The sequence below is a fragment of the Capricornis sumatraensis genome, chromosome 3 (genome assembly GCF_032405125.1).
Source record: "Capricornis sumatraensis isolate serow.1 chromosome 3, serow.2, whole genome shotgun sequence".
In the NCBI taxonomy this organism is placed as follows: Eukaryota; Metazoa; Chordata; class Mammalia; order Artiodactyla; family Bovidae; genus Capricornis; species Capricornis sumatraensis.
In genome coordinates, this window is record NC_091071.1 from 42,006,577 (window position 1) to 42,125,210 (window position 118,634).

The window sequence follows — 118,634 nt, forward strand, 5'->3', positions numbered from 1 at the left end:
GACAAAGGATTGAACATTTAAACTGAGTTTCTGGCTTTGAGTTCGAGCGGGAGGGCATCATTGAGAGTCTTGTCGTGAGAAAACCTCTGTGGTCATGTTTCCATGGACCCACCTTTCCTAATCCTTGTCCTCTTAATGGTTTCAACAGGACAGATTGATTCACTTTGGAGCCGTAAGTACTGATGTATTAGGGTGCAGCGCTCATTGTTCATTGACGCACAGAGTCCCAAAATGAATATCCAGGAGCAGGGTTTCCCCTTGGACCTCGGAGCAAGTTTCACCGAAGATGCCCCCCGTCCCCCAGTGCCTGGTGAGGAGGGTGAACTGGTGTCCACAGACCCCAGGCCCGTCAGCCACAGCTTCTGCTCTGGGAAAGGTGCTGGGATTAAAGGGGAGACTTCCACAGCCACTCCGAGGCGCTCGGACCTGGACCTGGGGTACGAGCCCGAGGGCAGCGCGTCGCCCACCCCTCCGTACTTGAAGTGGGCCGAGTCGCTGCACTCCCTGCTGGACGATCAAGATGGCATAAACCTGTTTAGGACTTTCCTGAAACAGGAGGACTGTGCCGACCTTCTGGACTTCTGGTTTGCCTGCAGTGGCTTCAGAAAACTGGAGCCCTGTGACTCGAATGAAGAGAAGAGGCTGAAGCTGGCCAGAGCCATCTATCGCAAATACATCCTTGATAACAACGGCATTGTGTCCCGGCAGACCAAGCCCGCCACCAAGAGCTTCATAAAGGACTGCATCTCGAAGCAGCAGATCGACCCCGCCATGTTCGACCAGGCACAGACGGAGGTCCAGTCCACCATGGAGGAGAACACCTACCCCTCCTTCCTCAAGTCTGACATTTACCTGGAGTACACGAGGACAGGCTCGGAGAGCCCGAAGCTCTGCAGCGACCAGAGCTCTGGGTCAGGGACAGGGAAGGGTGTCCCCGGGTACCTGCCCACGCTGAACGAAGACGAGGAATGGAAGTGTGACCGGGAGGCGGACGAAGACATTGGCCGGGACCCTGCTCCGCCTGGCAGGCTCACGCAGAAGCTGCTCCTGGAGACGGCCACCCCGAGGGCCTCCTCAAGTAGACGGTACAGCGAAGGAAGAGAGTTCAGGTGAGTCGACCCGCGGCCTGCAGTCCTGTGCCCACCTCCACGACTGGAGAAGCAGCCAGGGACAGGCCTTGTCCTTCAGCCCGAGTGGGTGGACTCCCGGAGCCGGGGTGAGTTGTGGGGCTGGTGTTTGCTCACGATACCTTCTTGTGTATTAGGTGTCTTTACGTTTCTTTTTAAATTGTGTGTGTGTGTGTGTGTGTGTGTGTGTGTGTGTGTGTGTGTGTGTGTGTGTTTTGTTCCCGTGCTCGGGCTTCCCCCGGCTTTGGTGAGCGGGGCTGCCCTCCAGCTGTGGAGCCCGGGCTTCTCCCGTGTTGGCGTCTCTTGTTGCGGCTCATGGGCTTCATAGTTGTGGCGCACGGGCTTGGTTGCCCCGCAGCACGTGGAATCTTCAGGGACCAGGGATCAAATCCCCTGCATTGGTAGACGGATTCTTAACCGCTGGACCACCAGGGAAATCCCAGATGTTTGTTTGCCTTCATCAGGTCTTAGTTGCTGGGATCTTTTGTTTGGGCCCACGGGCTCAGTAGTTATGGCCTGGGGGCTTAGTTGCCCCAGGCATGTGGGATCTTCATTCCCCAACCAGGTATTGAACTGGAGTCCCCTGCATTGAAAGGGGGATTCTTAACCACTGGACCACTAGGGAAGTTCCCCCTAGATGTATTTAATATTTTGAGGGCCCCTTTATCAAGAAAGATTGAAGGCTGGAGAAGAAGGGGACGACAGAGGATGAGATGATTGGGTGGCATCACCGACTCTATGGACATGAGTTTGAGGAAAGTCCGGGAGTTGGTGATAAACGGGGAGGCCTGGCGTGCTGCAGTCCATGGGGTCACAAAGAGTCGGACATGACTGAGCGACTGAGCTGACTGACTCACCTATCAAGAACAGCCTAGAATATATGGCTTTGTAAGTCATTAGGAATGTTGGAATACTTAGGAGTCATATGGTATTTAAAGCTTACCTTTTAGTAGTAAAATTTGTGTTCTCGTGCACAGAAAGTGGGTTTGTGTGGCAGACTTGATCCTCGTGGCTTGATAGGACATTTGAGTGGTCAGTGCGGAGAGAATCCCAGGCCGCTTGGGAGGTGGTGGCGAGGAGGCTGCTGTGCCGCAGGCTGTCCAAGCGCTTTGGGAACTCCCTGTGGCTGCAGTGGGGCTCCAGGGTTGGTTCTGCACCTCCTGGCCCCCGCCAAGGAAAGGGTTGTGCTGCTGTGTGTTCAGTTTCCAGCTCTCTCCAGTTGCCGTCAGTCCTTGCATGGGGCACGGTGCAGCCTTGGAGGCGTGAGTGGCGCTCTCCGAAAGTCGTTGCCAGTTTGGAAGTGTGCCAGTTTGCTGGAAGTGTGTTTGGTGGGGAGGTGGGGCCTATAGCGTTCGCGTTCTCAGTCATTTCCCTGTCGGTAGGTGGTCCCAGACACGCTTGCCTGCAGAACTGAAAGCTGGGGATTCTGTGGCCCTGCCGACTTGATCGCGGATCTGCAGAGGCATCCCTGGGTGCTGGGCTCTCCCGTGGAGCTGGTAAAAGGCCAGATCACATCTCCAGGGTTTCTGTGGCAGATTGGCTACTTCTGACAAAAACAGGGTTCAACTTTCTCAGGGTTTAAATGCTCTTTAAGTGGTGTGATGAAAAAGATACGCTGTTCTAGGTAATCTTTGTGCACCTTTTGTTCACTGTCCTTATTGGTTTAGTAATCTTTTTAGGACAGAATATACTATAAAATTATCCTGGTAAGGAAGGCTAGTAAGTGACAATAGCTTTTAAAACCTAACACGGAAGTTTTCATATTTGATTAGAACAGTTTTAAAATGGGATTATATTTGAGGCCTGGGCTGCAGAGGAAGACACATCGAGCTTAATTCTGATTTCTGATTTTAGAACTTCTACATGCTACCCTCACACTTCCCAGTTCTCAGTCGGGGGCCCGTTGTAGCAGCAGCCTTGCTTTTTCTCTCTTCAGTTTGCTCTGTTCGTAGTATGTACCCTTTACTGTCCGATTGCGGGAACACGTTCAGCTGTGAGGACTCCGGCACGTGGAGGTGCTGGCGCCGCAGGGACCTGGCGCCCCCGAGTCCTGCCTGCGCCCCCGAGTCCTGCCTGCACCGGGACGTGCCCTTCCTGGGGCTGCCTGTGTGGGTGTGTGGGTGAGCGCCCTCCCGTGTCGGCGCTGGTGTCCATCAGCACTGACAGGCTGTGGAGTCCAGCACAGTCCACTCGCTTTGCAGGGGTTGCGGTTAGGGTCCATGCGGTTGAAAGTCACAGAAAACCCAGCCCACCCGGCTTCCACAGTGAAGGCGTTGGGCTGGCCCAGATAGACAGGAAGTCCGGAGCAGGCCCAGCTTCAGGTGCGGTTTGATTCCGACTCCAGCCATGTTTCTTTTAAAGACTTGATTTTGTTTTCGTTGTCTTTTAGGGCAGTTTTACGTTCCCAGCACAGTTGCAAGGAAGGTACAGAGGTTTCCTGTGTGCTCTTGCCCCGCACGTGCACAGCCTCCCCCGCCCACCCCCATCAGCACCCCTCCCAGAGTGGTCATTTGTTAACAGTGGATGCTGCAGCTACTGCTGCTAAGTTGCTTCAGTCGTGTCCGACTCTGTGCGACCCCATAGACGGCAGCCCACCACGCTCCACCGTCCCTGGGATCCTCCAGGCAAGAACACTGGAGTGGGTTGCCATTTCCTTCTCCAATGCGTGAAAGTGACGTCGGTCAGTCCTGTCCGACTCTTAGCGACCCCACGGACTGCAGCCCACCAGGCTCCTCCGTCCATGGGATTTTCCAGGCTGTCTCTAATGTAGAGACAGTGATCTCCGCCGTCTCCACGGCCTTGTCTCTCCTGGACACCGTGGAGTTCCAGGCTGTCTCTAATGTAGACACGGTGATCTCCGCCGTCTCCATGGTCTTGTCTCTCCTGGACACCGTGGAGTTCCAGGCTGTCTCTAATGTAGAGACGGTGATCTCCGCTTTCTCCACGGCCTTGTCCCTCCTGGACACCGTGGAGCTGGAAGTAGACAGTGTGTAGCCTGTTCGAATTGGCTTCTCTCACTTGGTCATACGCTTCTAAGGTTCCTCAGTGTCCTTCTGTGGCTTGATAGCTCATAGCTTCAGCCCTGAATAATATTCCACTCTCTGGATGGACCACAGTGTACGTATCCATTCGCCAGCTAGAGGACTTCCTGATGGGTCCAGTTTTCGGCAGTTATGACTAGAGCTGCAGTAAGCACCTGTATGTGGGTTTCTGCGAGGACGTGAGCTTTCATCTCCTGTGGGTAGAACGTCTAGGGTCGTTGGGTGCTGGCTCGTGTGGGAGACCGGCTTTACAGGGACCGCTCTTCTCTGGGTGCTACTCTGCCTGCCTCCCCATGGCTGGCTTTGCTCCCGGGTTCTGTAAACAACTGCCCCCCGCGGCTGGGGTTGCCGCGTGCCTGGGCTCCGACCAAGTAGGGCCACCCCGCTCTGTCCAGCGGGGAGGGAGAAAGAGAGTGGGTGCTGGTGTCCGCCCCTGCCGCCCACTCGGAGGGGCAGCACTTGCCATCTCAGCGCGGCCACTGCTGGAGAGTGTGTCAGGAGGGCCTGTCTGGGACAGAACGACAGCAAGGGGCTCCAGAGCTGAGCTCCCCGGCCCCGCGGGCCCTGTACCGTGAGGCTGCTCCAGCGGCGCTTGCTGGGGCCGCCCTGACTCCCCGTGCCAGGTGGGGCTGCCCGTGTGCCCGCTCCTCATTGGCTTCACGTGTGCACATGGCGGTTTTTCATGTTGCTGACTTGAGAGCCTTTTCCATAGGTCTTTGTCAAAACTGAGAAAACAGGGGTGTCCCTGGTGTTTTCTGCACTTAGCCTAGTCCCCTGGGGTCATTTTGAGCCCTGGGCTGAGGGGTCACTAAATTCCTTACTGGTTTGCTGTTCTCTGTGTGGAAATTTTTCCTGGTCTTTATGGCCCGTTGTCAGTGGAACTCGGCACTGACTTTGGTTGGTTCATACCCGCATTTAAATTTGGTATGAATTGGCAGAGGGCTGTCTGATGGCACAGGTGTTTTGGCTATTTATTTACTGAGTGATTTGGCCTGGGGGCCCAGGGCCTGTAAGACATCCACAGGATGGAAGCCTGGCCGGCCTGCCAGGGGCTGGGCTTGGCCTGGTTGGTCAGGCTTGAAGTCAGGCCATCTTTTCCAGTCCTTCCACTACCTGCACTTATCTGTCGCCACTGGTTTTCTTTTCTCTGTCTCTTTTTAAACACATACTTCCTTTTTGGGCACAATATTCAGTGTGTGAAACTTCCCTGACCAGGGATCGAACCCGTGCCCCACTGTGGTTAAGCGTGGAGTCTTAACCATGGTGCCACCGGGGAAGCCCCTCTCCTTTTTTAGCCGACATATGGTTGACCTACAATGTTGTCTTAATTTCTGCTGTATAGCCAAGTGATTCAGTTATACGTGCACTGTACACGCATTCTTTTATGTAGTCTTTTCCCTTACAGTTTGTCTCAGGATATCAAATATATCCTTGTGCTCCATAGTAGAACCTTGTTTATGTTGCTGCTAGTTTTAATGTCCAAGTGGCAAATGCTTTCCATTTCTCTTTACTGCCTTCCTCACTGGTTGAGAAGTTGCCCGAGGACAGAGTCTTACCTGCTCTCTCCTTATATCTTTTGGGTGGGGCAGACAGTGAGGCCCCCTGGTCAGCGCTGGTCCCTGTGGCCGTGGGCAGAGAGTTCAGCGCAGATGATGCTTGTAGCAGGAGTAACTTGTGGGTCTGGTGAAGGACAGATGGCCAACCCTTCCTGTCCACACTGAGGAACTGCCTGACCTGTTTGTTGCCTTATCAACTGTGTTCTGGTAAATGGCTTAAAGAAGGAGAAATGTAAAAAGAGGAGGTACCCAAAGGTGTGTCGTTTTGTGTGGAAGGCAGAAAAGTGAGGTTGCTCTGGGGTTTCTGGTTGCAGCTCCAGCGCCGCGGGGCGGGGGTGGGGCGGTGACTCTGGGGCCGGCTGCTTCTGTCCTCAGGGTGGCGGGGGCCCAGGCGATGATGGTCTCAGGACACTGGCCCTGCTGTTGTGGCTGTTGTTCAGTTGCTCAGTCGTGTCCGACTCTTTGCAACCCCATGGACTACAGCACGCCAGGTTTCCCTGTCCTTCACCATCTCCCAGAGTTCACTCAAACTCATGTGCATTGGGTCGGTGATGCCATCAAACCATCTCGTCCTCTATTGTCCCCTTCTCCTCTTGCCTTCAATCTTTCCCAGCATCAGAATCTCTTCCATAAGGTGAAGCTTCGGCTTCAGCATGAGTCCTTCCAATGAATACTCAAGGTTGATTTCCCTTAGGACTGACTGGTTTGATCTCCTTGCTATCCAAGGGATTCTGGTGACAGCCTGTTTAATTTGACCTTCAGGGCTTCCCAGGTGGCACGGATAGTAAAGTGACCCGCCTGCGTGTGTAGGAGATATAAGAGATACAGGTTTGATCCCGATCTGTGGGTCTGGACGATTCCTTGGAGGAGAGCCCGGCAATCCTCTGCAGTTTTCTTGCCTGGAGAATCCCATGCCTGGTGGGCTCCAGTCCCCAGGGTGGCAGAGAGTCAGACGTGGCTGAAGTGGCTTACCGTCACTTACCGTGACTACCGTTGCACCAGTGAACTGCAGGTACTCTTCACTGCTGGATTCTTAGATCTTTTGGCTGGAGGGGGACTGGTTTGTGCAGAGTGGCTCTCCTTGCAGCCTCCCCCCTTTTTTCCTGCTGCTGCGGCTGTGGTCACTCTCAGTTGGGACATGCAGGTTGGGAAGAGAACACAGCCCTGCTGCCTTTTCTTTGTCACCTTCCAGGTGTGTGACTTGTCCACCTGGGTGAATTCCTTTAATAGATGATCCCAAGGCTGGTGACTGGAGATGTTTTTAGACGGACTTTAGTGTGCAGCTGTGGGGTTCTCAGGACAGGAATTTACAGGGCATTCCCTCGGGATCCAGTGGGTAGGACTCCACACTCTTACTGCTGCGGTCCCGGGTTCACTTCCTGGTTGGGGTACTGAGATCCCACAAGCTGGGCAATGCAACCAAGCAAAAAAGGAGTTTATAGATCTTTCCATTCACCTTGTGGACTAGATGGGGAGAAGGTTAATTATGCTCAGTGGTTTAATTTAAGGACCCCTCGCTTGATGCCTTTTCCACTGTCTGTGTCTTCTGGGGTCAGCCTTCTCCTGGTTATGTGATGGTGGGAGAGTTGCTTCACCTCTCTGAGTTTTCCTATAACATGACGAGGATGAAGCAAGGGCCTGCCAGATAAGGCTGCCAGGGAGGCTCGTGAGCTGATCCGCGGTGGTGCCTCACGCAGCAGGTGTTCAGGGCACACAACAAGTGCTTAAAGTTTCAGATCCTGCTGTGTCTTCATGGTCATCTGAACTTACTGGTCTGCACGATGTTGGTGACATTCTCATCCAGGTGGCAGGCTCTCATCCATCGTGACACTTTGCAGTTTTACTAACCATGTATCCTGAGAGGCACCCAAAGGTGCCATCCTTAGCTCCAGAAGCGGCACCACCATCTACCAGCTCCAGCCCAGCCCACCTGACTCCCCAGCCGAGCGTGTACTTAGCCCTCTGCTTCTCACTGTGGCGCCCGCCACCTCCTGCCTCCACAGAACTTTCTGGCTGAGTCTCTGCCCCAGTCTCTTCCCCACCACGCCCAGAGGGACGTTTCCAGATGCCGGTTTGGCACACGCTCCCTTCCTCCCTGATGCACGGACTCCCCCTCGCCCCGGCTCCTGTGACTCCGCATGTCCACGGGAGACCTGGTCACAGTGCCGACACGCTGTGTGTGCTTCGTGTGCCTGTTGGTCGGGGGGCTGGCTAGTGAGAGTCTGTGAGCTAGTTGCAGGAGAGTAAAAAAACATGTTTCTCTATTTCAGTCCCACAGAACTCTGTAGTCTTTGATGACAGATTTCAGCAGAGCCCAGGAAGTACAGTCCTCAGACCGAGGACTTCGGGGATGGAGAGGCCCCTTTGTCATGTGCTCCGCAGCAGTGGGTTTATGAAAGGGGAGTGCCTGCAGGGACCAAGGCCCGTGAGGCTGCTGCGGCCAGATCGAGATGCCTGGGCAGGCAGGTGGCCGGGCGTGTGCGTTTCTGTGTGACCACCGCGCAGGGATCAGCCGGTTCTCAGGTTTGCATGCCAGTTAGCGTCATGGGGACTTGAATCTGATTCATACGCACTGTCTGTTAGTCTCCTCTAACATCCTGGCTTCATTTACACCGGTTTACCTGGCATCCTTAGAAATGGTGGAGTTTGTTCAGTGAGGGAAGAGGCAGATGGCCTAATAATTCTGTCTTCAGTTCACCTTGAGGCTGAGTGTGTGTGTGTGTGTGTGTGTGTGTGTGAGAAAATCAGCGTCGCTTTGTTTTTCCCGTGTCACATCAGTACAGATGCACATTTGTGAACCACTCAGGCTACACCCAGAGCCCACTGATTCCAAAAAGTGTGTGATTGAGAAAACGACTCAGTCTCTTCAGTTCCTTCCCGGAACTCAGGTGTGCCTTCCGACTTTGTGAAAAGAAACGCAGTCTCCAGGACCGTGCAGAGGGCTTTGTGTCTGTCTGTGAGGGGCTGCAGCCTGTCCCTTCCTCATCCCTCCCCGGGTGGATTACGGCCTCCTCAGAACCAGTGAAAACCTTGGGAGCAGCTGGACTCAGCTCTTTCGTTTGGACCAAACTCCACCAGTTTTTTGTGGATAGGGACGACAAGCCTTGCTTGGCATGGCCCGGTGGTTACCCTCCTCAGCCCCCCAGGGCCAGGAGGCTCCCACTGGCTTATGAGGTCTTAGTTCCCCCACCAGGGATTGAACCTGGACCCTCGGCAGTGAGAGCTGGGAGACCTGACCATCACTGGACCAATGCCCTTCCTTGGAGTCGTTAACATGCTTTCGTCTGGAATTGATCCTGTCTGAATCACTGGCTCATTTTCAGTCTTCTCTTAAGGAGATATTTAGAAAAGACCAGAAAGCATGTTGCTTGCGGCGCTGCGAGTGATAGCCCGCAGTCAGAATATAGCTTACTTGGTGTCTGATCTGATCTGACACAGGGCTGGTTGTACAGGGATTTTTTTTTTATGGCTGGAGAAATATAGGCTTTGTGTTTTCTTCATTTGGTTTTTCTACATTTTCCAAATTCCTATAAAGCATACATTTTTGTAACTAGAAAATATATTATTAAAATATATACAAAAATGTATCATAAGGTCTAGATGATATGTGGTTTTCAAAAGCATATCTTTGTCTTTTAAAAGGATCATATATGGAGAAGGAACTGGCAACCCACTCCAGTGTTTTTGCCTGGAGAATCCCAGGGACGGAGGAGCCTAGTGGGCTGCCGTCTGTGGGGCTGCACAGAGTCGGACACGGCTGAAGCGACTTAGCAGCGGCAGCATAACTCTATTGTAGCTCATTATTTTAATTATACTATCAAATAGTAGCTTATACATGAGCTTATATTCTGTTTTTCAACAATGTTTAATCCATGATTGCATTTGATAAGCAAACAAAAGCCATGTATTGTTTTTAATATCATTTGGAGATTGAAGTGAAGCAAACTTTGTGGCTAAAAACAATTTAAAGCAATGAGACAAAGATGAAGTTCATAGGTTAATATTAAAAAATAAAGCAATGAGATAAAATAAATACATACATAAAAAGATCATATAAATGTTTCCTTTAAGTGTGATCTTAAGTCTTAATGTTTGCACTATTATACCAGTATTTTAATTAATTTTCATTAAAAAAGAGAGAAGGAAAATTTCAAAGAATGCTAAAAGGCCGAAAACTAAGTTTGGCAGTCTCATGACCCCTGGCCTTTCCAGGGTGGCCACGTCCAGCTTCTTACCCTAGTGTGAGTCAGCTCAGGTCACCATGACAAAATACGGTAGACTTGGGGACTCGGGCGACAGACTCTTCTCACGGTTCTGGAGGCTGGGGGCCCCAGGCCGAGGTGCCAGCAGCAAAGCAGCCTCTGTTCCGTTCCTCTCGTGGTCTGCGCATGGGCCTTTTCTCACTGGGTCCCGGTGGAGACAGACACCTCCCTGGTCTCTTCTGCCGAGGGCAGTGATCTATGGGATCAGAGCCCCACTTATATTTCTATTTATTTATTTTATACTTTTTGGAACATTTTACTTATTTGGGCTTCACTGGTAGCTCAAATGATAAAGAATCTGCCTGTAGTACGGGAGACCCAGGTTCAATCCCTGGGTCAGCAAGATCCCCGGGAGAAGGAAATGGCAACCCACTCCAGTACTCTCGCCTGGAGAATCCCATGGACAGTGGAGCCTGGTGGGCTTCTGTCCCTGGGGTTGCAAAGAGTTGGACATGACTGAAGAGACCAACTTGCACTGGTTCAGAGACCTGTGCTGCGTCTGGTGTTCCGCGGGCTTGCTCTGAGCGCAGCAGGCGGGGACTGCTCTGCCCACAGCACCGGCTCTCACTGCAGCGGCTGCTCTGGTTGTGCTGCGGGCGTGGCTGCCCTTGGCCTCTGGGATCATCCCAGACTGGGATTAAGTCCGCATCCCCTGCCTTGGCAGGCGGATTCTTAACCCCTGGGCCACCGGGGAAGTCCAGACCTTTTCTCTTTTGTAAACAGTTTCAGGAGTTTTTGTCTCTTTTCCCCCATTGTGCTTCATATGTATGTTTCCCAGACCTGTCTACCATTGGCTCATTTCTCTTCAGTTGCGTGCAGTTTACTATTACGTCTGTCTGTGGAATTCTTAACTTCAGTTGTTACATTTTTCAAGTTTAGTGTTCATTTGATTCTTCTTTTTGTTTTTTTAATATTCAGTTCTCTGCTCAAACTCTCTCAGAAGCTTGTCTTTTAAGGAACATGTTCATCACATGCATTTTAATGTCCTGTAATTTTTAAATTGGGGTATTTTGCGGTTCTTTTTCTATTGTCTGTTTCTCTCATGTCCTTGAGTTGGCTGGTCCTGCCTCCTAGTATGCTGGCCAGTTTTTATTGAACACTGGACACACATTCTGTATGTGACACAGATTAAGAACTCACTTGAGGACCCCAATCACATTTTTCTCCAGTGAGGGCTTACCTGGCCTTTAATGTGGGGACTTGTCACTTTACACCAGCCGGAACCAGTCATCCCTCTAGGATAGCCACTGGGATCCCAGCTGAAGGCCTGGGGTCTGCACCAGCATCCACACCTTTGGTGCATTTGAAACACCCGTTTAGGAATTCTGGAAGTTATCACATTCTCAGCCTGGAGGTCCCTGCTTGAGGACTTCAAGGAGAAAAGTGGGACCCTGTGTCTGACTTGTCCATCTGTTTTTCTTTTCTCTCTCATGTTTTAGCCCCTTAAGACCTCATTTCTCTGGTGGCTCTCTTGTGCCTTGTTGTTTAGTCACTAAGTCCAACTCTTTTGTAACCCCGTGGACTATAGCCCGCCAGGCTCCTCTGTCCGTGGGATTTCCCAGGGAAATAGGATCATTCCGTTCTCCAGGGGATCTTCTTGACCCAGAGGTTGAACCCATGTCTCCTCATTGCAGGTGGATTCTTCATCACTGAGCTGCCAGGGAAGCCCCTCTGTGCCTTAAAACATATGAAAACCTTTCTGTCTGTTTTTCTCATTGGTCTTGCAAGTGGTAGTTTGATCCCGGGTCAGGGGACTAAAATCCACGTGCCATGCAGTGCAGCCAAAAAAAAAAGAAAAGTCTGTGAAGAGATGAGTCCTGTTGGGCATCCCTGTTTCTCTGGATGTGCCTTTAGCTGCCTCCGGGCAGATGAGTGCCCTGTGGATCATAGAACTCAAATGTCCTGTGTCCACACACCCACCCCATTTGCCTCTCAATATTGTTCAGAGGTAAATAATCTGAATAATTGTGTGCCCTTCCAAAGCATCTTTATGAATATAGAAATTAATACAAGCACATTGTTATATTTTCAACGCTAAATACGTTGTAGGAATTTTCTTTAGAGAAATGCATGTGACCTAAAAAATGAGGCCCATCACACAGAGTATGGTTTACGTTGAGTATAAACTCCAGACCCACTGAATATATGTTTGTTTTTCAGGTATAAAGATGACTTTACTAATTAAGCATTTCCAGTGTTTTCTTTGAGTTTGGGGTTTTGTTGCTTCATCCCTCTAGGTATTGTTGCCGTGTCTCCCGTGTGACAGGCAGCTGGGTGGATTAGTGCCCGGGTTCCCTGTGACCTAAATGAGAAGCACACTCGGGTCCCTGGTGGACCTCGTGTTACTCGGTGTGCATGGCAGACGGGTTCAGCCACGTGTAGGCTCACCTCCCTCAGTGTGAGCTGCTGGCCTCCGCGTCCGCCCTGCGCAGGCCTGTGTCTGAGCTATGCCACCGACACTGTTCCTGGGGGCCGAGAACAGGCCCCCAGGTGCGGCTTCCCAGTGACGTGGCCATGCCCCACCTTCCAGGCAGCCCCCAGGGCCACAGGCACGGAGACGGCAGAGTTGAAGGGGCCGGATGAGGCCTGGCGCGGTGCTCCGAGGGACGGTCTGAGCCGGGGTAGGCCAGTAACAGGACACTGTTGGACATCCTGGCATCGACGAAATGGCAGGCTTGCACATTGGTGCTGTGAAATTCTGATTGCTTTGGAATGTAAAGTTTTGTGGTGCCGTGTGCAGTGTGTTGGAGTTATGTAAAGATGACACATTTCCGTGGTGAACAAAGAGTCTGGCAAGTAAGAGCAGTCCAGAGTCCATCCTGTGGGCAATGGAAGCAGGGGCTGTGTCTTACCTGGTAGGGCTTTCTTGTAAGGTGGTCAGGGCAGGTTCATTTGGATACAGTGAAAGTCCTTTTAAAAGAAAATCCGTTTGAAATGTTGTGAAAGAAAACTTCATCAGTGGGAGAATCAAATAACTTATAAAAGCAAAGTACCTGAAGAGTCTGAGTGCTCCCTCAGGGTTTCACTTTCTGGGCAGACTTCATGTGCTGAGTCAGGGGAGGCAGACAAGAGTGTCCTTCAGGCCTAGGGGCTGCCAGACGCGCGGTTAGCTTAGAGAAGCTTGAGTGTTACCTGGGGCTTCCCTGGTGGCTTAGCAGTAAAGCAGCGCGGGAGATGTGGGTTTGATCCCTGGATCGGGAAGATCCCCTGGAGAAGGAAATGGCAACCCACTCCAGTATTCTCGCCTGGGAAATCCCATGGATCCTGGTGGGCTCTAGTCCATGGGGTTGCAAAGGTCAGACAGGACTTAGTGACTAAACAACAGCAAACGAGAGTTACCTGGTGATGTTAGAAGTGAAGAGGGTGACCCAAGGCTTGGAATTTCTGGTTTCTGAATTACTTCAAGGGAACAAATCGTGCTGTTTTATGAACAGAGCTTTGATTTTGGCTAGATTCATAAGTGCACGTCCTTAATTTTTGAAAAGCCGTGTTTTCAGAGTTGCTGATTTGGCCTTGTAGCTTCAGTCCCGAGAACGCATCTCCTCATCAGAGTTCTGTGCGATCTCAGAACGGCAGCCCTCAGCCTCCCGTCTGCTTCAGGTTGTGAACTGGGACGGATTCAGGCCTGTGGCAAAGAGGTTTGGGCCGGCCACGTGATCTGTGATTTTGAGCTCCTCGAGAGCCCAGGTCTGGAGTCTCTAGCCGGGTTTGCGAGACCTCAGGGGTCGACAGATAGCGTCTCTGTCTGTTACTGTGAACAGCCTGCAGTTTGTTGGGAGGTGTCGCTCCTGCATGTTGATGGTGGTGATTTGCGTTTGTGAAGAGTGACCAGCCAGTTCCTTGGAGCTTCTGTTTGAGCCGTCAGAAGCTGGAGTGAGGGGCTGAAGTCTCCAGGGGAGGTTAGTGCCAGATGCATGCTGACCCCGTCATTGGAGTGAGAGTGATTCATTAAAAATCATGGTGGCAAACACATACCGTGTGGAAAGCAGACAGCTAGTGGGGAGCTGCTGTCTTAATTACAGAGAGCTCAGCCTGGTGCGCTCTGATGACCTAGAGGAGAGGGGGGTGGGGAGTGTGACTGATTTGCGTTGTTGTATGGCAGAAACCAACAGAACATTGTAAAGCAACTCTTCTCCAACTAAAAATTTTTAAAAATGAATACAAAAAAAAAATCACAGTGGCAGATTCTGTGAAACATTTTTTGTTACACTTCTTAAATACTGCCACATGGAGTTCCTCTTCATCAGATCCATGTAACCTAAAGATCTGATGTGAAGCATTGTGTGGGTCCAGGCCCTGAAGGATTTCTGGTGATGTCTGAGAAGCCTGCTGTGCAGAGGAAAGCTGATGTAAATGTGCAGTGTTTGCGCGGAGCAGAGATGAACAGGACTTTTGCTCTGGTGTGAGCTCTTGCCGGCGAGTTCCAGTTGTGGTGCTTCAGGTTCTCAGCGTGCTCTTCACTTATATTGTTCTATAGATTTCAACTGCTCTGCAGCAATAAACACCCAGGGACACAGTGCAGAAGTTATATAAGAAATATATTTGGTGCAGGAAAATTGAAGAATACAGAGAAGTGAGAAATGATCTAGCTGGGTCCCTCTCGAATCTTCTTGGCATCTGTGTGGTCTCTGCGCCCTGCACAGATGGGCCTGACTCATGTCACTCACAGTGTGAATCTTTAGCAGGTGTTGTAAAGAGTTGCTAGTTTATCGTAAAGAGTTACTGGTGTTCACAGCTGCACACAAGAATTGTGGCAAAGAGGGAGTCCCCCCCGCTGACCCGTGAATCTTCAAGCCAGGAGGGCATGGTCTCCCTTGAGCATGGAGTTCTGACCTTAGAGCCTTGAACCTGCTGTGTTCAGCATCTTACAGGAAGTCAGGGGGGATCCATGTCCTGCAGCCCTTAGCCCCCAGCCTCATCCTGCTCCCACGTGTGGGACGCCGCGCCGGACGTGCTGGCCCGTCTAAGTCTAGCGGTTTCTGCATTGTCTGGCGCTTGGCATCCCCTTGTGTGCTCGTGAAGGGTACTCGGACCCCTTTCAAAGAGGTGGCCATCGTCGATCCACTTTGCAGGGGTAACGTGCCCACCGTCAAGTGCTGGTAAGTAGTGGTGAGGACAGATGGGGCCTTGGGGGCCACTCTGGGGCCAGGGTTCTCCACTGCCTACCTTGTGGGGGGCCGGTGTGTGGCCCCTGTGGCCACCACGTCCAGTCTGTGCATGCCTTTTCCACAGAACATAGATCCTTCTGTTGTTACTGTTCGGTTTTGACTCTGATGCCCTTTGGTGTGTTCTGCAGTTCAGCGTTCATTCATGGTGCTGGGTGCGGTGTGCCAGTTGGGTAATAAAAATAAGTAAAGGGTCATAAAATAAAAGGCGTGTGGGACCGGGAGGCTGCCTCACAGCACAAATCACAGGCTCCAGACGCCTGTCTGGTGAAGACCCGTCAGGGCGGGGTGGGGCTGGGCTCAGGGGTGAGAGGATAGCACAGCAGGCAGATGTCCTGCTGCAAGGGAGCGGCCTCCCAGTACACGCAGATCAGACGACGGGTGTGAATAGAATGTGTGTGTCACCCTAAAGTATCTCTGCCACACATCACCTCTTTTTTGAAAAATAACTTTTTACTTTTGGCTGAACTGGGTCTTGGCTGTTGGGCTTTTTCTAGTTGCAGTGAGTGACCGCTACTCCAGTTGTTGGGCTTGGTCTCCTAATCGCGGTGGCGTCTTGTTGCAGAGCGCGGGCCGCAGGACGTGAGGGCTTCAGTAGTTGCCGTGCACAGTCTTAGTTGCCCCACGGCGTGTTCAGTCCCAGACCAGGGATTGAACCTGTGTGCCCTGCATTGGTAGGTGGATTCTTCATCACTGGACCACCAGGGGGGTCCCACGAGATCATCTCTTAATTACAAAGGAAAACAGTGAAGTTAGAGTAGAAACTTGGCAGGCCCTGGGTTTGCCGCCGGCATTGGGACCAGCCTGCAGGACATTCTTGGAAGCGTGGTGGCATCGCCTCTGTGCCGCTCCTGGAAGCGCCTGCCGGGATCTTACAGGAGGCCATCTGGGACCTTGAGAGTGTCCCAGCGGGACAGGCTGTGGGCATCTGAAGATAGGACAGTTGTTATGCGGCTGTGGCTTGGGTCTCAGGACATCGAAATAGCTCTCAAGGCCGCTCCTGCCCAGGGGAGGGGTCTGCGTTCTGCCTCCTGCCGCTCTCTGTCTGTCTGTCGCCCCTGCGTCCCCAGTCTTTGGGCTCTGGCCTGGGGCACCGGGTCTAGAGGCGGGGTGGGAGGGGTGGGCCGGGCTGGCCTCGCCTTCCCAGGAGGGGCTTGCAGAGGTGAAGACCAGGAGGGTCACTGCACAGGGCCTGGGGGCACAGAGCTCTCCCGAGACCCTGCTCTTGAGTCCTTTGGCTTTTACCAAGGAGGGAAATGGCTGGATCCTACGGCAACTCTGTTTTAAGTTTTAGAGACTACCGGTCAGTGTCCCCCTGAGTCTGTGCCGTTTCCCTCCCCATCAAAAGCTTACAAAGTTCCGCAGAAACTGGAAGGATTACCAAGCAGTGAAAGTGAATTTCAGCCCACTGAAATTACCCTTCAGGAATAAAGGGGAAATGAAGACAAGTTTCAGACGAGCAAACACTGAGGAAGTGTCAGCTGCAGTGCTTGTTCTCATGGACATACTGGAGGGTGTTCTTAAGGCAGAGAGAATGCTCTCAGGGCAGGAGGGACAGGGGAGGGTGTGGTGACTCCAGGCTGCCGTTGAAGGATAAAGCAAGACTGGTGATGTCTCCTGGGGTTAAGACACCATGTGGACCCAAAACGCGGGACGCCAACAGCATGTGAGTGTGTGGGAGGCGGGCGGAGTTAGTTCTGTTTGTTTTTTTCTTTTTTGCTGCTCCGTGTGGCACGTGGACTCTTAGTTCCTCAGCCTGGGGTCGAGCGTGCACCCCCTGCAGGGGAAGTGCAGAGTCTTACCTGCTGGACTGCCAGGGGACTCCCGAGTGGACTTAACTCTGACCGTGTGTTGCCTGGGAACAGGTGGAATGCAGGTAATTGGACCTTGATGCATCAAGGGTACCTGTTGGTAATCCCTGAAGGAACCATTGAAAAGCTACTCTATTAGAGGGAGGAGACAGAAAATAGAAAGTATTCCAAAAGGACGCAAGGAGGGACACAGGAAACTAGAACAGCTGTGACCGGCAGCAAGCAGTGAGCCGGCGGATCCACTCTGTAGTCACACTGAGTGCAGCGGGACCAGAGAAGTGATTCAAAGGAGGAACGGTCAGACCAGATCGTGGGAAGGCCGCTGCTCAGGAAGGAGACATAGAAGCGAAAGGACGCAGGAAGTTTTTTGAGTGAAAGCGTGGAGGGCGGAGTCCTGCACTCAGCAGCCCCAGAGGCCTGGCGGTCCTGGGGGTTCTCTTGTGAGGTCTGGAAGCCACAAAGAGGCCGGAGGTCTCCCTAGATCCCGCGTCTGAGTTCCGGTTCCGGCCGTCCTGTGGGGAGCAGCCAGCGGTCCCCGAGTGACGTTTCGCAGAGCTTCCTGTGTTGCGGCAGTCTGCAGCGCCTGTCCCGAGGGCTGGCCTCGCTGCTGGGCCCTCCTCCTCTTTTTCCCCACGCACTTTCTTCCCTGTGTGTCTGGACGTGGAGCTGTGTCTGTGCTGGGGTTTGCTCAGCACCAGAGGCTGGGGAAAGAACCCATGTTTCCCCTGCTTGTCACCTCAAAGCTGGGTTTCCTGGGCCCCGTCGGGGGAGGGCACAGGCGGCCCATGCAGGCGTTGGGGTCACGGGCTCAGTCCTGCCCTTTTGGGAAGGGTGAGGGCCCGGGGCGTGCGGGTGCTGGCCCTGAGGTAGCGGGACATGGAGGGGCGACTCAGCTGTCCGTGGTCTGAATTCCAGCGCGGTAGCTGTGTTGGTGATTGTGTTGATGGTTTGTGTTTAAACAGCCAGAGGAATAGCAGTGTCATTTAGGGAGAGCATGGTGCTGCAGATGTGGGCTCCACGTCAGTGCGCGTGTGGGCCCGGGATGGCCCCCGTCCCTTCCTCAGAGCCTCTGGGCCCTGCGCCCGCCCTCATTTGGTGGGACCCGGCTGCTGTGGGGGCTCAGGAGGACCGTGATGTGGGGTGACGAGCCCGGGTCCTGACCTGAAGGGGTGGTTGTGCGCACTGTCACTGTCCTGGAGGTGCCGTGGCTGCTCTGCTTTTGTGTGTGGCACCCGGGAGGTGGGCTGCTCACTGGGGTCTCTCCAGCGATCCTGCCTGGCCCAGCCCAGCTCACGCGTCCTGCGTGCACGGCTCACACCAAGGTGTCCCCCAGGGCCCCGTGGATGCGAAGTGCTCTGCTCCCTTCTCTGCATCGAGCGCACGGGTCCCCGGAGCCAGTGCGGCTGCCATTCACGAGCGCCCTGACCAGGATGAGGCTGCGGTCAGAGCCCTCAGAGGCCTCCTCATCATGTGCCCCCTTCGCGTGACCCTTGGGGACTGACCACCGCTGCTTCCAGGCGGCTCAGGGGAGAGCAGGTGGTGCCGGGAGCCGCAGCTCCGAAGGACTGGCGGGGCCTTCGCGGGCTGAGCAGAACAGAGACTCCAGAAGGGGCGCGTGTGGGGTCAGGTGTGCAGGGATTCAGAACGCGGTGGTGATGTGCTCAGTGCCCATGGCTGGCTCTCCATTCTGATGCAGAGGAGTAGGTGGGTTTTACATGTACTATTTCAGGTAGCGATCTTAGAAAGCATTGAAGTACTTGGAGAAAAACTGAGGGATATGTTTATGATTGTCAAATGAGGAAAGTTGGCCTATGTAAGAATCTGTAAGGAGAAAGACTGGTAAGTCTGATTTCACAGAAGTAAACTTTTCTAATACCAAAATCGACATAAAGTTAAGAAGTGACATTTAGGGAGGAAGTATTTTCACGTATGTAACCAGAGGTTAATAGTAAGAATATTTAAGTGAAAGTCGCTCAGTTGTATCCGACTCTTTGCAACCCCACGGACTGTCCATGGAATTCTCCAGGCCTGAATACTGGAGTGGGCAGCCTTTCTCTTCTCCTGGGGATCTTCCCAACCCAGGGATCGAATGCAGGTCTCCCGCATTGCAGGCAGATGTTTTACCAGCTGAGCTGCAAGGGAAGTTCAAGAATATTTAAAGACATCTGTAAATCACTAAGAAACTCGTAAACCGCCCAACAGAAAATAGACAGAAGGTATGAACAGGTCATTTAAAGAGGAAAGAATTAATTTAAGGATATCTCAGTGCTTCCCCTGCTGACCATCTGCCAGGGAAATGCAAGCTGTTAGTGTCGGTTTCTGGCTAGTTTGGCGCCCCATGGTGGCGCATCCCGCCCGGGGGTGCAGGGTGGGCCCTGCTGTCCTGGGGGGCAGCATGGCGGCCGCTCGCACACCCACGGCTCTCGTGCTCGCCCCTGCTCGCCCGCGCTGTGCCAGTGCTCAGGCTTGTGCCCCAGACGCCTGGCTGGGGCCCTCGTGGACGGCTGTGGCACGGGGCCGGGGCAGGGGGGCGCGCTCTGTGGGTCAGTGAGTCTGCGGCTGCAGGGGCAGGGGCGCGGAGCTGGTACCCTATTTCTAGTTACCGGCAGAGAGCACGCGTGTACTCACGGGCACAGCTGCCCAACTGCACAGGGGAGGTGTGGGGTGCCCGTCTCCCTGGAAGCATGGGGGTGGGGGCAGGGCAGACCCGCGGCCTTTTCTGCCCTGTCTCTTCTGAATGCTTTGGGTCTGTAGTCCACGTGCTGGGGTCACTGGTGATTGTGAAGAGGATCAGTGCGCGGGGACGTGGCCTGGCGGCTGCTAACATACCTTCTTATTGGCAGGTGTGGACCGTGGCGGGAGCCCGTCAACCCCTACTACGTCAACTCTGGCTACGCTCTCGCCCCTGCCACCAGCGCCAATGACAGCGAGCAGCAGAGCCTGTCCAGCGATGCTGACAGCCTGTCCCTCACCGACAGCAGTGTGTAAGTGCCCGCCGCCCCTCCTCCGCATCGCGGGGGCTGCTCCTGGAGACCCTCCTGCAGACCAGAGCCTTGGTTGCTTCCCTCCAGGCGAGACGCCGAGCTGCCTGGTGGTGCCCAGCCCTGGTCTCGGTGCTGGTGTGTGCAGTGCGTCCAGAGTGGGCCACCCCAAGGCATCTGCTCTGTGCTCGCCCCCCTGTGATCTGGAAGCCGTCTCACCCGATTGGCAGGGCCTGTCGTCCCCTCAGTGTGGCTCTGTGCCGGCCGGCTGGGGCCCTCGAGGGTGGCATGAACCCCTGTCCAGGGATGCCTCCCCTGGGGAAAGTGCTCGCTTCTGACACCTTTCTCTGGTTCGCCAATGACTTCGGGGACCTTGGTGCAGGTCAGGATGTGATGGTGTCACACCTGCCCATGTCACACCAGGGCATGGCCTGTCTGCTTGCTGGGGTCACACGGGGCCCAACTCCACTGCCCATGTGCATCAGGCTTGCCTGTATTCAGTCACACACCATTTGCTGTCTCTCTGCCCCGACAGGGAGGTTCTGGCTTGGAGCCAGCAGGTGGGTGGGCATCTACCCCCGCGATGGCGCGTGGGCTGCGGCCCTGACCCTGTCAGTGGGTCATGGGGACTGTGTCCCCGCCCTGCGTGGTGTCTGGAGGTCAGACAGGCTTAAGGAAGGAGGAAAAGGCTGGCTCGCCCATCCTTGCAGGTGGCCGGCTCCTTCCGTGCTGTGGCCCTGCCTTGTGGGCTGTCCTGTCTGCTGGCGCCTTGTACTGCCTGCCCGGGTCTGGCTCTGGTCTGACAGCCCCGTGTCTGGCGCATCGGGAGCCCCTTCTCCTGTTGGGGGCCGCGAGATGGGGGCGTTGTCCCACCAGGCTGAGCCTCGATGGGGCAGTCTGCATTCATCATTACCTTCTCCTTTGTTTTGACTCTTTCATAGAAAATGTTGGTGTTTTTAACAACTTACTTGATATTACTAGGGTTTCAGCACGACTTGCCATGAAAATAAAGTGTCGTGTTAAAGGGTTCCAATGAACTGCGCCCCTCAGAGCCCCCGGGAGCCGCTGACAGCATGCGTTCTGTTCTCTTCCCCAAAACTCAGTTACTACAGTGTCAGTTAATCTCTTAATTCTCTCTAAGGGAAGGACATATGTTTGCTAAAGGGAAGATCTAAACAAAAAGAATTTCCCCAATACTCTGTTCATCTTGGTTTACACTGAGACTCAGAAATATAGGAATAGTTAAGAACTTGGAATGTAAAATTGTGGCAGATATTTAAATGTACTGAATATATGAGGCAAAAAATAGGATCGTGTGTTTCATCTGAATTATTTCTGTTGGCAACTCAGCATCACCTCCACTTACCGAAGGGCTTCTCAGTCCACTGCTCTTGGGCACAGACTCCACGGACAGCACCTAGCCTCCCAGGCGTGGACTTGAGGTGCACGGTCAGAGCACGCGAGCCTCATGCATGGGGCTCGGGATACCGAGGGCGTGCAGGTGCACTGTGGCTCTTGTTCCCTGAGGCCCGGTCCTCTGGACCACTGTGCCTGCTGCACTGTGGCCCCACCTAGGGTCCTGAAGGCCTGGGGGACCCAGCATCCCCACCTCTGTGCCCTGCTCTGACCAGGACCACCCTTCTCTGGCACTGGGCTGAGTGCGCCTGGGCCAGGCTGGGACACACCGAGCACCGTGTGCCTGGGGCGCCTCTGCTGGCCGAGCAGCCGTCAGTGCAGGCCGTGCATGGGAAGCAGGTGAGGGGCCAGGGAGCGCTGGCACCGTGGGTGCCCCCCACAGGAGACCTGGGAGGCTGGGGCCTGTCGGGGGGCCACCCCTCAGGTCCTTGGGAGACGGGTACCAGAGAGCAGGAGGCGAGCAAGTGAGATGCTTCTCAGATAAGTGCTTAGTCATTTTAAAGGCAGTATGTGATTTGACTTATGGTTACATCAGTCTTCAGAAAGGTTGTAACTAAAATTCATGTCAAGAGAACAAAATTGAGCATCTGGCAGATTATGCTGCTTTACTGTCTTATCGTGGAAGAAAGCAGGGTTCAGGAACCCGACCCGTTCTTTTTAAGAACGCGAAGTCGTCTTCAGCCAGTGCAGCTCAGGAGACAGGCCCCTCGGGCCAGCTCCCAGCGGCCGTGGCTGAGCTGTGTGTGTGTTCACGCGAGTGTCTCTCTGACAGGGATGGAGTCCCGCCCTACAGGACCCGCCGGCAGCACCGCCGCGAGATGCAGGAGAGCGTCCAGGCCAACGGGCGGGTGCCTCTGCCTCACATTCCCGTAAGCGTCCTCCTGCATGCTCCCTGCTCCCGCCTGAGGGGCGGTGGCCCGCAGTCCTTTGGAGGCTCTGGGTGACTGCGCACAGGGTTTCTTGCTCTGCTTGCAAGTGTTTTGGATTTGAAGCGATTTCAGTTTATAGCTCGTACCCACCCCCAAAGCTGTGCGGCTGCTGCTGTGAGGCGTGCGTGGAATTGCATTCTCTGAACGTGGCTCCCCCGTCCCTCCCTGGCTCCTCCTTGCACCCGGCTTCTGTGTCGCTCGTCCTGGGTGCAAGGCCTGGGCCCCTCCCGTGTCGGGCGCTGCTGCCCCTTGGGTGTAGGGTGGGCACTGCAGAGCACCTACCTTTCTGGCGCCCAGGCTCAGCCCCGACCTCAGGGGTCTGCACAGCTGGACACCTCTGCACAGCTGGCTGGTCAGTCACAAGAAGCCCTTCTCCAGGGCTGGCTGGCAGCCTTGGGCGGGAGCCTTGGGCTGTGGGCACTAGGGTGGCCGTCCCCGAGGAGGCATAGCCCCCAGCCTCCTCAGGGTCTTCACCCGTGGTCGTGGGAGGCAGGAGGCGGCCGTGTCCACTTGTCCCCTGCCGGTCAGCCCGGGGCAGGGAGGAGAGTGCAGACCGTGCCCTGCTCACCGCGGTGCAGCAGGGCCCATTGTGGCGTTTCCTCACAGCGCACATACCGAATGCCAAAGGAAGTCCGTGTGGAGCCCCAGAAGTTTGCGGCAGAGCTCATCCACCGCCTGGAGGCTGTGCAGCGGACTCGGGAGGCCGAGGAGGAGCTGGAGGAGCGGCTGAAGCGCGTCCGCATGGTGAGTGGCTGCCGTGGCGCGGGTCACAGCGGGCCCCTGAGGCCTCGGCCTTCTCCGTGCAGTGGAGGGCATCTCCCCGCCAGCCGGACAGGTCAGGGCTCCCTGCTCCCACCTGAGGGGCGGTGGCCCGCGGTCCTTTGGAGGGTCTGGCCTGCGTCCTGCTCCGTGCCCTCCCTGCTGCGTGGAGCCCAGATGGCCTCCCTCGGGCAGAGCAGCCTGAGGCTCTGACCCGTCACCTCTGCGTGCAGAGTGGCTTTGCAGCTGGGACACAGCTCTGTGTGTCTCATTTCCTGGCTGGTAGCCTTTCTGATAGAACTCCGGGAGCTGAGCGTTTCAGCACACCCGATCTATTTGCTGTAGCTCTTTGCCTGTAGGTGCCCGCGTACCTGTCTTTTTTGCCTGCTGTGGCGCTCTCCCGTCCTGGCCGCTGCACACGTGTGTCATTCTACACACAAGGGGCCCCCGGGCAGAGGTGCTGTGACAGGTGTGCCCCACGTCTCCCTCCTGTGCACCGCCTCCTGAACCTGTGGGCCTCGAGGCCTCTGGCACACAGGCCTTCTCTCAGGGCGGGAGTTCATTCTCTTCTCAGTATTTTGTTCAATATCTGAAACTCAAAATGTGACTTTCTTGTAGGAATGATTTGTCTACCAATCACCTGATCTTCCTGTTTAAACTACAGAACCTGAGCCCTCCCCGGACCCTGTCAGAACCCAAGGGGGGCCCTGCTGTTTCGGGTTCCACGTTCCCCAGGGGTGATGCGTGCACCACCACTGGAGGCAGTGCCGTCAGGGTGGGTGAGGGGCCTGGCAGGTGGGCAGCCCCGCAGTCCCCTCTCTTGCCCCTGCGCCTGGCTGCAGGGCTCTGTGTGACACCTGGCCCTGACACAGGCCAGGTTCCCCCACCTTCCCTACACAGAGTCAGCAGGCAGATGTCATCATGGGGTGGAGCGCGGAGCCCTGGAGGTACCAGAGACAGCCCCGAGCATGGGGTGGTCGCAGGCCGTGCGGCGCCACGGGGGGCCCCGTGGGACCATGCCCTGCTCCCCCTCCCGCCACTGGCGGTGGCGCGGCCTCCTGGCAGGGCAGGTGCAGCCCAAGGCCTGCTCTGAGCCCTCTGGTGGCCCTCCCACGGCCCGTGGCTCAGCGACCTGCCCGAGGCCCTCGCCCCATCACTGCTCAGGAGGGCATGGCCAGCAGGCGGGGCTAGGGGTGCGCTGCTCGCCAGAGCTGAGGGTTCCTGCCTCCAGGGAGCTGCCCAGAGGGAACAAACGCAGGCCAGAGTCACGCGTGTGCCAGTGCCTTGGTGCAGCTCAGCCCGGGTCGCACATGTGAGGAGCGGGCGCCCTGGCAGCGTCTCTACCACTGCCTCTCTGTGAGGCTGTCTTGAGTGCATTGCCATCGACAGTGCTTAAAACAGGCTCAGGAAGCAAGGTGTAACGTTTCGTGAAAGAAGCTTCAGAAACCTGCAGACTGGCAGGTTTCACTGCAGACCTGGGCTTCTGCGATGCACTGCTGTGCTTCCGGCCTTGGCTTGGGCTGTGTGAACACGGTCCTGGCCGGTGGCGTCGGGCGGGAGGGGCGCGCTCAGGTGGCCCAGCTGTCTGACGGCGTCTGAGGCTCTCCCACGGCGTCCCTGGCAGGCGCTGGACGGCTGTGCCTGCAGCCCACGAGCTCTCAGGGGGCTGGGCCCGGCAGTGTTCTCTGACGTGACCGAACGTGTCCCAGCAAACGTCCGGTGTCGGTTGCTTGGGGCCTCAGGCTCAGGAGGGCTGCCACGCGTAGTCCTCGGGTCCCGGCTCCCAGCCTCAGGGGTGTAGCTGGCCGGCTCCCAGAGGCGTCCCTCCGCCCGAGGGGGTGGCTCACTGCCCAGCAGCTGGCCGTGTGGTCTTGGAGTCTGTTACCGGGTGTGATTTTGTAAGCTATGTGAACTGTGTTATAAACAAGAATCCTTTTTTACGAGTAATAGCTCAGACATTTTTGGGGCCATGCCTTGCGGCTTGTGGGATCTTAGTTCCTGACGAGGGATCTAACTTGAAATCCTGCAGTGAAAGTACCAAGTCCTAACCGCTGGACTGCGGGGAATTCCCACTGCAGATTTTTAAGTAATTAATTATTTTCGGTCGAGCAGGGTGTTCTTGGCGGTGCGCGGGCTTTCTCTGGCTGTGGTATGCAGCAGCTGCTCTTTGTTGCAGTGTGTGGACTTCCCGGTGCAGCGGTTTCTCTTGTTGGGGAGCACCGTCCTAGGGCATGTGAACGTCACTACTGTGGCTCATGAGGCAGTACTTGGAGCACACAGGCTTAGTTGCTCCATGGCACGTGGGATCTTCCTGGACCAGAGATCGAACCCATGTGCCCCGCATTGGCAGGTGGAATTCTTAACCACTGGAATACCTGGGAAGTCCTACAGATTTTTTAATAATTGAATTTTACTGTAAAGCTTGGGAAATCAGAACAGAAGAAGATGAAAACTAGCGCTGAAGGGTTACGTAAATCTGTAATATTTTAAAACCCTAAAATTGAATTTCTGTGCGTGCAGAGCTATTAGGAATAGCTGGTCTCAGACCCCTGGATGTTTGGGGGCTTCTTTTTACAGTCTGCTGCCCTGGGAGGGGGTGAATGGCATCAATACTGGGTGCCCCTTGGTGCGAGTCTCCCGAGTCCCCACCCCTGATAACCACGAAGCACCAGGGTCGGTGTGGGGACAGGGTGAGTGCAGGAACCCAAGGTCCGGGTAGTGATAGGGGGTGCAGAGCCCAGAGTCTGGGGCGCTCCAGGGCGGCTCCCAGCTCGCCCACAGGCCTGCATGTCCCCCCGTCTGCCCCTCTCTCCCAGCCTGTCCTCTTGGGTGCCGTTTCTGAGTCGTGGTTCCCACAGCTGGTGGCATGTCTGATGACCGCAGGCACTTCCGCCGTGGTGCGGAGTCCTGTGGGGACTCCTGGGGTCTTGTTCATGTCGTAGCGCGGGGTGGCTCAGTCATCCGGTCTCTTAGCGTCTGCTCAGGGCAACTCAATAAGACGAGACAGTGAACGTGAATTGTGTGTTTCAGGATTGAAGTGATTGAATGTGTATGTTTACAGGTCTGCTTACCGTAACTCTGAGTCAAAGGAAATTCTGCTAGTTTGATATGATAATTTATTAACACTCGTAGCAAGATAAGGAAAAACCAGGAGCTCTTCTGTATAAGGGCAGTGTTTGCTGGGAAAATATGATGGAAAATACAGCGGTGAAATTGAGGAATAGGAAAACAATTGAAAAAAATAAAAATTTTTATTGAGAAGCTTAACATGGAAGCGGTGCCAGGCGTCCTGGCAGTCTGTGTGGTCCTGTCCCCGCGCTTGGGAGGGGAGCCCCGGCCAGCCCACATCCGCTGCGTCTTCCCGGAGCCTGGCCACACTGGCGCGGGGCCACTCTGGATCCGGCGGCCCCTCCTGCCCTTCGCTGGCCTGGCTTCGTCCCCAGCTCGGGGCTTGGGCCTTTGTGCCTTGTGTCCCCAAGCATGGGGTCTCCACTGTGCAGCCAGTGCCGAGAGGTGCCATGCTGTCTTGTCCCAGCAGGAGGAGGAAGGCGACGACAGCGACATGCCCTCTGGCCCCCAGGGCGCCAGCCACAAGCTGCCCTCGGCCCCGGCCTGGCACCACTTCCCCTCCCGCTACGCGGACATGGGCTGTGCGGGGCTGCGGGACGCGCACGAGGAGAATCCCGAGAGCATCCTGGACGAGCACGTGCAGCGAGTCATGAGGACGCCCGGCTGCCAGTCGCCGGGGCCTGGTCACCGCTCCCCGGACAGCGCACACATGCCCAAGATCGGGGTGCTGGGGGGTGCCATGCCCGGGCACGGAAAGCATGCGCCCAAGCTGGGGGCAAAGCTGGACCCAGGTGGGCTGCATCTCCACAGACACGGCCACCACCACGGCCACCACGGCGCGGCCCGGCCCAAGGAGCCAGCTGAAGCCGAGCCTGCCCGCCGGGTCCCGGGCAGCTTTGCCTGGGGCCCGGAGCTGCACAGTCACACAGCCAAGCCCCGCAGCCATGTGGAGAGCACGGGCGCCCCCCCTACCACCGGCGACAGCCTGGCCTATGGGTGAGTATGAGCCGCAATCCCCCGCCCCGGCGCAGGTCAGTGCAGATGGTGTGCCCCAGAGAAGGGTCCTTTGTGCCACCCTCGGGCCAGAGTTTCCCTGAGGAGTCCCTAAGCCAGGGCCAGCGCAGGTTGGCAGGAGTGCGTGCCTGGGTGCACAGCTGCGGGGCTCCAGCCCTGAAGCACCGTTGGGTTGGATGGGCCCGTTTCGGGGGTGGTGTCTGGGTGAGGACGGGTGGCTGGGCCCGAGCTGCCTGGACGCCTTCTGTCCACAGAGTCGGCCTGAAACAGCCCGGCCGCACCTGCAAGAGTGTGGCCAAGGCCCCACGTGCAGGCAGGGCCCTTGCAGGCTGTCCTCCCCAGCCCTGAGGGTCCCGGCCAGCCGTCCAGCCGGGGCCGGCTGAAGTAGCAAGTGACCAGGCCTTGCTCTTGCAGCGGGAAGGCGGGCACGACCTCTAAGAGAAACTCCAAGAAGGCGGAGCTGGGGAAGAGCAGCAGCACAGAGGCGCCAGGCCCGGCTGAGGATGCGGAGAAGAACCAGAAGATCATGCAGTGGATCATCGAGGGCGAGAAGGAGATCAGCCGGCACCGGAAGGCGGGCCACGGGTGAGGGCCCCGGCCGAGTCCTCCCCCGGCCGAGTCCTCCCCTGGCCGAGTCCCCCACCCCCGGCTCTGAGTCCCCCAATCCCGGCTCTGAGTCCTCCCCTCGCCCTGGCTCTGAGTCCCCCAATCCCAGTTCTGAGTCCTCCCCTCGCCCTGGCTCTGAGTCCTCCCCTCGCCCTGGCTCTGAGTCCCCCACCCCCAGCTCTGAGTCCCCCAATCCCGGCTCTGTGTCCTCCCCTCGCCCCGGCTCTGAGTCCCCCAATCCCGGCTCTGTGTCCTCCCCTCGCCCCGGCTCTGAGTCCCCCAATCCCAGTTCTGAGTCCTCCTCTCGCCCCGGCTCTGAGTCCTCCCCTCGCCCTGGCTCTGAGTCCCCCAATCCCAGTTCTGAGTCCTCCCCTCGCCCTGGCTCTGAGTCCTCCCCTCGCCCCAGCTCTGAGTCCCCCAATCCCGGCTCTGAGTCCTCCCCTCCCCCATGGCTCTGAGTCCTCCCCTCCCCCATGGCTCTGAGTCCCCCACCCCCGGCTCTGAGTCCTCCCCTCCCCCATGGCTCTGAGTCCCCCACCCCCGGCTCTGAGTCCTCCCCTCACCCCGGCTCTGAGTCCCCCAATCCCAGTTCTGAGTCCTCCCCTCACCCTGGCTCTGAGTCCTCCCCTCGCCCTGGCTCTGAGTCCTCCCCTCGCCCCGGCTCTGAGTCCCCCAATCCCGGCTCTGAGTCCTCCCCTCGCCCCGGCTCTGAGTCCTCCCCTCGCCCTGGCTCTGAGTCCCCCAATCCCAGTTCTGAGTCCTCCCCTCGCCCTGGCTCTGAGTCCTCCCCTCGCCCTGGCTCTGAGTCCTCCCCTCGCCCCGGCTCTGAGTCCCCCAATCCCAGTTCTGAGTCCCCCAATCCCGGCTCTGAGTCCCCCAATCCCAGTTCTGAGTCCTCCCCTCGCCCTGGCTCTGAGTCCCCCACCCCCAGCTCTGAGTCCCCCAATCCCGGCTCTGAGTCCTCCCCTCGCCGTGGCTCTGAGTCTTCCCCGTCCCTGGCTCTGAGTCCCCCACCCCCGGCTCTGAGTCCTCCCCTCGCCCTGGCTCTGAGTCCCCCACCCTGCCCTGGCTCTGAGTCCCCTCACCCCAGTTCTGAGTCCTTCCCTCCCGCCGGCTCTGAGCCCCCTTCCCCCTGGCTTTGAGTCCTCCCACCCTCAGCTCTGAGTCCTACCCCCCGGCTCTGAGTCCCCCACCCCCGGCTCTGAGTCCTCCCCTCACCCCGGCTCTTGAGTCCTCCCCTCACCCCGGCTCTGAGTCCTCCCCTCACCCTGGCTCTGATTCCTCCCGCCCCTGGCTCTGAGTCCCCACCCCCCAGCTCTGAGTCCTCCCCTGCCCCTCAGTCCTCCCCTGCTCCGGCTCTGAGTCCCCCATCCCCTGGCTCTGAGTCCCCCCACCCCAGCTCTGAGTCCTACCCCCCCGACTCTGAGTCCCCCCACCCCCGAGTTCTCCTCCCCACCGGCTCTTGAGTCCCTGTGTCCCCAGCTCTGTTCCCCACCTCTAGCTCTGAGTACCCCCACCCCGCCTCTGAATCCCCCACCCCGGCTCTGAATCCCCCTCCCCCTGGCTCTGAATCCCCCTCTCCCTGGCTCTGAGTCCTCATCCCCCCGGCTCTGAGTCCCTGCCAGCTCTAGAGCCTACTGTCAGTGCCAGGCGGCAGTTTGTGCAGGCCATGTGCCCGTGGGACCAGGGCCAGCCCATGGCAGCGTGAGGTCAACCCTTCCTTTTTGGGCCCTGTGACGGGGTGGGCATTGGTGACAACGTCAGTGTCCCGGGCAGGAATGCCCACTGGTGGGGTCAGCTGCTGTAGCCCCACTGGGCAGGATCCTACAGCCCTGTGGCCGCCCCTCCAGGAGGAGCCTCTGAGCTGGCCTCCTTGACCCCAGCTGCCAGAGAACATGCCTCTGCCCCGGGCCCCCGCTCCGTGTCAGCTTCAGTGTCCCCGTCCTGTCCGTGGTGGGGAGGGGTGGGCAGGGGCCTGGGCTTCGGGGCCGGGCGTGGGCTCCCTGGTCCTGCGCTCTTGGGTCCAGACCCTCCGCACTCACAAACCCTGTCCTGGTGGCTCGGTGCTTGGCCGTTGGCCCCCCGCAGCTGGAGGGTTTCTGTGGGAAGATGAGCCTGGAAGCAGTGTCCTGGGTGCGCCGTGGGCTCCATCGTGCAGGCCTTTCTGGGGTCTGTGGACCTGGGGGCAGGGCATAGAGCAGGGAGTGAGGAGGTGGGGGCCTCATGGGTCCTAGGAGGAGTCCACCTCCCCATGGGGCAGGTCACATCACGTGCTGAGTCAGCCCTCTCCCCCGGGGTGCCATTCCTGGAATTCCCTCATTTTGCTCCTGGGGACACGCCCCCCTTCTGAAGCCTCTAGTCCAGCTGAGAGAGGCAGTGTTTTCACTCGAATTCCATGCAGTGGTTGAGTGATGGCAGGTCACGCAGATGTAGAAGGTTCTTGGTGTCTGATGGCGGGGAAGGTGGCATCACGTGGAGGAAAGGCAGGAAACAGCGCGTGATCAGAATTATGCCAACCGTGGCAGGTGCTCTCAGTGGGGAAGGAAGCGCGCGGAACGTACTGAGTGGCTGTCGCTAAATCATGTTTATTTTTTTCTTAGAATTTCATGAACGTTTCAAGTTTTTCACAAAAAGAAAACTTATTTATTTATATTTTAAAGGAATGATGAAAGTTGAGCTTTCGTTTGTTTGGCTGCCCTGGGTCGTGGTTGGGGCATGTGAGAGCAAGTTCTCCGACGAGGGATCAAACCCAGGCCCCCGGCATTGGGGGCTGGGAGTCTTAGCCATCCGACCTCCAGGAAGTCCCAAGAACACTTATTCTAATATCAAAATACTTTTCAAAAGCAAAAAACCTTTATGTAAAAGAACACTTCGTGGGGAAACATTAAGAAAATGTCCACATAGGGTATGATTTACATTTCAGAAAGCGATGAGCACGGTGCAGAGCAGGTCTCCAGAAAGGCTGTGCATCAGGGGTAGGGGTTGTGCAGGGCCTGGGCGCGGCTCACCTGCTTCTCTTGTCTCCGAAGGTCGTCCGGGGCTAAGAAGCAGCAGGCCCACGAGAGCTCCAGGCCCCTGTCCATTGAGCGCCCCGGGGCCGTGCACCCCTGGGTCAGCGCCCAGCTCCGGAGTTCGGTGCAGCCGTCGCATCTCTTCATTCAAGACCCCACAATGCCGCCCAACCCCGCCCCCAACCCCCTGACACAGCTGGAGGAGGCACGCCGGCGCCTGGAGGAGGAGGAGAAGAGGGCCAGCAAGGCGCCCTCGAAGCAGAGGTGCGTGGTCCTCGCAGCATCCGTCCGGGGCGAGAGCCCTTCTGCGCTTTGGCTGGCCTGCGGCTGCGCTCAGGTTGCCGGTGAGGCCCACCGCGTCTGCGAAGGGGCCTGGTGTTCCCAGCCATGCTGGGGAGCCCTGGTGTCTCACTCTCGGTGCTGAGAGCCCAGCCCCACGGCCCTCCTCGCGGCACCCTGCGTGGCTGTCAGAGCCGGTGCGGCCCTTCGTGGGGTAGGTCATCCCTCCACACTGGACCCTGGCCGTGGGGCCTTTGCGGTCACTTTCCTGGGTGTGCCAGCCACTCGGGACTCCAAGGTGGTCCGGGCTCTGAGGGCCTGGAGACAGGAGTGTGGTTGCCGGATGGCGGCACCGTCCCGGGTGTTACTAGTCCCTGGTGTTACGGGTGTTACACGTCCCGGGTGTTACGTGTCCAGTCTTCAGTCAGCTAGGCTCCTGGGGCCGGGCCTCGCTGCAGAGTCCATGCTGCTCTGGGGAAGCCAGCGCCCAGGTGCAGACCTGCCCCAGCCTGCCACCCTGCGGGAGGCCCATGCATGTCCCTGGTCACTGAAGGTGACCCTGTTTACAGCAGCCGTGTCACACACTGAGGTCTTGCTGGTCTGCGTGGCCCGGGGAGAGGGCGGTGCCTGAGGCCTGGCGGGCCGGCCCGTGAGCTGGAGGGTGGAGGGCAGCAGCGGGGCCGCCCTGCCACGCCTGCCCCTGCAGGGCTCCCTGCTTGTGGTCTTGTCTCCTTGGTCTGCTCTTTGTGCCAGCACCCGCGGGCCCTGCCCAGTGGCAGGTCCTGTCTGGCTGTGACACAGCTGAGCCACAGGGCCGGCTCGGGCGCTCCACACTGGTCGGTCCAGCACGTGTGCGCCTTTTGTAGACAGCAAAGACCCCAGAGCAGAGGTCCGCTGGGCCCTCCTCTTGGGGTGACCCCACCCAGAGCAGTCAAAATAGACGTCACGTCAGGGCCGCGGAGCATCGCAGCCGAGGTGGATGGCCCTGGGACGGGAGCAGTGGGTGGTGAGCCCTCTTAAGCTGGCAGTGACTGAGCTGCAGGGCCAGGTCGGGGCCTGCTCCCCTCTGGAGGCTAAGGCTCCTCTGAGTGCACGGAGCAGCAGGCACCTGCGGGTTTCAGGAGCCTGAAGTCTGCCTGGTAAAGACCTGGTGGGCAGAAGCGCTGGTGTCCCGCCTGCTCTGACAGAGCCCTGACCTCCAGCTCCACAACCTCGAGGGCCTGCTGTCCTGCCAGCCACACGCAGCGGGCACCTCCTCTTTGCTGCGGAGTGTGGCTGAGCTAAGCGCTGCTGGAGGCCCGGCTCACTGCGCGTTGTTCCCTAGGTATGTGCAGGAGGTCATCCAGCGGGGGCGCTGCTGTGTCAGGCCAGCGTGCACGCCCGTGCTGAGCGCCGTGCCGGCGGTGTCCGACCTGGAGCTCTCCGAGACAGAGTACGTGCGCCCCCCTGGGTCCTCCCAGTGCCGGCCGGCCCGCGACGGGAGCATGGGCGCCGCGCCTGAGGAGCTGGGGCTACTAGTGTGTCTGTGAGAGGAGCCCTGGCTGTCCACGTGGGGACAGCGAGTGACGGGCCTGAGAGGGGTCTGTGCGTCCCGCACAAGGCTTCATGCCCCACACGAGGCCTCGGCCCTCGCTGCAGTGACCTGCCTGGTGTGATGGGCTCGGGGCTGTGGCCCTGACTCCCTTGGGCACTGCTGACCAAAGCGCGGGCCCTGGGTGCCGTGTGCACAGCGAGCCAGCTCTGGTCTCATATGCAGTGTGGGAGCGGGTGGTCCATGCCCGTGCACACTGGCCGGGCTGGGCGTCCAGGGCCTGAGGGCCGTATGTGGACAGCACGGGCCACCTTGTCCCTGAGCAGAAAGAGGGGCCCCCACTCAGCCCTTGCCAGCCGACCCCCCAGTCCTTCGTCGTGCGCGGCTGAGGGCCCTGCTCTGAGCCTCCCTGTTGCTACTCTTTGTGGGGGGTGCTCTTGTGTAGAGAATGGACCCCGTGGGAATCCCAGACAGCTCCTGGGTTGGGCCAGGCCTGAGGTCACAGGACCAAAGGAAGGGAAGCCGGTGTCAGGAGCCTGGCTCAAGCTGGGGGCGGCCGCTCAGCTGAGGTGACCGCCTGCTATGTGACCAGGAGCACCGTTGTGGGGGGTCCCCACGGAGAGGAGAGCCTGCTATGACTCGGGGCCTTCCTGACGCAACACTGGCCGCCCATCTGGCCAGAGCCAAGGGCTGCGCCTGGGCCCACTGGGCAGCCGGGGTGGTCATTGGACAGGACTCAGGAGGGCACAGGCGCCGCCCGTCAAGAGGAAACCCCTCGCTGCCTGTGCAGGAGGCGCCTCGGGCCTCAGTCCTTTCTGAAGAAGGGGCTGGCTGCCGCCTCTGGTCTTGTGAGCAGCTCTCTGCTGTGAGGCGAGTCCATTTCCGGGTCCAGCAGTTCTGCTGTCCAATCCCCAGCCTTGGGGTGTTTCTGAAGGTGGCTTCACAGGGACACGGGCTGAGCCACCCAGCCTGCTATCGCAGAGCCAGGGGCCAGCCATCTTGAGCCACCCAGCAGAGGCGCCTACCGTGGGGTCCTCCTGAGAAGCCTGCTCGCCCGTTTCACGTGGTCTGCGTGGTGGTTCCACCCCCACAGTGAGACCAGGCCCTTGAAGTGGGTGGCGGCAGCGGCAGATGGCTGGCTGTGTCTGCGTCTCGGTCTGGGCTGGCACAGAGTGGAAATGTGCAGGGCGAGCCCCCAGGGGTGGGCCTGGCTGGGGCAGGGTGGGCAGCGGGGCCTGTGGACGCACAGCGTTTCCAAGTGAGGTGCAGCCCACCCTGCAGGCTCTGCCCTGTCATCTTCTGGGGCAACTGGTAGGGCCCCAGCCCCAGCGGTCACAATGCTTCTCGGCCCTCAGGACGAAATCACAGAGGAAGGCGGGCGGTGGGAGTGCCCAGCCATGCGACAGCATCGTCGTGGCCTACTACTTCTGTGGAGAGCCCATCCCCTACCGGACCCTGGTGCGGGGCCGCGCAGTCACCCTGGGCCAGTTCAAGGAGCTGCTGACCAAGAAGGGCAACTACAGGTGAGAGGCCGGGGCCTCGCAGCACAGGGCCGTGTGCTCCCCTCCTGTTGAGTCCCACCCCCGTCTGCCTGGCCGTGGGCTGCTGTCGTGCCCCCTACAACAGGCGAGGCGTGTGTGGCCTCGGTTCAGGGACCAGGTCCTGCAGGCCAGCCAGGGCACCCACGCTGGTGCAGCCCGAGCCGGCCTTGTGTTGACTTCCTGACCCAGGTGTTTCTATGGGACTGCGGAAGCCAGGCCCCCACTGCAGGTCCGCCCTGGAGACCGCTAGGGGCACTGCAGAACACGCTGGGGCCGGTGGGGTCTGGTCTGGGGCCAGTCCACGGGGAGCCTGCCTGCATGCTTTCCTCCGTCCACTGAGTGGCTGGGAAACCCCACTGGGGGCTGCAGGGCCGAGTGCGCGCAGTAGCCAGTGGAGGGAACGGGAACCCTGAGCCCACCCACCTCTCCCTGCAGAGGCTGGGGCAGGGACCTGCAAGCATCTGGCGCCAGCGCTCAGGCACCAGGGCCTCAGCCACCAGCTCGTGGGCCTGCAGGAGGTGCTGGGGGCGGCCACCTGGCTGCCTGGCCCCACCACCCTCAGTGCCTCCTCCCGACCACAGGTTCTACTTCAAGAAAGTGAGCGACGAGTTCGAGTGTGGCGTGGTGTTCGAGGAGGTGCGTGAGGACGCGGCTGTGCTGCCCGTCTTCGAGGAGAAGGTCATTGGCAAAGTGGAGAAGGTGGACTGACCGGCGGCCTGGCCGCTGCGCCCCCGGGCTCCACAAAGGCCCGTGCCGCGCTGCCCGCTCGCGCGCGTGCAGTGGGCGCAGCTGCTGGCGGGGCAGTGTGCCTGTCCAGGCAGCCCCTGTGTGTCCAGGAGGGCGGGAGTCCGCCGGGGCCCCTGCTCCCTGAGATGCGCGCTAGCCCGCACCTGTGGGGAGCCCGCCATGGGGCCACCTGGAGACCCTGCCCAGCGACCCCGTGCTGCTAAGCAGACGCCCCTGGCGTTTGCCCGCTGTGGCCTGCCCCAGAGCCATGGTGCAGGGGCTCTGGGGCCTCTGTCCATTTTCCATGTCACCGAGTGCCTTCAACCAGCTTGTCTCTGGCCTGCCACTGTGTGGGCCCGGCGCCGAGCACCGAGGCCCGAGCCGGCTCAGTGGGTCCGGGCTGCCCTCCCCAGGGCCCCTGTAAATATGTACATTTCTCAGGCCCGCACCAGTGGGGGGCTGCCCTGAGCCCGTTTTTTCATGCGCTGACTTGTACAATTATCTTTTCAAAGGTACTTGGATAATAATGAAATAAAACCATTTTTGAACCTTCCCTGGCCGTGGACTGCACTGTCCAACATGGTTGCTGGGCTCCCGGCATATGTGCCCTGCCTCTCAAGCAGCATTCAAGGTCGGGCCCAGCCTCGTGGGGCATGGGGTGGGGGCACGGAGCCACACTGGCAGCTTGGGGGAGAGGGCAGGGCCAACACAGCAGCAGTGCTGTGGGCCTCCTTTCCTGCCCCGGTGAGGCTGCAGACCCAGGCTGGACCTAGGTGCCCATCAGGAGGGCTGGGCCCCACCCAGGATGAGGACACCCCGGGGGCTGAAATGGGGCCCACACCAAGATGAGAGCTGCCCTTCTTAGGAACCACACACAGTCCAGGACCAGAGCTCTTTATTCACACGGCTGCTCTCACGGCCCCGGACATGGCTCCTGGGTGGGTGCTGACGGCGGGCAGCTATAGCTCGTCCCTGGGCTCCGTGGTGTTTCCTGGCTTCTCGTCCCTGGGTTCTGTGGTGTTTTCTGGCTTCTGGCAAGGGTCACAGAGACCCAGCTGGATGCCATACCCTCCGCCCAGCGCCCCCCATGCCCGCCCACAGCTACCCTCCAGAGGACTGGCCCGAGGCCTGGAGCCTGGGGACAGACACCCACCGGGAAGGTGGCTCCAGGCACCTCCGCAGGCTCCTCTGCGGGCAGCTCGCCCCCACTGTCCAGAAATTTGGAGAAGGTCTCCAGGTCCCTGGCGCCTTTGTAGTCAATCACCTGAGGAGGGACATGGTCTGGGGACCCCGCCTCCTGGACCCAAGGCTGACCCTCCGAGGCCATGCTCACCACCAGCCGAGGGCGGAAGCACCCAGACTGAGCCCAGGCCGCACCTTCCGACCGGGCCCTGCTGGGAAGTACTTGAGGGTGGGGAAACCGTGCACAGGAAAGGCCTCCAGCTCGTTGGCTGTGGCATCCAGCTCAGCGATGACGATGTCCTCGTGGTTCCTGTACTTCTCGGCCAGCTCCTCCCAGGCCGGGGCCATCTCCTTGCAGTGGGCGCACCACGGGGCGTCTAGGACGGGACACGTCAGCACAGGCAGCAGGGCCCCCGCCACCTGCTGCCCGCCACCCGCCACCTGCCACAGCCACACTCACAAAACTTGATAAACACGTTCTTGGTCTCATCAAAAGCCACTTGCTCAAAATTCTTGCCCACGAGGGTCTTGACTGGCCGTTGGTCCCAGTCTGGGGGGACCTCCTGGCTCAAGCGATAGGGCTAGGGGAACAGGGCCAGGGGTTTCACCGGGGGTCTCTCCTGGTAGCTGCTGCTCCCACCCCATGGGCAGGCCACCACTGACCTTGATCCCTCCACCCAGGACCGCGCGGCAGAAGTCTGTGATGGCGGCAGCGGTGACCGGTGCCCCATGCTCTGGTGCGTACTTCTTGGTGGTCTCGATGTTGATGAAGCGCAGGGTGGGGGCCTCCTGGGCCTTGAGGCCAAAGTACTGGAGCACGTGGTCATTGTCGGCGCCCACGTCCACCACCACGAACAGCACCTGCCGGCAGGGGGTCCGCGTGGGCTCCCCGCAGCCCCACCACCCCAGCCCCTAGGCCCAGCCAGTACCTGCCCCCGGAAACGGGGAGCCGCCTCCTGGAAGCCTGCCAGCAGCTCCCGGTGGGCATCCAGCGTCTGGTTGACGAACAGCAGCAGGTGGTTAAGGATCCTGGCCGCAAAGATCTTCGAGGACGTCTGCAGGGGCAGGTGGAGCTCGTGGAGGCCCCCACGGCCACCACCCACTCCCCGCACCTGCCCGGCAGCCCGCTCACCTCGCTGCTGTACTCTGTGACCAGGCGCATGCTGTGCGTGAGCAGGAAGCGAGACAGGTCCCCCTGGTCCAGGCCCAGCTCCTTGTCCACTGGGAAGTCCGCCCGCCCTTCGTCATACTGGACAACGCCGGTGGGTCAATGGGAACCAGCGCCCCCACCCCGGCTCCTCCCTGAGCCCACCTGACCCACCTTCTTAAAGAGGACCACCGTGTCCTTGGTGAGGCCGAACTTCTGAAAGAGCTGCGGCCGGTCGGTGAGGCCAAAGGTCATATCCAGAGCGTCCTGGGCCAGGCCCAGGAAGGTAGCCACGTCCCTGTCCTGCAGGTCCTGAGGGGCCCGGGCCTGTGAGGCCGCAGGGCCCACACCCTGCTCCCAGGCCCGGCCCCGGCCCTCAGCGCACCTGGAAGAAGCCGATGACCACCACATCCTGGGCGTCCATGAGTGCGCGAGCGTCCTCCTCGTCCTCCAGCCGCCTGGCGCTGGGCCCCACCCGCCGCCGCAGCCACTCAGCGATGCCCTTAGCCTCCCGGGGGCCTGCGGAGATCCCTCAGCTGAGGCCCAGCCTCTGCCGCCCGCCGCCCCCTCGCCCGCCCTCTCCTTGCCCGCCCCGCACCAGTGTACTCCTCCGGGTGTGTGCGGTTCCCGTCTCGGAAGAACTTGAGCGTGGGGTACTCTGTCACCGCAAACTCCTTGGCCAGCTCTGGCTCCGCGGGCCCATCCACCTTGGCCAGTGTGACTCTGGCTGACTCTGCTGCCAGCAGGGCGGCCGCCTTCCTGTACTCAGGGGCCAGGGCCCTGCAGTGCCCACACCACGGGGCATCTGGAGGACAGACCCATGAGCGCGCAGGCCTTCACCACCCCCGCCACAGCCCCTGCTCCGGCCCGGCCAGAGCCGGCCGACCTCGGGGCCAGCTCCACTCAAGATCCGGCAGGGAGCAACACGTCCAGTCCACACCCCCCTCGCCAGGGGCCTACCTGAGCCTCGGCCACACAGAGCCCGAGCCCCGGAGGCCAGACTCCTTGAGGGCCCCCGCGTGGGACTGCAGTGGCCAGCACTGTCCCCAGAGTGGGTTTGGGACGGATCTTCTGTGGCCACCCCTGAGGCCAGCTCCCGCCGTCTGCCTGTGGAGGCCTACCGGCTGGGAGTGGCTCCTGCCTGTGAATGGGCTGTACAACCCCAGATGGACGCGTGCAAACCTGAGTGCTGGCTGGCCCTTCACGGAAGAGCCTGGGGGACACCTGACTGGCTCTCCCCTGCACCTGTGCCTCCCCACCGTGAGTCTGGATCCCAGGCCCAGCTCTGCCCCAGGGCTCTGACGGAGCCCCAGGAGCACAGCGAAGGTGGAGCAGAGCACCCGGGCGGCCCCTGCGGGTCCCCAGCCACGCTGGCCCGGCACTCACAGAATTCCACCAGCAGGGCTGGGTGCTCCTGCAAGGCCTGGCCCAGGGTCTGCTGGCTCAGCACCAAGACCCTATCCTCCTCCAGGGGCTCCTCCTCGGAGGGCTTCTCCTCTGGGGGCTTCTCCTCAGGGGGCTTCTCCTCTGGGGGCTCCTCCAAGGGACCCCCAGGCCCCAGCCCCTGTTCGCACAGGCCTGAGGCCCCGAGTAGCAGCACCAGCACCGGCAGGAGCTGGCCATCCATGATGGTGTGGGGGCCCCTGGGGCGGGGGCAGATAAGGGGGCAGGGGGCCAAGCAGCGGCCGCCACGTGGCACCCGGGCCTGCTCGCAGGAGAGATAAGGCCAGAAGCACCCCCCCCGCCGCCGCCCAGGGAGGGGAGGCAGACAGGCGACACCAAGGGCACCGAGACAGAGCGACGTTTAATAGGACTGTTCAGGGCACAGTGCCAGGCCTGGGGGGGGCATCCCGGTACAGGACGGGGTGGGGTTCTGGTCACTGAGGGGCTGGGGAACGCTCAGGGGTCCCTTGCAGCAGCTGACAGAAGCGGGGAGGCCAGTGGGAAGAGGCCCCGGGGTGGGGTGCTCAGCGCTCCCAGTCCTGGCAGACGTGGAGGCCCCACTCCCAGGACATGTGGGCGGTCCTGTCGTCATCAGTGAAGAAGGACGTGACCACGTAGGCACCCCGCACCAGCGCGCCTCGGGGCGCCTCCTCCACCGGAGTCACGAACTCATACTCCTGGGCGCTCGGGCCGTAACTGCCCACCATGTAGACGGCTTTGTCCACTGCAGGGGAACGAGGGCACTGGGGGCTGCCCTCTGCCCTCCACAAAGCTCCCCCCCCGCTGCCCCCTGCACCCCGCCCTCACCTCGCAGGCCGTGGCGGTAGGTGTGATGCAGACACTTCAGTCCACTGACGATCTCCTTGTTGACCTGAGGGACAGAAAGTGTTAACGGGAACTTCTGGGGCTGGGCCTGGGGCTGGCTGGTGTCCCTCAGGACAGCTCCCTCACCTTGAAGGTAATCTTCACTTTGTAATCAACACCCTCCTTCAGGACAAACACCTGGTTTTTCAGCGCAGCCAACTCCCCTGTTAGGGAAAGTGCAACTAAGCATTAACTCCTGTGAGGATGAGACCCTGAGCCCGGAGCCCCCACGGGGGCCTGTGTCTGTGGGCTCTGCAGTCTGAGGACTTGGAATTGGGTCCTAAGAGGTCCATGGCGATGAGCCCAGGTCTCTACCCCAAAGATCAGTTGCAGGGGAGGTTACCTGTGAGGTCTCTGCCTGGGGCTTGGTGTCGCGCCAGGCATCTGGGAGTTACCTGTGAGGTCCATGACGATGGGCCCCGGGGCCTGCTCAGATATCAGTGTCAGCCTGGTCACCTGAACGTTGGGCAGGCTTGGATCTGAAGAGAAACCGGGAGTCTACAGGTGCCCCTACCCCGCCCTCCCCCCAGGCCCAGGGAGCAGGCATACCCATGGCGGGTGGCACAGGCCCCAGCAGGGCCTGCTTGTACTTGACCAGGCTCTCGTCATCTGGATCCAGTTGCTGGATCTCCAAGAGGCTCTTCTTCCCCGGGGCCCGGTACTCAGGCACGGCCTCATCCAGCGCCTCTTCCGGTGGCAGCTGCCCCCCCTCTTTGTCGGTCAGGAGGACTGGGGTTTGGGGAGGCCGTGTGAGCAGCTGCTGCCAGCTGACCCTGGCCTTTGCTAGAGTCTGCCATATGGCCAGCTGGGCCTCCCACCACCCAAAGGAGGGGACTAAAGAGGCAGCCGGTGAGGGCTCTGGGAGCCGGGTGGGCAGGAAGATGCAGACCAGCACCCACACCCAGCCTCTTCAGGAGGGGCCTGGCTAGTGCAGGAGGCCCCCAGAGAGGAGGCAAGGGACCCCTGGAGGCACCAGCCGCCTTCCCCTGGCCCGACCCTTCGTGCAGAGCCCCTCCCTGACTCTGAGGGCAAAGGTGAGGAGAGGGAAGGGCCCAGATGGGGAGCAACCCCAGGGCCCGGGGTCCACACTGCAGAGCGGTGACCACTGAGATTTCTGGAGCAGAGGCTGCTCCCCGACGCCCTGCAGGGCCCCTGGGCCCCGTTCCCACAGCGCTCTGGGACAGCTCTGGGCCCCCGCCACACTGCCCGGAACTAGCTTCCCTGAATGCCTCCCCACGGCGCGGGGGCTTCCTCCACACCATGCCCCATACGGTATTTGGTTCTTGCCAAACCCCTCTGCTTATGTTCTGAGGCCACCGCCCCAGGTGCCTCCAGACCCCGTCAGCTGAGCCCCGTCCCCAGGCCATAATGGGGGTCACTCCCAGTCCTCCGCACAGTCCTGGGAGCCGGCTCCCATGGTGCCCTGGGGCCAGGTCTCTGAGTCCCTGCCCACTGCGCCCAGGTCTCCGCGGGCTCCTCACCCTCCCCAAGGGGCTCGAGCCCCACCCAAGGGAGAGCGGACCTCGGGGACAGGCTCCCGCGGGGAGAGGGGCCCCCTGCGGCCCTGGCTTCACAAGCAGACCCGCCCCCTCTTCACCCTTTGCCCCATGACTGTCTAGCCTGGGAGAAGCCCCCACCCTCGCCAGAGCGCGGCGGGGGGACCGCGCCGCAAGGTTCCCACCAGCGCCCCCAAAGTTTCCGCGGGGGAGAAGCGGGTCCGCCCTGGGCTGAGCGCCCCCGCCCAGAGCCCCCCGCCCACGTGGCCGCCCTGGCCCCAGCCGGGCCGCTCACCTCGGGCGCACAGCGCCAGCCGGAGCAGTTCCAGCAGCTGCGCCCCCAGCTCGCACGCGTCCAGGCCCAGCATGGTGGCCCGCGGCCCGGCTCCGCCGCCGAGCCGCCGAGGAGCCGCCGCCCGCCCCGCCGCCGCCCGGCTCGGCGCTCAGCCCCGGCGCGACTGCGGTGAGCTCATCCCGGCCGGGAGCGCCCCCCGCGCCCAGCGCCGCGCCCGCGCCGCGCGCCCCCAGCCGCTCCGCGGACCCCGCGCAGCCCCGCAGAGACGCGCGTGTCGCCCGCTCGGCGCCGGCACCTGGTCGTCCCCGCCGCGGGCGCACCCGGACCCCGCGCGGCCGCCGCGGACCCAGACGCACACGGCCGCCGTCACGGTCCCAGCCTTCCGCCCCGCCTGCACCCCGCTCTGGCCATCAGGGAGGCCCCACCCGCGCGGCGCCGCCGGGAGTCTGGAGAGTCTCCGGGGAAGCCCTCTGGGCGGGGCGGTTGGGGCCCGGGGCGCCGAGGGGAGCAGGTGCGTCCCCCAGACAAGTCCCCAGGCTCTTGTTACCTGTCGGCAGCGGCAGCGCAGGCCGCACCTGGGAGGCCCCTCCTCCTACACCCTCTGGAGCTTCAGTCTGGGCAGAGGGGACCCCTGGAGTGTGCCCAGCCTTGGGGGGGGGGAGCTGCGCACCCCAGAGATTCACCAGCGTCAGCTCAGACGGGCCAGCGTCCACACACAGGGCCGGGGTCCCCCACACAGTGAGGCACTCCGCCTCGATGGGACTGTTTATTGACCGGGCTGTGCCAGGGCAGCTTGGGTGGAGGGGCCTTTGTATGCTCTGTGCTCCTGAAGCCCCTGTCCTTAGTGGGGGGGAGAAAAGGGACTGATTCAAAACAGGATGGGGAGGTGGAGAGCTGAGAGGGGACACAGAAGGGCTCTCTGGTATTGATGCCTAAACCCTTGCAGCAGGCAGATTGGGGTCAGCGGGGCGGGGGCTGGGTGAGCTGGACGGCAGGCTGGGGCCCTGTAGGTCAGCTTGTCGGGGGGGGGCAGAACACCAGCTGGAGTCCCCCTGCTTCCTTACACCCTGGTTTCTGAGGACACCCGAGGCTCAGATCTGCCCTTGCCCAAAGGAGCCTCTATCTTCGGAGGAGGCCAACAGGCTGCGGTGCTGGGGGCACATGGGCTGGGTGTTCCCCCTGGAGCCCACCTGCCCACAATCTCTCCGAGGCAGGATCTCCTCAGCCCCTCGAGCGTCACATCCCACCCACCTCCTCCACTGCGGGGGCCCAGGAGGCCACTCTCCCCAGACCGGGGACAGCTCTGGCCTCTGGTGGCTTTCAACCTCTCTGGAAGAGGACAGCTAGGTAGGCCTGCGGTCAGCCTGACCCGACCTGTGTGGGTGGGGCTGGGTGGGTGGGTTTCACTGGGATCTAGGGGAGAATGATGCCTGGAGGGGTAGGAGCCCCCTCCAGGTCCCTCCCCAGCTCATCCTGGACCTGGTTTCGCTGGCAATGGAAATGGATTCAGATCTCCATGACAGGCTTCTGGCCAAAGGCCAATGCCAACATCCTGCCCCACCCCCCAGCACCTAAAAAACAGAAATAGACCTGTCTGCACACTTTAGAAAGGCCCCAGCAAAGGCGTGTGGGACCCCAAGACACTGGAGGAGGGAGAGAAATGGCCAGGCTGGGCCCTCAGCCCAGAGAACGCCATGAACCTCCGGGAGCAGGTGCTGAGATCCCTCTGCCAGTAAAGCCCCACCCCACAGTCTCCCACAGCCTCAGGTCACCTGGGTGGGGTCTCTGCTCTCCAAAGCCCCCTCAGGCCCCTGTGCAGCTGAGGGGACGGGTGCTGCCGGCAGTCTTCCCCAAGCCTCAAGGACCCCCACTCGCACCCCTACATAGCAGTGTCCCCCCAACCCGGGAGCACCGCGGGGTTCAGGCACAGGTTCACAACTGCAGGGACACTCCCTGCGGGCTGTTCGATCCCTCACCCAGACCCCAGAGCCCCCGCATGGCTGACCTCCGGGCACCCAGCAGGTATGGAGGAGGGGTCGCAGCAGTCCCCCACCTAGGCCGCCTTCCCCCTCCCAGAGTCCTCTCCTGGGTCTGCGCCCCAGCCTTTCCCCGAGTCCTCGCCCATCTCTGAACCTCCTCCCAGCTGAGCCCGGTTCTCTCATCCCCCATGCAGTCCGGGTGGGGCCAAGCCCCCCTCGAAGGGCCACGCAAGTCCCCACGGACATCGGTTTCTCGTGTCATGAGGGGAGCCTGTCGTGAGGCGGATGCTCTGAGGCCCGCGCGCCCCCCAGCCCCAGACCTCGAGGCCGCTGCGGGCGAACACGCGGGCGGGGCGGGGAGGCGGCCGGAGCGGGGCGGGGCGCGCGGACATCCTCGCCGCGCCCGGCCTGCCTTTGCTATGGCCGCCGGCTCCGCGCCCCTTGGCGGGCACCCCCTCGTGCAGAGGCCGCATCTGAGCAAGGTGGGTGCCGGGGTCCCGGCTGCCCCCCGATTTCCTGGCACGCGAGGCCGGGAGGGGCCGGAGAGCAGTGAGTGCGGGTGCGCGCGAGTGTGGCCGCTACGCGAGCGCGCGAGTGTGGCCGCGGGTCAGGGGCGATGGCCCTGTGCGAGTGGGGTGAGGCGACGGAGACCCTGGGGCTGGGGTCGCCCCTCGCCCGCGCCCCTCAACCCCCGCGGCCCCGCGCCTCCGCTCTCCGCCGCGGCCTGAAATCGCATCAGTGCGCGTTAATCTCCCGGCACACTGATCCGGCGCGTCCCGCCGGTTCCTGGGAATCGGGATCTGGGGGTGGGGCAGGCCGGCCGCCGTAGCCCCTCAACCTCCTCCACGCAGATGGAGCGGATGGTCGTGACCATGCAGGACCCCGACCAGGGCGTGAGGATGCGGAGCCAGCGCCTGCTCGTCACCGTCATCCCGCACGCGGCGAACGGTGAGGCCGCTGCGGGCGGGGGCGGGGGCGGGTGCCCGCCGAGGCCTCGGCTCACCCCGCGTCTGCCGCGCAGGCAGCGACATCGTGGAGTGGCTGATCCAGAAGTACTCCATCGCGGAGGACGGTAAGGGGCCGCCGGCGTTCTTCCTGCGCCCCACGCGGCCCTGGGGCCGGGGCCAAGCCCGGGGGCTCCTCCCGTCCCTGAGAATTCACCGCCTGGCTTCGCAGAGGCCCTGCATCTGGGCAGCCTCCTCGTGCAGCATGGCTACCTCTACCCCCTGCGCGACCCCCGCCGCCTCGAGCTCCGGCCGGATGAGACGCCCTATAGATTCCAGGTCAGCCTGGACTGGGAGCAGGTGCGGCGCCCCCGTGGCTGCACCCCCCCCCCCACGTCGGGGACTCCAGGGAGGGGCGGGGCTGAGGTTGGAGCAGGACTATAGGCCTGGTGGTCCGCTGGCCACTCCACGAAAGGCCTGGACTGGAAGTGTCCCCATGACAGAAAGGCCAGGTCAAGAGGAGGAACATTAAGCAGGGCCCCCTAAGGGGTAGTCCTTGCAGAGGACCCCGCCAGCTTACCTGGGTCCTGAACAACCCCCGCCCCACCCTCAGGGCCTTGAAGAAAGCAGCGCTGCATCTCAGTGCGTGTCCTCAGTCGTGATGGGGCCCCCCTTCTGGCCACACCAGGGACCCCGGCAGGGCCTGCCCTCAGTCCCAGACCCCAGAACTGCAACTGCGTCAGGGTCCTGGGCAGGAGTCAGGGAATGGCAGGTGGTCCGCTGAGCCTGGGGGTAGTCGACAGATGCCCCCCAAGCCGGCCCAGTCTCTTCCCAAGGGAGCTGAGAGGGTGGGGACAAACTCTCGGGGTGGGGAAGGCCCAGAAAGTCCCAGAAACCTTTGTTCCTGCCCCTTGCCAGACCCCCTATTTCTGGACGAGCACCCTGTGGCCAGCCGCCGAGCTGGACTATGGTGAGCGAGGAGGGGTGGGCCAGCCCGGGTGAAGCCTTGGTCTGGTGGCCTCGGGTGTGAGGCTGCAGGGGAGGGGAGCCGACGCTCCACTGCAATCCGTGCCTGCCCTTCCAGCCATCTACCTGGCCAAGAAGAACATCCGAAAGCAGGGCACCCTGGTGGACCACGAGAAGGTGGGCATCCTTCCCTTCTCAGGCTGAACCCGGCCTGGAGATGCCAGTCCCCACTTGAGGCCCTGGAGCACGTGGGGTAACTCAAGGGGAGGTGGGCGTCTGCGCCCCAGAGCTGGGCGCAGGAGGGAGGGTCCCACTGGAGACCTTGACCCTGCCCAGGAGCAGTACCACCAGCTTCGCAGGAGGATCAGCCACGCATGGGACCTGGTGATGATGCAAGCCCGGGAGCAGCTTCGGTGAGGCCTTCCGGCTCACCCCCGCCCCTCCCGCACGGGACCGTCCAGGCCTTGGCCTGAGGGTGGGGCTGCTGGCGTGGACGTGGTGTCCCTCCATCTTCGTCCACCCCCACCAGGGCAGCTAAGCAGCGCAGGAAGGGGGACAGGCTGGTCATTGCGTGCCAGGAGCAGACATATTGGCTGGTGAACAGGCCCCCGGTGAGCCCCTGGGGGGAGGTTCTTGCACAGCCATGGGGTCCTGCCCAGTGTACTGCCTCACGTGCTCACTGAGCAGGACCTCCTTTCTGACCCCTGGGAAGGACATGCTTTTAGGGGTTCTGTTGGGTGATAGGAAGTTCTCTTTCTGTGACGTCACAACCCAGAAGTCACAAGGCCAGGCCTGAGCTGCCCCTGCCCAAAGACCAGGGCCCACCTGCTTCTCTCTGGGTCTAAGGAATCTGATGGAGGACAACACCGCCCTGGGGGGGTGAGGGGGGCACCCGAAGCCCTTGGGGGGCGGGGCGAGTGGGTGCACCTTAGGCCCTTGGGGGTAGGGGTGGGGTCACCTGAAGGCTCTGGGGGGCAAGTGGGAGCTAGGTTTCACTGCAGTGTGAGGGGCTGAGGTTGCAGGCCAGAGGCTCCTGAGGTGCTGGCCTGGGGCCTGCAAGGTGGGTTGAGGCCCCGCTGGAGAGCCCGGCGGCCATCTGCTATGCGGGCAGTGCCAGCCGACCACAGTAGGTGCGCTGGGGGACGTCCCTGCGGGAGCAGGCACTGGGGGCGTGATGACTCCATCAGGTGTGGCTGGCGTCTCCGGGAAGATGACCCCTAACCCTCCACCTGGGGGTCCTGGACTCAGGGCAGGGAGGTGGCGCGGGCAGGTGTGGCCTCAGCAGGGCCGCCCGGGGTTCCAGTCTGAGCAGCCCAGAGCCTGGGGTGAGCTTGGCCCAGGCGAGGAAGGACGAGAGGCCTGGGGCAGATCGTGAGCTGCACTGGAGGAGCTGGGTCAGGGCTGAAGAGGAGACGGGGTGGGCTGGGCGGGCAGACAGGAGACGGGGCCCAGGCTCCTCTGAGCACATTTCCTCGGTGGGGGTGACACGATCGGAGCTTCAGTATCGGGGGTCAGGAGGGTCTCCGTAGTCCACCCGAGCTGTGCCCCCACTTCCTCTTGTCTCTGCAGCCGGGGGCCCCCAGTGTCCTGGAGCAGGGGCCAGGACGGGGCCCCTGCATGGCCGGGCGAGCACCGATGGTGAGGGCCCTGCGGGCTTGCCCCCCCCGCCCCCCACCCCACCCCGAGTGCCCCCACCTCCCCCGCCCGCTCACCGCAGGGGGCCTGCTGTGGACTGCCCACCCACCTGTCAGTCAGCTGGTCCCGGCGTCCTGGCATTTGGTCACTTCGGCTGCTCTGCTCTTTGCCTTGCTGCCCCCACCCCAGCCCCCTGCTAACTTGTTCTCTCTTGCCTCCCACCTGCTGCCCTGGGTGCAAGTGAGTGGAGCGGGCCCCATGGTTGCGGGGCTTCCCCCAGCCAGGGCAGCATCAGAGTCTGCAGGGCCTTGGGGGGGTGGGCAGGGATAGGGGCCCAAGGGATCCAGGCAGAAAGAACCACACTCTCCAGAGTATGACTGGCCCAGGACACACATCTGAACTTGGTCACTGTTGAGTCCTCAGTCAGATCCCATAACACCCACAACAGGGCAGGTTCTTCTGGTCTTCCCGACTTAAGAATCATGCTTTGTGGTCCCGGTTTTATCACTTCCATCAGAGTCAGCTGAGAGGGAAGGTCGGCATCCCAGGTGTCCTGGGGGTGCCATGCCTCCCCCCTCCCTGTGGTATGTTTAAGCAGGAAGTAGTGATGGTTGAGGAACCTCAGGCAGCTCTGAGCATCCAAGGGCTTGGTCAACACCCCGGAACCTCCAGACTTGGGGCCCCAGGGAGCTTCCTGAAAAGTCAGACCCTGCAATAGAGGCAGGGGATCTGAGGGGCAGGGCAGGGGTGGGACATCAGGCCCCAGAGGGGCCTGCATTCTAACGGCAGCCCACTGGCCCCTTGCAGACCGAGACCGTGGATTTCTACAGGCGGGAGGTAGGTGGGGGGAGGAGAGGGCGGGGGGCTGGCGGCTCCCAGGCCTGGCCCCCCTCACAGGCCTCCTGTCCTAGGTCGAGTGCTTACGCAGGGCGCTGGGCCGAGCCCGGGTGAAGTCTTCCACCTGCCTCGAGGCGTGAGTGGGATGGGGATGGCGGCTGGCACCCCAAGCCCAGACACTTCCCCCTGTGCCCTGGTCCCCACAGTCCCCCTGCAGCAGCCCTGGCACCGCCCCACCCCCAGGTACCTGAAGTTTAGCAGCCAGCATGGGCCGCATGACCCCATCATGTCAGGGTGCCTGCCCAGCAACCCCTGGGTCACAGATGACGATGCCTACTGGGCCATGAACGCACCCAGGTGAGCAGGTGGGCCAGGGGTGCAGGCAGGCCCACCCCATTCCTCACGCTTTTGACCCCCCCGCCCTCCACCAGCGCAGCTGCGCCCACCAGGCTGCGCGTGGAGCAGTGGGCCTTCAGCTTCCGGGAGCTCCTGGAAGACCCCGTGGGACGGGCCCACTTTATGGACTTTCTCGGGAAAGAGTTCAGTGGTGAGAAGCCCCCACCGTGCTGCCCGCTCGAGCCCCGACCTCAGATGCCCAGCAGCCCGTGGTGGGCCTGACTTGGTGCCTGGACCCCCAGCCGAGAACCTCAGCTTCTGGGAGGCCTGTGAGGAGCTGCGCCACGGAGGCCAGGCCCAGGTCCCCGCCCTAGTGGACGCGGTGTACCAGTGAGTGCCACGGGCTGGGGTGGTGGCCGTGGGCAGCCCTGCGGGCCTGATCCACCAGGCTCCCTGCGCCCCATGCAGGCAGTTCCTGGCCCCCGGCGCAGCCCGCTGGGTCAACATCGACAGCCGGACGATGGAGCAGACGCTGGCGGGCCTGACCCAGCCCCACCGCCACGTGCTAGACGACGCCCAGCGGCACATCTACCTGCTAATGAAGAAGGTGGGTGTCCCCACCCCCCGGGAGCTGGGGTCAGACTGCAGCCCAGGCCTGTCCAGACTCACCGCCCCTCCTGCCCACTGCCCTCCTTGACTTGAAAGCCATTTCCAGATTCCCTATCTGTAGGAAGTTCCCTTAAAGGACATGCCCACCTCTAATTCCTTTCAATGTGGCCACAGAGGCCAGCATCACTTCCCAAACACCAACGGTATTCTTTATTTACTTTTTTTGTATTTTTTAAATTTTATTTATTTACTTGGCTGCTCTGGGTCTTAGTTGTAGCATGTGGGATCTAGCTCCCTGACCAGGGATCGAACCTGGGCCCCCTGCACTGGGAGCTGAGTCTTAGCCACGGGACCACCAGGGACGTCCCCTTTTTATGTATTTTTAAAATATTTTCTATTTTTATTTATTTATTTGACTGCACCGGGTCTTAGCTACAGCAAGCAGCGTCTCCAGTTGTGGCACATGGGATCTTAAATTTATTTGTATTTTTCACTGTGCTGGGTCTTTATTGCTGCTGCACAGGTGGTGGCTGCGTGTTCTCCGCTCGGGAGGGACGCAGGGCCAGCCGTCTCTTCTCATGGCAAAGCCCCACCTTGACAGCTCCACCCAGGCCTCACACACCACTGCCTCCTCTCTGTGCGTTGTTGGCCCAGCGGTACGATCGTAGAGGAGAGACAGGACGGAGAGATAGACTTGGTTCCTCCTCTACCACTTTTCAGAATAGGCAGTTGGAGCCGTGGTATCTGCTGAGGGCAGTTGGTGATGTCGGGATGTTTTTATTGCCATTGTCCGTTCACATTTTCACTGTATGGGATGGGTTTTGGCCCCCTCATCTCACGGGAGGTGCAGAAACCCCCTCTCGGCTGGCTGCTCTCGAGTCCTGTGATGTGTCTGAAACCTGTGGTGCTTCCTTCCTTTCTATGAGGTCATCCTGCTCCAAAGCCAGCAGTTCCCCGAGGCCTCGGCCTTCCCCCTGTAGTGGCGTTTGGAAGCCTTGACCTGCAAACCAGACTGGTCTGTAGCGTCAGGGGTAGTCATGGTTACCAGGCCTTACAGTGGAATCAGGGTGTGTTTTAAATAAAACAGCAGGAGTTCATTCTGAAGCTTCTAATTTGGAATCATGATTATAGCGTTCCCTTAACCTCTTTCTCCTCACTCGCCTTCTGAAAATCTGGGTTCTCAGTGGTACTGTTATAATCACCCAACTTTTCCTCTAGATTCAATTCACTCAGCAGCTAAACCGAGGATCATGGCACTACCACTCAAAGTCACTGAAAGTCGCTTGCTGTGTTTTTTTCTTGGTCCTTTGGCTGTAGCCTCTCGGATGCTTGGTTACATGTAGTGAGGGTGATGTCACCCACTTGACACCCAGCTTCCCCTGTCCCCACTTCACTTTCAATGTTTGTTAAATCACCTGTTTATTTTATAATCACGTGAAACATCCGCACTGCTTCAGAATCTAACCTACAAAGCAAAGTACTTTCCACTGAATCTTGTTTATATCCCTGTTCCTCCACCTGAAGTTAACAATATAAATGTGTATTTATTTTTCTTTTTAAAACATAAGCAGCTGGGTTCATAGGCTCCTGTCCCTTGTTACTGAATCCTGTCATCCTGGCCCACGCCTTCACCCTCTCTGAGGGTCCTAGAGAACCAGGGACACGGGTCCCTGTCGCTGGAGGTTCCTGCCCCGATGGGGGCCGGTCTCCCTGAGTCTGAGCTGGTCTGGGGGGGCCCTGTCTGAGGCCTGGCCGTGCTGGTTGAGCAGGAGGAGGAAGGGCTCAGGGCGAGATGCTGTCTCTCACAGGACTCCTACCCGCGCTTCTTGAAGTCAGACTTGTACAGAGACCTGCTGGCGGAGGCTGTGGTGCCCCCGGAGACCAAGCGGCGGTGAGCCAGGCGGTGCCCGGGGCGACAGGTGGGGGGTCAGTGGCCAAGCTCTCAGGCCCCTTCTTGCCCGTAGGGTGTTCCCGTTCATGCGGAAGCCCCGGCACTCCGGCCCCAGCCCTGCTCTCCGTCCTGCCTCAGCCTCTGGGGAGCCCGTGGGTGGGGATGGTGATGGGGAGACCTAGGGGGCCCTGGGGGAGGGGGCGCCATCTGGCCTTCATCAGCTGCTCTCACCTGGGGCCCTGGCAGCTGCTGAGACCCGGCGCACAGGCAATCCCGCAGGCCCTGAGCATCCTGCCTTGCAGCAGCTCCTGTTCCCTTGTCACACCCTCCCTGGGGGGCTGATTCCCAGGGCAGGGGTGCCCTGCGCTGAGATGGGATGGCAGGTCCCGGTGTCTTGTGCTGGCGCCCACCCGGCCAGAGACTCGGGCGCTGTCAGGTGATCGCCAGCAGGGGGCGCCAGCCTGCAGGGGACCTGCTCTCCCGCTGGGCCGTGGCCTCCCGGCCTCCAGAGACACAGACACAGCTCCAGCATCACTGATCTCTGACAGCCGGGCCTGGTTCATGGCCAGGGCGGCAGAGCTTTTGGGGAAAGACACCCGGGCTCCTTGGAGGGGCAGCGCCACCGCCCTCAGGGCAGCCCACACCCTCCCGCCTCCGGCACAGAAATAAAGGCCTCCGGGCCCTCCCTCTGAACCCTCGCTGCTGTGGTCCCAGTGGTGGTGCGTGTGCGTGTGGCGTGGAGGCTGCGATCGCTGATGAGGAAGTGAGCAGTGGGCAGTTTGGGCGTCAGAGGCTGTGGGTTCAGGGTCCCGTATGCGGAGTCCACAGGCCTTGGGCAGAGCTCAGGCTGCAGATGGGGTTTGGGCTTCGGGGGGAGACCCGGTGAGAATCTTGTGCTCTGGCGGCACACGGACGCCAGAGTTCTCCGGGGGGCCGGGTGGTGCTGAACCAGGTCTCCAGGGCCAGCTGTGCCTGAAGGCACCCCTGTGGGGAGCACAATACCGGCCACAGCCCCTGGGAGTGCAGTGGCCACCGGCACAGCGGCTTCACTCACAGGCCCGGGTGCACGGAGGAGGCTGTCTCTTGGCCCTGAGCCCTGGCTGCCGGCACACTGTCCTGAGGCCTGCAGGCTGCTCGCTGCCTGGAGCAGGCTCCTCTCTCTGCGGTGTGGGCCCTGCTCTGGGCCTCGGGGGCTCTGTGGCTTCTCACAGGGACAAGGGATGCATTCCTTCAACTCTGGCCTCGTTACCACGTCCAAGGCTTTTGCAAGAAGCAGAGCTGGTTTTGGAAGCAGCCTCGTCATGTAAACGCTTTTAGTAAATTCCTGTAGGATTCCCCACACGGCCCCATTGCTTTGTGCCCAGACCTGCATCTCACTGAAGCTCCTGCCTGGGTTGCTCCTGCTGGGTGCCTGGGGGACCCCCCGCCTGTCCCAGAGGGAGAAGTGCACCCACAGGCCAGGCCCCTGCCCTGTTCTGGGTGAGCAGGGCAGGGTTGCAAACCCGAGACACACCTGGAGGCTATGCGGGACGCCCCCCACAGCTGGTCAGCCAGTTTGGGTCCTGGACGCCCACCCTCCAGACAGACTTCCCACCGATTCAGCAGAGACACAGGCACATATAGGGCTTTCCTGATGGTGCAAAACCAGTGTTTATTCTGATTTCTTCCCGAGGTGCCCAGGGCCATCAGGCTGCGTGCTCTTGTCTGGTCATGGCGGAGCCCCACAGCACCAGGAAGTCTGGGGCGAACAAGGCACAGAGGTGACACCAACTGGGGTGGGGGGATGTCCCAGCACCAGGAAGGAGGGGCCGCTGGCCACAGTCAGGGCTGCAGGGACCCCTGAGGGACAAGGAGCCCTGGTGTGCATCCAGGGGTGCGTGTGGAGCCAGGTATATGCCGGCCAGGTCCTCAGGGCACTCACAGCTCCACACGGCACGTCCTCCTGCCAGGTCCATTCCTCGTGGCCTGTCACGGGCTGTCCGGGTAACTCACCACAACCATGTGGGGGTCTGGAGTGGCCTACCGCCCCGAGGAGCCGTGACCCCGGGAGACAGTGCAGAGAAGGCGAGGCTCAGACGGAAAGGGGAGGGGACTTAGGCGGCTGTCTCCAGCCAGGCGTGGAGGGGCAAGGGTGAGCTGCTGTCAGCCTGGGCCCTTCCCAGGGAAACCCCGAGGGGCTTGGACAGGGGATGGGTGAGGACCTGAGTGTCCCTGGGGTAGCGGGACCCGTGCAGAGTGTGTGGCCAGGTCAGGAGTCAGCACGTAGACTAAGTGATGGACCAACGTCTTGGGACGTGTGACTGCAGCGGCCTCCTCCCCGTGGGCTCTGCTGGCCTGTCTAGGCCTCGCTTCGGTACCGCAGGCGGGAGAGCCGGTCCCGGACGGCCTGGTCGCTCTCGGGGCCACCCTCGGCCAGGCGGACCACCCTGCCGCCCAGGACGAGGTCCTGCACCTTTTGTTTGGTCACAGAGACCAGGCCTGGCGGGTTGGGGCTGGCTGGGCCCGTCAGGAGTATGTAGGCAGCGTGGCGGCCCGGCTCCAGCAGAACCACTGCGGGGACACAGCAATCAGGGCGGGGATCTGGCCAGGGTGGGCTTCCTGCAGCTGGCAGGCCCAGGCCCACGGGGGGCGCACTCACCCTGGAAGGCGACGATGGGGGCGGAGACGCTGTCAAGCTCCAGCAGGACGCCGGGCAGCGTGGGGTGGAGCATGTACAGGTGGTGCCCGGCGGCTCTGGGCTCCTGTGTGAGTGCGGGGTGGAGGGCAAGGCCAACGCTCACATTCGAGGCCCCGCCCAGAGCTGTGTCCGCTGGGGTCCCGGGAAATGCCAGTGCCAGCTCTGCACCCACCTCCTGCCCCCTTCCCCGCCTGACCCTCCTCGGGGGTCTTCCGGCTGCTGCCCGGCCACCCCCGTCCTCCCACTGCCCCTCGTCTCTGCCAGCTCCGGGGGATTCTGTCTCCTTGCATGCCCCCAGCCACTGGGTCTGCCCTGTGTTGTCAGCCAGAACCCAAGACTGTACCGTCTGGTTGGAGTCAGTCGGCTCATGGACGCCCCAGAAGAAAAAGGCGGAGCGGTGGTCTGCGGTGGGCAGGCTGGCGGACGGCGGGTCCCCAGGGAGGCCTTGGAGGACCTGGCTCCACAGGACGGCCCCAGAGCCAAGATCCAGGAGCAGCACCTGTCGGAGGCAGAGGACAGGTTGCAGCCCTGGGGGCGGCTCGCGGGGCCCTGGTCCTGCTCCCAGCTGTGAATAGAGCCGAGGCTGGAGGAAGTGCCGCCGACCTGTCTGTCGGAGCCGGTCCCATTCTCGACAAGCACGGCTGGGGTGTCGGGTTTGTAGTGTCCAAGAACGGGTTTTCTAGGAGAGCAGAGAGGGGGCTCATGCAGGGCCTCTGTGAGGAGGTGCCTGGGATGGGGCGTGCCAGTGAGGAGGGGCTGCTGTCATCAGCGGGGTTCTCACGACCCCCCCCCCCACCAGGGTGGCACCAGGTGACAGGCAGTGGCATTGTCCCCAGGTCTCCACAAGGGGACAGGCTGGGGGGCCCGGCTCTCTGCAGAAGGACCCCATACCTCAGGACCTGGGTTGTCCCAAAGGTCCACCTGGGCGTCAGGTCCTGCCCGTCCAGCAGCACGCAGGCCTCGGTGCTCACGAGAAGCAGGTCATCGCCCGCCTTCCCTGGCACATTCATCAGGTAGCGGATGGCCCCTGAGCTGCAGGGGTGGGAGGGGTGGGAGGGGGCCCCCGCAGGGCTGGGGCGGGATGCTCCCCATCCTCTCCCCCGACTCCCCAGCACGCCTGTGGGGCTCCCAGGGAGGAACCTCACGTTTCTTGCTTCTCCAGTTTCAGGATAACAAGAGAACCTCACTGGATGCAGAGACCAGCGAGCCCGGGGGCACCCATCTTTTCCCAGTTTTTATTCCACTTCTAGGCGCCAGGTTTCTGAGTTTGAGCCCAGGGTGACCCTAGACCCCTGGCACACGGCCTGTGCCCCCCACGGCTCCTCGCTCCCCCCACCTGTGCACAACCAGCCTGTGCGACGTGGCGCTGAGCATGTCCTCCCAGAGGGGGTCGCTCTTGAGCGGGCTGTGCCTCCTGCTGACCTTCTCGTACAGGCCCTTAATGGAGCGGCTACAGAGGGCGGTGCCTGGGAACACAGAAGAGCCTCGTCCCCTCTCAGCGGCGAGGCCCTCGCATCCCTGGAGGCACAGCCAGCCCCACACCCGTCTCCACCCAGGTGCCAGCAGGCCCGTGGAGGAGGCCATCCTGGGGCCGCGGGCGCCACGTACCGCAGGGGACGAGGATGTAGTGGGCCCCCGCCCTGGTGACGTGGAGGATGGAGCCGCTGGCACCGTCCACACCCAGGCTGTCCGGGGGGCTGACCTGCTGCCCGGTGCCACCCGAGTAGATGGAGCCGTTGACCTGTAGCATGAGGGGAGGAGACGGGGCTCAGTGCGCCGGCGGGGCGTCCAGGGCTGATGAGGCTGGGGGCCAGAGGGCTGCCTGCAGCTCTGGCGGGGAGCGCGCTCTCTGCCCGTCTCAGGGCCCCGGACGAGGCCCCGATGGGGAGGCAGCACAGCTGGGATGGGGCGGTACCTGGTTCTCCTCCTGGATGAGGACCAGCAGGTCCGGGGCCCCGTCGGCATCAAGGTCAGGCACGCGGAGCAGAGGGCTCAGGACAGACACGTTTCCCCCAAAGCTGCTGGGCTGGCTCCACAAGGTCTTCCCTGAAACAGAACACAGTACCCAAGCACTGTGTGTGTGACCGCCAGGTGGCCCGCAGGCACCGTCAACGGTGTCCTTCTGGCGGCAGGCCCCTCCTTTGCCCGCGTGTTTGCAGGTTGGCCGACGTGGACCTCCCCTTCCCGGGTGGGCAGGGTCTGGCTCACCGCTGCTCTCTGGGGTCACACACGTGCACGCACCGGGCAAGAATGAAGGTGCAGCCTGGTGGGGACCCGGGGACTGCACGTGCTGACCTGACAGTGTCTGACACAGGTACAACCTGCCCGCATCCGTATTTAGACGTGTTCTCAGAACATTTCCTCTTTATTTTCCTGCCTGTCCTTAAAACCACAGCTTATAAAGCAAGTGCCACCTTGAACCACCCTAGCGTCAAGGCACAGGATTCCTCAGGGCCTTGGAAAGGGATCTGGGCCTGTTGTCTTTAAGGCGTGAATGCGCCTCACGGCTTGAGCTGGACCGGCGCACACCCTGCTCCCCCTAGACCTGGCCTGGTACCTGCACCTGCCCCGCGAGTGGGCAGCAGCTGGCTGCCTCAGCCTCAGGTGCCCGCAGCTGCACTGGAGGGGTGAACAATGGAGTGTGACTCCTCACGGCCCCCAGGCCCGTGCCTTCCCTTCTGTCCAGATTCGCTGCCCCCGGGGAGGGCGAGCTGAGCCCTGAGGAGCGTGCAGCCCTGAGACCCTCGAGCCTGGGCGGCCTGCTGCAGGGAGCAGCCCACCTGTGAGCATGTCCACAGCGACGAGAGAGCCGGGCCTGCCGAGGACGACACAGGCAGAGGGCGCCGTGCTGCCCCTGGGCTGCAGGATGCCGCACTCCACGAAGGCCCCATCCTGGGCCACAGGCCTCTCCCAGAGGACGCTGCCGCTGGCCCCGGACACAGCGGCCACGAAGGTGCAGGGGCAGGAAAAGCCTGGAGGGAGGGCAGCCGCTGGCTGCAGCGTGACCCTGGGCCTTGGCCCCAAGTCCTTGGGGGTCAGACGGGGAGGGGGCGATGTGGGCATGTCCAGGACTTCCTCCAGCTGCCTCCCCCAAACCCCGAGCAGGCCAGGGGACCCCTCCTCCTCCTGCAGGGAGCGCTCAGCTTTGGGATAAAAACAAAACGTACCTTCATCAGCACAGGAAAGGCTGGAATTGCCGCGGCTGCTGTTGGTATTTTTATAAAGAAAGAGAATATCCTGGATCTTGTCCTTGTTCACGTCTTCTGCAGCCAGAAAGTCATAGGCGACTGGAAAGGAAACACCAGCCACGTTCCCAGGCCAGGCCCAGCGCGTCCCGCTCTGTGCCATGGGGCCGGAGCTGGGTGCGGCCGCGCATGGAGGGAAGCAGGGCAGTGCTGCCTCCACGGGCTGGCGACCCCATGCCCTCCAGAGGGGGCGTTAGGTGCCAAGGACACCTGGGCAGCACCTTCTATCAGGGCCGAGGCCCGCCCTAATTAGCCTGGGATCTGGAGTCCACACTCAGGGGCTACCCCTTCCTCCGTTCAAGGACTCAGATTACAAACTACATGCTTTAAAATCAGACATCTGAAGGAATGTCTTACCTCAACCTGGATACAAACATTTTCTCAAGATGGATCAAAGACCTAAACTGAAGAGCCAGAACCATAAAACTCTTAGAAAAAGAAACATGGGGGCAAACCAACAAAAGAAACAGGTGACAAAAGGGAAGAACAGGCAAACTGGACCTGATCGGGGGCGCCGTCAGGAGAGGGAAAAGAGCCACAGAGAGGGATGAAGCGTCTGCAGACTGTGCACCTGATGAGGGGGATCCAGAGTGTGCAACAACAAAAGCAACCCAACTCAAAAACAGGCGCAAGACTGGAAAAGATGTTTCTCCTAAGATGTACAAATAGTCCATAAACTCACAGAAAGACACTCAACATCACTAGTAATAAGGGAAGCACATCAAAACCGTGATAAGACACCACCTCCTAGTTGTTAGGATGGCGATTATTAAAATAAAAGAAAACCAGAGTTTCCGGCCTGGAGCCCTTGTCTTTTGCTCCTGAGGATGTAAAATGCGGCAGCTGCTGTGGAAAACAGCCCAGAAGTTTCTCAGAAAGTTAACACAGAATTAGCCTGGGCTCTGGCACTTCCACTCTTTGGGTGTACAGCCAGCATAACTGAACGCAGGGACTCAAGTAGTCACTTTTACAGGAACGTTCACAGCTGCGTTATTTACAAAAGCCAAAACATGGAAAAAAGCCAGGTGTCCATGGGTCAAAGAATAAACAAAATGTGATCCATCCATAAAACAGATTGTCATTCACCCATAAAAAAAGAGTGAAATTCTGCATCAGGCTGCAGCATGGATGAGCCTCGAGTGTAGTCAGCCAGTCAAAAAGATGCCTCAGTCACAAAAGACACCTCAGTCACAAAAGACACCCCCAGTCACGTGAGGGGCTAGGCACAGGCCCCCACCCCCACCCCCAGAGACAAGCAGCACAGAGGGCGGGGGGCTTGGGCGAGAAGGCGGGTGGAGAGCTGCCCTGCACTGGCCACAGAACTTCTGAGACGACAAAAGTTTCGAAAAAGTGATGATGGTCACGCGGTCTTCTGAACGAATGCCACTCAGCTGTTTACTCTAAAATGGCAGTGTTTTTCAGTGATACGCGTTTTACCACAAAAATAAAAACTGAATACTGGACACAAGACTTTCAGAATAAAGTAGTGAAGAGCTTGGCAAATAAACCCTCTCCTCCAAAAATAACACTAAAATGAGACAGAACTGTGAAAAGCTCCCATTTCAGGACTCTGGGAGCAGATCGAAGGCACACATTATTGGGGAAGCACTGATTTAAGACTCATAACCGGAGCTCTGGGCTGCCCACCCTCCGTCAGCCAGGGACCACACGGGGTTAAGATCAGAAAGCAGCAGCTTCCTGCCAGAGGGACTGAAAATGCGCGAGTGCCCTCTGAGCAGGCGGGGTGGGGGCGCGGGCAACTTCAGAGTGGATCACAGACCTCAGTGGCAGAGCAAGAACTATAATGGGAAAACCCGGAGAAAATCTTCATGGCCTTAACTTAGGCAAAGAGTTCTTAGACACCAAAAGCATAATCCACACTAAAAAAAATGGATAAATTTGACTTCATCGAAATTTAAAACTTTTGTGCTTCAGTAGACACCCTAATGAGAATGAAAAGACAAGCCGCAGATGAGTCACACATATTCGCACGTCATACATGTTATGGAAGACTTGTACCTGGAAGATATTAATATAAAAACCTTAAAAATTTTTGATTGACATATATTTGATTAACAATGTTGTGTTAATAAGACAATCATACTTTTAAGTGAGCGGAAGATATGAATAGACGCTCACCACAGAAGGAGTAAGACCAGCCAATAATTCACGTGAACATTGCTAGTCACCAGGGAAACGTGAACCACAGTGAGATACCACTTCACACCCACTAGGAAGGCCACACGGCAAAGACCATGACGAGTGTTGGCCAGTGGGGACATGAAACAGAGGCCTGGAAGGGACCAGAGTCAAACCGGACTTAGTGAGAGGTTCAACAACCCTGTTCCTGCCAGTCTTCCCAAGGAAAACAGGACACGTCCACATAAGGATTTGTACACAAATGTTCACAGCAGTGTTGCTCATGAAAGTCAGGAACTGAAACGATGCAAATGGTCACTGGCTGGCCAGTGGATGAACACTCTGTCCACACAGAGGAACACGCGAGCGCACGGATGAACTCATGTGAGAGAAGTGAAGATGTGTCTTACAGGATTTCATTCACGTGAAATGTCCAGGCCTGGGACGTGCATGTAGACAGGAGCCGGTGGTGGGGACAGGCCACGGCGAGGAGCCGGCCAGAAATGAGGGGGCAGTCTCAACGCTGGATGCAGAGACAGCTGCCCAGGTGCACAGGCCTTCAACTGACTACAGGTCACCGAGTCATGCACTCAACACAGGTGGATATTACGATACATGAATTACCTCTCAGGAAACCTGACAAAAATCAACATAGAAGCAGATGTTACCGCTCGCTGTCAAAATTAAGCACCAAATTCTGAATAGAACCAACTGTAAGTGAGGCTCATGGAAGACATTTCCCTTATTCCACCAGAAAGTGAAAGTGAAAGTTGCTCAGTCGTGTCCAGCTCTTTGTGACCTCATGGCCTATATAGTAGGTGGAATTCTCCAGGCCAGGATACTGGAGTGGGTAGCCTTTCCTTTCTCTAGGGGATCTTCCCAACCCAGGGATCGAACCCAGGTCTCCCACACTGCAGGCGGATTCTTTACCAACTGAGCCATGAGGGAAGCCCTATTCCACCAGAGAGGGCTTCCAGTCTGTTTAAAGCAGCACTGCTAGGCTGTGAGCACGCAGGCCCCCTGATGCGGGATGGCACCCTGTGGGCAGGGACGTGCCCAGGAAGCAGATTCAGCTGCAGGCCCAGATCGTGGGCACCAGTCAGCGGGGAGGGCTGGAGCCCGTCAGGAGACCGGCGGCCTGGTTCTCGCCTTTGGGATGGCCTTCTCTGCATCTATTCTGCCAGGTGCTCTCTTGCGAATATCTTTTTAAGTCAGGAAAGTAACCACACGGGCCCCTTTCTTTTCCCGACCCCACCCACCATCCCGAGGGCACTCCCGTTTCCGAGACGCCAGGGCACCCGGCCGCCCACACCTGCCGCGTTGTAATCGATCCTCCACACTCCCTGCGACGCCGGCCGGTCCGGACACGGGATGATGAAAGAGACCACGAACACCACGAGGAGGCAGGCGAACAGGGAGAGGAAGAAGGCCGCGGTCCGGCAGCGCGAGAGGCGGGTCTGCGGGGCCGGCGTCCCTCGGGGCTCCTTTCCTGCCGGGGCCCCTGCGTTCTCGGGCACCTTCCTGTTCTCGCTCTTGAGTGGGTGGATCTCGGCCTCCAAGTCCTTGCCGTCCGTCATCGTGTGCACATCCCTGAGTTCACCTCCCGGCCACTGCGGTGGCAACAAAAGAAGAGGCGGTCAGGAGCTGGCGTGGCCGTGGCCCATCAGCCAGGAGAGGCAACAGCATCACGGCTCCTCTGGAGAAGGGCTCTGGACGGGGAGGCCGTGGTCTCAGAGGCAGCAGGGACCACGGCTCCTGCCTGCTGACCTGGGTAGGCCAGCCAGGTGAGACTACAGCAAAGCACACGTTAAACATTAACCATGAACTGAGGCACCTCTGACCGGCCTCTCGCCTGCCCCGAGAGAGGGCTGGACCCCAGGGAGGGGCTGCGCTTACTCATGGTGTGACCTGGGCATTGGGCGAGACCTGCTGGGGCCTGCGTCTGTCCCTGAGAAAAGGAACAGTGTTCAGGAGGCTGAGGCTTAGAGTGCTAAAGACACGGAGAGCACAGGTACAGCTTCTGACACATAGCGCAGCAAACTGTTGCTGGAAACGTGGGTGGGGCCCACCTGCCTCCTTCCTGCCCCCTCACCAAGTGCACCAGGCGTGAGCAGGGAGGGAACCCGGGGAGGCTGGCTCGGAAGACACGGTGGAAAACCCTTCTGAAGAGGTGAACCACTGACAGCTGCAAACCACCATCACCAAGCCCCGAGCTCTTCGTTGTGCAAGAAGGAAACACATTGCTGTTATTTTAGCTTTTGGCCATGCCTCTTGGCACGTGGGATCTCAGTTCCCCTGCCAGGGATCGAACCCGAGCCCCCTGCAGTGAAGATAAACCGCTGGACCACCAGGGAAGTCCCACACTTCTGTCTTGTGTAAGGCCAGGTATTTGTTATTTTGATCCTTTTTAAACAGCCAAACCGGAGAAGGTAATGGCACCCCACTCCAGTACTCTTGCCTGGAAAATCCCATGGACGGAGGAGCCTGGTAGGCTGCAGTTGGACATGACTGAGCAACTTCACTTTCACTTTTCACTTTCATGTATTGGAGAAGGAAATGGCAACCCACTCCAGTGTTCTTGCCTGGAGAATCCTAGGGATAGGGGAGCCTGGTGGGCTGCTGTCTATGGGGTCCCACAGAGTTGGACACAACTGAAGCGACTTAGCAGCAGCAGCAGCAGCAGTAGCAAAGAGCCAAACCAGTGTCCTAATGGACACAGATCACATTGAGAGGACGCAGGGGATCACAGGGCCTGAGTGGGTGAAATCCTCATCTACCCGAGAGGGAGGCCCTGCTGGAGGTCAAAACCAGGACGGTGTGACGGGCTCCCACGGGGTGGGTCAGGGAAGCAGGAAGAGGCCACAGAGAGCACCGATTCCCTGTATAAACTTTTTACTTTCTCCCTTTAATGCCTTTTCTCTATTTATATAATAAAAACCTGTGTATACACCCCCTAGAGCGGCTTTAGTAATAAAGTGAAAAAAATGTTAAGCGTGGAGGAGGTGGAGACCCTGGGTAAACAGTCATATGTGGCTGAGGGGGCGGGCATCACGGCAGCTGCCGTGGAGGTGGCCTGGCAGCTCCTCAGACGGTCAGACACGGGGCAGTGGTCTGACCCAGTGGCACCACTCCTGGGCGTCCCCCCAGGAGACCCAGAGCACCTGCACACAGACATTCAGAGCTTCATTGTTAGAACAACGCCAGTGTCTCTCTACAGGCGGTGGGTAAGCAGCATGGGTCTGCCCGCGTGACGGAGTACTGCACAGCTGTGAACACTCGGTGAGACTGTGCAGACACAGGGCACACGCTGAACAGCCTCATTCAGTGTGCCCAGAACAGGCAGCTCCCTCGACGCAGAAAGTGAGTGAGTGCGTGCCGGGGCGGGGGAGGCGGCTGCTAACAGGCGTTGCTTTGTCTTGTGATGTAACGATGGCTGCAGACCTCATGCGTGTACTAAATGTCACTAATAGTAAGGTCCATGTTATATGTACCTTACCACAACTGAAAAACCAGATGTCTGTGCCTTCTCCTCAATGTTGAGACAGGAGTTTTCATATCGTGAAAAGGTGAGCCTGTCAAGGAAATGAGCTGAACACAGGAAATGGAGCAAAGCTTGTGACCAGGGCCTCCTCTCAGCCCAGCATCTGACTGCAGGGGAGGAGCAGGGCACCAGGAGAGAGGGTATGGGAAGCCGGCTCATAGACAGGTCGTCAATACCGGGCACTTCCGACAAGCACCCTCATGCTGGTAGGCTTACCTCTATTGCCAAGTGGTGGGCATTTCAGCCCCGCTTTGGTATCCGCAGCAGCAGCACAGCTGTGGGAGTCGGGGTTGGGGGGGATGCTGTGCCTGCCCCGGCCATGGGGACTAGGGATGCGGCCCCCTCTCAAGCTCTGTGTCCCCGACCCTGCGGGCAGTTCTCGTCAAGTGTATTAAACCCAGAAAAAGTGAGTTGACTAAAGCAAAGTATTAAAGGACACTGAGCACACTGCTGGCCTGCAGGCGTGGCACAGGAATGGTATGGGGCCTGCAGACAGTGTGGGGATGCACAGGCCTGGTTGCTGGGAACCTGCCGTATTGTGAGCTGAAATCTGCCTCCCGTGACCAGCTCCCGGCCCAGATTCTGTGCTGTGGAGTCACATCTAATCCCTCTCTTACACGTAAGCCTTCCCAGCGTCTAAAGACCATTAATGAAAAACCGTGTTCAGGAGGCTACCACCTGCCCCTAGAGCTGCGGCCCATGACAGGTGCGGGCTCTCTGGTGCCCCGTCCAAGGTACCTGTCCGACCTCGCTACACCACCCAAGGTTCCCGATCGCCAAAATACCACAGCTAATGTTGGTAGAAAGAGAATTTGTTGGATAGAGGTTGTTGTTTGCGTGGTGCAGTGGCTAAGTCACGCAGACAGTGCCAGAATGGAGGGGAGCTGGAGAGCCAAACTCAGAGACCGGTGGGTACTGGGGACCCGATGTGGCGGGAGCTCGGCAGGCCCACGGCTGGGGGCAGTCGGCGCTGGCACCAGGCTCTGCCTCGGGCCCTCTCAGTGGGACGCTCCTGGGGCACGCTGGTCACCCCTCCGGTTGCGCATCCACTGTGGACCGCCCATCCCCTGGGCCGCCCCGTTTCCAGCACCGCAACCTCCCACCAGGGCCCTGGAGGGGTCCGGAGACGGCACAGGCTCTCCATCCTGCTGTGCAGCCACGCAGGCCCCAAGCCTCCAGTCACGCCTGTGAGCGAGGCCAAAGGCCACCGCCCTCACCTCGGGCAGGGCCTGCCCAAACGGCCAGTGATAAACCACTCCGGAAAGTGAAATACTGAGCTCTACTTTGCAGCGTCTTCGAGAGCCGTTTCGGCTCCTGTGAGCTAACAGTGTGCCGGGGCAGGCCAGGGGGTCTCTGGCTGGAGGCCGAAGCAGCGCGGGCCCTCGGCCCTGCTGCCTATCCTGCTTAGGAGCCAGGACGCCAGGCACCTCCCTGAGTCAAGAGCTCACTCTAGTTACTCTGAATAACTTTTTTCCTTTTAATCATTAACAGAGTTCCAAGTTAAAGATACTTTGTAACAAACAGGTGAAGGATACTATGCTCCTTCCTGGGGAAGGTTTGTGTTCTTAGGAGAGAAACCTTACCAAGTAACAAGACTTGATTCACCTGGAAACAAACCGTGCACAGACAGAAGACTGGGGCAAGACTCTAGACCACTCCCTGGACTCCTCCTCCTTGCTGGGTCCCTACAGGCCAGGCGGGGCTCTCGGGTTGGGTGGGGGCCCACACGCCCACGGCGCTGCCGGCTGCCCCTGTCCTCAGATGCACGGACAAGGGAGCGCGTGTGGAGGGTGGCGGCCGGGGGAGGCGGGTCTGCGCCACAGTGCCTCCAACCCCACGCAGGACGTCACCACTGGCCGGGGCCAGCCCTGAGAGCTTTCTGTAACATCTTGTGAGCCTATAATTAGTTCCAAGTACACAGTTTAAAAAATAATAAAGAAGGGGGGTCAGAGCTCCCCTTGTGCTGGCGCCGCCCTGGAGCTGCCTGATCTAGAAGCTTCTGCTCCAGAGTCAGAGAACTGTTTGTGCTTTGTTCTGCTTGTTCTTGGCAGAACATCAACCACAGTGGAGTTTCTGCAAAGACCTCTGAGAACAGTCAACCTCCACCCTGCCTATTTCACACCAATCACTGCCCTTCTGCGGGCCCCCCATGGCAATCACTTCTCTCCCCACCATGGGGAGAACGTCCCTCTGGTTCTCTGCTGCTCATGTACAGCAAGTCCCCGAAGAAGACAGCACAGGTGTCTGAGGTCACGAAGGGCCTGCCTGGGCAGGAGGGGAGCCCATGAGGGCGTGGCGGGGCTCCAGGGTCCCCCAAGCTGAAGGCACACCTGGACCTGGCCTGGGTGCCCACAGCACCGCTCACAACTGAAGGTGCTGAGAATGGCTCAGGGTGCCAGCCCGACCCCTGAGCCTGGCAGATGCAGAGTACACTGCCCAAAGTCTCCTCGGAGCTAGATCAGTCAGTCGGAGAACCCCAGATTTCTTTCCGGTCTGTTTCAGATCACAGCTGTTCTGGTTCAATTCCACACAAAGGGGGAATAAAAGAAACTTAACAGGTCTTTTGCCTCTAATACCGCAATGAAGCCTCTGCAACCTTAACCCCGGAATGAAGCCCAAACCCAGGTGTGTTGATTAATTAGCCCCTCACCTGCCAACACAGGACAGACCCACAGCCCCCCACCGATGGTCTCTCAGTAACGGGCCCGCTGGAAAGACAAGACAGCCTGGGCATGGAATGCATATTTTCTACGTTAGCAAAACTCAGCGTGGGAGCCTTGTGTATGCATCCTCATCAGCATTAGGGCAACAGATGCTGAAGGAAAGCACAGCCTGCGCTGGGCACACGGACACCGAGGTAATGAAGCCACTTTCACCTCAAATGGGGCTTCCCTGATAGCTCAGCTGGTAAAGAATACGCCTGCAATGCAGGCGATCCTGGTTCAATTCCTGGGTCAGGAAGATCCACTGGAGAAGAGATAGCCTACCCATTCCAGTATTCTTGGGCTTCCCTGGTGGCTCAGCTGGTAAAGAATCCACCTGCAAGGCGGGAGACCTGGGTTTGATCCCTGGGTTGGAAAGATCCTGGAGAAGGTAAAGGCTACCCTCTCCAGTATTCTGGCCTGGAGAATCCCATGGACTATACAGTCCATGGGGGCGTAAAGAGTCAGACACGGCTGAGTGACTTTCACCTCAAATAACAGCTGTTAGGATACAACAGAGAATGAAAAGATAATAAAGGGCAAGGCCCTGAGGCTCAGCGATTTGAATCCTGACCTCATTTGCAGCCCTGTCCTTTTCTGTCATTTCTAAGCTGCTCTGGGACGTAACGACAGAAATCAAGCTGATTCACAGGATTTTTGGTCACTGGGTTTTTTTTTCTCCTGACGCTTCTGAGCTTCCCAAATAACTATGAAAGTAAACCAACAGAAAAAAGAAATGAAGGGAAAAGTGAAAGGTAAGAAAGAAAATCCATTTAGATGATATCTGTTAAGGCAAAAGGTATGAGTCTAAGAATCACCTGCTTGAGATAAACATGCAATCACTGTGTGATGCTTTTCAAAGCTGCCCGCCCCACCACCGCCCCCAGCACTAAGAAGCCTCACCCAGCTCCCTTGGGTGTGTCTGCTCAAGGCCAAACCTGCGCTCCTGCCAGGCAGGGAAGGACAGAACACCCAGCAAGAGTTAACATTTGGAGGGGCAAGAAGATGCAGTATTTGGAGAAAAGAAATAACTCCTTTTCCTCCAAGAGTTCTTTCTCTGAGAAGAGTTTACTGAGTCAGAGACAATAGAAAAATAAAAAATAAAAAAGCCTCACCCTAACTTTGATGCATAATGAAAGCACAAAGAGTCTATCTAACAAGGCTAACAAAGAGTCTAACAAGGGAGAATTGCCCCGACAAAGACCTGACGATTCTACAGGGATTATGAAAGCAGGGGTTAACTTTTTAAACTAAAATTTGGTAACTTTTTTTTGGAGAGATCATTTTAGAGGAGTTTAATAAGAAACATGTCCCCCACCCCCACCCCCTGCCCAATTTTAAAATGTTCAAAATTACAGCATTCCTTTTTTTTTTTTTTTGGTTGTGCAGAGAGGCTTGTGGGATCTTAGTTCCCCAACCAGGGATTGAACCCATGTGCCCTGCATTGCAAGACAGATTCTTAGCCACTGAGCCAGCAGGGGAGTCCCCACTGCATTCTTTTAAAGGAATTTTCAGACTACGAATCAGAGGTCAGATGTTGAAAATTAAGCACTTCAAACAGAAAGGCTGTTTGCATATTTTTAAAAATTGGCTTAAAGTAAGTAAAATTTTTGTTTAAACTGCATGCCTTAAAATCTTAACTCTGCTTTTAGCTGAGAATTTTGAGAACATGGAACCACAGTCTGCTCTGTGAGGGAAGAAGGAAGGAGGCACCCGCTGGTATTTGCCCAGAAGTCCTGGTGGAGACACAGACTACCTCCCTCCATTCACACAGGAATAGCTGCTTCGATTACTTGACCTTACTAGGGTGACAGCCTCACAAAGCAGGTATTATTTCAATCAAAGGTAACTGTGAATCAGAAAACATGAAAAATATGTAGGGAACACGCAGGAAAAACTCTGACTATAGGTTAACCTCACTCCTTTAGCTTCACCAGCTAGTGAGAGAAACCAAAAGGATTTTGTCACTGGATTAAACCATGACAAGATTTAATCGAACAGATCAGGTCCAGCGAGACTCGTAAGGTGGGGGTGAGGGAGGAGCAGGCTTCTCTCTGCGGGGAGCTTTCCCCCTAACTCACACTCAGCGGGCTTATATTTCAAAGGGGCAGGAATCATACAGGACGGAACACAGAGCATCTGATCGCGTGTCCATTGCCTTTGCTCACTTGGCTGTGCTGTGACTGACCAGTAAGGGGGCTGGTTTTCAAGTCTTCTGTGGGGCTGGGTCCCCTGCCAGGAGGCCCTCTCGAGCCTCGAGCCTCGGCTGGACCGCGTCAAACCTCAGGAAGCTCTGCGTGAGCCCCATGGACCGGGCGGGCCACCTTCCACCAGAGAACTCGGCCTTTTTCCTTCAAAGCGCCCATGATACTCCTCCTGAAGCCACTGACGGAGAGCTATTTTAGGGCAGGCACACTCCCGGTGCCAAACACACGGCAGACGCTGGGTAAGTGTCAGTTACGTGGGGAGAAAGCTTCACGCAAGAGCTTGTCTTGGTGCTCAGACCTCCTGACCTGTAATCACGAATCCACCTTACAGCACACGTGCCCCAACGCTCGTCCCCAAAGCCAGCTATGACATACACAAGCGGTCTAGGAATGTGTTTACATCAGGACTGCTCCGACAGCACTCAACCAGAGGCGCGCGTGTGACAGACGCCCTCAGAACCCAACTGGGCAAACTGGGTTTTCGGCTGAGCAAAGCAGAAGTCAGACAATGCCCACTTCAGTGTTCAGTTGTTTACAGCCGAAAAACTATTTCCTCTTGTCACTAAGCAAATAATCTCAAGACAACCGGATAAAGACAAATGTTTCACGGGCAGGTCAGTGCTTAGGGACCAGACCTCAGCACAATCCCTTTCCTTCACAAGACTCAAGACCACACCTGTCAGAGCAGGTGAGGGTGGGTGGAACACTGCCTAAGAGTGAGCTAAGAAGGACTAGCCACCTGTATTTCAGATGAGTGACTATTACACAGAACAAGGTTTTGCAGATTTATCCATGAAATCACATGGAAGAAGCCTTTTACCTGAGTTCTAAGGCAGATTAATTTCTTCTGATTCCCCCACAAACCAGTGTTTCTTCTTGTCCTCGCATTAGGGAAGGCAGAGCTTTTAAGAAGATAAAGAATAACTTATTTGATCACCTTTCTTTCATCAATCCTATAAGTTGGTCTTCACTTGAGTTTACTTATTTTTTAAAAGCTTTCGGCACACAAACGTTTAGAGATTCGTGAACGCAGAGAGCACTAGCCCCACCCTTCCACTCACCCAGTTCAGTGATTTCTAACAGAGCCAACCGTTTCCGTCTACAGACCAGCACTCTTCTCCACCATGCCTCACCTCCAGTTTTTAAAAAAGTTGCTCCAGTTTTGGAGACATGCCATTTGAACTCTCAACATCTGCTTCCTGGTTATTCCTTTAGGAATCAGTGTTCTTTTCGGACACCATATCCAAATTCCATGAAGGATTTAACACAGTGAAAAGGGACAAAATTCACTAAGTTTGTGGGTTTTATAAAGACTGATTTTGAGTGAGGTATCCAGTACATTTCGAAACAACCAACAAACCCTGTAGATTCTAACTTACCTCTTAAATTAGCTTCTCCTACCAACAGCAACTACTTCAGGTCATACTTTCATAATTTCTCACTTGGATTTCTGTAGCCCTCTCAAATCTTGATTAAAACAAAACAAAACAAAACAAAAAAAAACCCTGCCTTCATGCTGCAAGAGACATCTTTCTAAAACATCTGATTATGTCATTCCCCTGCTTGAAACTCTTGACCAACCCTTCACAATTTGCCTGCAGGTCTTTTCACCACCTGGCTCTTGCCAACCTGTAGTGTCATCTCTCCCCAAACCCTACACCAAGCATCTGTTCCCTCAGTCATGAGGCTTTAAACGCCCACTCAAACCAAACCCCGCCCTCCGCACCTGCCATTGCTCCTTACTCACTGAGCCACTGGTGAGACCTGCCCCAGATGGCAGAAACTTCAAAAGGTATCCCTTCTTTGTGGCCTTTGTTTTCCCAGGATAAAGCATGGTGCATGGCATAAAATAAACACACACATTCACCTGTCAATAAATGTCCAATTCTTCCTATGGTCTGCCTGTAAACTTTTCTTGGAAGAGTAATTCATAAATGCATTTTTTGTTGTTGTTGTTTTTCTTTTTGTGGGCTTTTTCATAAATGCATACACTGTGCAGGAGCAGGTGACTTTTAAAACCTCATCTGAAATATAGAGCATGTATCAGATGTCGGGGTCAGTTTGACTACCTCACATCTACCCCTTCTTTCTGTAAGAGCACCTGGATTTTCTCTGGGTAAATGCACTTTTCCACAAGCCGACTGTGGTTGTGGTAACTCTGAGGAGAGCTCCTTGTCTAGGGTTAGCTATCAGTTAGCCAACAGGGGTTAGGATCCAACTGGAATTACAAAGAGGCACTCTTCCCATAGGAGTGGTTTTAAAATAAGTTCACAAGCTCTTTGATGTGCCTTCCTTCAAGGTGATGTCTTTGAGGACCTTTCTGGCAGTCCAGTGGTTAGGAACTTGCCTTTCAATGCAGGAGATGTGGGTTCGACCCCTGGCAGGGGAACTAAGATCCCACGTGCTGGAGAGCAACTAAGCCCGAATGCCACAACAAAGACCCAGCACAGCCAATAAGTAAGTAAATAAATAAATGCCTACTATGCCCCTTAAAACTTCCCTAAAACACTTTCCTTCCCATTATGACTACCCAGAACCAGCCAAAATTCTGCTTCCTAGATATGTTAGAGACCCACTGGATACATTCTAGGCATATCCAATATACCTTGGTCATATCGTTTTTTAAAAAAATAAAAAGGTGAAGTCTTTTGTGCTTAGTGATGCTAGGAGATAGAGTGTGGCAGGAGAACCAGCAAAATTGCAAAACAAGTTCATAAAGGTGTGGTGGCTTCACCATCCTCTCCTCTCTGACGTCCTGCTCTGAGGCGAGGAGGCCGTGGGCCCTGTGCAAAAGCCCCCCAAGCTAGGATATTAGGACTCCAACCAACAGCCCAGAAGGCACCGAGGTCTTGAGTGAGCACGCTGTCCTGGAGTCAGAACCTCCAGTCCCAATCAAGACTTTAGAGGACTGTGGCCCCAGCCAGTATCTTGGTTGCAACCCCATGAGAGTCCTTGAACCATAATCACCTAAGTCACTCATGAATTCCTGACCCACAGAAACTGATAATAAATGTTTGATGTTTTAATTCATTAAACTTTGTGCTGATTTGTTACAGAGCAGCAGATAACTAATACTAGCAGGTAGGACAGAGTCAGGAACCTGAGAAGAAAGCCAACACATAAACAGATTAAAGAGTTATGTGAGAAAGTAGTGGTACTAATGAGACCACTAGTCAGGCCATCATCAGATCCTGATGGTCTCATTTAAGCTGCTGACCCCATCTGTTTCTGGTCCCCTGGACATTCCTAAATGAAAGGCAGTGGAGTCCCTCCAGAGGTTGAACTAGTTTTAATAGATGCTTGACACTCAAAGCCGAAAGCTCAGAGAACTGGTAAAATGCCCAAGCAAATCTCCACTTGGTTGCTAACAGGGCCATTTTCATTTCACCCTTTCCTGCTCCTAATTTAGCTAATTTATTGTACTTACTATCTGTATCTTCCCATAGAATTGAAGCTCCTTGAGAACAGGAATTCCTTGATAAAGTGCTAAATCCTCAGCATAGACAACCATGTCTCACTGCCTCCCCCACCCCAACCCCCACCCCCCACCCCTCGGGGCACTTTTTGAGTTCCCTTGAGGTGCTGTAACTGCAGGCTCACAGTCAAAGTGCAAGAGAGGAGGGGGAGAGGTCTGGGTGAGGCTCAGGACATCAGCAGCCTGAGTGAGTGAGTCGCTCAGCCGTGTCCTACCCCTTCGCTCAGGGACTGTAGCCTGCCAGGCTCCTCTGTCCATGGAATTCTCCAGGCAATCAGCAGCCTAGGAGGAAGCAAGTCCATCGCACAAGCTCCTCGGCTGAAATTACAGGGTTGCAAGGATTTGCCTGTCAGTTCCCAGGCAGTCAGTTCACGGGGGAGGTGAAGTCTCACAGACAGCGTTCTTCCTTTTCAACCTTGCCTTGTTTTTGCTTAGAAGACCGGCTGCAGAGAGCGATCACCCCATAGATAAGTAACCGTCAGCTGAGCTTCGGTTACCGGGCCGGTCCTCTGACAGGCGCTGTCCTAGTAACAGGACGTGGATCTCTGACCGTGGCTAGCGGCAGCTCACGAACATCCTGTCTTAGCATATTTTAAAATTACTCCCCAGGCAACCCATGAAGCAATGGCTGGCTCGCCTCCCGAGCAGCTAACGAGGGATGGGAGTTAATCCTGTCCTGGGGGAAAAGCGCGGCTGAACTGAAGCCCGGGCTGCGGGAGTCGGATCTGCTCGGAGCGCCTCCACCCACCGGGCGGCGCGGACACGCGCGGACCCCAATGCCGGGCGGTGGGCGCGAGCACGATCGGGCCCTGGGGGCTGGGGTCTCCTGGGACCCCGCGGTGGCGCGGCCACAAGCTGCGGGCAGGGAGGGGGCGGACCGCGCGAGCCCCGCGGCGCGCACGCGCGAGGAGGACGAGGACGCGCTACTCACCTGCCGCCGCGCCCTCGCGAGGCTGCCGGAGCTGCTGCCGCGCCGCCGCAGGCCGCTCGGGCCCGCCTCTGGCGTCACTTCCGGTCGGGTGGGGCGGGCCAGGCGGAAGCGCTCCGGGTCCGGCCCCGCCTTGCGGCCCGCATGGTTGCCGAGCAACACTGACGGCGGTGCGGGTCAGCCCGGCGAGTTGTTGCACTTGGGGCTTTGGCTGCTCTGCTGCGGTTCCGCGGTCGTCGGCGCGTTAGAGCCTCTTTCGTAGGTTTTCCGTGTGTTGGCCGACGCTTCCTCTTCCGGAAGTGCCTATTCTGGTCGTTGGTCCAGTTTTCTTCTCAGTGGGGTTTGTTTTCGTACTGTTTCTTAGCGCTCTGCTGCTGCTAAGTCACTTCAGTCGTGTCCGACCCTGTGCGACCCCATAGACGGCAGCCCAACAGGCTCCCCCATCTCTGGGATTCTCCAGGCAAGAACACTGGAGTGGGTTGCCATTTCCTTCTCCAATGCATGAAAGTGAAAAGTGAAAGTGAAGTCGCTAAGGAATGTTAAATTCTTGTCGGTTGCTTGTGTCAAGTATCTCGTTTTGCGCCTTGTCTTTTCAGTTTATGGATTTCTATTTCAATAGAAAAAGTGCCAATCTTTTATGATAAGTACCTTCTTTGTCTTGTTTAAAGAATCCTTTCCTACCCCCAAGTTACTCCCTCACATTTTAAAGTTTTGATTTTAACAGTTAAGTCCTTAATTCAGTTTGAAATAGCTTTAGTATGGGCTAAATAGGTAACTTCATTTTTTGCCCATTTGGATAACCAACAGTCCAAGTGCAATGGCACTTGCCATATTAAAAAAAATCTATATATGCATGGGTTTCTGTTGGGTTTTTAATATTAAGCGTTATTAACTTTGTCCTAAAGCTCACACAATGCATTAAATTAGTTTTTTTATTAATTACCCCACAGTAACAGTAACTATGAAACACCCTCCACAGGCCTCCCCCACGCCCACCCAGCCCACTGAGAACTGATGGAAATTTGTCTTTTTTGAGTGGCCAGATGCTGCGCAGTTGAGAGGTTCAGAAAAATCACTTCTATCTGTTCAGAGAGGGGATCTGGATCCCCTCCAGATTTGAGTCCTTTAGTATGTAGATGAATCTGTACCCAGGCAGCCCCAGGGTCCTAGGTCTAGACTTTTAAGACTCCTGGACCTCACTATCCTTGAAATGTAAACACTTGGATCAAGATAACCAGCCTTTCTCCTCAGTACCTGGGCACCTAAGCCAGGCTGTAACTACTTGACCCTCTCAGAGAGATAAGGCAAGTTATTATACTTTTGAATCACAGCAATTAACTAGACAAATAATTACAACCTAATTCTCCACCAGGCTTCTCTGGTGGCTCAGATGGTAAAGAATGACTGCAATGCAGGAAACCCAGGTTCCATCCCTGGGGGTGGAGGATCCTCTGGAGAAGGGAATGGCAACCCACTCCAGTACTCTTGCCTGGAGAATCCCATGGACAGAGGAGACGGGCGGGCTACAGTTTATAGGGTTGCAAAGAGCTGGACACTACTGAAGTGACTTAGCCCGAACGCAATTCTTTTAAGTATGTGAAGAGTCTCAGGGGACTAGGGATTTCTTTGGAGCACTGGGAAATGGAGAGGTCTTATTTGCTCATAGCTTCTTTCTGGGATCAGTATGTATTCCAGTGTGCTGGGGCCACATGACCGCAGTTACAATAAAGAGAATAAGGAGTTAAGGATCAAAGGAGAAGAAAGAAAATGGTCTGTGTTCAGATGCTATGATTATATTCTGAGAAAATACAAAGTTTGGTTTTTTTTTTAAGATATTCTTTAACAGGTTTGGGCTTCCCTGGTGGCTCAGAGGGTAAAGAATCTGCCTGCAATGCAGGAGACACAGGTTCAGTCCCTAGGATGGGAAGATCCCCTGGGGAAGGCAGTGGGCTACCCACTCCAGTATTCTTGCCTGGAGAATCCCATGGACAGAGGAGCGTGGCAGGCTAGAGTCCATGGGGTCGCAAAGAGTTGGACACGACTGAGCGACTAATTTTTCTTTTTTAAAACAGGTTAGAAATGTTTTCTTCTATTCCCGATTTCCTAATATCATTGTGAAATAAAATTAATATTTTATGACAAGACAAGAAAAATTTAAACATGAAAAGTTCTTGTCTGCCCTTTGGCCCCCTCTTCCCACATACTGTGCATTGTGTATCTGTGTTATACAATGGACCAGCCTTCCCCTTCATGGAATACCAGTTCAACCATAAAGAGCAGCATTCTCCCAGCACCAACAAGAAAACTCCTTAAAAGATAACATTCTTTCTTGATCTTGTATAGGGCCACATGACCTGCCATGATGACGCTTAGATCTGGTTGCCATGTAAATTGTCAATAATATGTCACTGGTGAACATCCCTCTGTCTCAAAAAACTTATATAACTCTTCCTTGACTTCTTACAGTTCTCAGAGTTTTCTGAGATGCTCTTCCTGGGCTATAATCCTCAAATTGACTTAAATAAAGTTTTTCGTTTCTTTCTCAGGTCAACTGATTTATTCTTTGTCAACATCATCAACTTGCATTGAGTTTTCTTAACTGGTTTTTTTTCTGCATCTCTTAAGGTGATTATGTGGTTTTTCTTCTTTAATCTTTTAAAGCAATAAATGCCATTAACTTTCTAAAGATAACTGATCCTTGTATTCCTAGATTAAACCAATTTGTTCATGGTCTATTACCCTTATACATGCTGCTAGATTTCACTTGGTGATACTGTGTACAAGGTTTGCCTCTATGTTAATGAGGGAGGTTGGATTATACCACACTTCATTTTACTATCCTTGTCTAGTTTTGTTATCAGTATTCTATTGGCCTCACAGAAAGAATTGGGCAGTGACCTTTTTATATTTTTTGGAGAGGTTTGTGGATTGGAATAATCTGTTCCTTTAAAAAGTTGGGTTGAATGTGGTTTATCTGCCTGACTACAGGATGCAGTAATGGGCCTGCCGGGAAGCTGAGAGGCTTGTGAAATACCCAGAGGCCAATGGCCTCCCCATCATGGAATCCAACTGCTTCCACGACCCCAGCAAGATCCAGCTGCCAGAGGATGAAGACTGACTGGTTGCTGGAAGGCGCTTAAGAAGCACCAGCTTCTCTACCCTGCCTACTGTTCTGACCGCTTCTTAGAGCACCTAATTAAAAGGACTTGAAAGCGTGAAGAAAAAAGTTGAGTTGAAAACCAGATTTTTCGCCAGTATAAACTAGGTAGGCCTGATGCATTCTTTGAGGGAGAATTTTAAACTAAGATTTATTAATATCTTAATGCTGCATAAAATCCCACTTATTAGAGCAGGAAGGGACAGAAAGAAACTGCAGATAGTGAAGTGAAGTTCTGGGCGATGTTGAATTAAAAAAAAACAGCAACACAGATACACACAATAAGACAGCAGTGAGTTCAGTCTTACTTAGGATTTACTGAAAACAGTAACCCTGAAGACAGTAAGCTCTGAACTTCAGAACTGCTCTGAAGTGTGTGAGTAGGTCAGTATATAGTATATACATGCTTTTGTTTCCATTTTTACATGTTCACCATTTTTTTTCCTTTTTGCTCACCATTTTTTCATATGTCTCAGACTGTCTTTTGAGATAATTTTCTTTCTGAATGGCATCCTTCACACATGCCTTTAGCGCAGACCTAGATTTAGTGCCGTTTCGGCTTTAGTTCCCCAGAAAGCAGAGCTTGACAGCAACGCTTTGGTACTGTTTTATTAAGGGCCTCATTCCCAGGGAATTAGGAACGGGAGGAAAGCAGTGAGGCGTGGAAGGAGCAGAGCACAAATGAGTAGGCGTCACTGCCCCAACTCAGTGTCAGACCATTGCCCCTTTGTGGTGTTACGCTGGGCACCTTGCTTTCCCAGAGGACTGTTCCTGGGCTCTAGGTAGTCAATGGGTGCTGGAAGTGTTATGGGAAAAGTCACAAATTTGTCTACCAAATTATACCTCCAGTTGGTCCAAGTTTAAGTTTCATCACCTAGAATATAACTCCTCTGTGCTGCTGATTTGCGCATGCATGGTCATGTCAGGCCTCAATGACAAGGGAAGCCTCTCGGTGGGGCAAGAAGTGCAAATTCCACGATGTGGCTACTGAGAGCAGTGGTGAGATGTTGGTACGGCTTCCCACCGTTGATTCCAAAGCCTTGGATGACTTAGGTATTGGGGACTGCAGTCAGAGGCTTCAAATATGACTACTGAAAAATCCCATCTTTATACACACAAGCTGGTCCTCACATCAGAAGGTAGCATCTGGGACTTCCCTAGCGGTCCAGTGGTTAAGAATCACCTGCCAATGAAGTGGACAAGGGTTCAATACCTGATCTGGGACGATTCCACATTCTGCAGGACAATTTGTGCACTGCTACTACTGAGCTCATGCTCCAGAGCTGCAGCCTCTGAAGCCCAAGCACCCTAGAGCCAGTGCTCTGCAGCAAGAGAAGCCACCACAATGAGAAGCCCACAGATCACAATTAGAGAGTGGTCTCTGCTCTCCAAAACTAGAGAAAGCTGGCATACAGCAACCAAGACCCAGTGCAGCTAAAAAAAAAAAAAATAGCATGTTTTTCCCTCTTCTTGAATCTGCATTGGCCTTTTGACTTGCTTTGACCAACAGATAATGGTAGAAGGAGAGTTCTCGGGGTCTGAGCCTTAAGAGGACCGACAGCTTCCACTCCTTCCCTGGGGGCAACCAGCTGCCACAGCAACATGGGCTAGACTTCAGAATGTTATGATCTCACATATAGAGATAGAAGCAGCATGGAGCACCACAGAGAGGCTGGGCATGTCAGTGCAACCTTCTTGGATCTTTGCTTAGTTTCACACAAGCAATTTTGTGAACCCAGCCAAACCACCCACAGTAAGGAGCCCAGGGCTGGCTAATCCCTGCCTAAGCACCGCAGAAAAATGAGAAATAATGAATCCATTTTGCTTTACACTGTTAATGGTTTGAAGTGACTTACTATACAGAAATAAATACTTGACTTTCTTTACAGTAAAATGGATTTCTTGATATAAGGCAACGCTGTTCAGGATCCCGTGTCAGTCAGTCAGGCCTCCTGCAGGCCTTCGGGTGTGGGGACACTGCAATCAGGACAAGCGTGGACAAGATGTTCCAATACACGTCTGGAGACATGGACAGTTCCAGTGGTAGGCGTTACGGTTCCCTACTGTCTGCTGTACGCATGTGTCAGAGGTTCATTGTCAGTCTTGGAAGTGGCCAGGCCACTGTGTAGTAGTCACAGAACCTAACTAATTCCACGCTCAATTTAACTTTCACAAAAGTCAGTTGTCAGGCACCATTTTCACAGGTGTAAAAAAATAGTCTGAAAGTAGCTAAATGATATTTACAGGTTCACGACTAGCAAGAAAACACGGGATTTATTTTCCTTTATTGCAGTTTCGCCTAGGTGGAGCTTGGAAGTTTTAGGCTCCAGAGTAAAATCAGGGAGGGAATTAGCCCCGCCCCCTGAGCAGTTTGCTTGCGTAATTTGCGCAACGGAACGTCAGGCCCGCCTTCAGACCACATTTCCCAGCAGGCCACGTGCCGGCGCCGACGCACTTCCTCCCGGCGTTCCACGCGTGGAGAAGGAGCCAAGCGGGCTCGAGACCGACAGGACCAGCTTTCGTCGCTGTCGCCGCTGCCGCTGCCGTCACTTGAGAGAAGCCGTCGCGGCCACCCCTGCCGCTCCCGCCGGCCACCATGTCCGCCCAGGCGCAGATGCGGGCCCTGCTGGACCAGCTCATGGGCACGGCCCGGGACGGTGAGTCGGGGCGGCCGGCCAGGCGAGGGCTGGGGCGGGAGCGAAGCGAGGCCGCCGGGCGGCCTGAGGCGGGGGCCGCGACCGTCTGCGCCTGCGCGGGCACCCTCCCCTCCCCCGCGCGCCGACCGCGGGCGCCGGGCCTTTGTCTGAGCCTTCCCTGGCGGCGTGGGTCCCCGGCGGGCTCCTCCCTCGGAGCCCGTGCTGTCGGTGGGGCGCCAGCCCCCTCCCGGTTGACCTTGCTGCGATTTCTCCGCCCTCCGGCGGCCCTCGCCTCTCCTCGAACCGGGAGTCGGCGAAGGGCTGCAGCCAGCGTGGGCTCAGGTCGCTGGCAGCGGGCTGGCGGAGCTCCTCCACCCGAGGGAGCCGGATGGGCCTGGAAACCCTGCCGTTGTTGTTCTGTACCATTGTAAGGGGAGCCGTAAATTGAGTTTTTCTAACGTGGGTTCCTGCCGCGTGCTTTTCCAGCCCCCCCTTTCCCCAGCCACACTTGGAGAGCTTCTGTTTAGCCTGCGCTTGGCAGTCGTTAGGTAGGTTGTGCTGTAGGGAGGAACGCAATATCATGATGGTTGTCTCAGGAGAAAGCGGTTGGATCTTTGCAAACTATGTACCTGCTGTGGTTTGTGTTTTCTTTTCTACCGAAGTAATGAAGTTGTAAGTTCACACTGGCACATTCGCAGGGCTGTGCAGATTCATTGCACTTTATTTCATAGGTGAATAAGTGCTTTTTAGCTTTCTTTGTATATTGAGTTGCTTTTGAATTGCTTCCCATATTTTTATTTCATACAAACTGAACAATTGTGGCCCCTCTATTTTATTTATAAAGGTTCAGTGTATCTTTGCCTGCCTACATCAATCTGCAAGGGAGTTGCAGAAAAGCCTCATGTTCATCGAGCCGTGAGTCACAACCAATTTTTAAGCTGTTATAACAAAAAAGTGTTTGCTTTTTTTCACAAGTAACTTTAAAAGTGTAGTTTAGAAAGAAAACATTTTCAATAAAAAGACACTACATTAATCCTGGATGCTTGCAAATCCTGAAATATATTCCTCCTTTAGTTTTACACAGCTCTGTGTCATATACACAGATTAGCTTTAAAATCTGTCACATTCCACTTTGCCTTTACTTTTATGTATCATTCCCCTGACTTCCTTACTGCAGGTTGGGCAAGAAAACTTTTCCTTTAAAACTTTTCAACAGCGGGCATAAAATTCTGCAGCTGAGGTCTTGAAGAATGCAGATGGGTACAGTATTGTTGGAACTCACAGTGTGTATTGACTAACCTGGTTCCTTTTTTGCTTTTTTTCCCTTGGTATTGTCTTGTTAAAAGTGACTCCCAGGTGCCAACTCCTTTTTTTAAAGGGTGGGGGTTAAAGGGGGAGAGGTAGACTAAGTCTAGCTTATTTATCAGTCAGTAACAGAAAGGGAAAGCTTTCTTCATATAATTCTGGGCAAAATATTGCCTATACATTTGTCTATAGCAAAATGATTAGTAAGAAGCTTTTGTTGGAAACTACCAGCTTTTAAGTCATACGTGGTGATTCATGGCCCTCTGATTAGCATGGGTTTTGGTATCTCATGGCCCACATGTATGTGTGGGGCTAATGGCCTTTTGGTGCTCAACATTTTACTTCTGACTCTTTGATCTCTTTGGCACAATGACGGAGTCAGATCTCATTCTTCATGATATACATAGCATCAAAAATCATCTGTGTTTTGTTCCAGTTGTAAAAAAAAAAAAAACCGTCTAGGTCAGCTTTTCAGAGTATTTGGTAGTCTGCAGATCATCCAGGTGAATTGTACCAGATATGCTTTTGTGCTTAATGTGATAATATTGTCTTATTTAAAACCACACATGAATTTCAGGAGACGAAACCAGACAGAGGGTCAAGTTTACAGATGATCGTGTCTGCAAGAGTCACCTGCTGGACTGCTGCCCCCACGACATTCTGGCTGGGACGGTAGGTGCATTTGGGGGGATGCCCTAGGATACTCAGACATGGGTGCTCTGCAGGCAGTGGGGTGGTTCAGGTTGAATTGTGTTTTCCTTTACTAAGCAGAAATTACCTACTGTCCTTTAAATGATAAGTTCTGTTAGTTTGGTGACATTTTACATAATGTTATTTCACTTCTATAAAGTTCTGTTGGTAAGGTTTTCAGGTTTTGGGAGAGTTACTTATACTGAGATATTCATAAGTTAAGTATTACTAGTCTCCTTTGGCTTTAGCTAAAAGAGTATTTCAGGTTAGCTTGTAGCTCTGTAAGATTATGGGTTGGTTTGTTTTCAGGTTAAACACATACTAGTTTTTTGATCTGGTAACAGGATGTGGTTTTCCCAGATTGTAGGTTTTTGAAATATGTGGATTAATATTACTTTGCAGTTTTGTGTTACACCACCCTTTCGAGAATTCAGTACATGACCTGATAAGTATAGAACTCTACAATTTTAAGTTCATTTCAGATGAACCAAACAGGTAAATGCTAGTTTTGCAGAGTGAACATTTATTCAAATGTTAGTATTATTTATTCCAATGTTAAATAGTATTTAAGAAGACTAAAGAGTGTCAGATTATCTACCATGATTCAGCCACTTACAGAAAATGAGTCCCATAAACACCATTACCATTTTAAGATGTCACATCCCCCTCATGTAATGTAAAAATTGTCTCCTCATTTTAAGGGTCCAATATGCATGTGCTGGGAACACTTTTTTTTAGGATTGATTAGTGCTTTTGTCATTACCACTTCAGGGAGGAGTTTCTGGAACACTGAGCTAGCTGGTGTATTAAGTCTTCTGAGGCTGGACCTTCTGACAGCAAATAGGAAATGGCTGCAAAGCCTCACGCCTCTGTTAGCTGAGGTCTTGCCTGCAGTTGACTGGTTATGACTGCTGAGTGCTCTGGATCATGGGGGTGCCATCACTGTAGACTGCTGCCTTCCACTGGTCATAGTAGGCAGCCTAACTTGGAGTAGGCAGCGTCCTAAGCTGCAGTTGTTGGTAGGTCTTAGTGGAAGAAGTCAGAGGAAGTAGAGGGACATGCACCAGAGTGAAACATTTCAGCCATATTTTTTGGAATGCTGATGAGGGAGGGCATTTCCTACAGATTGCCGGGGTCCAGCCCCGGTGGATCCAGGGAATTCGAAGGGTGGACGGCGTTGGCGTGGAAAGACTTGTTTATTTATTAATATAAGATTAGATTAAGAAACTATAGTGTAGTAGGAAGATTAAGTGGAGGAAGAAGGCTGAATAGCTTGGTTTACGCGGAAGACCAATAAAATTCCAGACAAGGAATTTGCACCATCTACGTTGGGCCACCGGTGCCCGCTTGAATATCTAAGGGTGCCTCGCCTTAAGCTCCCTTTCGCGCGGATCTTAATAACCAGGGCAAATAAGTAGACCTGGAGAGCCTCCGCGCCCCAGATGGAAATTCAGCCTGAAATTAAAGTAAAGAGCAGAGGGAAGAAAAGGGAGAGAAAATGAGAGAGAGAGAGAGACACGGGGGGAGCCAGATTTCCGAGAAACCAGGCCGAGACCAGTCCGAGAAACTGGTCTGAGAATCTGGTCTGAGAATCTGGTCCGAAAATCTGGTCCCGTCCTTTATTGTTCAGAAGGCCTTTTATACTTTTGATAAAACATGGAGATCAATGGGTAACACAAAGTTATGCAGCGTTAGCAGTCCAGACTCTTATCAAAACCAGGCTTTTCTCTCTGTATACCTAATTGTATACACAAGTCTTAGGTAATTTACATCATCTTCCAACCAAAAGGGCCAATTAACATTTTACAGCCTTTTTTCTGATAAGGGTTTGTCAACCACAAGACTTATTTGTGTTGATCTTCCCAAGGTCTGGTGCCACTCTCGGAAAGCACTAAAGAAAGTTACATTCTTAGACAGCAAGGATACAGCAACTTATAACAAGTAGAGGGAGTGCAGTGATTTACAGCAAAAGAGAAGCAATTAACTCAAAAGTCTAGTGTTGCTAACATCAAAACTACTATGTATCTTTTTCTACATCCTGCTTACATTAACATCCTTCCAGGTGCCTAAAAGATAAAGAATAAGGAGGTCTGGCAGCAGTCCTTGAGTCAACAGTGAAAACCCTCTACCAATATAATTTTTAACTCTTTAGAAAAGGCTCTGTATCTTTAAGATGCTTTTAAGCTTTGTGCCTCCCGCGGTTGGGGGGCTGTAAGCAATTCACAAGCTGTAAGAGGTCTGGGGAACCTGTTAGGCAGGCTAGAGAGCTATCAGAGGGGTTTAACTGAAACATCCCTTTCAAATGCAGAAGACTAAAACCCTGAATTGACTTTTTCCCAGAGAATACCAGAAAAGCAGAAAAGCAGAGCACAAAAGCCGGCAGATTTTTGTTGGGGTACATGCTTAGGAATTTCCAGAGGGGTCCCTGAAGTCTGAGCACGCCTTGCGTATGTCAGCTTCCTTCCTCATGACCTTGTCACGGGCGGGATTCCTCACACTGGCTCCCGGCATCTCACCCTTTTTAATTTAATTAATTAATTATTTATTTTTTAAATCAGGTGCAGTTCGGTCGCGAGATTCCGAATATTCTGCCGAAGAATCTAGACAATACAGGGAAGAATGATTACAAGGAGCAAGATTATAAACAGTAGACAGAATAGTCTTTCCAGAAATGAAATTTGAGAAAGTGTGGAAAAAGTCATTGGCTTCTCCTGCAGTGGTAAAATCTAATCGGGAGTGTTTCAAGGTCTGAATCTGATTATGAAGTTTCCCTAAGTCTAAACTAATATCTGAGCTGTTCCAAAACACCTAAAACTTGATTTTTTAACATATTGGGCATTTACACTTGTTGAGTCAATGATTGCTGCCATACAATTGTTGTAACACAGCAAGAACATACTTATCATATCAATAAGTTGTTACAGTTACAGGACATCTTTAAAACCACAAAAGAGCAGACATTATTTTGAGGAGTTAAACAAGATGAAAGCATCCATGGTTCACAAGTCAATACATTAGGTACGTTAAGTTTTTTGGAATCATTGGTGAAAAGAAAAACATAAGGAGAGGATAGACAAGCCAAAATAGAGTAAATAGAGTCATTTTCTGGTTGGAGTTTGTGCTGCAGCAGCTGTTAGTCCCGCCCGGATCTTGATGTTAATTTTGCCTCTCCTGCTGGCGGGAGCTGTTACGGGGCTGCGAGTGCGGTGCACTGGGTTTTGTCAGTCAGGCTGGCCCCGCCCGCAGCTTTTGGTGCGCGGCTGTTTTCCGCGGCGGTGGCGGCAGAGAAATTCCCTTTTTCTTTTGTGTCGAATCAGTCTGTCTGGGATCCAAATTGACGAATCTGAGCCCTGTGGAAAAAATATAAACACTTCCTCGACCGGCAGTTAATTTTGGGTCGGGATCTTTTTGTCATCTGGAGGAGATCTTTTCACTTTACTAATGGCTTTTTATTTTACTGTTTCAGACAAATCAGCATTTAATTTATTACAGAGAGAACATATTGTAAAATCTGATGGGGGAAAACTATACTTAAATTTTCCTTTTTTAATTTTTGAATTAACAAAGCATGTGAGGGTAAATGATGCAAGATTTGACCACAATAATTTTTTATAGCAATCTGCCAATCATCATCAAACATTTGAAAAGCATCAAGTTGTTTTCTGTTATATGGAATTACAATTTTTGATGGCTCTTTATTAAACAATTTAATAAATCAGTATACTTGAATTAATCTTTTTAATTAATATGTCAGTAATTTTTCTTTAGGCAGAGGCCATTGTTCCACCCAATCCTTTTGATGGATCATAGCCCATCTGCAACATCTGAGAGGTCACTTTATCATCAGGGCTAAAAAGTAACACTCCCATTTGAGATAGCACGTCCCTCCCCCACAGGGTAAGGGGGAGCGAGGGAACAACATAAGGTTGGAAAGTTCCACAGGTATCCTCAAATTGCCAATCTAAAATTTTTGCAATTTTAACTATTATGGGGGCTTGAGGGTAAATAAAACAAAATTTGACTCCTGAAATCTATCAGAGCAACTTGCCAAATCATCACTATTTTTGTAAAAGAATTGCAGTTGATCCTTATTGAATGGAATTATTATATTTGCTACCTCTTATCCAAAAATCCACACTTTTTTTTTTTCTTTTTAAAATTAATTGTGCCCCCAAGTTGGGATAAGATAAAACTATTTTTCTTGGGGTTATTGGTAGATGGAACCAATGGGCCTTCTTGTCACAAGCATCCTGTAGGTATTTATTTTGTGGCAAGAATAATTTCATCTCCTCTTTTGGTAATATTAATCTTAATTAACTGATCATTTAAAGCCTCATTTACTTTAACAAAAGCCAACTCTGTCTCACTAGTCAACCTTTTCTTAGAACTGGGATTAGGATTGTTTTTTTAAGCAATCAAACAAAAGGCTTTAAATCTACAGAAGTCAGTTTTAAATGTGGGCATATCCAATTAATATCACCTAATAATTTCTGGAAATCATTTAAAGTTAGTAAACAATCTCTCAGTAGCTTTAAACGGACATTATCAGTTTAAAAACTTTTGGCAGACCTAAATATAAGAAGCAAGAAAAGAGGTGCTACACAATATCTTTATAAGCTTTTCCAATGATCTTTTTATAACCCAAATCTGGTCTATAGCCTTTTAGATGACAAGTAACCATTTAATCTTTGCTTGAATACTTCCAGCAACGGGGAGCTCACTACTCACCAAGGTTTTAAACTGTCTCTCACCTCTTTTTTTTACAGCATTTCCACCCTGCATACCGCTTTTTCTAATCCCACCAACTCCTTTTTAGTAGTATGTGTTGGCCAGGAGGTGGACTAGTCTCTCAGCAATGTAAGAAACGTCTTGTCTATTGTCTAAGAGCCATGACATTTTATATCCTTGAATTTAAAAATCTTTTAAAGGCCTAGAAGCTGCAATATTTTGCACCCAAAAGGCTAGATCTAGATCCTCTGGGGCTTTTTTTTTTTTTTTTTTTTTTCTGGTTAAAGTAAAAGCAAAAGCTGTGCTATTTTTTTTATTTTTATTAATTGCACAGTTTTAGCAGGTGGCGAGATCAAAACTTCAATTTTTCCAGTATAATCAGAATTTACTACACAAGACACTACCGAAATTCTTTGAAAAGAAAGCAAGCTATGCCCCAGCACAAGTCTTACAATGTCCTCTAGCAGGCGACTAGCCACTCCCATTGGAATCTGAGTCGGGAGTTAATATTATTGAGGTGGTGGAACTGAGGTCTAGGCCTGAGCTACCTGGGGTTGTTTGGTACGGCTTGTTGTCTCTGTTTAGCAGAACATTTTGGCAAAAAATGTTCTATTTGGCCTCAAGAGAAACATTTTGCATTTGTAAAATCCTTTTTATTACGAATATTTTTCTTTCTTTTTTCTGTTTTTCTTCCCTTTTTATTTATTTATTTATTTATTTATTTATTTTGGGTGAGGCCCCTCCTGAGGGGATTTTATGCAAGGAGCAAGCTCTGTTTTAAAAGTTCTTTTGCTCAAAAATATTTTAAGTATCCTTTTGAAACTTAAGCAATGTTCTGGGAGGCTTTGGATATAAAGTGGGGAGTTTTTAAGCCCTGGGGAGGCGCAAGCAGAGGTTGCAGTGGTCGCCTTAAATAAGATACCTTTTTTAAAGGTTTGGTTTGTGTAGAGGGGGAGGGGGCTCTCCAGGGCGCTCGGCCGCTGCGTCCTGTAAGCACCCTCCTTCCTCGGGAGGAAGAGTACAGTCTGTCTCCTTTTGTTTGCCAATGGCAGAAAATATGATCTGCGTAGAAGGTGGAGACCCACTACCATTTACCGCTATAGCCTCTCCCATAGGCTATCTAACAGCCTCGTGACAGGGGTCCAGAACATTTGTAATCATATTTTACAGAGCAAAAGCATTTACAGGCCCATGCAAAGTATAGTAAGTTTTTAGCTGTTTTCCTAGCTTCACCCAAGTATCTAAAGTCCGTTTTATGGAAACCAAGGACATTGCTCTTGTAACACTAGCCTTTTTATCTTTAATTTGTCTTTTGTTTAACAGTTACAAAATTACCTGTATAAAGAGGTGTCCTTGTTTTGAGTCATTGTTACCCGTGTCAGAAAATTAAGAGTTATAGAAAAGTCTGCCTTGACAAAAAGGTTTTACCTTAGCCAAGGGGGGTTTTGTTTTCAACCCTAAGATAGCAGGTTTCTTTCAACCTCTAGAGCACCAGGTTTCTCTTAAACCCTTGAACACTTCCCACTCCTCGTCACCCTGTCTATCCTACAGGGGGGTCCGCGGCACCCTGAGTGGGGTCCTAGCCGTCCCGAACACTCAACACTGGGGGAGTACCCGAAAGTACTCCGGGGGGAGTGATTAAGTCACTCCGGGGGGGAGCAACAGAGAGTGCTCCGGGGGGAGCAACAGAGAGTGCTCCGGGGGGAGCAATAGAGAGTGCTCCGGGGGGAGCTTTTGCTCCGAGGAACCTACCTTCGAATAGCCTGTTCCGGGCGCCACTTGCCGGAGTCCAGCCCCGGTGGATCCAGGGAATTCGAAGGGTGGACGGCGTTGGCGTGGAAAGACTTGTTTATTTATTAATATAAGATTAGATTAAGAAACTATAGTGTAGTAGGAAGATTAAGTGGAGGAAGAAGGCTGAATAGCTTGGTTTACGCGGAAGACCAATAAAATTCCAGACAAGGAATTTGCACCATCTACGTTGGGCCACCGGTGCCCGCTTGAATATCTAAGGGTGCCTCGCCTTAAGCTCCCTTTCGCGCGGATCTTAATAACCAGGGCAAATAAGTAGACCTGGAGAGCCTCCGCGCCCCAGATGGAAATTCAGCCTGAAATTAAAGTAAAGAGCAGAGGGAAGAAAAGGGAGAGAAAATGAGAGAGAGAGAGAGACACGGGGGGAGCCAGATTTCCGAGAAACCAGGCCGAGACCAGTCCGAGAAACTGGTCTGAGAATCTGGTCTGAGAATCTGGTCCGAAAATCTGGTCCCGTCCTTTATTGTTCAGAAGGCCTTTTATACTTTTGATAAAACATGGAGATCAATGGGTAACACAAAGTTATGCAGCGTTAGCAGTCCAGACTCTTATCAAAACCAGGCTTTTCTCTCTGTATACCTAATTGTATACACAAGTCTTAGGTAATTTACATCATCTTCCAACCAAAAGGGCCAATTAACATTTTACAGCCTTTTTTCTGATAAGGGTTTGTCAACCACAAGACTTATTTGTGTTGATCTTCCCAAGGTCTGGTGCCACTCTCGGAAAGCACTAAAGAAAGTTACATTCTTAGACAGCAAGGATACAGCAACTTATAACAAGTAGAGGGAGTGCAGTGATTTACAGCAAAAGAGAAGCAATTAACTCAAAAGTCTAGTGTTGCTAACATCAAAACTACTATGTATCTTTTTCTACATCCTGCTTACATTAACATCCTTCCAGGTGCCTAAAAGATAAAGAATAAGGAGGTCTGGCAGCAGTCCTTGAGTCAACAGTGAAAACCCTCTACCAATATAATTTTTAACTCTTTAGAAAAGGCTCTGTATCTTTAAGATGCTTTTAAGCTTTGTGCCTCCCGCGGTTGGGGGGCTGTAAGCAATTCACAAGCTGTAAGAGGTCTGGGGAACCTGTTAGGCAGGCTAGAGAGCTATCAGAGGGGTTTAACTGAAACATCCCTTTCAAATGCAGAAGACTAAAACCCTGAATTGACTTTTTCCCAGAGAATACCAGAAAAGCAGAAAAGCAGAGCACAAAAGCCGGCAGATTTTTGTTGGGGTACATGCTTAGGAATTTCCAGAGGGGTCCCTGAAGTCTGAGCACGCCTTGCGTATGTCAGCTTCCTTCCTCATGACCTTGTCACGGGCGGGATTCCTCACACTGGCTCCCGGCAACAGATGTTTAGTGTATTGCTGCTGCTGTCACTTCAGTCGTGTCTGACTCTGTGTGACCCCATAGATGGCAGCCCACCAAGCTCCCCTGTCCCTGAGATTCTCCAGGCAAGAACACTGGAGTGGGTTGCCATTTCCTTCTCCAGTGTATGAAAGTGAAAAGGGAAAGTGAAGTCGCTCAGTCATGTCTGACCCTTAGTGACTCCATGGACTGCAGCCTACCAGACTCCTCCGTCCATGGGATTTTCCAGGCAAGAGTTCTGGAGTGGGGTGCCATTGCCTTCTCCGTGTATTAGGTATAGGTTAATTTGCCAGGTATTCCCTGGACAAGTACTCTGTCAGGCACTGGGGATGTGGTACAAAAAATGTTTACTCTCATCTAATGGAGAAACAAGACAGACAGTAAATAGCGAGTAGGTTCTGGACTGTTTTGGATAGGGCGATATGGAAAGGCCTCTCAGGATACTGGAGCAGAGACCTCAATGCTGAGAAAACACACAGGTGCACCTTTAGGGGAGTAGTGCTCCAGGTGGCTGGTGGAGCCAAGGGAAGCAGGAGTGTATCTGGATTGGTGTGGGTCGGGGGGAGGAGGCAGAGACTGTGGAGCTTTGATGAGAGGCCAGGGACTGAGCAGTGTCACTGCCGTCCCCGTTGGACAGGCAACTCAAACCGAGAAGAGAGCTCAGGAGACCTGTTTTCATGAAAAGGTGCAGTGAATAGTGTTGGGGCTGCTGAAGTCAGTTGAGATGAGGGCCGGAAATTTGGGTGGAGAATGTAAAGATGGAGCCTTATGGCTGTGGGCTCCTGGGTGGCAGGGTTAGAGTCTGCTGTGCTCCATGGAGATGGACTGAGTATAAGCCACAGGGCAGTGGTTAGAACCTTCAGCATGCTAAGGGCTGCTCCAGGCCCTCTCCTGTCAGTAGAGGTGAGGCAGCAGAGGAATGGAATGGGAAAATGGTCTATTGATAGTAAGACCAGAGGGATAGCTGGAGGGAAGGCAGTGTAACTTGTCTCTGTGGAAGAACTTTGGTTTTCCGAAAGTTTTCTGAAGAGCCTTTATTGCTCTTCGCTGCTGCTGTGTGAGACCTCTGGAGGGTAGAGAACACAGATGTTTGTGCGATTAGAAAAGAAAAGAAAAGACCTGGCATGCTGCATTTGACAGCCACTTGCAGTATTTTGGAAGAAGTAAATGAGTGAGGTATTTCGGTTCTGCTGGGTGTTTGAGTGCCAGAGGAGTTGGCTAGTACTTCTGCCTCCTTGGCAGAGTTGCAGAGCGACCTTCAGAGACACACGGAGTCCCAGGCCTGTCTTTCTCCTGCTTCGGCAGTGGCCGCTTGAGCGCTCCCATCTGAAGGAAGGTGTTGGTCAATTTTGCTTCGTGTGTGGTTCCCTAATATTGAAACTTTCTTGACAGTTGAAGTTTTTAGAATGGAAGTTGATTTGCACTTAAGATTTTTAGTACTTAGTGGTTTTGTTGCTTGCTTCATCTGGAAGTAGTTTTTCTTTGAGCAATAGAATGGTTGTTAGCATTTAAAGAATTTCTAAGAGCTGTCTCTCGTTTTTCAGCTATAGCACTTAGTTACCTTCGTGTGTTTTTTTTTTGGCTATGCAGCATGTGGGATCATAGTTCCTTGAATAGAGATCAAACCCGCACCCGCTGCTTTGAAAGTATGGAGTGTTAACCACTGGACCACTAGGGAAATCCAGAAGCTGTGTATATATATGTAAAGTATGTTTTTTTAAATACATTTATTCACTTACTATCTTTGGCTGTGCTGGTTCTTCGTTGCTGCATGGAATTCTCTCTAGTTGTAGCAAGCGGTCTGCTCATTCGGTGTCTTCTCATTGCGGTGGCTTCTCTTGTGGAGCATGGGCTTCAGTAGTTGCAGCTCTCGGGCTCTAGAACAGCGGCTCAGTAGTTGTGGCCCATGGGCTTAGTTCAGAAGCTGTGTACTTTTTAAGGATTATGTTTGGTATTTAAAAGAGTGAATGAAGCAGAATTTGCCAGCTTTACAATGACAGCAATTCTAGTTGCAGCTTTGGCTTTTAGAACTTGTGTGTCCTCTGGATTCCCCATATAACCAACATACAGAAGCTGCACATGACCTCATAGTAAGCGTAATGAAGGAGAACAGAGCTTTTGCATTTACCATTTGGTCAAAATGAATATAAACTCCACCCTAGGCAGCCCACTCTTGGCTCTGTCACTGGTGATGCGGTAGGACATTTTGTCATAAGGATGGCTGCACCTTCTGAGACGAGGGCTGAAGAGCTGGATTCTGTCCCAGACTATTAAGGAGTTTGTAATCCATGGAGGATTTTGTTAACCTCGTTTTGAACACACTTGTAGTTTGAGCTGAAGGATTTCTGGACTCTGCTGCTCTTTGTTCCCTTGTTAGGCAGTTGTGCTTGTGTCCAGCAGCGTGGGCTCCCGAGGCATCTCCTCACCGGGCTATTGGGGTTTGTTAATTGGCGCTTTCTGACTTGTTAACCTGACCCTCAGCATCCGAACGTCCCTGTTGCTGTTGAGATGACCACAGACAGGAGTGGAGGGGGTCCCTGTACAGGGTCCTTTACTTAGGACTTAGGTAAGAAATGCACGCTGCTGTCTAATTGTTCTGTCTGTGCTCACAATGTGCAGTAGCACATCAGGCTGGTCTTACTGGTAACCCAAATAATTTGTTTTGGTGAAAGAGCCTTTTGTCTTTCACGTGGGATGAGTGAGTGGTCCAGTCTGTGTCCCCAGGTGTGTGTCCAGAGTCCTGTGCCAGGTTAACAGAGTGGATTCGTGGGCTCTGAGTCAGCCAGTTGGATTTGATTTCCTTTGATATGCAAAGAGCTACCTAACATCAGGTGTTAGGTTATGTGGTAGCACCCCAAAACCTGATTTCTGTCTGCTTTCCTCTTCTTATCTCTGTGATTTAGACTTTAGTGGTCAGAAGGAATGCATGGAAACTTGTTGCTGTCAGTGATACTCTTGTTTCCTGGCCTTCTTGCCACCCCTTCCCCCATGCTGCTCTTTACTGAATAGACATTTCTACACTCATGAGATAATAATAATGGTGAAAGCTAAGTAATGTAAGATAGTCTAGTAATCTCTGGTCCCATAGGAGATAGAGATCATTACACTGAAGTGCACCTTTTCTGAGTGTCATGTAATCATGGTAGAAAAAGGAAAATAAGACTTTTTGGCCACATCGTTTCTTAATTTTCTTATCATACATAGTCAGCATTCAAAAAAGCATTGTTGATTTTGATGACAGTTATCACCAGGTCATGTGCTTCCTCCAAATAGTTAGATGTTTGTGTGTAAATTTTGTTTCTCTTTCACAGCGCATGGACTTAGGAGAATGTACCAAAATCCACGACTTGGCCCTCCGAGCAGATTATGAGATTGCAAGTAAAGAAAGGGACCTCTTTTTTGAGTTGGATGTAAGTTTTATTTGATGTTAATCGTTCCCTACTGTGAAGAGCCAAATACTGCACTAACAAGAATAATGTAATGTGTGTAAGTTATGATGCAGAATGATAAAACAGATGTTATTCCACCACTCTCTGGCTGGGAGCGAGGATGTGGCCAGGACCGTTCTGTGTCTGTGTGTCTACCATCCCCCCTCTTCTACATTTTGTACTGTATTGTTTTCTTTAACGTGTTTATTATATATTTTATGATTTCTTGGACATGATGTTTGTTCTTGCTTTTGAACTTGCAAATGGATTTATAGTGTAGGTAATCTTAGTAACTTTATTTTTCCTTCAGTGCTATGTTCCTTTACATAATTCTGGGTATGGTTTGGTTTCATTCCGCATTTCATAGTTCCCTGAGCTATCCATTCTATATTCACAGACAGCTGGGTTGATTCTAGTGGGTTTTTTGTTTTTGTTTGTCTTTTTTATTATGAATAGTGTTATAAATGTTCTTGAATATCTTGGTGCACGTGTACAACAGTTAACCTAGGGTATATTTTTAAGAGAAGAATTGCTTGCTCGTAGGATCTGCACGTTTATTCTTGCAAGGTTTTTTTCTTTTTCCTCCCTAATTTTTGATGAAGTGTATCAGTTTACCCGTTTAATAAAGCGAACATACCCTTACCAATGCTTGGTATGATCAGGCCATTAAATCTTTTGCAATTTAGTCATTATAAACTAGTATTTCATAACTTTTGTCATTTTTCCCTCCCAAAAGAGCCGTTTTTAGACCCTTTCCCTAATTCATCCATCTCCCCGCCATGAATGTTTTTGTTGTTGCTATTGGTTGTCCCCTCCATGAAATTTTGATAACACAGATACCCAGCATATCAGTTTATGTACTATGATCCTTTACAGGTCACATATCATTGTACTAAGATTTTCTTCACTCTTTGAGACCAGTTTTCATTCCTGTCCCCATTGGGAATCCACAATTTGGTCACTTTATTTTGTTAATTTATTTTAGGGTGTGCTGTGCAGCTTGTGGGATGTTAGATCACCTTCCAGGGATTGAACAAGGACTCTTGCAGTGGAGGCGGGAAGTCCTAACCACTGGACCATAGGGATTCCGATAGAGCCACTCCGTTTTAGTTTTTTTCTTTTCCTGAGTCCTCCATTCCTAGAGTAAGCAGAGGTCAGTGAGGGGTTTGATGCCATTCAGGTTCCTGGGTGAAGACTGGGGACGCACTGAGCTTGGTGGGAGGAAGTCAGAGGAAAGGAAAGGTGTTTTTTTTTTTTTTTTCTTCCAGTAGACATTTTAGAGGATGTACTGTAGCTGGAGTAAATTCTACTTAAATCAGTAATTTTAAAAAGTGGTTAAAATTACCATTTCATTTTCAAGTGCATCAGTGTTGAATCTTGTTGGGATACCAGGTTTCAGAAACACAGGAACAAAGATGTATGGGTTAAATTTTTACTTTGAGTTATGTAGCTTTTTGTATCATAAATGTTAGGATTTCTGCTGAATTAGAATGTCCGTGTACTTTTTAAATGGCCTGATGAATTCAGTATTTAAGAACTGAGTAATGGGAGAAATTGAGACTACAGAAAAACTGAAACATATGGTAATTTAGTATTTTTATGTGCAGAAAGACTGAAACATATGGTAATTTAGTATTTTTATGCGGGGCATGTGTTTAGCCACTGTGGAGAAGACGAGTTTTTTTAATGAACAGTATTAGAAACTGTGGATTACCCAGTTAGTGAAAAACTGGGTTGGAGCCCCCAAAAGAGAATTTTGTTTTGCCATCTTGACATGTTATAAACCCTAAGAAGCTGTAAGGTGAAGATGGATACATGTTTTCTGTATAAAAACTTAAAAAATACTAGCATATGAAGAATTCCCATATATAAAATAAGAATTCAGCTGAGACACAATATCTGCAGCATATGAAGGGCAGATATCTTTCATGATAAAGCTCATCATGGTTGAAAAGGACTGTAGCAACAGCTGAATAGAAAACGATTAGAGGATAAAGGACATTTTTAGTGGGCATCTAACCCTGTGATGGGTATTCACCTTCACTGAGACTGAGGAGTTGGAGAGGTGAGTAACTCCGATGCACCTCTTGGATGATGGAGCCCCGAGGCTGGGAAAGCAGGTGGTAGCAGTGCCAGCTCTGAGAGCAAATCTGGTGACACACTTGCTACGAACAAAGGTCAGTCTGCTTCAGAATACTCCGGCAGCATCGCAGCCTGCAGGCTCCATCGGTGAGGGCTTGGGTCACATCATTGCTCTCTACAGTGGGATGATGTGCAGCTGCGGAAGGAGGGTTGAGGTAGTGAAATTATGTGCAAGATAAAGTGGGAAAACTGGTGTGTGTGATAGGATGACTTCCATAGTGTGATTTTTAAAAAGAAAGGGTGTTTAGTGTTGTTGACATGCTTAGATCTACAGAGTAGTTGTAGAAGGAACAAGACTCTGAGCACTTTCGTCTTAGTTGGAGGGCCAGAGTAGGTCACGACGTTTTTGTACTGTGAAAATTTACCATTTAGAGGAGTACCTTTTCCAATTTAAAAGGTGACCACCCCTCCTTCCAGCTCCTTAAAAATCATATCTGAGGGTATTCCCTGATGGTCCAGAGGTTAGGACTTCCTCCTCTTACTGCCAAGGGTTCCAGTTCAGTCCTAGGTCTGGAAACTAAGATCCCACAAGCTGTAGCCAAAATTTAATATATATATTAAATAATAGGTATGTTCTCTAATTTAGAGAAAATCATATTTTATCTTATAGATGGTTCATGTTGGAATGTTTGCTAGCTAGTGCTAAACCTCCAGAGGAGGTCTTCCTGTTCTGATGAGTCAGGGGTGACTTGGAGCAGCTGTGCTTGTGGGAGGGCAGTCAGCAAGTAGCTTGTCAGCATGTTAAATGTATGTATACACTCGTTCCAGGAGACTGCTGCTGGGACTGTATCTTAATGGTATATGTTAATGAGTCCACAGAGAAGGTGCTCATTGCAACTTTTTTTTGAAGTGAAAAGGATATAATGGGACTGTTGATTAATGAGGACTACTTCCATTAGTTATTGCCCTTTCATACAGTGAATGGTGCTTTGTGGAGCTCTGGGTGCTAGGAAGATTTTGCCATAACTTTTAATTTATTTATAATTTTTATTTAAATATGAGTAACTTTTTAAATTTATTACTTATTTGCCATCATTTTTAAAAATAACGACTTAAAGGTAAAATACACAAGCCATAAAATTTATCCTGCCTTGAATTTTTAATACATATCAGTAGTGTTTGGATGTGCATGGGTTACTTTAATACACTAAATGTGGCCTGGCTTTGAAATACTAGGCTAAAATAGTTATTTCCTTAGTTACGCAGAATAAACTTAGAAGGAAAAAATAAAATCCTTTTCCAGAATATAGGTTTGTTACAAGAACCTGATGGAATAACTTTTCAATCTTCTTGATAGGTAAGACAACTGTTGGAGATTCCAAGTGAAAAGTCTGCCCTTTTCCACATGACTCCTATCCAGTGCCTCTCCAGAGGTCACTTGTATCTTTTGAAGATAGGCTCTTCAGGGTGAACACACGTATATAGCAAAAGCTGGTTGTGATGTTTCTTGTCGAATTGCAGTTTGATAAATCAGAACACTGCAGAAACGCTTTGGCCAGATGGTGTCAGTGAGCTGACTCTTGATCTCGCTGACCTGTTGCTGCCTCCTGAGGAGCTGCTGTTGGTGTGAGGTTCCAAGCCTGCCACGTGACCATGTGGATGGTTCAGTTCCCAGGCGTGGAACCAGCAGCTCCTGTATTGTGTTGAAGTTGGTTTCTGGAGAGAGTACAGGATAGTCATCACTACTATAAGACGGACACAGGTTTTGTTTTCACAAATTGTGAACCGTCACTAATCCATGATTTTTCTTAGTAGCTTATATTTGTGTATCTTACCACGTGTTTTGGTAGAATCTCTTCACTGTTGACAGTAAATCTGTGAGGTGGACCTAACATTTATCTCCACAGAGTCTCTGAAAGTATAATAATATTGGTGCTATTTGCCAGAAGTCATGGAAACATCATCACATGACCCTGGGAGAGTTATTTTGTTGAGTGGATCAGTCAGGGGTGTTTAGGAGCTTTTTTAATCCAGGTTGTATTAGAGACAGCGGTTTTAAAACAGGTTATTATAGTCATATCAACATGAAAGCTTTTGCATGTTAGGTGCCTTTCATCTATTCTTTCAGAAAAGAGGAACTTTTAAAACTTGAGTTTTAGTGGATTTATTAATCAGTGAATGCATTAATTTAAAAGAAAATTATGCTTTTATAGAAAGCATCATTATTAGTCTGTTTTATTTCTTTTTTTTTTTTAAATTTATTTCACCACGCTGGGGCTTAGTTGCAGCATGTAGCATCTGTAGTCTTGGCAAGCAGGAGCTCTTAGTTGCGTGCGGCATGCAGGATCTAGCTCCCCAACCAGGGATCAGACCTGCGCCCCTACACTGGGAGTGTGGCATCTCAGCCCCTGAATCACCAGGGAAGTTCCAGTCTGTTTTATTTCTGAATTAGTTGCTCAGCTTAGGTGACATTTGACTTTCAGTATAAAAATATTTTATAAGAGCTCATCAGCTCTGTATACAATTTTAAACTTTCAATGTTCTCTAAGCAGTAAGAAATGGTCCTAGAGTATTGGCCTGTGTATGAGAAGACTTAAGGTGTTTATTGCATTGTTCTGAATTAGTGAAAGGTGAAAAAATGCAAATACATATTTATTGTGGAATGTATATAGTTATTTTAAAATAGTGAAATGCTGCACAGCTATAGATATAGAAACTGTGTGCATTGATGTAAAAAATGAAAAAGCTTTAAAAACTATCCTAGACGGAGTAAAAATTGTGTACTTGTATATGCGTTTTAATACAGTTTTAAAAGGTATTTACCAAGCTCAAATGATTATTTCTTAGGGAGGAAGAAAGAATTATGCTTTTTAAGTCATGTGACATTATTAGGTCCAATTGAATTGCTAATATAGTGTGCAGAAATGAAAATTGAAAGGTACTTCTACCTTATAATTTATTTCTACAAATCCTCTGTCTTAAGAAAGTACAGTGGACCTTTAAACAATGCTTGTTGCTTGAACTGTGAGGGTGCACTTCGAGGTTTTTTTCAGTAAATGCGAACTGCACAGCTATAGGGTCCATCGCCTACGCCCACCCCCTCATTGTTCAAGGGTCAACTATGATTGAAAACACAGGCAAACAATGGTACACAAAGTATTGTTGTCATAGCATCGTGTATAAGGTTGAAAAATTGGATGCAACAAAAAACGCTTTAGTGATGAATGAACAGATTATGAGGGACTCAAATGGTAGACTGTGCCCTTGAAATTAATTTTTGTGAGACCTGAATGTTCAGTGACTTAAGTTCCTTAGGAAGTCCTGAGCAAAAAAGGGATAAGTGTGTGTATTGGAACTCACTGTGTGCCCTCACTGAAAGTGTGTGGCCAAATCAAAATTCCCGGACTGTCGTGGAAAGCCCAGAAAGCCTCCTCCCCTGTGCCCCTCCCGCTCCCTGGAGGCAGTCCCCTACCACAGCTTCAAAGTGGAAAAGGAGCAACAGCTTGCTGTTCAAGTGCTGCAGGCGACCTTGAATGGCCAGTTGCTTTTTGTTTTGTTTTACCTTGGAGGATCTCAGCAGGAGGTGTAACAGCTTAATGGATCTCCGTGTACCCGTCTTTCAGCCTCAGGAATGATCAGCTTATGGCCAACTGACTTCACAAATCTCAGACTTCACACATCCTATCATCTGTAAATATTTCAGTGTTGCCATTGACTTGTGAAGTTATTTTTACTCTGCATACAAAAATCTGGTATTATAATTGGTTGGGACAGAATGTACTTATGACCATGTTTTTCTTTTTTAATTGAAGTACAGTTGATTTAGTGTTGTGTTAGTGTCTGGTGTACAGCCAAGTGGTTCACTTATACATATATATACTTTTTTTTCAGATTCTTTTCCAGTATAGTATATTACAAGATACTAAATATATTTTCCAGTGCTGTACAGTAGGACCTTCTTTGTATAGTTTATATATAGTAGTTTGTATTTTATTAGCATGTTTTTTTTAATGTGTGGAGAAAAAAATTAAACATGCAAGTGTAAGCAGAATAATATAGTGACCATCTCTGGGTTTCGTCTCCCGGTTTTCAGTGATTGTTGATGTTAAGATTTGTTTCATCTTTGTTTTGTCTTTCCATACTGGATTATTTTACAGTAGTTCCTAGAGATGGAATTTTATCTGTAAGTACTGCAGATATATCTAGAAGATAATTTTACTTAAAATGTTTATTATTTAAAGGATAATTTCTTAATCTTATCTAACAGTCTTCAAATTTCTCAGATTGTCTCAAAAAGGATTTTTTTTACAGTCTTTTGTTTGACTCATATACCAAAATAAGATCTACATGCTAGGATGCTTCGTAAGTCTTTTTACATCTGTTTGAAGAAATTAACGTTTCTCATATCCTGGATTTTGCTGATTGTATCCTTATGATGCAGTCTTTTTAACATGTTTTCCCTTATATTTGAAATTTCCTGTAAGCCGGAAGTTAGATCTGGATGCGTGATGGTCAGAATCAGGTTTTCGTTTGACAGAGTAGCACAGAGGTGGAGCTGGGCAGCGGCTGGCACGTCACCTCGGTGGCATGATGTCAGTGGACTCGAGTGGCGCTGGCAGTCTGGCTGCTGGTTGCACAGGCCCCCATCAGACTGGGGCCACGTGCGTCCAGCAGCAGTGAGGAGTATTGCCCAGATCAGTTACGTCACTAGGGTTGCTGCTTGTCACTAACTGTAAAACACGTAAGATGTTCACATGGTTCAGAGTTTGAGATACGAAAGGTATGTTGTGAAGCCTGTCTCCTGCTCTGCTCTTCAGCCCCCTGATTGGCCCCAGAGCTAGTCAGGTGTTGAGTTTCTTTTCTTCCCTTTGGAGATGATGTGGAACCTGAGGGGCATGTATCTCACTTTTCTTAAAACACAAGTAATAGTCCCCTGGACACATGCTCTGTCTGCCTGCTCTTCCCTCATCTTGATTTAATTTTCAGCATATATCTCAGATTATTCCCTGCCATATAGTTAACTCCACCCTTTTTGTGGTGACATAATATTCCAGAGGATGGTGTCTGTTTCATAGGAGTAGTCCCCTGTTGATGGGCATAGTGCTGCAGTACACATCAGCACATTGTGAGTGTGTCTAGGAAAGATCCCTGGAGGCGGGACTGGCCGCCCAGAAAGGTTGTGCTTTGTCATTTTGGTGGCTAGAGCCACCAAGCTCTCCAGAGGGTGAGTGCTGCCCCCAGTGGCACCTGGGAGTTCCCATTTTCACGTCTTCACTAACAGCGAGTTACCAAACTTCCAGTTTTTGCCAGTCAGAGAGGTTTAAGCAGGTATTTCTTTGTGGGCCTGTCAGGGTTGTCAAAAAGGTATTTCTTTGTGTAGGTATACCCTGCTTAGACCCTCAACTTTAGCTAGTGGCTGGCTCCTCCACCCAAAACTTGGGTTACCTGGGAGAAATTACCTCATCATTGTCTCTTTCTAGCACAGCCTTGGCCTGACCACCCCAGGACCTGGCCTTAGTTTCTTGAAAGAGTTACACCAGGAGTTCCTTAGGAGAGGAAGTAGGTCATCCGTATAAATGCATCTCAAGTATCCCAACTTGCATGCGGACACACAGGGCACTGTTAATTCACTGTTCACATGTGGAAAATGTAAATATTTTTCTCTATTCAGTGAAAATATAGTTCACTTTTTCCCCACATTGATTTCCTTTGAGATGTAACACGTTTCTAGAGCAACACACCGTCTCACCTAATGGGACCACTGCTCTCTGTCTTACAGGTGTGTAGTGTGGCAGTCACACTTTCCCTTAGGTTCGGGGTTAGAGTCCCTGTACAACCCTGGGCAAGTTACTTTGCCCTTTTCTAGTTTCTATATACGGGGCTGGTGAGTACTGCCTCAACTGTGAGGGCCAAGCGTAGGGACTGTGGAGTCGGATCCCAGGAGTCCTTGCCTCAGGACTCTGGAGACTGCTTCCTTTCCTCCACCTGGGAGTTGGTGCCTGGAGAGCCCCGGATGGCTGTCCTGAGGCACGTGTTTGCACTGACTGTTCTGCTGGCAGCACGGGCTCCTCTCAGGCTTGCCGATGCTGCTGGGCAGGAGGGTCAGGGAGAGCATCTCACCGTCTTGGGGGGTCAGGGGCAGCCTCAGCAGCAGTGAGACCTGTGCACCCCCATGAGCTCAACCCCCGACAGTATGTGGTTCATCACACCACCCCTGAATTACAGAGTATAGGTGCATGACTTCCTAGTAAGTGGTGGATTGTCAGTAGCACTTAATTTGTAGGTTTGAATACCTTCTTTGTGAATTTTATTTTCATCATTTAAACCTGCTCTTTGATTTAGGAAGCAAAATGAAATTGAGAAGCACATTGAAGAGAAGGAGGGGCAGCAAAACAGAGCCATCTTTTAAAGAACATTCAGTTGAGATGTCTCTGCATTCTGCCTGTTCTGTGCTGCGAAGTTTACCGTTTTATTGTTAGCTGATCAGATGTCTGAGTCCATAGCCAGTTTATATTCTGTGTAAGGTGCAGTGGTTCTTTGCTTGGTAAAGGCACTGGCAGAATTGCCCACTCAAACCCTGATGAGCAGAGTCTTGGTTCCATGTCGGGTGTGAGGTTGCTCTCTGGGGAGGCAGTAGAGGAGCTCTGTACCCAGGTCTCAGCACCAATAAGCAGGCGGCCCCGGGGCCTCTTGGGCTGGTCCGCCAGGAGCCCTTGTCCCTAAGAGCATGGGCAGTGCCTGACTTGAACTTTGATCCTGTCAAGTCCCCACCTTGTCAGCAGAGCTGGTCAGCTCGACATCCTTCCAGGAAATGCAGTGCATGCGTGCCAACAAATGCCAGTCACTGGCTTTCCTGATGGTTTGATTTGAGCATAGTGAAATGCTCATCGAGAATATTTGAGGACCAATAACAGAAAGGAGGTCTTTAGCTTCAGGAGTGTGGGGTTGGGGAGTTTTCCTTGGTGGACCACAGGTGTAGCGCTATCACAGAGCCTCTTCCCTGTCTTGACCAAGGCCAAAGTGTGCTTTCCTTTGAAAGACGGGGATCCCACTGTCAACGCTGATCCCTGCTGGGGGCTCTCTCCAGACCACATCTGGAGGCAGGGACATAGGTCATCACTTCTTGGTCCCTTGGCCTCTGCCTTATTACCATTTGCACCCAGAGCTTTCCTGGCTCTGCTCACCCTGTCTAATCCCGTCACCCGCTCCCAGCGTCACTTGCTATCTGTGTAACACGCCCCTGCGTCAGCAGCGTGGGACCTGCTGCCCAGCACTGGTTGGTCCTAGCCTGGAGATTGGAAAAGGGTGTCCTGTTTGTATGTTTATCTGAAGTTATGTTGGGGCCTTGACTAGTTACAGCAAGTTAACTGCTTAGCATATATGACCACTTATTGATTAGTATTTTATTGTTTTCCACCAACTGTTTTCAGAGTGTCTTTTCCTTTATCTCTTTGGGTAAGTAGTAACCTGTTTTCCCACTACTTTAGATGGTAGGCCATAACTGAACGTGTTCACCGCTCAAGTAACATTTGTTCTATTTTGTTTTGAGGTGGAAGGGGGAACTCTACCCTCAGAACATGAGGGAATAATATTTACGTGGCTCACAAAGACCAGTGAGTACATCTGCACCCCCCGCCTCACCAGTGGAGGGCCTCTGACATAATAACATGGCCTAGCCTCTCCTGTTCCTCAGAACAGTTAGTTATGTCAGGTGTTTCAACTTCCTTTAGAATTTCTTGAAATTGTTGAGGGATGGGGGTTCTTTGACACATTTGAAGATAAATCAGATGAGAAGACCATACTTGTGCACGGTCGTTTGGTTTAACAAAGCCCCTTGATTGAATGTGATTGTGGACATGTTAGCAGTAGCGTAGCTGCAGATCTTCCCACTGAACCGACAAGCCTTAAGAACCAAGCCAGGACTGCACTTCCTATCGAACACATGAGCTCTGAGGTCACAGGCAGGTCACTGACTGGAGCCCTCTGCCTCTCCTGAGCTAGGCGATGGATCACTTGGAGTCCTTCATCGCTGAGTGTGATCGGAGAACGGAGCTTGCCAAGAAACGGCTGGCAGAGACCCAGGAGGAGATCAGTGCAGAAGTTTCTGCAAAGGTATGCGGGGAGGGAGGCCTCCACCTCAAGTCGTCGGTATCAAAGCGGGGCTGGGACCTGTGGGTGCCGAGTGCGCATTTTGGGGTGGACAGTGGGTGTCCACTGCCCTGGCTGTTAGAAGGAAGGAGGGAAGCTGTCACCAAGCTCGCAGCCTGTCACTGTGCTATGCATATGTCGTAAAGTTACTTGATCAACCTCCCTGCGCAGAACAGGAAATGGGTAAGTTAGCAGGGAAATGGTTAAGATTCTGGTGTGTCTGTGTCACAGAAGAAAAAAGCAGACCTGGTGAAATCGGCATGTGCATCATTTAGAAGGCCTTGCCCCTCTTGAGTGAGTTCTCTTCAGTGTTCTTTTCTCCTTCAGTTTTATGAAAGGATTTCTTAGGAGAGAGTTTTTAACTAGCCCAGTGGTGCTGTTTATTTCTGAAAGAAACTCCCAGTGATTAGTCATTTTGCTTAAAGGGTAAGTCATGTATGTGTTTAGGCTCACACATTTTGTTACCCTCACCTGGAGACTGAGCTGTACTGGAAGGTATACAGAGTGGCGGCCTGGAAGCTGGGCCACAGGACAGGCCTTACAGCCTGTGGGAGTGACAGGTGTGTGTTGTTGCCTCTACTAGGGTTCAGTGCAGAGATCTGTTAGGGTCTGACACTTAATGGTTGGTCTCAGTGGTGGCAGTGTGGGTGCTGTAACTGTTAGAATTCATGTCATCAGTGAAGTTTCCAGCTGTTGGTGTATTCTCTGTGAAACAGCAGAAATGCAACAAGAGAAACACCTTTTGCATTAAAAAATCTTTTGTTTTTATTTTTTTAATTGGATAATTGCTTTACAGTATTGTGTTGGTTTTTGCCATACAACAGCACAAATCAGTCATAACTATACACACACACACACCCCACCATCCTTTCAGCCTCCATCCCAGCTCTCGTCTTTTGTTTTTAGGTGTCTTACCTGGCTGTCTCTTTCTCTCCAGGCAGAAAAAGTACATGAATTGAATGAAGAAATAGGAAAGCTGCTTGCTAAAGCTGAGCAGCTGGGAGCTGAAGGAAATGTGGATGAATCACAGAAGATTCTCATGGAAGTGGAGAAAGTCCGTGCAAAGAAAAAAGAAGCTGAGGTTGGTGAGGAAAATGTCTTAAAGAGGGAAGAAACATAGTAACTTCGGAGAGCTGACCATTGGACTAAAACTGAGCCATGCCTCCATTTTCTTGAATTTTGAGGAGTTGGAAGTAGGGTGATAATGTCAGGATGGTACAATTTCAAGTCAGCCCACCCTGGGGTTTGTGTCTTCGCTGCTCACTTGACCCCTGCGGCCTCAGACTGAGCACTTTGTGCTCTGAGCATCCCTCCCGTGTGTAGAGTGCATCCTGAGCGTAGCTTGTCCATGTTAATGAGCACCTCCGGTCTGTGTCTGTCTGCTTCCAGGAAGGGCCCGGCGTACAAGGTGTTCAGCTGATGTGATGGGGCTGACTGGCTTTGCAGTTGCTGTGAAGAGAGGCCTCAGGTTATTCGTGACTCTGTGCCCTCAGGAGAGAGACTCCTGCAGGTCATGGGCTGCACCCCGGTGGTGTCCTTGGGCTGCCAGGCCAGCACTCTGCCGTGTGGTGCAGAAGCTGAGTCCAGGACTGTCTGGACTGTGTCCTCTGTTGGGTTTTCTGCTGCTCAGATCCTCCCCGCTGGAGTGGAGGTGGCCTGGGCTGACTTTGAGAATGGTGGGAAGGTTAGAGTCAGGGAGAGAGGGACGGGAGTGCACCTTTCCTCCTCCTGTGGCCAGGCAGAATGGATGTGAGCACTGGCTAAGATTCACTCTGATGAAGACGGGCGCTCAAAAGAAATGAGGTCTCAGTTTAAGAGTGACTTGGGGTGCAGGGGATGTTCAGGTAGGGCAGGGTGATCCTGAAGGCCATTTGCTGAGACCCAGACAGAAGATTGTTTGGATGGTGGATGGAGACGTGATGGCAGAGTGGGCAGCGTGCCAGCACAGGGCTGGTTTTGGTTGTTGCTGGTCCCCTGGCTCCTTGTGGCACCTGAGACAAAGTGGAGCTCAGTGATGACAGCTGAACACGTGAATCCTCCCGAGTGCCCACTGAGCAGTGACGTGTGCGTGGGGAGTCCCAGGTCCTGCATCGGAATCGTTACGTAGGATCCAAACCTCTGTGTGTTTAAAGGGAAAATTTGAGTATATGGAGTCAGGCTCCCCGGGTTGCTGACAGTACCCAGCAGAAAGGCCAGAGGGTCAGGAAGGAAGGAGCTCTGTAGCCTTTTAGTGAATCCTGAGGCTGAGCCTTCCTGCCTTGAGGAGCAGAGCAGACACCAGAAACCTGTGCGGTGGATCCGAGACTTGAAATAATATAGATGCGGGGTTCACCACTCGGATGTCTGCAGACAGCCCCAAGGGGAGCAAGAGTCAGATACACACGGGGACTCCAGGCGCCTTGCTTCGACCACTGTCCCTTTCCTTATCACCTGAGTGCCCCCCTTACTTAAAACTAACAGACAAGACAGGGTGGCTTGTGGGGGGGAGGCCTCTGCTGTGCTGGTCTGGGTAGCATCCACCCTACCCTTAGTGGCAGGCAAGGCTGTTTGGTATCCTAAGAAGTGGAGCGGGAGGGGTGCTGTGTGCTTTTTACCTGGTTTCCCGCAGTGGTTCTGTCTTAAAAAACTGTAAGCCAGCATCCCATCCCAGAACAGCTACTGAGTGGCCACTCGCCACCTGTAGGTCCTGCCTGCTGCCCTCTTCTGCACACCCACTTCTCTGACCACCAGTCTGCCCTTCATTCTTAGCGATTGCTCATTTTAAGAACATTGCATAATGGATTCACACAGTATGTAACCCTTAGGGATTGACTTTTTTTTCACTCTGCGTAGAATTTATTTTGAAGGATATTAGAGGATGGCATTCGTAGTTTCAAAACTACTGAAAGGTGTAGAATATTATCTCAGATTACTCTCACCCACCACGTTTCGTGTTTCTCGTTAAGCTGTTTGACTCTTTAGGAAAGAAGCCGCACTCTAATGGAAATCTGAGCTCATGGTCTTTCTGCCTCTGTCCCCAGAGGTGTTCGTGTGCGTACATTGTATACCTGGGCTCATAAACCGTGGGCGTGGAGGCGTCCCGCGTCGGTGCTGCAGGTCCTCCCACTTGCATCGCCGGGCAGCGCTCTCCAGGCTGCTGTAGGCCGGTGGGTGCAATTTGCTTACTGCTGCGGGACTGCACTTTAGGGGCACATGGCTGTTTGTCCATGGGTGGTTTTCCAGGTCACTGATGGTTTCTCATCTCACGGCTGGTCTGTGTGTCCAGCGATGTGCTCGTGTGAGGGATGTTTCTGGTAACCCCACCTTTACAGACAGGCTGCCGCCACAGTAACCATGCTGCACGGGCGCCGGCGTCAGGGTATGGGACCGCCTGGTGTTCTGTGTCTCCATCAGTCTAGTGAGTGACATGATGTCTTATTTTAACCTGCATTTTTTAGGGAATGTTTTGAATGTATGAATTAATGGAAGATTATTACATTGTCTTCTCTTTAAGGACAAATGTTGAAATGCTCCCTTAACCTAGATTTTGAAGGAGTGTGTTAATTTGAGCACAGGCAGCCATCACTGTGTCCTGGGCCATTTTCTTTTGTATTCGTGTGTTTTCCTTTGAGGCAGAGTGGCTCCCTGTGATGAGACTCAGCACACTGGCTGCTGGGCAGGGGTAGGGGGTGTGTGTATTGTGCGCTTTGTTCTGTTCCCTTAGGCACATTTCGTGTTTTGAAGAGATGTCTGGTGTGTTTCTCCTTCCAGATTTTAGGTTTCAGGGCTGCACTGGGCATTCCTGGACACTGGGACAGACTCTGTGGATGCTCTGTGTTTTGCCTGTCTGTTTGGTGTGATTGGGGCGCTGTAGTCAGTTTGATCTTCCCAGAGCTCCGCCATATCTGGTGTGATCAGGGGCGCCGTAAGGGGCCTGTAGTCTGGTCTTCCCAGAGCTCCGCCATGTCTGATGTGATCAGGGGTGCTGTGAGGGGCCTGTAGTCTGGTCTTCCCAGAGCTCCGCCATGTCTGATGTGATCAGGGGCACTGTGAGGGGCCTGTAGTCTGGTCTTCCCAGAGCTCCGCCATGTCTGGTGTGATCAGCGGCGCCGTGAGGGGCCTGTAGTCTGGTCTTCCCAGAGCTCTCCGCCATTGCAGGGACTCCCCTTCCCCGCTGGCCTTTAGCACACAGTCTCCCGTGTGTCTCAGTGTTCTGAATATCCCTCAGTGCTTTGAAATCATGACTCTTAGTTCATCTCTTAAAGAAACATTTTAAATTGGATTACAATTTAATTACAATTTATTGAAATTAAATTACAGTTTAATTACAAGTATCTGAAGCTTTGTAAACGATTCAGGTTTATGTATTTTGAAATCATCTTTAGTTAATTTCCTGGTGGTTCAGTGGTTAGTAGTTGGCACTTCACTGCCAGGGCCTGGGGTTCAGTCTCTAGTCTGAATTAAAGTCCTGCAAGCTGGGCAGCTAAAAATAAAAGTCACCTCCCTTCATGTACTTCATTTTAGGGGTTGAGTGGACAGTGGCATTTGAGTTAACCTCACTTGGATCACTCTTTTCCTGCTCTCCAGGAAGAATACAGAAATTCCATGCCTGCGTCCAGTTTTCAGCAACAGAAGCTTCGTGTCTGTGAGGTCTGTTCAGCCTACCTTGGCCTCCATGACAATGACCGTCGTCTTGCAGACCACTTCGGGGGCAAGTTACACTTGGGATTCATTCAGATCCGTGAGAAGCTCGATCAGTTAAGGGTATGTTAAAGTGCTGTGTTTCTGAAGAAGCCTGCGAAGTCGTGATCATCTTCATGTCTCTCTGCTTGTAGCAAGCCTTGTGGTGTTTTTTTGTTGGTGGAGGTATCAGGCCTTGGTTTTATACCTTAGCTTTACAGTGAGCTACTCAGGTGTCATCATTGTGTTTCCTGAGATCTCAGAATCCAACAGGGCCTGGGATGTTTGTTTAGGCTACTACCCCTTGTTTACAGAGAACAATGGCAGAATTCATCCCAGGTACAGGGAACTCGTGCACCCCTCTGGAAACACTTCTCTTTGGAGGTGAGAGAGAGCCAGGAGCCTGTGGTTTTTCTCTTTGGGCGAAGGCAGACCTTTGGAGTGTGGTCAGGCTAGAAACATAAGAAGGTGATGCGGCTTTTTCTGGTGGCCCTGCCTCACGGCTGGATGCCCCTGTCCCTTCCTCAGGGCTCCTTGTTTTCCTGGGTTAGACTACAGCATTCGACGTCCTGGATATGGAGTGCTGAGAAGGAAAATTAAACAACTTTGGGATAAGTTGAATTGTTTTCAGATGGATGAAACCTCCCTGGCTGTGTACTAGGATGCTGGGAAATATGCAGGCCTTTCCTCCAGAAGCCCAAAATCCGGAAGGACAGACATGTGGCCCCTAACTATAGGCCACGTTGACAGTCAAGGCCTTAGGCCACCTGTGGCCCCAGGAAGGGGCAGTGGGTGGCGCCCTTACGCCCAGGAAAGGTCCCGGGAGGTGGTGTGTGCTCAGGCTGGAGAAGGAGCCGGTTGCAGGCTCGCCGCTGGTCTTGAGCATCTCCTGTTTCCGATGGAATTCTGAAAAGTGATACTTTCTGTCACACGGTTTTAAGTTGGAAATTTTTTTAAAAGTTTATGGTATAAAATATAAACATATATTTTATGTAGCTGCTGCTGCTGCTAAGTCACTTCAGTCATGTCCAACTCTGTGTGACCCCATAGACGGCAGCCCACCAGGCTCCCCCATCCCTGGGATTCTCCAGGCAAGAACACTGGAGTGGGTTGCCATTTCCTTCTCCAATGCATGAAAGCTAATATAGTATAACTAACAATTTGGTGGCAGCTACCATCTTCATAAAAAATCTACTCCTTTTATTCCTATTTTCCTTTAAATTGTCATTCCATTCCATAACATGCCAGAATCTTGCCCTAATGTTTCTTATACCTGAAAGCCTTTTTTTTTTTAATCAGCATACATTGAAACTTCTTTCCCTGAAATCTTTAGAACTTAAGTATTCACTGATGTAAAAATTATATTTTGTTATTGTGGTTATGAGCAGTATTCAGTTGATAGAACAATACAGCCAAGTTGCAGATTTCAATAAATAGCTATTACAACTATCAGCAGAAAAGGTTGCTTGGAAGTGCCCCTCTTAACCATGAGGAGAGTGGGAGCTCTGTGCCCAGTTCGGAGAGGGCTTCACTCAGTGGTCCCGGCCGTGTGCATGCCTGCAGGTCCTGTACCTGGATGGACGTGGCGGAGGGAGGCGGGGAAGAGTGAGGACTTGCCTGTGGGAGGACCTAATGCTTCAGGGAGTAGGGAGGGTTTGGGAAGGAGCTGATGCTACCCCCAGGCTGGTTCTTGGGCAGGATGTTTGGAGGCCGAGGTGCTGCTCCCAGTGTTTTATGTATGATGTCAGAGGGCAGAGCTAGAGGAGCCGCACAGGAGAGCTTGGGCCCAGATGCTTCGAGGTCACACACAGACACACACGCACCCCCAGCCGTGCCCTTTCTTCCTGGGGGCCTGGCTTTTGTCAGCACTGATATTTTAGGTCATGCTTCACGCCCTCTTGGACCTTGTCTTCTGGCTCTGGATACCTCCCCCTCCCCAGGGGGAGGTGAGGAGGCCTTCTTCTCAGCAGCATGAGATGGTGTGAAAGGCTCCGAGTGGGTTTTGGGGTGCTCCAGTGGCAGGGTCTCCAGGCCATCTCCTATCCCCCCCTGTCCCTCCATGTCCACTACAACCCATCCCCAGGACAGGCGGCAACGAGGCTGGGTACCTTGGCTTCCCTCAGCAAGATGTGCTTGATCAAATACACATGTTCTCCTTCACATAAAGTTTGTGGGGTCTTCTTTGGGTAAAAACCTTAACTTTCTTGATTGATTTGAAGTCATATGATAAACTCTCTGTAACTTAGAAGTACAGCACCTGTTAGAATTAGTAGTTTGTCACTGAATTTATAAAACAGTTTTTATTCCATCTATTTTCTGCTGTTTAAGAGGTTTTGTTAACAAAAAGAATTGTGTTCCTGTTCCCTGAATTTCCCTAAGGTTCTTAAATCGCCAGTACTGAGGTCATGTAAACGTTCTTTGTTCAACACTGTTCACACTCTAGTGTGTCTGTGCCTCTCTCATCTTCCCAGTTTTCCGTTTTATTTAGAAAACCGTGGCTGAGAAACAGGAGAAGAGAAATCAGGATCGGCTGAGGAGGCGAGAGGAGAGAGAGCGGGAGGAGCGGCTGAGCAGAAGGTGAGCCCAAGGACAGCCCCCATCCCGAGGACACCCCACCTATCCTGAGGACACCCCACCTATCCTGAGGACACCCCACCTATCCTGAGGACACCCCACCTATCCTGAGGACACCCCCCATCCTGAGGACACCCCATGTACTTGGCAGCCTTGCTGTTGCCTGTGACACTTGAGGTCTGCCAGGTACCTGGTGGCCATGAAAAGAAGCAAAAAGATTCCTGCCCGGAGCAGGCCCTATGGTGGGATCCACCAGGGACGGGCTCACGTGGGCCAAGGGCTAAGGGTGGTCCGGTGGGAGCGAGGAGAACATGAGTGGCTAGGAGGGTCCAGGTCCAAGAAGGGGCAGGGGCAAGCTGTGTGCTCTGGGGGCAGAGCTGATAGCATCTGATAGCATCTGCTAGCAGATGATGTGAGCTGTGCAGAGCAGGAGTGGAGGTGGCCTGGAGTGGCCGCTGATGGTGACAGAGGAGGGTAGCCTGGGAGCGGAGTTTTGGGAGAGGAGGTGGTTCTGGCCGTGTTAGGGCTGGGATGCCTGAGAGCAGCCAGGTAGTGGTGGTGGGTCTGGTCAGAGTTCGGGGCAGTGTCTGGAGCCCAGAGTAGCCAGGCGCTATATTGGGCACACAGATGCCTGGAGGGATTCCTGTGTGAATAACTTGCTAACTTTTTTGGTTTTCATTATTTTAATTATGTCACATGTTGATTATAAAGAGACTGGAACAGTATAAAAATATCAAGCACAGACACGAGGGTCTTTTCACATGGGTGGCCGCCTTCGTGGGTGGTGGTGTGCGCGGGTGCTTGGTCCCTGCAGCTGGCGTATTCTTGGCTGCGCAGCGCCATCTGTGCCGTTGGCGTCACCTGTCCTTCCGCCTTTGCCCACCCTCGTTTTCCTCCCTCTAACAACCACCAGTCTGTTGTCTCTGTGAGTTTGGTTCTTTTCTACTCTGCATGTAACTGGACTCCTACAGTATTTATCTTTCCCCGTCTGGCTTGTTTTACTTAGCGTAGTGCTCTCAGGGTCCATCTGTGCTGCTGCAAATGGCAGAATGAATAACATCCCACGGTGTATATACAGCTGCAGCGTCTGTATCAGTCCATCTGTCAGTGGACGCTTAGATTTTTCCTGTGTCTGAACTATTGTAAGTAATGCTGGAGTGACCACAGAGTTGTAAGTATCTTCAAAATAGTGATTTAATTTCCATCAAGTGAATATCCAGAATTGGAATTGCTGGATCATATTACAGTTCCATTAATTTTTGAGACCCCTCTATCCTGTTTTTCATAATGGCTGCACCAGTTTACATTCCCAGCAGCAGTGCTTTCTTTTCTCCACATCCTCACCAGCACCTGTTTCTTGTTATTTGGTGAGAGTACTCCGCCAGATGTGAGGTGACAGCCCATTGTGGTTTGATTTGTATTTCCCTGATGGATAAAGTTGTGGAGCAATTTTTCATGTCCCTGTTGGTCTTTGTATGTCTTCTTTAGCAAAATATTTGTTCAGGTCCTCTGCCCATTTTTTAAATCTTATTTTTTTTTCCTTCCATTTAGAGTTGTGTGAGTTCTTTTCATGTTTTGGATAAATGCCTCTTGTCAGTTACTTGATTTGTAGATATTTTCTCCCATTCAGTTGCTGTTTCATTTCGCTGATGGTTGTGCGGAAGCTTTTTAGTCTGATGTAGTCCCACTTGTTGACTTTTGCTTTTGTTACCTTTGCTTTTTAATTTTAATTTTTGGTGACTTATTATAAAACTCTTTTTGAATGAGTGCTAACGCGATCATCTTTGTATGTATGTGAGTATATATACAGTTCCTTAGAATTCCTGGGAGAGAGGAATTTAATATATACATACTGGTAGGTGTTAAGGAAATTATTTTCCTGGAGTTTTTATCAAATCGCCCTCTAGCCACATGGTGTGTGAGCAGCATCTTTTGTCACTTCCTCCTTCACAGGTTGAAAATTGCTGCTTAGAACAGGATATAAAAAGTGCATTCTTGTTGTCAAGTGGTTTTTTTTTTTTTTAATATTTATTTGGCTGCATCGGATCTTAATTGAGGCACGTAGTGAACAACAGACTGGTTCCAAATAGGAAAAAGAGTATGTCATGGCTGTATATTGTTACCCTGCTTATTTAACTTATATGCAGAGTACATCATGAGAAATGCTGGGCTGGAGGAAGCACAAGCTGGAATCAAGATTGCCAGGAGAAATATCAATAACCTCAGATATGCAGATGACACCACCCTTATGGCAGAAAGTGAAGAACTAAAGAGCCTCTTGATGAAAGTGAAAGAGGAGAGTGAAAAAGTTGGCTTAAAGCTCAACATTCAGAAAACGAAGATCATGGCATCCAGTCCCATCACTTCATGGCAAATAGATGGGGAAACAGTGGCTGACTTTATTTTTCTGGGCTCCAAAATCACTGCAGATGGTGATTGCAGCCGTGAAATTAAAAGACGCTTACTCCTTGGAAGGAGTTATGACCAACCTATATAGTATATTAAAAAGCAGAGACATTAATTAATTTGCTAACAAAGATCCGTCTAGTCAAGGCTATGGTTTTTCCAGTGGTCATGTATGGATGTGAAAGTTGGACTATAAAGAAAGCTGAGCGCCGAAGAATTGATGCCTTTGTACTGTGGTGTTGGAGAAGACTCTTAAGAGTCCCTTGGACTGCAAGGAGATCCAACCAGTCCATCCTAAAGGAGATCAGCCCTGAGTGTTCATTGGAAGGACTGATGTTGAAGCTGAAACTCCAATACTTCGGCCACCTGATGCGAAGAGTTGCTCATCGGAAAAGACTCTGATGCTGGGAGGGATTGGGGGCAGGAGAAGGGGACGACAGAGGATGAGATGGCTGGATGGCATCACCGACTCGATGGACATGGGTTTGGGTGGTCTCCGGGAGTTGGTGATGGACAGGGAGACCTGGCGTGCTGCAGTTCATGGGGTCGCAAGGAGTTGGACATGACAGCGACTGAACTGAACTGAGGGTCTTCCTCTTATCATGTGGAATCTTTGCATCAGGCACACGGGCTCCAGAGCGCGTAGACTCAGTAGTTGTGGCACGCGGTCTTAGTTTCCCCATGGCATGTGAGATATTAGTTCCCTGACCAGGGATTGAACTCATGCCCCTTGCACTGCAGGGTGGATTCTCAACCACTGGACCACCAGGGAAGGTCCCTCAAGTGCATCTCTTCCATTGCTGGTTGGTTGTGTACTGTTTTCCGGGAGCTCCTGCAGCACTCCCAGGAAAGTGAGCCTGTGTTTGGAGCTTGGGTGTCCTGCCCAGCCCTGCACCGTGACTATCTGTGTAGCTGGGTTGGTGTCCGCTGTGAAGTTTTGCAGAACCACTGGTTCAGCTCAATGCAGCGTGGACCCCTAGGTGCTGGTCTCTTGCTTCTCCCTCCAACAGGTGGGGGGCCCGGGGCGGGCCTCAAAGCAGGTCCTGTGGGAAGTTGACCCTCGTCACCATGTGGACGTGGGGCACCTCCCCTCAGCTATAAGGAATTGGGCTGTTTTTGGGAAATTGTTCATCTTTTTTTCCATTTTAGGTCTGGATCAAGAACAAGAGATCGCAGGAGGTAGGTTTTTCCATTGATACATTCTCAGTAAGATGTCCTTTTCCACGTGCTTTTTTCTTGATACTTAGCCTTTATAACTTGGCATTTGTTGTCTGGGGTCAGGGCTGGTCACAAAGGGCACAGGGCATGGGTTAGAAGGAGAGCCCTGGTTGGGGCGCAGTGCAGTGTGGGGTGGGCGTTCACTGTCAGTGAGAAGGATGATCAGAAAGTTCCTGGCATGTTTCCAGAAGCATTGGTGGGGCGAGTCTGGCCAGTTATTTGTGACCAGGGTGGCGTTGAGGGGATGATTGTGAACCTGGGTTACAAGTCTGGGAGGAGAGAGCAGATACAGCAGTAAGGTGTAAGCACAGCCTCTGTTGCAGGTCGCGCTCCCGGGACCGACGTCGCAGGCGGTCAAGGTCTACTTCTAGAGAGCGGCGGAAGTCGTCCCGCTCCCGGTCCCGGGACAGACACCGGCGCCACCGAAGTCGCTCCCGGAGCCACAGCCGCGGCCATCGCCGGGCATCCAGGGACCGGAGCTCGAAATACAAGTAACTACTCTGCTCCTTCAGTATCTGCAGCAGGAGTGGAGCCCTGCTTTGTGCGCCAGGCCCTGGGGGCTGTCACCCAGGGACTGAGCGTTGAGGCCTTCAGGGTCCTGACGCGGCCCACGGCTCTGGGAGTCCACCTGCTGGGGGCGGCAGGGGGCTTCAGGGCTGGACAGTTGAGAGCTGCAGAGGTGTCCCGTGTAGGCGAGGCTGTGCTTGGGCTACACATGCACTGCCACTGTGGCGCACACACCCCTGATAGGCTGCTCACCCAGCTTGTGATTAAAAAACACACTACTGATGACCATATTCTGAGATGACCACCTTTTGCTTTGGTAATACTTTTCCTCCATTGTGTTTTTACATAATGGATCAACTCATGCTGTATTTTCCTTTGCACTGTTTACATTTTAGTGAAAGCTGTCCCTGTTACTAGAACCCTCTGAAAATGCCACTCTGTGTTAGCTGCCCGGCCCTGCCTGTTCGGTTCCTGCTTGGCCCTCCCAGCTGTGCGGGTCTTCCCTTCCCTCGCGTGGAGGGTCCACGGTGTCCGCGCCTGGGGAGCACCCAGGAGGGAGGGCCAGCCCTCGATGAGCCTCTGGTTCCCTTTCCCCAGGTTCTCCCGAGAGCGGACTTCCAGGGAGGAGTCCTGGGAGCGCGGGCGGAGTGAGCGGGGGGCCACCGACTGGAGGCTTGAGAGTGCCAACGGGAAGGCTGCATCGCGGAGGTCAGAGGAGAAGGAGGCCGGCGAGATCTGAGCCCACGCCCAGGCGCTGTAAATAGTACGATCCACGTTTGACACGGCCTCACGTTACCCTTTCTATTTGCGGAATACAGCTCATCTTTTGTAGTTTAACATTTCTATTGTTTTGGAGCTAGCTGTAAGTTTCTAGAGGTGTACAGAGTTGCTCCTGTGTTCTGGGTTATGTCGAGTGGGAATAAACAACCTGACAGACTGCCTCCCGGCGGCCGCGGTGCGTTCTCTGCTGTCCTGGCTGCGCTGGACTTGCCATGCCTTCCACAGGGTGGGGGGCACGCCCGGGTCGCCTGCACGCAGCCCAGAAATGTGACTCATCCTCAGGCTCCCCTCTGCCTTATGCTCTCCCTGCCCCATGTGTCCTTCTGAGGTCCAAGCTGTTCTCTTCCCCCATTTCTTTGGAGGACTGCCTGTCTGCTTTGTGGTCGGCAGCCTCCGCCCAGCGCTGGAGCTCAGATAAGCCGCAGTTCCCTGTCTCGGAGTTACTCCGAGCAGAGACCCACGGAAAGGTCGCCATGACGGCCACGAGGTCCTCAGAGGAGGGCACGTTGACTTTGGGGTCAGTCATGGTTCTGCTCATCCTTGGCAGGGCTGGTGGTATTATCCAGTCTCCCTCAGCCTTTCTGCTTGTATCTTGAGACTAAAGTGAGCTATTCTGACAATACAACTGGGAGCTCTTTCATTTTTTCACTTTCCAGGGGGAGGATGACTGTGTCCGTGCTCAGTCGTGTCCAACTCTTTGTAACCCTGTGGACTGTAGCGGCCAGGCTCCTCTGTCCTTGGGATTCTCCAGGCAACCTACTGGAATGGATTGCCATTCCCTTCTCCAGGGGATCTTCCCGACCCAGGGATCGAACCTGTGTCTCTTAGGTCTCATGCATTGGCAGGCAGATTCTTTACCGTCTGAGCCATCAGGAAAGTTCATCAGGGTTTTATTTTTGGAGGCAGCTTCTGATGGCCATGTTGTGAAACACACACCCACACCCTGTGCAGAGCACATGGACACTGGGTCTGGGTCATGTGGCTGCCAGCCTCAGGGCGTGGTCGGTGGTCCTCTTCCAGGCTCCTCACTGTGGTTTGTTTTTCTCTGGAGGGATGTGGGTAGTGGGCTGCTCTGCTGCCCTATGGCAGGGTCTTCCCCAGCAAGCTGTGTCCACGGAAAAGAGGTGCGGCATCAGCATGTCCCTCCGCCCAGGGGTATTGCCCTGGCCTGCAGCCAGGCTGGGCCAGAGTGACCACTGAGAGCCCGGGTGGGTACCTGCTGGGGAGCAGGGGACGTGCCGTCTTTGTGGGAAGTAGACAGGAGTTGGCAGAAAGCCGTGGGAGGGCAGAGGTGGTTGTGGCTGTGCTTCCTGACTCCACCCTGCGACCCGGCTCGTGACAGCGGGGTCTGGACTGAGTGGGCAGCCAGGGCCAAGGCTGCCCAGCTCCTCACATCTCCATTCTTAACCTCCCGAGATGGTGTTTGGGGGTCTGTTCTATTTGCGTGGTGATGGCACACTTCCTTTCATTTCTGACGCGCGGTTGCGTGGCAGTCTATCTGCTACCATCCCTGGAGGCTGGTTTTGAAGAGGCAGAGGGCAGATGGCGTCCCTGACCTTAGAGGAGCCTGGAGGTCCCAGCGAGGAAGCAGGTGGGCTGGGGACAGGATACCTGGGGGGGCAGCTTCTGCTTCCTCGCAGCTGGGTGCTTGCTCGTCAGTCCAGAGGCACCTGTCTGCCCGTGGTGTGCCCTGGCCTGACTGCAGGGGCTGCCTGGTTCCCCGCACCCCCTGGGCCTCGGCTTCTCAGCTGGCTCCACTCCACTGGGCAGGCATGCAGCGGGCTGCTCTGGAGGCCACAGCCCACCCTGGGTGAGCGCAGCTCCAGGGGTGACACTGCTCACCCGCGCCCTCGCCTCCTCGTTAGAGCGCTGCTGTGGGGAAGCGCCGGCTTAGCAGGAATGGGTGGGGATGCCGGGAGCGGGCCGTGATGGCAGTCCTGGGTGAGAGTTGGGTTGGCCGAGCCCATAGGTGCAGATCTCCAGGGGCCTGTGGTCAGTCGCAGGGCTGTGTGCTGCCCTTGGCCCCTCTAGTCCTTGAGTTCTCAGGGATTCCGCCAGCCGCACTCTTCCGCTCCGGAGCGGGGGTGGGGGTTGTGGCACAGAGGCCCCAGTCTGTCCAGGGATGCTTTGGTTTCTGCCCCTCTCTCGGGGGGTCTCTAGCAAGGCCCAGGTCTGCAGTCTGGGGACCTGAGGGCTGGAGGGGCAGTGTTGGCCCTGCAGCTCTGTGGAACTCCATGGCCTTCACGGGGGTCCAGACCCTCGCTGCGGCCCGCGGACACAGGGCCATCTTCCCAGGGTGACGGCTGTGCAGTAGGTGCATGCGCTTGGCTGGCCTGGGAGCCAGGAGGGGTTGATTCCAGGGCTGGGGCCGGTGTCCAGCCGTGGTTTGTTTGTGTGGAGAAGAGGCTGTGCCTCGGAAGGGTCCCCTGCCTTGAACAGGGTGGTCCTGCTCTGGGGGCCAAGCTGAGCGGTGCTGGGACTTCATCCTTGTCACCTGGAGGCCTTGTAGCAGGTGGTGTGAGCCCCTCTAGGCTTCCTGTGGATCTGGGATGGGGATCCAAGAATGTAGATTTCTTTTTTTGCAGGTTTGTATTTTGATGGAGATAAACTTATCTCATAAAATTCAACATTTCAGCCGCTTCAAAGGGTGCGGTTTAGTGGTTTTCAGTGTGCTCGCAGTGTCGTGTTTATTACTGTGGCATCGGGGCACTCTCGTCACCCCCAGCCCCGCACCCACCAGCAGGCATGCCCCTCAGCCCCAGCCTTCGACAGCCACTGGTCTGCTGTCTGTCTCTGGAATTGCAGAACGCGACTTGTGATCAACGTCAGTTACTTCTGAGTGTGGTTCGACAGGGTTCATCCACCCCCCTGACTCTAGCCTGTACCGGTACTGAAAATGTAGCTGTTTACCCAGGCTGCTGCCACTGGTGGTCCGAAGCACCCTGAGAGCTGGACCGCAAGCCCTCAGTGGCATCTTTGGGACAGCTTAGAGCAGGTCTCCCAGCTCTCGTCATTGGCACACGCGATGGTGACACTTGTTTGGACCTAGGGGAAGAGGGCCGAGCCATCCTGGGCCCGATCGCGGCGCGGTGGGCTGCTTGCTCTGTGTCCACTGCATGAGCCCTAAGCCAGGCCCTCAGGTGACCTTCACCCACATCCCCAGCACAGGGTCGCATGTGATAGGGGTCAGCATGAGGTCTGCCCCCAGGTGCCAGTGAACCCTGGCCTGAGGCGGCCCTCCGCTCCTACCCGGGGGCACCTGGGAGCCCATGAGGGAAGCCTGGGGGTCCCTGCATGTCCTGAGCCCCCACAGTGCTGGGGAGTGCCTCCCTCTTGCATCTGCTCTCCCCCTTCCCTGCCCTTCCCCGTGCCACCCCCAGCCTGCCTGCCTGACTTCATTGCTGGTGGCTATGGGCTCAGGGCTGCCCTCCCGAGGAGGTGGTACTGTCCTCATGGTTCAAGAGAGAAGCTACCAACTGCTGGCCAAGGGGACTTCCCCCACCTGGATCCTGGCCACCTTCTTTTTTAAATTTTTATTGAGATTAAATTGACAAATGTTATTTTAGTTTTATGTGTACATGCTAATGACTTGATATATATATATTTTGCAAAATGAAGTTTTTCCTATGATAAGTTTTAAGCACTACTCAGCAACTTCAAGTATGCAGTACAGAATGGTGTTTAGTGTTATACATCAAAGGATGGGATGAATGGATGGTATCACTGATAGAATGGTCATGAACTTGGGCAAATTTTCGGAAATGGTTAGGGACAAGAAGGCCTGGCGTGCTGCAGTCCATGGGGTCACAAAGAGTTGGAAGCGACTGGGCAACTGAACAACAACAGCATGATATGTTACAGGGCAGTATTACGTTGTCCTGGGCCTTCTGGGGCTGCTCCTGTCCCCTTTGGAACACCTGCCCAAGTCCAGCCACCTTGGAATCCAGGCCTTTCAGCCCCAGGCCAGGGCCCACCTCTGAGCAGAAGAGAGCACAAAACACTGCAGACCCAGGCCCGGAGGTACATCACCAGCTCCTCGGAGCCCTCGTCTGCCCCACAGTCCTTCCAGAGAGCTTTGCTCTCCTTGAAAATCCCCACAGACAGCATGCGTTAATTGTCCCACAGCTCCTGAGCATCAGGGCATCAGAATGAGATGCAGGTCCAGCACCAATAAGCCTTGAGAATGTTGTGCTGAGCAACATGCTGGACACGAGAGACCACAAGCTGTGTACATTTACATGGAAAGGCCAAGATCAGTAAAGCCATGGGGCTGGGCGGGGAGAGGTGTGGAGGGGGATGCCTGGTAGTGGACACGGGGCTTCCTTTGGGGCTGTGAGGAAGTTCTGGAGCTGGGTAGAGGTGGTGAATGGCACACTGTTGTGAATGAAGTGAATGCCACTGAGTCATACTCTTTACGGTGGTTGAACTGGTGTTTGTTACCTATATTTTGCATGAGTTAATGTTAATCACTCAGTCATGTCTGACCAGCTTTGTGACCCCATGGGCTGTAACCCATCAGGCATCTGTTCATGGAGTTCTCTGAAAGAATACTGGAATGGTTTGCCATGCCCTTCTCCAGGGGATCTTCCCAACCCAGAGATCGACCTGGGTCGGCTACATTGCAGGCAGATTACCAGTGAACAACAGGGAAGCCCTGTATTTTACCACATTAAAAAAAGCTTCGGTGAGGGATGGATGGGGAATTTGGGGTTAACAAATGCAAACTATTACATGTCTGTATAACTGACTCACTTTGTTATATAGCAGAAACTAATGCAACATTGTAAATTGACTATATGCCAATAAAATTTAAAAACAGCAACAAAACAGCCACACAAGGGGAGGTGACCACATGAGAACACCAGCAGGGAGCGTTGCAGGGTCCACTTCAGTCTCTAGATCCATTGATAATTCTTATTACTGTATTTGCACGTTTCATCTTTAAGCCTCATCTGATCTTTATCCTTTGAGTCATTTAAGTCACATAGTCAATATTGGGTTGGCCATAAAGTTAAACCAGAATGAACTTGACTGACCAACCCATGCACCACAGAGCAAGTGAGACTAGCTCCCTGACCAGGAGCTGAGCCTGTGCCCTGGGCCGCGGAAGTGTGGAGTCCGAGCCACTGGGCCACCAGGGAATTCCTCCATTGTTTAAGAGTCCCATAGCATTTATTGTCATCTGGTAATAACGTAAGGGTGAGCAGAACAATGTGAATACATGTTTTAGAACTACATCTCTAACAAAGGACACCTAAAAACAACCAACGGTATTGCCAAACAATTTCTCACTTTGTCACTTCTACTTGGAGACACTTTGGAGCAGAGTAATATTATCTCCTTTTAGCATGATCTGACCCAGTTGTTTTCTTGACACTGTTTTAGAATGTCAAACAATTTCTCACTTCATCTGTCACTTCTAGTTGGAGACACTTTGGAGCAGAGTAATATTTTCTCCTTTTAGCATGATCTGGCCCAGTTGTTTTCTTGACTTTGTTTTAGAATGAATCTCTTCTGCATCATCTAATAAGAGGTTCATATACTCATCAAAACCAACGGTACAGCCCTGTATCTGCATATTCACTTGTTCATAAAGCCACACACCTGAGTCTGCGATCTGTTTTGCAAGCATCTGAAGATGAGATTGATGCGCTGCACCAGCACCTTCTGCACCCTCTGGCCCTGGCCCCGGAGCGGCATGCTGGAAGCTCACAAGCACCACACTGCTCCACACTCTCAGAAGGCCTATTTCTATCTTTTTAAAGTTTCTT

The 118,634-nt window shown here is 53.8% G+C and overlaps 6 protein-coding genes across 14 annotated transcripts; 3 read left to right on the plus strand and 3 right to left on the minus strand.

Annotated features, from left to right (window-relative positions):
* Positions 1 to 203: 203 nt before the first annotated feature.
* Positions 204 to 35,195, plus strand: AXIN1 (axin 1). Of its 4 annotated transcripts, none has more exons than XM_068967589.1 (10): positions 204 to 1,109; positions 19,806 to 19,946; positions 22,132 to 22,228; positions 22,895 to 23,032; positions 26,586 to 27,112; positions 27,545 to 27,715; positions 30,766 to 31,011; positions 32,351 to 32,458; positions 33,913 to 34,080; positions 34,680 to 35,195. In XM_068967589.1, exons 1-10 carry the CDS (start codon positions 232 to 234, stop codon positions 34,804 to 34,806), a joined length of 2,601 nt encoding a protein of 866 aa, XP_068823690.1. In that variant the 5' UTR covers positions 204 to 231; the 3' UTR covers positions 34,807 to 35,195. The 4 variants fall into 4 exon arrangements, with proteins under 4 accessions (XP_068823690.1, XP_068823686.1, XP_068823688.1 ...); XM_068967585.1 differs by having other exon boundaries at positions 222 to 1,109; positions 26,583 to 27,112; XM_068967587.1 differs by lacking the exon at positions 32,351 to 32,458 and having other exon boundaries at positions 222 to 1,109; positions 26,583 to 27,112.
* Positions 35,196 to 35,783: 588 nt separating this feature from the next.
* On the minus strand, positions 35,784 to 38,780 carry PDIA2 (protein disulfide isomerase family A member 2). Its single transcript, XM_068968434.1, has 11 exons — positions 38,413 to 38,780; positions 37,752 to 37,933; positions 37,539 to 37,672; positions 37,328 to 37,465; positions 37,139 to 37,255; positions 36,936 to 37,061; positions 36,670 to 36,867; positions 36,467 to 36,587; positions 36,202 to 36,383; positions 35,978 to 36,088; positions 35,784 to 35,855 (listed from the first exon to the last, which is right to left on the minus strand). The coding sequence occupies exons 1-11, from the start codon at positions 38,778 to 38,780 to the stop codon at positions 35,784 to 35,786; spliced, it is 1,749 nt and encodes a 582-aa protein (XP_068824535.1).
* Positions 38,781 to 39,120: 340 nt separating this feature from the next.
* ARHGDIG (Rho GDP dissociation inhibitor gamma) lies at positions 39,121 to 41,324 on the minus strand. The gene is made up of 6 exons (XM_068969156.1): positions 41,252 to 41,324; positions 40,010 to 40,189; positions 39,856 to 39,939; positions 39,548 to 39,624; positions 39,404 to 39,467; positions 39,121 to 39,320 (listed from the first exon to the last, which is right to left on the minus strand). Exons 1-6 carry the CDS (start codon positions 41,322 to 41,324, stop codon positions 39,121 to 39,123), a joined length of 678 nt encoding a protein of 225 aa, XP_068825257.1.
* Positions 41,325 to 43,649: 2,325 nt separating this feature from the next.
* Positions 43,650 to 50,630, plus strand: RGS11 (regulator of G protein signaling 11). Of its 3 annotated transcripts, XM_068968320.1 has the most exons (17): positions 43,650 to 43,712; positions 44,082 to 44,178; positions 44,252 to 44,302; positions 44,407 to 44,513; positions 45,093 to 45,144; positions 45,259 to 45,317; positions 45,477 to 45,553; positions 45,670 to 45,751; positions 46,710 to 46,778; positions 47,583 to 47,612; positions 47,687 to 47,748; positions 47,856 to 47,969; positions 48,044 to 48,159; positions 48,251 to 48,338; positions 48,417 to 48,555; positions 50,366 to 50,448; positions 50,522 to 50,630. In XM_068968320.1, exons 1-17 carry the CDS (start codon positions 43,650 to 43,652, stop codon positions 50,628 to 50,630), a joined length of 1,398 nt encoding a protein of 465 aa, XP_068824421.1. The 3 variants fall into 3 exon arrangements, with proteins under 3 accessions (XP_068824421.1, XP_068824422.1, XP_068824423.1); XM_068968321.1 differs by lacking the exon at positions 45,093 to 45,144 and having other exon boundaries at positions 44,407 to 44,529; positions 45,256 to 45,317; XM_068968322.1 differs by lacking the exons at positions 43,650 to 43,712; positions 44,082 to 44,178; positions 44,252 to 44,302; ... (2 more) ...; positions 45,259 to 45,317; positions 46,710 to 46,778 and having other exon boundaries at positions 45,531 to 45,553.
* A 1,499-nt stretch (positions 50,631 to 52,129) lies between these two features.
* Positions 52,130 to 71,408, minus strand: FAM234A (family with sequence similarity 234 member A). 3 transcript variants are annotated; one of them, XM_068967781.1, is made up of 12 exons: positions 71,366 to 71,408; positions 59,822 to 60,119; positions 56,293 to 56,412; positions 55,906 to 56,097; positions 55,041 to 55,171; positions 54,734 to 54,866; positions 54,462 to 54,591; positions 54,017 to 54,157; positions 53,729 to 53,804; positions 53,469 to 53,624; positions 53,087 to 53,189; positions 52,130 to 52,998 (listed from the first exon to the last, which is right to left on the minus strand). In XM_068967781.1, exons 2-12 carry the CDS (start codon positions 60,084 to 60,086, stop codon positions 52,787 to 52,789), a joined length of 1,659 nt encoding a protein of 552 aa, XP_068823882.1. In that variant the 5' UTR covers positions 60,087 to 60,119; positions 71,366 to 71,408; the 3' UTR covers positions 52,130 to 52,786. The 3 variants fall into 3 exon arrangements, with proteins under 3 accessions (XP_068823882.1, XP_068823883.1, XP_068823885.1); XM_068967782.1 differs by lacking the exon at positions 55,906 to 56,097; XM_068967784.1 differs by lacking the exons at positions 55,906 to 56,097; positions 56,293 to 56,412.
* Positions 71,409 to 77,020: 5,612 nt separating this feature from the next.
* On the plus strand, positions 77,021 to 113,357 carry LUC7L (LUC7 like). 2 transcript variants are annotated; one of them, XM_068967299.1, is made up of 11 exons: positions 77,021 to 77,176; positions 78,000 to 78,070; positions 79,038 to 79,132; positions 90,373 to 90,471; positions 100,573 to 100,683; positions 101,657 to 101,800; positions 105,286 to 105,462; positions 107,867 to 107,955; positions 111,508 to 111,537; positions 111,900 to 112,067; positions 112,681 to 113,355. In XM_068967299.1, the coding sequence occupies exons 4-11, from the start codon at positions 90,376 to 90,378 to the stop codon at positions 112,820 to 112,822; spliced, it is 957 nt and encodes a 318-aa protein (XP_068823400.1). In that variant the 5' UTR covers positions 77,021 to 77,176; positions 78,000 to 78,070; positions 79,038 to 79,132; positions 90,373 to 90,375; the 3' UTR covers positions 112,823 to 113,355. The 2 variants fall into 2 exon arrangements, with proteins under 2 accessions (XP_068823400.1, XP_068823399.1); XM_068967298.1 differs by lacking the exon at positions 78,000 to 78,070 and having other exon boundaries at positions 112,681 to 113,357.
* Positions 113,358 to 118,634: the final 5,277 nt, after the last annotated feature.

Excerpts from the sequence above, each read along its gene's own strand:
- AXIN1 (XM_068967585.1), top strand. The coding sequence starts at position 232 with ATGAATATCCAGGAGCAGGGTTTCCCCTTGGACCTCGGAGCAAGTTTC. Across the intron at positions 19,947-22,131 it reads TCCCTCACCGACAGCAGTGT|GGATGGAGTCCCGCCCTACA; the intron begins GTAAGTGCCCGC and ends TCTCTCTGACAG. Across the intron at positions 32,459-33,912 it reads CTGGAGCTCTCCGAGACAGA|GACGAAATCACAGAGGAAGG; the intron begins GTACGTGCGCCC and ends CTCGGCCCTCAG.
- PDIA2 (XM_068968434.1), bottom strand. The coding sequence starts at position 38,780 with ATGGATGGCCAGCTCCTGCCGGTGCTGGTGCTGCTACTCGGGGCCTCA. Across the intron at positions 37,466-37,538 it reads TGGTCATCGGCTTCTTCCAG|GACCTGCAGGACAGGGACGT; the intron begins GTGCGCTGAGGG and ends CGGGCCCCTCAG. Across the intron at positions 36,384-36,466 it reads GAACGTGTTTATCAAGTTTT|ACGCCCCGTGGTGCGCCCAC; the intron begins GTGAGTGTGGCT and ends GTCCCGTCCTAG.
- ARHGDIG (XM_068969156.1), bottom strand. The coding sequence starts at position 41,324 with ATGCTGGGCCTGGACGCGTGCGAGCTGGGGGCGCAGCTGCTGGAACTG. Across the intron at positions 39,940-40,009 it reads GCCTGTGCCACCCGCCATGG|ATCCAAGCCTGCCCAACGTT; the intron begins GTATGCCTGCTC and ends GTTTCTCTTCAG. Across the intron at positions 39,321-39,403 it reads CTACCGCCACGGCCTGCGAG|TGGACAAAGCCGTCTACATG; the intron begins GTGAGGGCGGGG and ends GTTCCCCTGCAG.
- RGS11 (XM_068968320.1), top strand. The coding sequence starts at position 43,650 with ATGGCCGCCGGCTCCGCGCCCCTTGGCGGGCACCCCCTCGTGCAGAGG. Across the intron at positions 46,779-47,582 it reads TGGCCGGGCGAGCACCGATG|ACCGAGACCGTGGATTTCTA; the intron begins GTGAGGGCCCTG and ends GGCCCCTTGCAG. Across the intron at positions 48,556-50,365 it reads TCTACCTGCTAATGAAGAAG|GACTCCTACCCGCGCTTCTT; the intron begins GTGGGTGTCCCC and ends TGTCTCTCACAG.
- FAM234A (XM_068967781.1), bottom strand. The coding sequence starts at position 60,086 with ATGACGGACGGCAAGGACTTGGAGGCCGAGATCCACCCACTCAAGAGC. Across the intron at positions 56,098-56,292 it reads CCTTTCCTGTGCTGATGAAG|GCTTTTCCTGCCCCTGCACC; the intron begins GTACGTTTTGTT and ends CCCTCCCTCCAG. Across the intron at positions 55,172-55,905 it reads CGCTGTGGACATGCTCACAG|GGAAGACCTTGTGGAGCCAG; the intron begins GTGGGCTGCTCC and ends GTTCTGTTTCAG.
- LUC7L (XM_068967298.1), top strand. The coding sequence starts at position 77,116 with ATGTCCGCCCAGGCGCAGATGCGGGCCCTGCTGGACCAGCTCATGGGC. Across the intron at positions 90,472-100,572 it reads ACCTCTTTTTTGAGTTGGAT|GCGATGGATCACTTGGAGTC; the intron begins GTAAGTTTTATT and ends CTCCTGAGCTAG. Across the intron at positions 101,801-105,285 it reads CAAAGAAAAAAGAAGCTGAG|GAAGAATACAGAAATTCCAT; the intron begins GTTGGTGAGGAA and ends CCTGCTCTCCAG.